The sequence below is a fragment of the Pinus tabuliformis genome, chromosome 8 (genome assembly GCF_031772625.1).
Source record: "Pinus tabuliformis cultivar Carrire ecotype Pingquan chromosome 8, CPIR1, whole genome shotgun sequence".
Taxonomy (NCBI): Eukaryota; Viridiplantae; Streptophyta; class Pinopsida; order Pinales; family Pinaceae; genus Pinus; species Pinus tabuliformis.
Window position 1 is genome coordinate 262,331,100 of NC_142294.1, and position 144,179 is coordinate 262,475,278.

A 144,179-nucleotide genomic window follows, 5' to 3' on the forward strand; every position below is an offset into this window, starting at 1 on the left:
CCCAGATACTTGAAAACCTATAACTTTTGTAAGGTAGGATTAACGCTTACCTTAAATTGTCAGCAACTAGCCTAAGAATTACCCTAACCACCTTCATCCCTCCCCTTGAAGGCTTTGTGAAGATCAAATTTGATGGTTCTTCAAAAGACTACCTGTGCCCAATAAGGTTTGGAGGCATTCTTAGATATTTGAATGAGGACCTAGTCAAATGCTATTAAGGCTATTGTGGTACCAAATCTAACAATGTGGTAGAATTCACTGCACTAGAAAAAGGGCTCCTATTGAAAACCCAACTTCAAATCCCAAATATTCAAATTAAAATGGACTTGTCTTTAAAAATCTTGGCCACTCATAAAGTGCTCTAGGGGTAACCTCTACATAAAGTTATCAAACGTTGGAAGTTAGAAGTGTACACATATGGGATGCAGTCCACTATGAGGAACTTTTTCCTATGTAATTACTTCTCATATCCATCGCTCGGGTAACAAAGTGGTTGTCTTATTAGAAAATTTAGGATCTATAGACTCCCATAGAGATTTCTCTTCTCATAGGACATAAAATATTGATGAACAAGCTAACACTCAAATCCTTAATCTTCTAGAAAATGATATTTCACCCCTAATGGGGGTGATTGTTACAGATCCATTTGGGCATATCACTCCCAACATTCATATCAATATTATTAGGGCTCATCAAACCCTAATCTAGTTACTACATACCCTACATGAGTCATCACATTGAATGCCTCCTTCCCTAAAGGTTTCTTGGCCTGAAGCCCTCTAGAAATTCCTCCTTGAGGGACCAGCAATAAATGTGATTCAGTGTAGGTAGGCCCATGTAACAGTGCATTTAAGTGCACTTAGGCCCACTTTGACCTATGCTGGGCAAGATTGAGCGAATTCTTCATAGGGTTCTCGGAATATTCTTATCTTTTGGAGCATTCTAGAAGCTTCCTACACTTATCATCTCCTATGAGCTCGAAATTGGATAGGGAATGAGTTAATTAACCTCCTATCTTGTCATCCCTTCCTCCATGGAAACAAACTCTAAGTTTGGAAGGCCATTCAATACCCTCATTTATGACCAAACCACCTCCATTTTCCTATAAATTCAGCACTCATCTAAGTGATTGGAATTTAAGAATTTTTAACGATATACTGTTTGTGTGAGGTTTGACATTGTAAGCAAGTGTTGTTATGATGTCAGATTGTTGTGCTTTTGATGTGATGTTGGATGGAACTCAAGCTGGAGGAGTGAAATTGGATTAGACTTCATGGTTGTAACTCTTCCTTCTACTTAATAAATTTTTTTACACCTTTTCCCATATTCTTGTCTTTATGCATGATGATTATATGTGTAAATTCTTTCGACTCCATTTTCTTATAGTAGATATATCTCTTGCTTTGATTGATTTTTTCCTCTGTTTATGATTGCAGGTACTTGTTGAATGGATTAAGTTTGAGAAGGAGAGATTAGAGCCATACAAAGGAGACAAAGGGAAAGTGAAATATAACAAGTAGGTCCCTTTTATTATTTGTCTTCTATATAAGAAGGATAAACAATTTAAATTTGTTGTTCTAGGTGTAGCTACCCACCTAGGGAAATTGTATTTATCTGTATATGCAAAATTCAACATAAAAAATTGGAGACTCCACTTGGGATTGAACAAGGAATATGAGGATAGTTCCTAGTCTTGTGTCAACCTTGTTTAAAAATGAAACAAGGAATATGAGGATAGTTCTTTTACTGTGTCAACCTCATTAAAAAATGAAATAGGTCAGCAAGCATAGTTCCTTGTCTTGTGTCAAGCTTGTTAAAAAATGAAACAAGGAAGATGAGGATAATTCTTTTACTATGTCAACCTCATTAAAAAATGAAACAGGCTCCATGAGCATAGTTCCTTGTCTTATGTAAATCTTGTTAAAAAATGAAACAAGGAATATGAGGATAGTTCTGTTGCTGTGTCAACCTCATTAAAAAATGAAACAGGTCCATGAGGATAGTTCCTTGTCCGGTGTCAGACTCATTAAAAAATGAAACAAGGAATACGAGCATAGTTCCTTCTCTTGTGTCAAGCTCATTAAGAAATGAAACAAGGAATATGAGCATAGTTCCTGATTTGTGTCAAGCTCGTTAAAAATGAAACAAGGAATATGAGGATAGTTCTTTTACTGTGTCAAGATCATTAAAAAAAGAAACAGGTCCCATGGGCACAGTTCCTTATCCTCTGTCAAGCTCGTTAAAAAATGAAACAAGGAATATTAGGATACTTCTTTTACTATGTCAACGTCATTAAAAAATGAAACAGGTCCCAGAGAAGACTTCCTTGTCTTGTGTCAAGCTCGTTAAAAAATGAAAAAAGGAACCAGAGCAGAGTTCCTTGCCTTGTGTCAGGCTCATTAAAAAATGAAACAAGGAATCTAAGTAGAGTTCCTTGTCTTGTGTCAGGCTCATTAAAAAATGAAACAAGGTCCCCTGGAGCAAAGTTCCAATTCGAGTCTTTGAGTAGATATCGTAAAATCCCAGTCAAGTCTTTCACTTGATCTCGTAAATTAACCTTCATTCCGTCCACATGATAGCCATGAGTAGTCTACTTAGGTTAATGCAATGAATCTTGGGGGGCATGCACCTAGAATCGAGTCATCATGCTGGGGGCATGTAAACCAATCTCAAGAATAGTCTTTTCATGGTTGAAGCTTTTGTAAAAGTGAACCCAGCTTGTGTAAAAATGAAGCTAAATACAAGCATATTTTTTTGTTTCAAGCTTGTCTAAACATGAAACTGAATCCAAGCATAGTTCCCTATGGTTCAAGCTTGTGTAAAAATGAACCCATCTCCGTTTTAACCCTCGTGATTTGCATTCTATCAGCCTCTTCCGTCAGATGAGCCTTGGTTTCTCTCCTTCCATCGTCACTATTTTCTTGGTCAATCATACACTTTCACTTGGTTGTTTTATCCTTTTTGAGGAACAGTTGCAATGGGTGGTCTTATTAGCCAGCCTCTTCACATAAATCAACATGTTTTGAGAAGTTCCAACATCACCGGAACTAGTCACTATCCTAAACAACACTCATTCCTCAAAGTGGAGTCCTCTTTAAGCTCTTTCAGACACTTGAAATATGAAAATATTGTCGAGCGCTAGTATTTTTTAGCTCATTAATGGATTGAAAATGACATCTACTCAATATAAGTTTAAACCTTTTCCAGACTGAGATAGATTATTTATGAAAAAGGAATACATTGATCGAACATGATCAATAGGTTCTCTCTTGTATTATTTTACACTTTTCGGACTTGAGAGACAAAACTACAAAAAGAACTTGTGGAGTTTTCTTTTTGTCCCTTTTCAAACTCTCTAAACATGAAAAGGACCAAGTTATCATTGTCGTTAAACTTGTTAAAACATAAAATAACGACAAACTTGTCCATCATGAAAAGACTGAGTTTCGCCTTCATTAGACTTGTTAAAACATCACATAGTGATGGATTCACCCGAAGGGTGGAATTATATAGCAAGAATATGTTATCCACCTCAAACATGATAAAAAATAAAGAGTTACTAGTTAGGAATGACTGGGGAAAATTAGAAAAAAGGTAAACCACTTTATGGCAGCCGGTCGCTCTTGTACATGACACTTTCACTACATCATTGTGACTATTTAGGTTGGGTTATCTTCTTGATGGTCATCATACCAATGGTCTATCATACCATCCATTACTTTGATTTTGGGTCAATGCTGCGAATTCATTCAGTATTTCCCAATGTTCAAGAGAAGTAACTTAGTCAAAAGTCATCCTTTGCAATACTCATAGACCTTCATTTTCATGACCACCATTCTTGAACATTGTGTCATCAGTCACACTCTGTCTCCAAATATCATTACACTCATTTCATGTTGTTGATGTGGGATACATCAAGACCGTCCTGCGATGAGTTTTTCTTGTTGACATTAGCACATTATCCAAGAAGTTGGCTTAGAAACACCCTTTCAATACCTTGAGGCTTGCATACATCAATGGCAAGGTTCTTGCTTCTGGCGATAGGTTGACATCACTGGCCTTCGACTGAAAGTCTTTGTATGGTGTTAGACATCAAACCATCTATTCACACCATGCAGAATGTACTGCGGTACCTTGAGGATCATTATCATTATTAGTGATTTCTCTCATGTATGTTAATGGCTTACATCATTGGCTGGTAATTGGACAGTGTCTTCCCATGTTCGACTTCAGATCACATATTCACATGGTTAGACTCATACTTGAGCGAACGATTGAATGAGATAAAAGACCTCAGATCTTGTTTCATCCATCCGTGATGCAATTTCAGGATAGTACTAAATCATTTGTACAATGGCTTCACATTGATGGTCATCACATCATGGGTCTATATCTGTAGATGACTATTGTTAACGGGAAAAGTGTCTATTCAGAACGACCCTATCCCACTAAGGTGTGATAGTGACCTCAGAAACAAACAGGGAAATCTACTTTCGTTTTCTTCTTTATGAACTATAAACGAAGAGGAATAGGATGAACCAACCTGTGTCTTGCGCTAGTCCTTTGATCCAATCTCTCTCCTCTTTGACAGCTTCCAGCTACCTGCTCCCTTACTTTCCCACCGTCACCAAGTTCCTGCAAGATCACAGAAGAAGGAAACTACACAAAGACATGGATTTATATTCATAAATAGCTTAGGATCAAATTTAAGCTAAACATACAAATGCAACAAACATCAATGATACACAAGCATGTAGGAGAAAATCAAATAGTTTTATTGATAAAACAAGAAGATCCAGGAGGAGTTACAACTGATGATTCCTGATCCAGCATCAACCTCCCAGCATAGAATCCCCTCTTCACCTCCAAAAAAGCATAAATCACCCAATACTCTGATATCTATCCCAAAACCAACAGCAATTCTCTGCAATGTACAAAATTCCAGCCTCTTGGATCTCTTAGTGAGGGATCCATATATAGATGTATGCAAAGAGGATGAGTCAGCTCATGAATTGATTAGTGGCTTCTCTCTGTCAGTTCTTGCTTCCAGTTGGAGACTGAGAGCCTCTTACTCATCACTGGTCGAATTCAGTGAGGCAAGTGTCATTGGGGAAGATTATGGAAGCTTCCATTGTCTCTCCACCTCGTGGAATGAATCTGCCACTTGTCATTTCCCGCTCAACGCACCTTGGTAGTGCATTTAGGTGCGTTGCAACGCACCTAGCTAGTGTATTTGGGTGCTTTGCAACGCAGCTAGCTAGTGGAGCAACTGAAATGATCCTGAATTGACTAGTTCTGAGCAGTTTCTGGTGGAGAACTTCTGGGAGAAGCTGTAATTTGTTGACCTTGTTTCTTTAGGAGCTGGAACAACACTTTTAGGGACCTAGGATCCCTTGGTTTATGGAAATTTCATGCTTAGAGCTGTAAGGCACAAAAATGTCTATAACAGTTGCCCCCTAAAGTATGAGGCCGTTTATCGGGTGAAATGCTTTATTAGGAGGATCTGAAGTTCTTCCAATGCTAGGAGGAGACCCGTAATAAGATACAATAAAATACATTATCTTCATACTGTTTTCATGATCTAGCTGAGGCGGGCATTCCCATGCTCAGCTTTATAAATCCATTTTCATGTACATAGGACAGACAATCGTCTGATGGTAGACTGATGATTCTGATGGAGTCATCATCCTTTTGGTAGGATGATTATCTGTGCTGCAATGCTATACATTTCAATGTCTTTATTTTTCCTGAATATATATCGCAGCCCGGATGGATGAAACTAGATCCGGGGTCTTCAATCTCATCCAATTTTCACTCGAAGTACAAGTCGATCCATGTGAGAAATGTTTTGAGGTCGAACATGGAAAGCCATCGCTTGATTACCAGTCAATGATGTAAACTATTAACAAGCGCGAGAGGAATCACTGATAATGATAATGACCCTCAAGGTACTGCAGTACAATTCAAAAGGTGTGAATAAAGGACTTGGTGTCGAACACCACGCAAAATATTTCGGTCAAAGGTCATTGATGTATACCTGTCGCCGGAAGTGAGAAACTTGCCATTGAGGCATGCAAGCTTCAAAGTACTGAATGGGGTGTTCCTAGATCAACTTCTTGGATAATGAGCTGATGTCGACAAGAAGCGATCCGTCAAAGGAGGGCCTTAATGAATCCCACATCAATGACATGGAACGGAGCAAATGATTTTGATGGAGGTGAAAACGATCTGATGATATATGGTTCAGGGTGGCAGTCATGAAAGAATGAAGTATAATGTATGGTAGTGGATGGGACATAGGTGACTTCTCTGGATGACTTCTCTTGAACATGTCGGCGACACTTATGTGATGCATTGGTAGCATTTACCCCAAATATGGATGGTGTGGCGTGACCATGGTGATGTGACCGGTGAATGAAACAACCCAACCCGACTCAAGCATGGAGTGGAAGTGTCATGTTCAAGAGCGACTTGCTACCAATAAAGTTTCTTTGAGTTTTCTTCCCAATTTTTCCCCAGTCATTGCTGACCAGTACCTCTTTATTTTTGTCAAGCTTGAGGAGGATAACATGTGCTTGTTCTATAATTTTCCCTTCGGGCAAACCCATCGCTATGTTTTAACGAGCCTAGCGATAGTGAAACTCGTTCTCGCCTAAAGACAAGTTTGTCGCTATTAATCTTTTTAACGAGTCTAACGACAAAGATAACTCGGTCCTTTTCATTTTTAGAGAGTCTGAAAAGGTACGTAAAGGTAACTCCGAAGTTCCTTTTTCGACATCTAATCCCTTAAGTCTGAAAAAGTATAAAACACTACAGAAGGGATGAATTTTCGATAGTTTTAACGAGCCGAACAAAACAAGCGCTCAATCTTTTTGTGCAATAATCCCTCAGGTCCAAAAAGATTAAAATCTAGAGGAGGGATAGCACTTCCTGTCGCTTTAATGAGCTGGAAGGCCAAAACTCGGCAATCTTTTCATATTTTACGAGTCAGTTGAAAAGAGCTTAAAGAAGACTTATCTTTTGAGGAACGAGTGATAAAACGGGTAGCAGCTGATTCCAGGTAAGGTTTGGAATTTTCCAGTCACGGCAGTGTCACAAGGATGGCTAGTGAAATCACTCTTCGCAACTGTTCCTCAAAATGGGTAAACAATCAAATGGAGGTGAATGATCGGCCAATGGAAAAGTGGAGGTGACGGTGCAAACACGACCAAGGCTTTAATGGCTGAAAATGCTTCATTCAAGGTGGTTATTTACTGGGAGATAGTTCATTTTTTAACGAGCTTAAACGTGGGTGGAGACATTTGCTCGGTCTTATGTTTATTTTTTAACGAGCTTGAACTATGCGCTAAAACGGCTCGATTAATCCAGTCATATGATAAGAATGTCTCATATAAAACAACAAATTTTAGATTTTTGCCCCACATCCTTTCTTTATGTAAGTTAGGAAACGACTAATCCAAAAAACAGATAAATAATCGCTCTTTGCTTGCACTCCAAAAGGTTTGCATGCCCCCAGGTATAAAATATGGTTTCAAGGTTATCCCTCAATTTGCAGACAAAACATTTGTTCTATCAGGAGAGGCCTACCTCTTACAGGTTACCAAAGATTGTCTTATTCGCGCAGCAAGCAAAACACTTCTTCGGCGATGTCTACCGAGATAAACAAAGGTGAGCGACAGTGCACGCCAACTCACATAACTTTGACAAGAGAATATTATTCTAGAATAACCCCTTTTCCAATCACGGACGGGGTACAGACTAGTCATATTCTCCCGCGGAAACCCACTCTATACCCGAAGTTCTCCTACCGAAGCAGACCAGGATGCATGCCCCCTGGGTTTCAGTCATATCCCTTCGAATTACTCACGCTCATCGGTAGGAAGGACTGGGGATTGAGACATTTCTTGTGTGAAAAGACCATTTAGGGACGGTATATGACCATTTGCTATGCGTGATCCGGGAAATGAAAGCTGGTCCACGAGCTTGACCACTCTTCCTTCGTGCGGAAAACACATTACTCTAAAGAGTGAGGAGATGATGGCTCCCATGCAATAAATATAGTCTCGTCCAAGGAGCAGGTTATAATCCAAGGGTCCTTGAATGACCATGACGTTCATGCGAACTGTCTTCCCTCTCAATGTTATGGGCACATCGGGAAGTATCCCTAAAGGTCGACTGGTTCCTTTATCAAAGCCTGTCAGATTTCTCATTTCAGGCAACAGCGATGGCGAACCAAGTGCTTTCCAAGCAATAGAGGAAAGGATACTCACAGAATCCCCCTCATCTATGATGGTACCAACCATGACCATTCTATATATTTGAACAATAATTCAGAATGGTATGCTTGCTGGCAAACGGGGTCTGCCTAGTTGATTCTAGTCGAAGGATACAACTAGGTTGCCTGGAGGTGGGACCGAGTAGACGGCTGGGTATGGCTCTGACGAACTTCCTTCCTACGGTGAAGGAATGGGTGGACTGCCCCCATGTTTGTCGGAGTCTATGTTGATGAAGAGAATTTGGACGGTGTCATCCTTGTTCTCTTTAGTGACTGTATCATCCGAAGATAAAACCTCTGAAGGAAAGACCGGGTCAACTGCCACCTCGACCTTTTGACTTTCGTCTGGTATGGATTCAGTTGGTTTATCCTCAATGATAGATGCTTCAGCCGACCACTTGAGCGGGCTAGCTGGATTCTCAACTAGTGATGGACTCGGCAAGAGTTTTTTATATCCAGGAGGAAGTCGTAACGGTGAAACCGGACGATCATCCAAAACTCTTTTAGCTTCATCTCAGAAGGGACAATGGTGGAGGGCATGGTCGCCTTCGCACAGTTTACAAGGAAATCTAGCTTTCCCTTTTCGTCCTGGGGCTTCACTTTCACTAGTTGACGGTGTGCTTTCAACATGATCTCCAGAGGTTGATGACACCGGATTGTGAAAACGAGGAGACCAATCCCTTAGTATCCAGGGGATGCAAGGACAATCTCTGTGAAAGTGGTCTCCTCTGCAAATGACACATGGCGATTTAGGCCTGGTCGGTGCTGTGTGTGGATTTTCGTTAGACGACACTCATTTTCCCCCATTCGCCTTTGGCTCCTTCTTCTTTTTCTCTTTCTTCTTCTTTTCCTTCTTCTCCTTAGGAACTTGGTTTTTAGCTTTACCAGTCCCGTCAAGCGAAGAAGAAGGAGGAGAGGAAGAATTAGAGGAAGTAGAAGGCTGGTGGGTAACTCTGGACTCGTCTAATTGCTGATTCGATTGTTCAGGAATAGTGGTGTTCTGAACGACATTGGTTGAGAAGAGCCATACTGGCAAGCCAATTGTCAGTCCTGGAAGTGACAATGTGGCCATATGGGGCGCACCAACATCTCCCCAAGAGGAGAAGGGACTAGGATTTCCACCAAGGGGAATTCCTTGGTTGGTAGGCTCCATTTTCTCAACCCAAATATCAATGTAGGAAAAGGGGATGAATATTCTGTTTAAAATAAATTTTAACATGCTTTGACACAACTTGTTTTTTCAGTTTTAAAGAGTCGAGAAAAAACAAAAGATGACTCTAGTCTCCTTCGATTTTTAATGAGCCTGAAGTGACAAGTGCTCAGATGGACCTTTTCCGTTAAGGAGTCTGAAAAGGAACGAAAGGGACTGCTCTGGAGGTCTAGGTAGAGGGAGTACCAAACCAATCGCAAAACTGCAAAATACTTTTTACGGTATGGCAGTCAATCTTCCAGAATGTTGTGTTCGGTGCATTGCGATCAATAGGGCGGCTGACACGGCCTCCTATGGATAAAGGTTTTAAGCCTATAGGGGTCTCCCAATATATACTCGACGGTACGTGGGAGCACAAGTCTCTACTGGTACTTATCGTCTCAAAGTGGAGGAATCACCCAACCATCAGTGAGGACAACAGTTACCAGGCTTTACGACGCCGGAGTATGTCTCTAGCCTAGACCTCTAAATGTTGTGCGTTAAGTTCCAAAGCGTTGTTAGATTCATTCAATTTATTTTAAGTTGATCTTTCTTAGAAGTTTGCCTTTTGGGATCACCACGAGATGTAGATGTAATTCCTAAAATGCAATCTAAAGATGATAAGCAAGCTTTTATCTCTTTTCAACAATGAAAATCCTAGCTACAAGGGGAAAAGAAAGACACAATCTTTTCTCAAAGAGCAAAGAGCACACTGTAAATGCACTTTTCCTAAATCAAGGCAGACAGACTGTCAATATGCAAATGCACATGTGCATGTATTTGTTTTTCACTTTCTTAATATTGATGCCTAAAAAGAAAGTTGTTGTACAAATTTGAATTTGTTTTCAAGTGAAAAACACAAACAAGCTTCTTTTCGAAATCAAAAGGTAGAGACGATTACGACACTTTATGATTTTGAAATAAACACTTGTTTCGACACTAGAAATTTACAAATTCAAGCCAAAGGCAAAAGTAAAAGCATAATCAACTGTCAACAGCAAATAAACTTTCTCCTAAGATCAAAATCGACACTTACGACAGATCTAAATCAAAGGACGACAGTATGGCTATTCTACTTTTGCAATGGGAAACTGTAAATGACGCAACAAACACACAAAAACACATACAGTTTCTTTTAGGCTGATCAACGCACCTGCTACACAGAGAAACTGGATTGCAACACAGGTTTCCCTCTCGGGAACTGCGCTGAAATGCAGGATCTCTTCATAGAGCCTGCGCTGGGGCAGAAATGAGAATTCTACCCGGGTTCTGGGTCACGATTTGCAGTTTAATCTATGGTTTTTGGCCGAGTAAAAGCAATCAGTAATGCACAATCAGAGAGTTGATTTAAAAGAGGTTTAAGAGCTATCACAAAGGGTAATCAGATCATTTGTGAATCAGCTGTTCAAATCATAAACAGATCCAGTGAATGGATTGAAGCAGCAGATGTCTACTTTGCATTTGTAGTTCGATTCACTACTTCTAAGTTTATGAAACAAACAACAAGAGAAACACAAACAAACTAACTAGACACGATCCCCAGCGGAGTCACCATTTTGTTAACGGGAAAAGTGTCTATTCAGAACGACCCTATCCCACTAAGGTGTGATAGTGACCTCAGAAACAAATAGGGAAAACTACTTTCGTTTTCTTCTTTATGAACTATAAACGAAGAGGAATAGGATGAACCAACCTGTGTCTTGCGCTAGTCTTTTGATCCAATCTCTCTCCTCTTTGACAGCTTCCAGCTACCTGCTCCCTTACTTGCCCAGCGTCACCAAGTTCCTGCAAGATCACAGAAGAAGGAAACTACACAAAGACATGGATTTATATTCATAAATAGCTTAGGATCAGATTTAAGCTAAACATACAAATGTAACAAACATCAATGATACACAAGCATGTAGGAGAAACTCAAATAGTTTTATTGATAAAACAAGAAGATCCAGGAGGAGTTACAACCGATGATTCCTGATCTAGCATCAACCTCCCAGCATAGAATCCCCTCTTCACCTCCATCAAAGCATAAATCACCCAATACTCTGATATCTATCCCAAAACCAACAGCAATTCTCTGCAATGTACAAAATTCCAGCCTCTTGGATCTCTTGGTGAGGGATCCATATATAGATGTATGCAAAGAGGATGAGTCAGCTCATGAATTGATTAGTGGCTTCTCTCTGTCAGTTCTTGCTTCCAGTTGGAGACTGAGAGCCTCTTACTCATCACTGGTCGAATTCAGTGAGGCAAGTGTCACTGGGGAAGATTCTGGAAGCTTCCATTGTCTCTCCACCTCGTGGAATGACTTTGCCACTTGTCATTTCCCGCTCAACGCACCTTGGTAGTGCATTTAGGTGCGTTGCAACGCACCTAGCTAGTGTATTTGGGTGCTTTGCAACGCAGCTAGCTAGTGGAGCAACTGAAATGATCCTGATTTGACTAGTTCTGAGCAGTTTCTAGTGGAGAACTTCTGGGAGAAGCTGTAATTTGTTGACCTTGTTTCTTTAGGAGCTGGAACAACACTTTTAGGGACATAGGATCCCTTGGTTTATGGACATTTCATGCTTAGAGCTGTAAGGCACAAGAATGTCTATAACAACTATCTATGTACTTGTAATGAAAGTTTATATGCTGAGCATGGGTATGCCTTCCCTTAACAATTCATGAAAAATCCAAAATATCATGATATTATGTATTGTAATTGATCTAGGTGAGCATTTGCTTTAGAACCTCCACATCACATCGTAAAGCATATCACTCGACATTATCATTTTTGACTTCATGCTTTAGGAGGCAGCTGTTATAGATCCATTGGGGCACATCATTCCCAACATTTAGATGAGTACTATTAGAGCTCATCAAACCCTAATCCAATTGCTACATGCCCTAGACAGGTCATCACTTTGAATGCCTCCTTCCCTCAAATTTTCCTGACCTGAAACCCTCCATAAATGCCTCCTTCCCTGAAATTATCCTGACATAAAGCCCTCTAGAAATGCCTCCTTGGGGGACTAACATAGCCTTGGTTAGGGGTAAATGCACTTCAGTGTAGGTAGGCCCATGCAAGGGTGCATTTAAGTGCACTTAGGCCCACTTTGACCTGCACTGGGTGAGATTGAGCAAATTCTTCATAGGGTTCTCGAAATATTCTTATGTTTTGGAGAATTCTAGAAGATTCCCAAACTTATCATCTCCTATGAGCTCGAAATTGGATAGGAAACGAGTGAAGTAACCTCCTATCCTCTCATCTCTTCCTCCATCAAAACTTAATCTATGTTTGGAAGGCCATTCAATACCCTCATTTATGACCAAACCACCTCCATTTTCCTATAAATTAAGCACTTATCTAAGTGATCAAGGGATGGAATTTGAGAATTTGTAAGGAGATACTATTGGTGTGAGGTTTGAGATTGTAAGAAAGTATTGTTATGTTTCTGGAGTGTTGTTATTTTGACGTGATGTTGGATGGAACTAAAGCTGGAGGAGTTACATTGGATCAGACTGCATGGTTGTAACTCTTCCTTCTACTTAATAAAGTCATTTACACCTTTTCCCATATTCTCTTCTTTATATATGATTATTATATGTGTAAATTCTTTCGATTCCATTTTCTTATAATAGATAATTCTCTTGCTTTTATTGGCTTTTGTCCTTTGTTTATGATTGCAGGTACTTGTTGTTGGGCAACAAATCTCCCCATAGCAAGTTTTTGGGCCTTAAAGCTGAGTTTTGGTAAATGTAATGTAAATACCCTGCAAAATGCAGGTGCGGAGTGTGAGAGTCTAGGGTTGTTCGCCCTAAAATATTGTTATTTAATATAGAATGCGTCAACCAACCCAGAGTCCGCAGACCATGAGAATGTATAAATAGAAAGAGTCTCTAAGTGTAGAAGTAAGTTTTTTCTAGTCTTGATCTTAAGTGCTATGGGTTTCTGAATAAGGAATTCGCTTTGAGTCTGTAAGTCCAAGTCTTGGGTTGTAGGAATAGGAAGAGGCTCTGTAGCTGTGTGCGTGGACCCCTATAGCTGAGTGCGCAGGGTGGAGTTGGGATTGTACTGAAACAGAGGACTAATAAAAGATAAGTTGATTCTAAAATATTGTGCATCTACTCATAGAGTTGTATGTTTATGCTTCTATTATATCTTTGCATTTCTTTATAGTTTATTATTGCACACACTTGTTATGAATGGTGAATGGTTAATAAGAATATTGGGCCCACATGATTAAGTTAAGATCTATAATAATAACACAGTAAGGATCAAGGATTTAGAGAGTGTCTCTTCACGCTCTTTACAGAGCTATGTGAGGGACAATCGGCTGTGTGGAGCAGCGAAAGCGAGTGGCATTAGTTCACAAACTTCCAAGAACTCATCAAGACATCCCTAGGGTGCGGAAGCCTAGTTCCAACACCCTCCCATACTACATCGGGTGAGACCTCAGTCTGCGTCCCACAGACTGTTGTCGAAAGGGCCGTAGTACTAGGATTTGCTTGGCTAAGCTCACTGTTGAACCTGGATTAGGCCCTAAGTAGCCAACAAATGGTTCCATTTCCAGGATCGGGATCTGCCTAAGGGATGTCTGATGTCAGAAAACTGGAATCCTATGAAGAAGGAAATTGAAGATTGGTTCGATCAGAAGCTTCACGAGTTCATGAAATAGGAAAACAGAACTCTGCAGATATCTAAGCATGGCGAGTGTGATCAAGCTACCCATATTTAGAGGAGTAGGGAATGAGGATCAAGACCAGTTTTGGTTCATGGTAAGAGCAGTATGGGAAGCACAAGGAGTCACAGATGATAACATCAAGAAGGGCACGTTGTTTAGAGCATTGCAAGATCACGCATTTACATGGTATATCAAGCACTCGAATGATCACCCAAATGCAGGAATAATAGAGATCCAGAATGCGCTAAACAGATAATTTAGCCGACTGAAATCAAACACATAGAAAATCATTGAATTTAAAGATATCATGATAATTCCAGGCGAGACCCTCTACGATCTGGTTCAGAGGCTAAAGAGTATGATCTGCAAGGCTAATATGATGCTAACAGATGTGCAGCACCGTGCACAGTTTGTTGTCATATTTAACACCACACCTGAGGACAACGTTGTCATAGTAGAAGATTTCAACCTAGGACGAGGCGTTGGAAATGGAAATGAGGTTGCATGAAACATTGATACAGGATCTGGGATTGGGAATCCAATAGATCCATGTGCAACTACAGAATATTTGCTTAGAGATGTAGAGTTTGAAGCAGGATAGGGTGCCATGGCTGGAGGCACACAAAGAGGTGTGGTGCATAAAATGCAAAGGCTAGGGCCATGACAAAGACCACTATCTAGTATTCATGAACTACTTGGTAGGAGGTGGGCCATTGCTGTTGAGACTAGAGGCACAGACAGGGCCAAGTGCAGCACCTGTGGTATGGTGCATAATCTGTTAGATAGGAGGAAAGCACACGACAGTAAATTGTCACCTGCTGCAGAAGTATACATAGACTGCACAGCCACTGTTTTATAATTTCTATAGGTCAGTGGGCCACGACGAGCATACTTATCATAGCTACGAGTTGATGATGTAGTGGACCCTAGCATATAGAATGAAAATGGAAACCCGATGTCTCGACCCAGCCACAGGGATAGCGCGCACTGGATTTCAGGGCCAACTGGGAATGGGACCAGGAAGGGGCTACGGAAACCTAATTTGTGACAATTGCGGAGGACCAGGGCACTACGCCTGTGATTGTACCAACCTGACGAGACTATCTTGTTCATACTATGCTCAATTCGATCATGAAGAAATAGATTGTCCTACGTTGATCGTGCAAATGCATGAAAAAGGAGCACTTCAGCTCACTCCGATGCAGAATATTCAAATGATGAGTTTTGAACCACAAAAAGAGGACCCAAATGTGAATATGGTGCTCCGAAGTGGTGCGACTACAAGGGAAGATAAGGGGAAGTAGCCCAAGGAAGATACATGGGTTCACAAGGCTCCTACAAAGGAACCTGAGTTTGACTTGGAACTCGCATTGGAGATGTTTATGGAAGCTAAGAAGAGCTTTGTGGAGGCCTGTACTTTAGGTAGTAAGGATCAACCAAAGCCTAGAATGGAACCTTCTATGCTTACTACCTTTTTAGAGACATGCATGAAGCTACTACATGATAACAAGGAAGTTAAAGGACTACAAGAACTGATCACTAGGTGCCCAGACATGGGAACGCATAGGTAGGCCCACATTACAGTGGTCCCCTATTCAATTACGGATGGTGAACCAATAAAAAATCTTTCCCATGGGGAGGTTACAAGGGGTAATAGTGGATATTGAAGGCACAAGCACGCAGACGGACTTTGAAGTGATAGAGATTGTTGATGACAGCAATCCTTATCCCGCGTTGCTAGGAATAGATTGGGCCACTGATATGAATGGAGTCATCAAACTGAAGAAGGGAAAGACGATATTCGATAAAAATTCCCTACAATTAGTAGTCCCGCTAGATCCAGCCAAAGGAGTGCGCTACACTAAACCTGTCCGCGATGATGACAACGACAATGAGCTAGATTGCATTTACCAGATAACGACACAACACTAGGATTAGGTGAACCTGATTGCAAATGGAAGAATCTCATGGGAGCACGACAGTTCCTATACTTTAGATTTAGATGAAGAAATAGAATGCTAGCAGAATCGGTTGCACGATGTGACAACGCTGAATTATAACATGATGATTATATCACTACGATGCGTGATGAGTGAAGCAAGGGAACTGCCAACATATGATGGGGTAACAAGAGTGGATGAATTATTAGATGAATTTGAAAGTGAAATACCATAACATCAATGATACGATGTGCTGGGATGGGCATTGCATGTGACACCTGCACGATGGTGGAGTACACATCAAAAGACTATTGGAAACTGGCGCGAATGTGCCGGTGGTTTGGAAGTCTTGAGCATTGAACAAGAGCTAGGAAACCATGACAAAGCAGTTTGTGTGCCCACCTATGTCGATGGGTGCAGACGTGTGCAGTGCGAACATATCCCAGACTAAGGATCAAACATCAAAACCAGACGTGCGATGCACACCACAAATATTCCATGACAGAGCATTCAAAAAGCTATGCAGAATCATGAACAAAGTTCACCAGGTGAGACGAACTGACTAGGACTTGTGTGTACCAGAGGTTCAATGGGCCTATAGGGTAATAAGAAAAAACCGGAGCACGAAAATGACCCCAACACTGATGGGAAAAGATGAAAATGGTAGAGCAGAGAAGAATCCACAGACCACAGCTCCCACAGTTAGGCTAGGAAGTGAGGACCTGGGTAAAGGAATTAGGCAGATATAGGAAGCAATTCGGAGGGGAAGATTGAAACTTCATGAACTTAACGAAGATTGGGCATGACTGAGGAAGAAAAGCATGACATCGGATGAAGAATTTAGTAAAGTCATGCAAGCAGGTTATGCTGAGAAACTAAGCACGATGGGACAAAGTCTGGACGACCCTACTACTGCATTAGAAGAAGTTGCGACCCTTCTACCATGGCTGCGACTACACCTTACTAAACAAGGGAGCGTACCATACAAAGAAGAACACGATGCACTAATGAATGCAAGGATAATTGAAGGGTGCCCATGGTGTTGTTGGGAAAAGTATCCAATACGGAATGACCCTATCCCACTCTAAGGGTGATAGTTCCTTAGCAACAATCAAAGCAAAGCTATTCGAGATTACTTCTTTATGAGATGTAAAAGAGGGGAGAAAGAGGTCCACTAACCGATGTCTTCCGCTAATGATTGATCCAATCTTCTCTCTTTGCTGCTTGCTCCCAGCTCCTTGCTCTTTCACTGGCCCAGCTACACCAAGATCCTGCAAAATGGAAAGAGAGGGAAACTACAAGAAGCATACATTCATAATTGATTCAAGGATTAGAATAAATCAAATACACAAGTATAACAACACACCATTGAAACACATGTATATAGAAGAACCTCAAATGCTTTATTAATGGAAGAAGTAAAGTTCAGGAAGTGATACAACCATAAAAGGCCCAATCCAGCCTTACCTCCCAGCAGAAAGAAATCTCCTCTTCGCCTCCTTCAAAGCAAATCACCCAATAGTTCTAAACTCAAACCAACAACAATTCTTTACATTCACAAAATTCCAGCCTCCCTAGACCTCATGAGAGAGATCTATATATAGGATTTTTGGAGAAAGGATGAGTCAGCTTGAGAGCTGACTAGTGTCCTCTCTCACTTCAGTTATTCTTAAGTTCTTGAGTCCACTTGGAGGTTCTTGCTTCCACTTGGAGATCTAGACCCTCTTACTCATCACCAGTCGAATTCCTTGATCGAAGTGTCATTTTGGGGCATTGACACCTTGAGGAATGACTGTGCCACATGTCCAAACTCGCCCAGCGCAGGTAGCCTTCTTTGCAGTTGACATTCAACGTAGGTAGGCAGTGGAGCACTTGACATTCAGCGCAGATTCTCAGTGGAGCAGTTGACATGATCCAGAATTGCCTTGTTTTTGAGTGTTTTCAGGTGGAGAACTTTTATTCAGTGCTGTGGTTTGCTGACCTTGTTCCTCTAGGGGTAGGAACAACATGTTTAGGGACTTTAGATCCCTTAGATTATGGACATTTCATGCTTCATGCTGTAAGGCACAAAAATGTCTATAACAGTTGCCCCTTAAAGTATGAGGTCGTTTTATCGGGTGAAATGCTTTATCCGGAGGATCCGAAGTTCATTCAATCGCTGAGAGGTGACCTGTAATAAAATACAATACAATACATTATTTTTCATTCTGCTTTCATGATCTAGCTGAGGCGGGCATTCCCATGCTCAGCTTTATAAATTCATTTTTCTGTACATAGAACAGACAATCGTCTGATGGTAGACTGATAACTCTCTGCTGAAATTATCATCCTTTGAGTAGGATGATCATCTGCTGCAATGATGTACATGTCAAATGTCTTTATATTTCCTGAATATATATCGCAACCCGGATGGATGAAACTAGATCCGGGGTCTTCAAACTCGTTCGATCTTCACTCTAAGTACAATTCGATCCATGTGAGAATTGCGCTGAAGTCGAACATGGAAAGACATCGCTTGATTACCGGTCAATGATGTAAACCGTTAACAAGCGCGAGAGGAATCACCGATAATGATAATGACCCTCAAGGTACGACAGTACAATTCACGTGGTGTGAATAAAGGACTCGGTGTCGAACACCACGCAAAATCTTTCGGTCGAAGGTCATTGATGTATACCTGTTGCCGGAAGTGAGAAACTTGCCATTGAGGCATGCAAGCTTCAAAGTACTGAGGGGGGTGTTCCTAGATCAACTTCTTGGATAATGAGCTGAAGTCGACAAGAAGCGATCCATCAAAGGAGGGCCTTAATGAATCCCACATCAGTGACACGAAACGGAGCTAACGATTTTAATGGAGGTGAAAACAATCTGTGACATATGATTCAGGGTGGCGGTCATGGATGGATGAAGGATAATGTATGGCAGTGGATGGGACACGGTTGACTCTTTCTGAACAACATCTCTTGAACATATAATGACACTGATGTGATGGATCGGTAGCATTACCCCAAAACTGGATGATTTGGCGAGACCATGGTGACGAGACCGGTGAATGAAACAACCCAACCCGATATGGTACGGAGGAAAAGTGTCATGTTCAAGAGCGACTTGCTACCATTAAAGCTTTGAGGTTCTCCCAAATTTTCCCCAGTCATTTCTGACCAGTACCTCTTTATTTTTGTCAAGCTTGAGGATGATAACATATGCTTGTTCTATAACCTGCCCTTCGGGCAAGCCCATCGCTATGTTTTAACGAGCCTAGCGATAGGGAAACTCGTTCTCGTCTAAAGACAAGTTTGTCGCTATTTAATCATTTTAACGAGTCTAACGACAAGGAAAACTCGATCCTTTTCATTTTTAGAGAGTCTGAAAAGGTACAAAAAGTTAACTCCAAAATTACTTTTTTGTCATCTAATCCCTTGAGTCCGAAAAAGTATAAAACAATACAAAAGGGATGAGTTTTCGATAATTTTAACGAGCCGAATAAAACAAGCGCTCGACCTTTTTGTGCAATAATCCCTCAGGTCCAAAAAGATTAAAATCTAGAGGAGGGATAGCTCTTCCGGTCCCTTTAACGAGCTGGAAGGCCAAAACTCGGCAATCTTTTCATATTTTACGAGTCAGTTGAAAAGAGCTCAAAGAAGACTCGTCTTTTGAGGAACGAGTGATAAACAGGGATAGCAGCAGATTCCAGGTATAGGTTGGAATTTTTCCAATCACGACAGTGTCACAAGGATGGCTAGGTGAAATCACTCTTCGCAGCTGTTCCTCAAAATGGGTAAACAATCATATGGAGGTGAACGATCGGCCAAATGAAAGTGGAGGCGGCAGGTGCAAACACGACCAAGGCTTTTTATGGCTGATAAATTTACGATCACAGAGGTTATTTACCGGAATAGGTTCATTTTTTATTTAAAAATGAGCTTAAACTCTGGGGGAAACATTGCTCACTGCTTTTATTTATTTTTTAACGAGCATGAAGATCGCGTTAAAACTGCTCGGATCTTGCGTTTATTTTTTAACGAGCATGAACTTTATGCTAAAACTGCTCGATATACCAGTCATAAGATAAGAAATGTCCCCTGTGAGATCTCTATTTTTTAAGGAGTTTCATCTTCACTAAGCTTTACTCCATATCCTTTCTTTATGCAAGTTCGGAAATGACTAATCCAAAAAACAGATAAATAACCGCTCTTTGCTTGCACTCCAAAAGGGTTGCATGCCCCCAGGTATAAAATACAATTTCAAGGCTGCCCCTCCTCCTTCCCACCTCTGCTTTTCTTTGGGTGTTCACAGCTACTTGTCGTCTTGCCAGTCTAATGTTAACGATACTTGTCTTCTCGTTATTTTTAACGGGTCTTATGCGATACTTGTCTTCTCGTCAGCCCAACTTTTAACAGATCTTTCGCAAGATCGCAAGAGAACAGCTACTTGCGACAAGAGAGCGGCTACTTGCGACAAGAGAAGAACACTACTCAAAGACAAAACATTTGTGTTATTGAGGGAGGCTTGCCTCTTTCTGGTTACCCAAAGATTGTTTCGTTAATCTTTCAAACAAAGCATTTCCTCGGCACTGTCTACCGAAATAGACAAGGGTGAATGACTCTTGTCAAACACGTAACCTTGACAAAAGAATCCTATTCTAGAACAACCCCTCTTCCATCCACAGACGGGGTACGGACTAGTCATATTCTCTCGCGGAAATTCTATCTTATACCCAAAGTTTTCTCTGCCCTAGGCAGACCAGGATGCATGCCCCCTGGGTTCCAGTCCCATCTTTCCGAATCACTCGCACTCATCGGGAAGAAGGACTGGGGGTGGAGACATTTCTTGATTGAATAGACCATTCAGGGTTGGTATGTGACTATTTGCGATGCGTGATCCCGGAAATGAAAGTTGGTCTACGAGCTTGACCATTCTTCCTTCGTGTGGAAAACACATTACTCTAAAGAGTGAGGAGACTATTGCTCCCATGCAATATATATAGTCTCTTCCAAGGAGTAGGTTATAATCCAAGGGTCCTTGAACGACCATCACATTCATTTGAACAGTCTTCCCTTTCAATGTTATAGGCACATTGGGGAGGATCCCTAATGGTCGACTGGTTCCTTTATCGAAACCCGAGAGATTTCTTATCTTAGGCAAAAGCGCCGGGGAACCCAGTGCTTTCCAAGCAACAGAGGAAAGGATACTCACAGATGCCCCTTCATCAATGATAGTGACAGCCATCACCATCCTGTATATTTGGACTATGATTCTGAATGGTACACTGGCTGGCAACCGGGGTCTGCCTAGTTGGTTCCAATCAAAGGACACAACCAGGTTGCTTGGTGGTGGGACCGAATACACGACTGGATATGACCCTGACGATGTTCCTTCCTGCGATAACGGAATGGGCGGATTGCCCTGATGCTCGTCAGAGTCTGTGTTGATGAAAAGAATCTGGATGGTGTCATCCTTATTCTCTTCAGTGAGGGTGTCATTTGAAGATGAATCTTCAATGACGATGTCATTTGAAGATGAAATTTCTGAAGGAAGAACCGGGTCAACTGCCGTTTCGACCTTTGGACTTTCGTCCGGTCTGGATTCAGTAGGTTCATTTTCAATGACTGACGCTTCAACTGACCACTTGAGCGGGCCAGCTGTATTCTCAACCAACGAAGGACTTGGCACGAGTTTTTTGTATCCAGGAGGAAGTCTCAATGGTGAAATTGGGTGATCTTCCAAAACTCTCTTCGCTTCATCTAAGAAGGGACAACGGTGGATGGCGTGATCGCCTTCACACAGTCTGTAGGGGGATCTTGCTCCCCCTCTTTGTCTTGAACCTTCACTTTCGCTGGTTGACGGTAAGCATTCAACATGGCTATCAGAGGTTGATGCTCCCGAACTGTGCAAACGAGGGGACCAGTCCCTTAGTATCCGGGGAATACAGGGACAATCTCTATGGAAGTGGTCTCCTCTACATATGACACATGGCGATTTAGGCCCGGTCTGTGCTGTGTGTGGATTTTCGTCAGATGTCTTTTGCTTGCCCCCAGTCGCCTTAGGCTCCTTCTTCTTCTTCTCTCTCTTCTTCTTCTCCTTCTTCTCCATGGGAGCTTGGCTTTTGCCAGATCTACCTTGCGAAGATGAAGGATTGGAGGAAGAGTTATAAGAAGTAGAAGGCTGGTGGGCAGCTCTAGACTGATCTAACTGTTGACTCGACTATTAAGGAACCATGGTGTTCTGAACTACATTGGTTGAGAATAGCCATATTGGCAGGCCAATTGTCAGTCCTGGAAGCGACAATGTGGCCATGTGGGGTGCACCAACTTCTCCCCAAGAGGAGAAAGGACTAGGATTTCCATCACAGGGAATTCCTTGGTTAGTGCGTTCCATGTTCTCAACCTACAGATCAACGCAGGAATAGGAGGTGATTATGTTCCGTTTAAAATAAATTTTATAATGACGCTTTAGACACAACTTGCTTTTTCACTTTTTAAGAGTCGAGAAAAAGCTAAAGATGACTCTAGTCGCCTTCGATGTTTTAACGAGCCCGAAGTGACAAATGCTCGAATGGACTTTTTCAGTTATAGAGTTTGAAAAAGGCCAAAAGAAACTACTCTGGAGTTCTAGGCAGAGGGTGTGCCAAACTTTTTGCAAAACCACAGAATACGTTTTACGGTACGAGTGGTCGATCTTCGTGAATGCTGTGTTCACTGCATTGCGATCAGTAGGGCGGCTGATACGGCTTCCTATGGATAAAGGCTTTGTTCCTATAAGGGTCTCCCAATATATACGCGACGGTACGTGGGAGCACAAGTCCGTATTAGTGCCACCGACTCTCAGGAGGAATCACCCACCTTCTTCGAGATCGACAGTCACTATGTTTAACGACGCCGGAACACGTCTCTACCTAGACCTCTATGTGTTTGCGTTATGTTTCAAAGCGTTGTTATGTAAATTCAATTTATTTTAGGTTGATCTTGTTTAGCAGTTTGCCTTTATGGATCACCACGAGATGTATGGTACAACTCCTAAATGCAGTCTAAGATGATAAGCAAGCTTTTCAATCTTTCAACTTTGAAAATCTTAACTACTGAGGGAAAAGAAAGACATCATCTTTTCACACAGATCATAGAGCACACACTAATGCACTTTTTCCTAAATCAACATGCAAACTGTCAAAATGCACATGCACAATGCAGGTATTTCTTTTCTCTTTCTTAATGTTGGTGTGCTACAAAAAGAAAGCTGTTGTATAACTTTGAATTCAATTTCAAGTGAAAGCAAACAAGCTTTTGTCCAAAATCAAAAGACACCTTAAGATTTACTTGTTTCAACACTAGAAATACATAAATTCAAACCATATGACGAAAGCAAAAGCTCAATAAGCTATGAACAACAAACAAACTAACTCTTAAGATCAGAACGACACTTATCACAGGTCTAGATCTAAGAGGCCACAGCAAGACTAGTTCACTTTCATTATGGGAAACTGCAAATGATGTAAGAAATACAAAAAGAACAAATACAGTTTCTTTATACAACCGAGGTGGAATAGTGGCAAAGAAAGGTGGTTTCAGATAGGTACATTGACTGATAACAGGCTGCAAAAACAAGGATGAAAACAGGGCAATAGGAAGCCGAGAACCCCAGTTGCACAAGGCAAAACTGGTTTAGCGCAGGTAGTACACTGTCAGTTTGACATTCAGTGCAGGTAGCCCCTTCGAGACCTGCGATGAAATGCAGACTGCCTTCACAGTGCCTGCAATGAAGAGAGAAACTCTCGTTTCTCTTGGTTTCCGGGTTACAGATTGCTAAAAAATCCACAGTTTTTGGCCAAATCAAAGCTATCAATCAAGTACACACTAAAGGATGAAAAGGAGGATGAAAAGCTATCACTAAGAGCTGTTCAGAGTCCTTGTGGATCAGCTCTTCAAATCATAAACATGCCCAGAAACTGAGCTAGAGTAGCTGCCCTCTACTTTGCATTTGAAAAGATCCAAATGCAGTTCGATTCGGTACTCCCTGTGTTTAGGAAATGAATAGCAAAAACACAAACAGCCAACAAGATACGATCCCCAGTGGAGTCGCCAATTTGTTGTTGGGAAAAGTATCCAATACGGAATGACCCTATCCCACTCTAAGGGTGATAGTTCCTTAGCAACAATCAAAGCAATGCTATCCGAGATTACTTCTTTATGAGATGTAAAAGAGGGGAGAAAGAGGTCCACTAACCGATGTCTTCCGCTAATGATTGATCCAATCTTCTCTCTTTGCTGCTTGCTCCCAGCTCCTGGCTCTTTCACTGGCCCAGCTACACCAAGATCCTGCAAAATGGCAAGAGAGGGAAACTACAAGAAGCATACATTCATAATTGATTCAAGGATTAGAATAAATCAAATACACAAGTATAACAACACACCATTGAAACACATGTATATAGAAGAACCTCAAATGCTTTATTAATGGAAGAAGTAAAGTTCAGGAAGTGATACAACCATAAAAGGCCCAATCCAGCATCACCTCCCAGCAGAAAGAAATCTCCTCTTTGCCTCCTTCAAAGCAGATCACCCAATAGTTCTAAACTCAAACCAATAACAATTCTTTACATTCACAAAATTCCAGCCTCCCTAGACCTCATGAGAGAGATCTATATATAGGATTTTTGGAGAAAGGATGAGTCAGCTTGAGAGCTGACTAGTGTCCTCTCTCACTTCAGTTATTCTTCAGTTCTTGAGTCCACTTGGAGGTTCTTGCTTCCACTTGGAGATCTAGACCCTCTTACTCATCACCAGTCGAATTCCTTGATCCAAGTGTCATTTTGGAAGCTTCCGGGGCATTGACACCTTAAGGAATGACTGTGCCACATGTCCAAACTCGCCTAGCGCAGGTAGCCTTCTTTGTAGTTGACATTCAACACAGGTAGGCAGTGGAGCACTTGACATTCAGCGCAGATGCTCAGTGGAGCAGTTGACATGATCCAGAATTGCCTTGTTTTTGAGTGTTTTCAGGTGGAGAACTTTTATTCAGTGCTGTGGTTTGCTGACCTTGTTCCTCTAGGGGTAGGAACAACATGTTTAGGGACTTTGGATCCCTTAGATTATGGACATTTCATGCTTCATGCTGTAAGGCACAAAAATGTCTATAACACATGGCCCGGGCTAACAAGAAAATTGAAGCTTCACACCAGCGGTGCGACCACATGAATATCTGTAGGAAGCACAGTCTCAATGCTCCAAGCAGTTGAAAGAGGGTACAAGATTATAAATGAGTAGACTATAGGAGAGCTGCGTGGGAAGGAGGTTACGCATAGGGCCACTATGTCACAGGGGTCGCGGTCATGCGTAAGGGGTTGCACTGCTACGTGGGTAGGCTGGGAGGTGACCGATGATGTCACTATTCATGACAAGAGGTCCAATTTAAGGTAGAAAGGAGTGGATGACGGGCCATTAAGAGAGGAATTAAGAGCTAGATTCGGGATGATCTGCCACCAAGAAGGTATTAATGACTCAGAAGTGCAGGGAAGGGTCGAATTCAAATTCAAATGATACTATAAAATCCCTTGGGGTAGCCTCGAGGCAACACTTGGTTGTTTAAGATTTGAGCTAGTACAGAGCATTGAGCACCAAGCTACCTTTCCACCCATAAGTACATGACCAAATGTTTTTGGTGTCAAAACGATGATGACTGCGAGAACTAGAGTGCAATTCACGGAAGTTAACCTAAAGCCCCGTGTGACCCAGGAGGAACCTGGAGAGGAGACAGCTGCACTAGAGGTTCCAAAGTCCCCACGCATGTCGTGACCACAAAAATACAAGCAGCTAATGGGGCCAGTCCGAGTATCACTATGGAACCTGCGGTTTAGTACATTGTCCATGGTAGAGAAGGGCAATGCTATCACCTTCGAAACAGAGGAGGAGGAGGAAGATTTGAAAGCCCTGATCGCCCAAATTGAAGCTCAGGATGATAAGGCAGAGAATGTTTCCCAAGTTCCTTCGGTGATAAAGTTACCCCCCTACATCCCTCCGTGGAAGGGGACAACCAAGATACCAAAGGACCTAGAGGCCATAAAGAGTGTGCTCGAGACCCCACTTCTTCTGGGTGAAATAAGGTTTGAGGGTCCACTGCTGGGATAGGTACCTAATATAAAATTCAAAGACTAAGACCTCGTGGACAATGAGAAGTTCCCAGATTTGGCTGTGGAGAAATCACTGCAGTAGAAATGGTTACCCGGTGTGGAGAAGGTTGGGTTACTCCATCTGTGGTGGATACCCCACTACCACCGTGCACCCATCACAACTTTTTTCATCCGGCAGCTACTGTGCCTAGTACATGATGGGTATATCTGGTTGGAGGAGCCGATTCCCATAGTGGACAATTTAATTCACCTGATTTCTCGGCTGGCCATCAAAGGAGACAACCCCACAGCCATCGCAGGAAAGAGTAGTGACTTGGAGCTCGCAGAAGTTATGAAGGCCAAATATAAGTTGGAGAAGAGGAAGCAAGAGTATGTAATAATGAGCATTAAGGACCAAGGGGTGCGTGTAGCCACCTAGATGCTGGCTGAAAAGCTAATGAGGAAATGTTTCACAAACGAGGTACCAGCCTTTGTAATTGCATTGGCAGAGAAGTGCGCAGAGGGGGTCCGTCTCAACTCAGCACAATTTCTCTACATTGAGTTTTTGAAAAATTGTAGGGAGGCCGACGAGTAGGGTAAGACCTTCCACTATGCATGGTTTCTCTTATCCATCCCATTGGTTGCAAGGGAGCTGCTGGAGGACAGCTAGTTTCCCACCATTGAGAGGAATGGACCCGAGGCTATGAGGTACACCTCGCTCTGGGCAACGAAATACGCGACGAGGATTTGTGAGATAAAAGTGTTTTGGGCATTTGTAGAGGCGAGCTTACAAACATGAATCAATCATAGGCCGTGCTTGTCCCTACCATATATAACATCTTGCAATGTGTAGCAGAATTTATGGGGGATATGCATAACCTGTATATCTGGGCACACAAGGATCCAGCCTGAACGTGGGTGAAGCTTCCATTCATTGCAATGGATGATGCAATATTCGATGTGATGGCAGCATGGTCTCTAGAGTCGCATGCCCCGAACTTGCCAAAACTGGAAAATATCGTAGTAGAATAGCAAAATAAGGAAACGAAGTTGCGCATCAATAAGCTGGCAGAGAGGAAGCACCAGGAACATGAAGCAGCTAGCAGAAGGCGGCTGAGGTAGCAGCGACAGCGCAAATGATAGAAAGCACAACCGTGGCCACCGAAGAGACCGAGGGAGGCAGGGAAATTTCCATGGAGTTGGACATACAGGGGGAGGCTGAGATAGAGGAATGCACGGACCCTACACCAAAATCAACCTAACTTAAGAGGCCACGCGTTTAGGAGAATCCAACCACATGGAAAAAGATAAAGGCAACGAAGACCTTTGAGGGAGAACTTCTTGACAGTAGCGAACGAGTTCACAATGTCACTAAGGATGCTATTGAAGAATTAATGATGGAGCAGACAATTGTTGGGGGTGCTCAGAGAGTAATTTTAGGCATTACAGGTACAACCTTGAGGAATGATGACACCGCATCTTGTGGAAGGGGCATCCGAAGTTGAGTAGATGTTGCGCGCCCAGACAACGAACACTTTGGTGTTACTAAAAGGCGCAGCCTTAGCAGAAGCCAACGGTGACCTGAGAGGTTGGGGGTTGAATTTGGCCACCCTTCCCAGAGAAACCTTATACTGGCTGTAGGATGGGGTAACTACTGAGCTTCGTGCCAGGGAGGGCCACGCCCTCCAAGTCTTGAGCGAGTAGAAGTTAAACTTAGAATAGCTCAACCTGCACCATGGAAACTTGGTTGCACAAAACCAGGGATTAGAACAAGATGTGGAGGAGGCCTGTAGCAGCATACTAGAGTTAGCCATGCTCATGGCACTCCCCACTGTGGAAAAGGTTCACGAACTAGCAGCTGGAGTCTGAAAGACCTAGGAGGAAGCTTTGAAGATTTAGTTGGAGCTAAATTTGAAAATCGCAGAGCTGTGACTGAAGGTGTAGCCCTCTACACCCTTGAAAGTCAGATGGCAGTGCCACTGCACCATTCAATCGGGGTTAGAAGTAATAGAGCACGCTATATAGGCCTACATGGGATTGTTGGATCAGTCCCTCTTCATGCTCACTTCACTGCAAGAAGACCCAACACTAGAGCAGTTAGAGACAGAAGCGCGAGAGTTGCCGTAGGCCGATGACAATGTCTGGGATACTGTGTAGACGGTCGCCATAACTTAGTGATTGGCCAAGATGAGGGAGGCCTAGGCTCTGAAGGAATAGGTGGATGCTACACGCTAGAAAGAAGTAGGGCTTAAATCACACATCCAACCTTGGCTCGAGGAAGCATTCACGATCACCACCATGATGGAGGCAAAGTTGGCCCTGATGTAGGATACATATGTGTGAAAGCAAGAAGGGGCCTCCGACAATGATGCATTGGAGAGTCGTGCACAACTAATACAGTGGACAGTGGAGGAATGTGTGGTAGACATTAGCGAAGCGTAGAGGTTGCTAGATGGACTCCACGTGAAGATCATGGCACCAACCGAGTGACTCGAGACAAGTCACCATGATTGTGTTGGGGGCCTGTTGGGTAGCGGATCCCCCCATAGCAAGTTTTTGGGGCTTAAAGGCAAGTTTTGGTCAATGTAATGTAAAGACCCCGCAAAATGCGGGCTCAAAGTGCGAGAGTCTAGGGTTGTCCACCCTAAAATATTGTAATTTAATCTAGAATTTGTTGGCCTACCCAAGGTCCGCGAACCATGAGAATGTATAAATAGAGCAAGGCTCTAAGTGTAGAAGTAAGTTTTTGCTAGTCTTGATCTTAAGTGCTATGGGTTTTTGAATAAGCAATTCACTCTAAGTCTATAAGGTCGAGTCTTAGGTCGTAGGAATAGGAATAGGCTCTCCATTTGTGTGTGCAGAGACCTAGAAGAGTCTCGAGTTGTGTGCGCAAACCCCTGCAGCTAAGTGCATAGAGTGAAGTTGGGATTGTACTGAAACAGAGGACTAATAAAAGACAAGTTGATTATGAAATATTGTGCATCTACTCATAGAGTTTTATGTTTATGCTTCTGTTATATCTTTGCATTTCTTTATAGTTTATGATTACGCGCACTTGTTATGAGTGGTGAATGGTTAATAAGAATATTGGACCCACATAATTAAGTTAATATCTATAATAATAACACAGAAAAGATCAAGTATCTATACAGTGTCTCTTCGCGCTCTTTATAGAGCTAGTGAGTGTGAATTGGCTACGCGGAGCAGCGCAAGCATGCGATATTGGTTTGCGAACATCCCAGACCTCATCAAGACATCCCTAGGGTGCAAAAACCTAGTTCTAGAACCCTACCATACTACCTCGGGTGAGACCTCAGTCCACGCCCCATGGACCGTTGCCGAAAGGGCCGGTAGTATCGGTATTTGCTTGGCTAAACTCACTGCTGAACCTAGGTCAGGCCCCAAGTAGCCAACACTTGTCGAGGGGATTAAGTTCGCGAAGGAGAGACATGAGCCATATAAAGGAGACAACGGGAAAGCAAAAGATAAAAAGTAGGTCCCTTGTCTTATTTATCTTCTGTAGAAAAAGGATAAATGCTTTGAATATGTTGTTCTAGGTGTAGCTACCCACATGGGAAAACTGTATTTATCCATAGATGCAAAATTCTACATAACAGTGATGGATAGTGACAATATCCATTCAATGAGCATTAAGGCTCACCCCATGAAACATTAGGTGGATGTGACATGGTAATTTTTGGAGTAATTGGGATCAATACCCAATCATTCTGAAGGTAGGGTGGTGCATTTGGCTCCGGGTTGAAATAATGATGGGAGTATTTTGCACCGAGAAATGTGAGGAAGGTTGGGTGAAGGATTTTTTAGTTAGAATGTTGCAAGGTGCTTCTTCAAAGTGCCCTGCAGACCTTTGATTGCTTGCTAAAATAATTGCATAGGATTGGTAGAGGGTTCCATGGATGGCTGGATTGGTGGTGTAAGCGAATCTGTCACCTAGGATATAGGAACTTGTACTCTCCACGCAAGCTTCTGCAACATAATATATTGGCAGGTATATTTTTTCAATTGGTTATTTATTTCGATAGGAACTCGGTTCGAATGAACCTTGTTGGGGGAGTGGAGTTTACAATGGTCCTTTCTTTTATTCCCACACCTAGAAGTGTTAATTGGGATCCTCATGTTTTAGATGTCGAGTTTGGAGTTGGGGTGGATTCTCCTCTAGCACTTTCACTTTCTCCTAGGTGATGTATGATCTTATGTCTTAGTTTGGTTCCTTATCTAGGTTGTTTGGAATCTAGTGTTGTGGTCCAAGTGGTATTATTTCTATGATAAACTACATTTCTCTCTGGTAAGGCTCTGTGGAAACAATTTTGTATTTCCTTATAATCCCCGAACAATGATTGGTTGGGTGGTTGAGGTTTATGAGGCCAAAAATTGGCACCTCTCGTAATGGATCTCTGTCTCCTCTTGGGACTCCTTTTGTGTAGTGTGGGATTTTAGTGTGGTCAATGTAGACCCTAAGAGACACAGGTGTCTCGGCTCAGGTCTTGGCTTACATTTTGTGCTTCGTTTGTTTATTATTTAGGTGCTTGTTGGGCTAGGAGGTGGCTACGATTGTATTCTATGGTCCAACCTAGCTAGCGGTGGAATGGGTGGTTTTGAGTCTAAGGAGAGTGTGGTCTCGATGACCATAGTCAAAGGTCATCAGCAGGTAGGGTCTAGATAAAAGGGCATGAAACAAGGAGGACACTAGATTCGAGTAGCCACAATGATCCGTCAAGCTGGGAGTCCTCGCTAAGGAGGCTGACATCGTGGGAAATCAGCTACATGGGCCAACAGGGGGAAAGACATCAACGAGAATGAGGCTAAAGGTTTATTTGGGGAAGGAAAGGTTACCCACACTGTAGCTCCTTCACTTGGTCATTTGGAACAACCACCTTCTCTTGATATTGTTGGAGAACAACTTTGATATATCCAAGCCAATCTAGAAATTTTGTGGATCCATACGTATGAGGACTGAAATAAGATAATGGAACACATAAATGATGTGAATTTTAGTCAGAATGAGATCCTATAACAACTGGTTTCCATTAGATGCAATCAATGTCAATGAAATAGATGAATGGATGAAATTAAAGCATCCCTAGCCCATATTGACTATCGTATACATGAACATCATGGCAAGCCAACTAATATATGTTATTAAGCTCGAAACCCCCCTCAACATGAAATTTGTAGGTTGTGTTCTAGTTTTTTGTTTTTGTTTTTTGCTACATATGGCCAATTTGTCCATGTGACACAAGCAATGATTGGGCTTACCTCTAATATTTATTTCTAGATCTTCTTGCTAACAAATCTAATCTGAGTGAAGTAGGGAGAGATGAAGGCCACCAAAATGTAATCAACTCTCTTCAGATAACATAAGGAATTTTTTTTACTAACAAATGAAATATAAATAACATTAAATAATCTATTTATACATTATGAAAAATTATGAAAATAATGACAGGAGAAGGCATTTTCCCTCCATCTTTCCTTTTTCCTATTTTAATAATATTATTACACTTAAATTTATAATAAATATCTATTTACAAATCTAGAAAACATTAAATATTATATTTATACATTATGACTTTTTTCTTATACATAATTATCTCCAAAAATATATATAAACTAATTATGATTAAATTAAATTAAATTTCCAGATGGGGTGACTACATTACAAAAGCATGGGAGGAGGGTTGTCAGGATGCCACTACCGCACTAGGCCAAGTGGCTAGGGCACATGGAATCATACCCTCATAACCAAGTTTTATTAACTCCACACTCAAGGCTACCTAATGTGAGCCAACCACTCGCCACCTAAACCCATTATTAATTACACAACTAACATTGAATTATAGCCATGCCACTAGGTATGGAAAGGCTTGACTCATGTTATATCCACTTTCTTCCTCATGTCATTCACTCCTATCCTACCAACATTATTACTTCCATTAGAATTGTTTTGTTTTTGCCTCTCATTTTTTGTAGCCTTCTCCAAACACTTTAGAAACCCACTTCTATGAGCCTTGGCTAGGCCTGTTTCATTCACTCTCAAATATTAGTGGTAGTGTCACAATTGAAAGACCCACTACCCCATCTAGATACTTGGGGGAACCTTGCATTTGGCTTCCTAGCATGCTAACCGAACATTATTGTTTCCTTCTCCAAATCCAGTTTTCACACATACAATTACTTTTGAAGTTGGTTTCAAGGCAAGGTTGTGGTTAATTATTTTGGTTATTCGACTTCCCTACTAGAAATTTTTGTCGTCTCTGGTTTTGATTTCTTTTATGGTCTGGTTCTCATTTATGTGCATGTCTATTTTAATGACTTTCATCTAGCCATCCTTTTTGCTAGGTACTCTTCTTACAACTCTTGTATAGCTCTTATGGAATTGAGTTTATTGTTTGGCTTATCTTCTATAAACATGTGCATCATTTGGTTCATCCCTTGGGATAGCCTCATACTTTCCGTTATTTTCTTACTCTCCGTCTTTGTGGTCTATCATATGCTTCTTCCTTCTTGTATCCTCATCTTTATCTAAATTCTTACCAGCTAATTCCGTTTCCTCCTCATGTGGCTTCTCCCACTTGGACACTTGCTCGTTCCCCTTTCCCCATGACAGCTTGGTCCTATCTCCTTGCCACAACCTTCCCTATTCCCTACAAGTGTGAACATGTACACCAAGGGGATGTGTATTATCAAGAGTGGGCTTCTCGGGCTCACTCTAGTACCCATCATTGTCTGGAAGAAGTAGATGCCAAGTATTGGTACCTTACTGTAGGCCCCATTTAGAAAGAGAGAGGTTACATGGAATGTGAGGGAGCCTCTATGCAATAAAAACTTTATGATACTCATGTGCTTTCTAGGCGTATGACAGACATGAGGTTGCTTCAACGAGTATATTTACAATATAAACTTATAGTCACATATGAAGTTTATCATCGGTCATATCCTGAGCAACCAACTAAAACATACATCTAACATCCTTCACCTATTGGAGAATCTTCACTATCATCTAAGGGACCTAGACCAATGTTTGGATCACATTGAGTAGCACTTGAGCATCCATGCTTTGACTGGTAGCAATCCTGGTAAGAATGATGACCCAAGTTAGGTTGTTGTCGCTGACACTTATCCATTTGCATAGCTTATGCCATGCCATAGTCTATTTCAATTTTTAATCTTATAATTTTCTCTGATAGCCTATCTGGCCTATTTTTTAGTTCTTATCTTATCATATTAGTCGTTTTGCGCATTTTGGTATCCCATACCTCTTTGTGAATAACACACTTTTGGTTATGGTCTAGTTTTTCTAGTAAAAAAAAAAAAAATAAGATGTTCAGCTCTTCTAAATACATTCTAGTTTAAAAGGAAATAATATTTACCTCTCAAAAAGATTAAATCAATTTATTTTAAGATTATTAATTCATATAAAATATTTATAGATAAACTAATAATTAACTTTAATGAAATTATTTTAAAAATATTAACTCATCAGAAAAGTGAAGAGAAAAAGGATTTATTTAAAAAAAAATCTCAATCAAAAACCATATTTATTTCATTTTCAAAGTATCCCATATGAAATATTTGATCTTACAACATAAAATCAAAATTAAAATTTACCCAAGTGCGAATATTTAATTCAAAAATGATTATTAAATTCCTAGCATATCAACAACGATTTTACAAAATTTCAAAAATGGGTTTCCAAAATGAGACTTCATTTAGACGGCCATTGCCAATTGATCTATCCCAAGAGAAAATACATTATTATAATATTATGATTAAATAAAATACAAATATACTAGGTGTAATCATAGATATTGTTTTGTAATTTTTTTATTTTTATTTTTTAACTTTCACATTTTATGAAAGTGAAGTGGAGTGAGATATTATTGAGGTTGGTGTAGGTTAAAATATTATTTAAAACATCTCCATCTTCGTAACAATATGAGGGTAAGGGTCGATATTAGAAGGGATATAATATAAAATATATAAAAAATGATATAATATCTCATCTCACTTTTATGTTTTTCATAATATCTTTCTATTCTCATTTTTTAAAATCTTCATAAATGTATTTATAATACTAAAAAACTGATAATACATTGATCACTTCTATCTCTCGAAAACTCTCTGGGATCCCATGTTCTAGTAATAGGAACAAAGTTCATCATTCTATTAGTAACAACCTTAGGTCCTATCATTAACAAGATCAAATTCTAGGATTAACTTCCCAAATTGTTCAAAAAACTTGGAAAATTTATACAATATCAAGCTAGGTAGACAAGGCATTGCCCATAAATAGTTACATGCATAAGTCATTCAGATGAAAATCAACAAAAACCAATGTTTTTCATATGGCTTACCAAAGCAACATTTAAGTGATATGAGCATATAAAAGCTAGGTGTAGTCTGTTTGCAAAAAAAGATTCCAAGAACCATGAGAAATTGTTAATTTAGTATGACAACTAGAGAGGGAGTTGGAATTTCCTTGGGGCATAATATCTAATATATAATTGATGATTGTTGGTGCTTTAGGTAATGTATTTGATCCAAATTTTGAGTGAGACACCACAAAACACACTACTCGTGTTAATATGGTTAGTATGTCATCTATATTATATCTAATATCCCATATAATTCACTTAATCTCCTCTTATCCTTCAAATAACTAATAATCATCAACTCTCTTATCATAGATGACCATGTGAAGCAAGATTTCTAGATGACGGTGCACAACCACTAAGTGAAGGAAATGGAGCCTGCTTTTTCAATTTTTTCCTGCGTTAGGAGTACACCTGAAGGTGCTACCATTGATTTTATAGTTAGAAAAGTATAACCTACAACCAAAATTCATTTCTTCTGAGTGAATAATCACATTTCTGACTTCAAGGGGGTCACAGTAGAAGTGATAAGCCATGTAGTTCTAGCCAAAGACACATCGATAACGAGAGGAATATGCACATGAGGCACCACCTTGACGACAAGGAAGACATTGCTTGAGTGCCATGTAGTGGCTGGGAGCATGTCTATATATGGGTGAAGGAGGGATGAACAATATTCTACGACGATTGACAAGAAGAGTTACAAAAGTGTGGATACTGAGATGAGGGAGGGCATTAGAAACCATAGAAATGGAGAGAGACGTAAAATGAATTACGTATTCAGGTTTGGAGAGGAGCTAAATTTGGAGAGGAGAAACAATGATTGAATGTAGGAGACTCAAATTAGCCAAAATCCAACCTGTAGGACTATTAAAAGCAAATCCAAAATGTACCAGGATACTAAACACCACATACTAGTATAGTGTAACTAAATGAAATTCTCGCAAATTCAATAATTTGGGGAGTCATAGTAGGTAACACAACAACCATCACAAAGGGGGACTCATTACTGTGTTGTAAATAAATAAGAAAAACACATGGGCACTTGCAAGAACAAAATAGATTAGCAAAGGGAAATGACGCACAATAACCAAAAAATGGGCACCAAGAAAATTGACACCAAGAGAGGAGTCATGAAGGGTAATACATATATAGACATTCGTTGAAAGCATTAACCTCCCATCTTAGTAACAAGGATCTGAATTATAGTTGAAACTCTTCCACTCTATTTCGAACAAAGACAAAATCCTCCACCCTAAGACAAGGCCCATATGTTTATAAAGGGGAAACAACATGATAAGGTCGAATGAGCAGGAGAAAATACCTGGGTGAGTGAAAACTAGAGAAGAACAAGTGTGCATCATGGCATGCATGTCAACAACAACATTTAAAAACCAAACCATGTGTTCTTAAGCATGGTATGCTTTTCTTATTCCATTGTCTCGTCACTCTGTAAACAATCTTCCCTAGGATTAAGCCATAACAAATCGTGACAACCAGAAACAACAAATAAGGGAAATTTCATACTAAGGCCTCCCCTCCCACAAAACTCCCACAGTTAAAGTGATTTGAAGATGGTAGGTTCATTTGAGACTGAGGGTAGTCTCTACGCCACGTCGGGATGTAATTGGGATAGGTGGAGAGCTTAACTCTCATACCCATGCCCACCGTACATTCCACCATTGTTATTTCATTCATTCAAATGATGTTAACTATTGTGCCTTTGAGAATTAATGCCACGCTCATCATGGCCTTCCATCCATTCTCATTATCACTATCATATTCATATTATGGAAATCAGGTTATGATGAGACATTAAATAAAATATCTGAACCCTCATAATATAGTGGTTCCAAATGCAAAACATGGATATAATGCAAAACATATATTTTTCATTGAATCTCTACCATCCCCACCCTTACATTCATATTATGAATATGAGGTGTTTTTCATTATATCTCTCCAACCCCTACCCTCATATAACATGTTTAATACCTTTATAGCCCCAAAACGTTCAATGGGGTCATCAAGAACGTGCAATTATAGGAATGTGTGCACATTCCAAGGAATTTGGGCATGTTCTTAGGAATCTAGGCTCGATAAATCCCTAGTTACCAACTAAGTTGTCAACTCAACCCAACTCATGAAGGTGCACACAATCATAGAAAGTGTACACATTCTTAAGAACACACGCATGTCCTTGAATGTTCATGTGTTCCTAAAAACGTGCACATATTATTGGTGCTATCACTATTTTATTCATCCTTGGCCCAATTTTTAACTATTTTGGCACTGTGCAATGAACTTTTTTGTATGATTGGGAATATTTTTTTATTCTTGTTCTACATCTAGTGCCAAGTGACAACCATATATTTTTGGACTCTAGGTTACCATTTTAATATATATATATATATATGTTTGAAATTGATAAAAAAGGGTAAATAATATCCTAAAAAAATTACCATATTCAATTGTATAGAAATTAGTTGTCATGGAACTTAGTCAAAATCCAAATCCAAAATAAAAATTTTAATAAAAACATACCCTATAAAACTAATATTTAAATTTTAAAAAATAAAATCAGAAATAAAAATTTAATTTAAATTTAAAAATACTATAAAATAAATAATATAATTTTTTTAAATTTTAAATAAATTTAAAAAAGAAAAGAAAAAGGGTTGTGTGGGGGAGGGCAATGCCAATCATCGCCCCAATTGTCCCCTTACCTCACATTTAAGTAACATTCACCAAACATTATGAGAATTTGTTGTGTGCCAACTACTAGGCTGGCAACTGGGAGTACGAGTGATGTTAGGCATTTCCCTCTCGAAGATAGCATGTCTTTGTCTTTTTCCCCTTTTTCTTATTTTATAACTTTTTTTTAAATGCATTTGTTTTATTTTTTGTTATATAATTGTATATATCTTTTTTTTTAATAGGGATTTTTTAATTTTATATATATATATATATATATATATATATATATATAATTTGTTTATTATGATTATATACATTTTTTAATTTATTTTTCTTTTTTAAATTGTATCTTCTTCTTTTTTAAGTTTGTTTTTAAAATTGATTTAAACTTTTACTTTTTAGTAATATTTTGTAGAGTTATCTATAAAGTGTTCTTTTAAGATTATTTTTAATGATTTAATCTATTTTTTTTAGTTTATCAACTAATTGAATTGGTGGAATTTCCACTCACTTAGCATAGTTGGTAGAACTATCCTGAAATTTTGTTTTGCATGCCGTACCCATGTATATTCTCTCTGCCTATTTGACAACCAAAAACATTCTTTATTAAATGAATGTGCCTCAATGAATTTTCTTATAGGGAAGAAAAAAAAAAAAAGCGAAAAAAAAGGGCACTAGTTTCTTGGGAAAAATTTTGTGTCCAAAAAACATAAAGAGCACTACACCTCCCAAACATAAAGAGCACTACACCTCCCAAATCTAGAAACTCTAAATAGTATCCTAGGATCCAAACTTTGGCGTTGTTGGTTGCAAGAAGGTAGGACTTATGGAAGAAAATATGGTCCAGTAAATACAACAACCAAATTCCTAATAACAACATATTTAAATAGCTATCATTCCAATCCGCTCATCTATGCAACAGAAAACATTTAGTAAAAGAAAACTACTTTTGGGAAGCCAAGAATGGAAAAAATACTCGCTTTTGGGATCATTCTTGGCATCGATTTCCATTTTTTTTTCCGAGAACATATTTAAGATATACATTATACTATGCACTCTCAAGGAAAATTCTCGTGTTTTATTACTGAAAAAACATCTCCCGCAAAGATTAATTACCATTGATTTTAATCTCTCTCCTCTTGGTACATCCCATTATTATGCCAAGCTCTTAAATAGTTCAAAGAAACTTTTCTTCAACAACAAATACACTTTTTAAAATATCCGGAAAAACTTCATTGGGGACATCAACCATATGGTTTTTTCACCATCAAAGAGGGTTACCTTCTTCTCGCCAATCACACTCACACTCTGAATCATCATGTATGGTCTATAATTTGGCATCATAATCTTTTGGCCCATGATAATTTAATTTCTCCCCCATATAAAAGAATTAACCTTGGAAAAGATTCTCTACAGGGGTTAAGTTGGTCCCTCACTCTATATCTTATTCTAAGCTACGAAATAAAGTTGTGAACATATTTTCCACTCTTTCCTCTAGCCTAAGATCTTTGGAACTAGTTTTTTAATCTCTTCAGACAACCTTTCTTATAAGAAGCTTGCCCCTTGGACTTGATCATTAATTGGAATATTTTTCCATGTTTCAATCCCATTCTCAATAGACCTTTGATTCTCACACCTAGATTTTTCCTCTAAATTCTTTGGAAAGAACAAAAACAATGTATATTGTTCAACTCTTAGGACTCTAACCTCTCTCTTTGGAAGAAATTTCTTTATAATATCAAAGCAACTATCCTTATCTTGAATTTCTTGACCTGGGACTCTAAGGTGCTTATTTCTGCTACTCTCAATCTACCCTCTTCACTTCCCAACTCTCATCTCCCCCTCCCTCATCAAGTCCCTCCTTCCCCTCGTACACATCTTCCACTACTCTTAATTTTATCAAACTAAGATTTGATTGCTCCTCCAAGGAATCGTTGGTCTTGCATGGTACAAGGGAGTCTTAGAAACATGAGACATCATGGATTTTGTATTTTGTTTATATTGGCCACAATATTAATAATTTAGTTGAAATCAAAGCTCTTGAAATGGGGTATTGAATTACCTCCACGCTCAATTTCTCTCACCTAATCCCTCGATGTGACACTCATGTTTTGATTTCTCTTATTACTAAGATCCTCTATGGATATTTCTCTCACAAAATTTCCAAAATATAGAGACTCAAAAGCTCTCTAACCACATCAAACAACTTTTTCCACAAATCTTTGTTTTAATTTCCTCACTTATCCACATATATAATTGATTTGTAGATTGATTAGGAAATGAAAGTTTTTCTTCAATCTCTATGTTTAGGCATTAATATTGGTATTATTTCCCCCATTCTTCATAAAACAAGAATTCCAAGAGATAACATCTCAAGATATCAATACCCTAATATGGGTCTCAGGAAATGAAATAAAAGGAGCTAGGCTATACTTTCATTTTCATTTACTTCCATGCTCAGTTTATTTTTCTTATTAGCATAGAATCTGTGTTGGTTGCTACTTTTCTCTCTTGTTGCTAGTCTCCGCTTAATTAATGAAACAAATGCTTTTGGTCTCTGTTCTTCATGGACTCCTTTAATTTTGTAATTTCATGACTCTCTACTTTACTGCATCTATTCTAGTTTCAAGGTGGCAGGCCAGAGGATAATTTTTCTAAACTAACGTAAATAGTTTCTATTGGAATACAAAGAGAGCTTAAAAAAATATATCTTTAGGTTTTTAATTAAAAATTTCAAAAAAAATTGTGTACATTTTTAAGGGTTTTATTCATTAGTTTTTATACACTAACGTTGATTTTATAATCCGTAGTTAAAAGAAATAAGAATATTTTAATTTTAGTGCCCCATTTAAAATGGTTCATGTTGTCTTAGACTAATATCTCAAAACAACAACACCTTTAGCCTTTTTACAAAATTCTCTTGGTACAGTGTCTGTTTAATTTAGGTGATGATTTTAAGGTGTCTTTAATTGATGATATTTGGTTTATAATGACATGTTTAAAAAATGTAGAAATTTTAAGGTTTTTTCTACTCGTGATATTTGGTTTATAATGCCATGGTTGAGAAATGTTGAAATTTTAAGGTTTTTTGTACTCATGATATTTGGTTTTAATTCCATGGTTGACAAATGTGTGAATTTTGAGGTTGTTTTGAGTCATGTTATTATATATTTAATGCCATGGTTAAAAATTGTTGGAATTTTAAGTTTTTCCACGATCATGATTTCAGTTTTTAATGTCATCGCTAAAAAATGTTGAAATTTTAACCCTAAAAAAAGGTGATAAAACATCACCACTTTCTAATTTGATGTTTTGTTTTCATGTCTTTTTCATAAAAATGTGGATTTTAGGGGCTAAATTTCTCATTTTGAGGTTATAGTTCTTCTCAAGTCGGTAACATTAATCATTTTGTATATAAGTCACCATATTTCATACTTCCATGGTTAGGCAAGAGGTATCATTTTGTAAATTGGGCAAGATGCACAATTTTGTTAAAAATGTATATTTGAGACAATCATGGAACATGTTCTATGAATTGAAATGTTATTTCATTTGATGGCGAAGTTTTATATTTGTAGGTTGAATTTGAATGTATGAGATGATGCAATATCACCTATGGTGAAGTGAGAACTCTATAATGTTGTCTTTTTTAAGGTGTTTGGCTTATGTTTTAAAGAAATGCCAATTAGGCATATTCCTAGTGATACATGTAGTTGTGGTCATGAAAAAATAACAAGGTCATAGCAATAAATGTGCAATAGAAATATGTCTTTTATCTTCAAGTTTTGTATTAAATCACTTAATAATTGCAACCCTATGTTATATAAAATCAATATAAATAATAAATCTTAAAAATTAATTAATCGTGAAGACAATGCATGATGAAAAATGAAATTTGCAATGGCACAATTTTGGATAGAAAGTTCTTTTTTACATTTAAAAGAAATGGAATACATGTGAAAGAAATTATGAAAAAAAATGGTACATGCTCTATCTCTCCAAACTCTGTCAAGGTAAAATTATGAAAACCCTAGTCTCCATCAAATATCCAAAACAAGATAGCATCAACACCCACAAGTATTCCCATTTGCTTGGAGAAGCTTATATCACATATGTTGTTCACATTAGAACTTTTTTATTAGTGCTTACAAACCATAGCCATGTTGTGCATGGTAAGACAACTCTATTTCCATTTTCCATATATACTTTTCCATCCTTCGGTTTGCATTGTCAAGTCCTTGTTGTTCAACTCTTACATCAACATAAATGAAAGCACCTCTATGGAATATCATGAAAGATATAATAACCAACTTTTCTTCCATTAAAGGCATCACACCATGCTCAAGACTAATCAATTTCATCTGACCATGATCTTTCCTAGCCTTCACATCCCATAAGAACAAGGTTATATAATCATGCAAGGTGTTAGCTCCATTGTCCATGTCTTCTACAAGGTTAGAAAATCTAGTAGTACAACAAGATACACCATAATCATCGTCATGAATCTCACCAACTCCTTGTTCTTCTTTAGTGTATATATGCATTGGATAAACCTTAGCATCACATGAGAAGACAAAAAATTCAGACAAAGGAAATCTCTCCATGAAACATAAAGACATATATCTCTCTAATTTTCTTATTCTAAGATTTCCTCATGAAAATGTCACGCTACTAGGGTTTCCTCATGAACATAATGTGATTTTCCCTACAAGGCTTCTCTAAGACAATACAATGAATAGATTACAATGATGAAAAAAGTTAAAACAAATATATCCTCCTTTATGTATATAATAGGTGAGGGAGAATAAAAAAATAAGGACACAATCCCATACAATTGAATTTCTCCAAGAATGATCCTTTACGAAATCAACATCCCTCCTCTACAATGGTGCACTCTCTAATAATGTTTGTCCAATGATTCCTCTTCCATGGTTTACTTTCTATGTTTCCTATTGTAAGATGATTCTCCGATAACAATGTGCCACACATCCCCAATGGTTTTTTCATGTGATTAGTAGATTTAGAACCATATTTGTGCACATTAAGCACCACACTGTATTGGGAAGCTAAATTGTTTTCCTGAATTCTTCTCTTTTCACATTGCATTGGAATTACACCATTTTATGGCTTTGAAAGGAGGATCCCATTGTTATTATCTTATGTGTGTAAGAAATTTCCCACATTTTGTTAGCGGTATTATACGATATAAGATTTTTATATAGGTATTCACATATGCCTACCCATGCAAGGTGTATTACACAATCCATCCCTATGTCATATTCATTCATGGCCCATCTAATGATGATATCGTATCACTGAAATATAATTGTAATGTCATAAAACATATTCCTTGATCCACATTCAACTTAACCTAGATGTGGGGCCACACTAGGATCTCTAGTATGTAGGTAGGTTCATTAGGCACACTGTCATGTTGGTCTCTAGTCCTTGGTGACTTTTATCTATGGGTATAATAAAAAAAATAACAAGCAAAAATGAGTTTCATAAGTAATATTACAAGTATTAGCAAATACAATTTAAACAAATACAAAATCATTATATCTCGAAAGATGAGATAACACATAGATCCAAGTGTCGAAATAATTACCTTTAATTTTATTTACAAAAATTATTTCCATAATGAAATGATTTTAATTAGCATCATGAAAACATCAGGGAAGTATATGAAAGCTTGATGGAGGATGAATAATTTTTTGGAAACATCAAAGACTAAGTTCCTTTAAAAATTAGTTGATGGCACTATTCATTTGTAAATTTTTGAGATCATTGTGATTTTATTATGGATTCAACTATAATTTCTAGAAGAGCCATACTTTTGTCTTTGTTTTCCATATTAATGTTTTTATTTTCATCCCTATTCTTTTTATTATTAATGTCATTAATGGAAAATTTATGCCAGGCTCCTTATATATTCAATGATTTGCATGGATAATTTGTATTTCGTTACTCTTTTTCATTTCTATATTGTGTAAAGTATTTATGCATATGTATAGTAAAGTTAAATAACTATGCATTTTTCTCATCATTTCTTGTACCCTTTGAGTATATATCATTAAAAGCTAATATTTTAAGTCATAATCTAAATATTATTTTTCAATTCAATTTTTTGTGCTTAGCTTTGGTTTTTGATTTGTTCCATTCATTGTTTTAATGCCTTGTAATTAACTTTTAATCATCTTCGCCTTATATACGACATCCTCCCTCTCTAAAAAATCCAACACTTATTTCTTTCCTCACTTTCTTCATCCTTCCATAATCATATTCTTTCCTATAAAATTCAAGATTCCATGCCTAATAGAAACACCCCTACTCTAAGTGTTGGACACAATGTTGCATATTGTTGGACACAATGTTATCATTGATTGGCACCTGAGATTGATATTGGAGATTGGTGTCAAGAGAAACATTGGGTTGGTTGTTCAGGTCATTGGTAGAGAACCATCATAGTAGCAGAATAATTGAAGAATCATTAACATCATTATAATTTTGGATGGTGGATGAATCGTTAAATGCGCTGTAGGTTGAATGAACTTTGCATAGATAATATCAAGTGAAAATCCCTCGTGAACTACATCATTGGATGTTCCTCAAAAAGGCCTTTCCAATGATATGTACTAGTCTGAAAATATTATATGTGTTGAGAAAGTTCCTAGGTTTAGGCTTCATGAAAGGAAAACAAGAAGCTAGTAGAAAAAGGGTCGAAGACCACATATGTTTAGGGCACTGCAACTATTCAGAAAAGTTCTATTTTTTGAGCAAGTTCATTCATTTGGTATCTTAGGTATTTGGGCTCATAATTAGTCAGGGACATTTCATCTATTCAGGCTAGAAAATATTTTTGGGTCAGTTGGTTGTTCAGGGAATCAGGTGCTCAAGATGTTTTACATGAATGTGATGATGAGGAAAGGCTTGAACAAAACATTTTCCTATCCACACAGAGTGATGACCTAGAGGAATGGCATGCCATAATGTGGAAGGGACACGTGGAAATAAGATTTAGAGTTTTTGGATGGCCAGGTGAGCCAAATCCATGTGACATGTGGCATATCTCATAGACTTCCAAGTGGTCGGATGACGTCACCATGACAGTGGTAGTGTCATTATTTGAGGGTATGGAATTTCATTGGGAGTTGTACCAACAGACAATGGTTGTAGATAATTTCCTTTGATATTGATTTCTTATAACTCTATTGAAGCTCGATAATAAGCACAGACACATGGGTTGTTCAACTATTTTATACTGAGGGATAGAGTGCTTGGGTGTAACACTTAGTAAGGCTTGAACCTAAACTATGTTTGAATGCATTTATTTCTAAGTCCTTGGTGATGACTATAGTCACATGAAAATGTGGGTCAAGTTCTAAAGAAGTATAGATAGTTCAGAAGTTGGTTCCAAAACTGGACATAGATTAAAGGATTTCCTTACACATTTGGATATAGAAGGATGGTCCAAACTGTGAGATCTGATTATCTAACGAAATGATGGATAACTTCTAATAGAAATAACAACCCAAGAATAAGTGTGCTAGCTCACAAAATCATGACTAAATATTGAGAACCTTTAATTGAAAAGTGTCGTTAGAGGAACTAAATACTAAGCTTCTTAATATTCCGAAGTAGAGGAACCAAGTGTTATAAAGAGAGATATATAGGGAATTATGACTAGATAGAATAGTTGTGCGTCGTCTAGCCAAAGTAGAATTTAATGAAACACCTATTATTGAAAGGTGAACAATCGGAATAAAAACAAACATAAGTAGAATACTAAGAATGGTGAGAGGTGTATAGTATGTGAGTGCTAGAATAAGAGTATAGAGTCGAGTGGATGCAAATTGGAAGTAGAAGAACTTTATAATGAGTGATTTGTAGAGAAACAAAATTGTAGATTGCATCTATATGTGTACATGCAAAAGAGAAAATATCCTATTAAGGCATATGTGATATGCAAAATTTGAAGCAACTATTTGTGAGTCGTAAAAAAAAGAAAAGTAGATCTTAGTTTGAAAATTCCATGAATGTTAAAATATAGCTTGTAGTATTAGGTTGGTGCTTGAATAGATATGAGGTTGGTGCCTCTAAGCAAGGTGTTTCTTGTTGATATGAGAGGGTTGGAGCCTCTTGTGAGTTGGTGTTTACAAAATATTTGATGTAAATAGAGTGGGTGTCTTGAATTTATATCATATAAAAATAATTTGGTAATGCTTCTCCTGGACGGGTTCGCACATTAAAAATAACTATGTACAATCATGAACATATTTTATTATGTGATTGTGTGATTCTTGTTTTAAAAAGGAAAATTTGGAATTATTGATTCACCCCCCACCCCCATCAGTAAATATTGATTCCCAACTATTGGTATTGGAGGCAAGTTCCTTCAGAAGCAGTTTAATCATTGGAATGTAGATCTACAAGGAATCATGGAAAATCAAGCAAGCCAAAATGTATACTCAAGCACAATACTAGTATTTGATGGAGTTACTTATGTATTATAGAGAGTTAGAATGCAACCATACATCATGTCACTTGGAGTGGATGTATGTGTTGTAGTAGAATATAGATACAACATTCCAACAACTCCACCCACATATCATGATGAAAGGAGAGAATACAACAATAATGCAAATTCCAAGAATGAAATCATAGTTTCTCTTAACCAATTAGATTTAGTAAAGGTGATGCACTCCAAATTAGCTAAGAAATTCCGTGACAAGCTCAAGAATAACTATGAATGAGATGAAAAGGTAAAGCAATCTAAACTCCAAACCTATAAAATGAAATTTAAAAGTCTTAGGATGAATGAAAAAGAAAGAATTGCTGAATAATTCTTACATTTGATGAAGTATCCAATATGATGAAAGGAATTTGTGAAGACACTGAAGAAGAGGTAGTTGTCCAAAAGGTTTTAAGATCACTTCAAATGAAATTAAATGTTGATATCTCAGCCATAGAGGAGATGACAAAATTAAAAGAACACCTACATGGAACTGTCACTACTTATGAGATGATAATTTGAGAAGAGAATTCAGAGCCAAAAGAAGTATCATTTAAAGCTATAAACAAATACAAATAGCAAAAAATACATCAAAGCTGCTCTAGTGATAATTCAGATGAGGCGATGGCTTAGTTTGTAAGAAAAATCAAAAGGGGATAGGGAAAATCCAAAGGTAAGCTACCATTAAATTTTTTTGAATGTGGTAGAGTAGGAAAATTTGGTTCTAAATTCACATATAAATTTGAGAAGAGAGATAAGGAAAAATAAAAAAACGATCCATGATAATGCTCAAAAAAATCATAGGAAGAAGACTCAGAAGAAAATGAGTTTCTACTTTAAGGAAGATAATGAGTAATCAGAGGCAAGAAGTGAAGAATCTTCTGAAGGAGAATAAGAGGAAACCACACTCATGGAATTTGAATTTGAGACTAAGTTTTAAGAAAAATAAGAATCAGAAGAAGGATTGGTGAATCTTGAAGTCGATATAGTCATTGCACTAGAGGAGCTGAAGAAGACTAGGAAGGAGAACAAGTTGTTGAAAGAGAATAATTTGATAGCTTGAAAAGGTATGTATAATTCTGATAATGAATATTATAACCTTCAAAAGGTAAAACTAGGACAAACTTTCAAGTTTAAAAACATTCTATTTTAACAATTAAAGGACAACTGTAAAGGTCATGATAGACTAGAGGATAAAAATGAAGTCCTAAAGCTAGAAATCTCAAGAAGTCAACGAAAGAATATTTTGAATGCATATTATGGAGATATAATTTCTCTAAAAAATCATGTTGAAGAATTCAAGATAAAAGAGGAGCTTCTTCTAAATTAGGTAGCTGAGTGGGAAGAGAATTTCCAAGAGTTGGAAAACGAAGTTGTATCTCTGAGATCATATATCATTAAGATTAAGTCCAATATGGAGTTATACCTCAGATTTACTAAGTGTTTAGAAGCATTGCATGATATCCTCAACTCGTAGATACCATTAAGAAATAAATTTGGTCTAGGATATAGAGAATCTCCATAGATTGGAGAAGGAGAATCAACTTCCTCGTCGACAGGGAACAAGGAATCTTAGAGCTATGTGAATGTAGATAAAGGAAGAATTAGCAAGGATAAAAGGGTGAAAAATCCTAAAGATAATCTGGGAGGTAAAAGTTATATTAATACCAATTCACCTTAGGATGTATTAGTTCACCAACAAGTCAGGAGACTAATCTGAAGAGATCTACTCGAATGCAACAAATGTACTACCTCAAGTACCCAAAGTTATTTTATGTTAACTTCTATATGTGTCATAACTTTGGTCATAAATTTGTTTGTAAAGTGATTATTGCTAAAAATTATGATAATTATAATTCTATTCACTTTTAGCTTCGTAGATCTAGAATTTTTCGTACTACATATAGAAATTTTTTCTTCTCACTGATGAAAGGAATCGAATGTTTCATATGTCATAAATATGGTCACAAGGCTAATGAGTGTAGAAGAAAATTGTTTAAGCCTACTAAAGAACAAAAGTCAAAGCAATCAAGTTCTCAAAAGAATTAGAGGAGATTGAGACAAAAGAAAAAAGAAATACAGGAATATGATATTGTGTTCTATACTGATGACCAAGAAGATAATTTGTATGTCAACAACGGTTTCTCAAAGCACATGATTGGACGCAAGTGTAAGTTCTTATTTTTTGAAGAAATTGGAAAGGGAAGTCTTACATTTGGAAACAATAAATATTAAAGGAAAGGAAACCATTAGTCTAAATCAGAAGAATAAGGCTTAGAACGTTCTTTATGTGGATGATCTCAAGCACAATATTCTCAGCATCGGTGAAATGTGTGATAATCACTACGATGTACTTTTTCAATCAAAATATTGTGACGTCAAAATGGCATGGAATGGAAAACTAGTTGAAAAGAAACCAAAACTACCAGTAATGCTTATGTATTCAATGATTCTAGGGAAAATCATTATCTGAGTAAAAATAATGAGACATGGATTTGGCATAGAAGTATGGGTCATATTAAATTCAATGTTATCCATAAATGAAATCTTATCTCCAAGGAAATATTTTCTATGAAGATGTCCCTTGTTCTGACACTCAACCCTCCTAATAAGTTATTTATGGGTTTGTAAAATTATTATTGGATTTTACTTAATTTTTTTTTAATATTTCCACCATTATTTAAAAAAATTGTTGTCTTAAACCGAAGAGACATACCTTTACATGGTAGTTAACTTAATAAGTTCATGTGTCTTTGGGATAGCAATATTGACAAGTAAAGATTAGTCACTGAAAAATTTTCACATCATCCCTTACTCTTAAGGAGAAGATTTGCTTCCCGATCTATTAAGTAACAGATTAAAGGTTAATTATAATGATAGTTTATTTTAACATAAAATGATTAACTAAGGGATAAGATATATCATTACGAAACTACCTACCTTGATCATGGGTCCTAAAAAGGTCACATTATTGCTACTAGTCTCCAAGATAGGATAATAGATTTTGGTCGCAATACTGAAAGAGAAGAGGTCTCATCATGAGCTTACTTGTTCATTTTTGTTGGTTATTGTGAGTGGCATTATGATCAACTAGTTACCAAGCCAATATAATGACCTTTAGTTGATTTCTAAGAAAATTCACAAGTAAAGTATGCAATCTAAAAAAATAAGAATCTATATCTAATAGATTGGATAAAGGCATTACATTAGGTTAAAATGCACCCTTGTCGAGGCTATAGACATCTGCTAATAGAAGTGACCATGCCTATGGTATTAATGTTCATCTAGTAGCTATGATTTACTTCATTGTGGTATCCTTTCGTAAACTCATTATTAATAAAGTTCAATGATGGCATTTATGGGTTTATGTTTTATCTTGTATTTGAATTGTGATAAAAATTATTTGTGCATGTTTCAAATTTCCAATTGTTGTTCATAAAAACTAGCGATGAAACTTTTCAAATTACTTGAGTACCAGCATCTCACGATGTTTAATCTATTTTCCTGAATTTTTATAAGTTTTGAATCACTTAATCATAGATAAATGGTTCACCCATTAAGTCACCATGTTTTCACCCACCAATAGCTCCCCTTCATTTTAGCCCAAATGAAGGGGCTCCAAAATAAAATTTTGGTATATTCCTCTTTTTTTGCACTTGGTTTGTGGATGGTTTCTTCTATCTACATGTCTGGATTTTACACTTTTTATCCTCCAACATTTGGCATGGTGTTTTAGTCACATGAATCATAGAAGTTTCTTTCATTACTTGTCAACCATGGAATAATGAAAGGGATGTTTTGTATTATGAGAGTCCTTCTTTTAATTATTCAATGTTCATTGGTTTTACTTTAAGCTATTGCATACATTTTTTTCATTATTACCTAATGCTTGCATGAAAATTTCATAAGATTTCAATAATATTTAAGCCATGCAAATATCACAACCATTGACATATCCTATAGGAGGGGTCTCATACACCTTACAATGTCATTACTTGGTACATTATACAATGAACTTTGAAAATTGTCACCCTGATTGAGTATCTAACACATCTACTTTTGATTTCCCTATTTTCCCTACTTTTCCAACAAGTTTTCCAATTAATGAGATTTCCACACATTTCGTTCATTATTTGAAATGCTTATTCCTTGTACCCTTTTCACACCTTACCTCAATTTTTTTTTTCTTTAAGTTATTTTGGTTTTTGTTTAACCGTGACCTTACATACCTCTAAACATTTGAAATAATCTATAAATATTCTATTAATAAAAATTATATATATATATATATATATATATATATAGATATATATATATATATATATATAATATATATATATATATATATAATATATATATATATATATATATAGATATATATATATATATATATATATATATATATATATATATATATATATATATATATATATATCTATATATATATATATATATATATATATATATATATCTATATATATATATATATATATCTATATATATATATATATATATATATATATATATATATATATATATATATATATATATATATATATATATACACACATACATATATATATATATATATAGATATTTGTCTAACTCTATCCGTGTAACAGTCTGGAGGCCATCCCTTGGGTCTTTTCTTGAGCAGGAATTCTCATCAAAATGTAGGGTAGGTCATCCAACCACTTAAAATAAAATATGTCATCATCAGAGGAAGGTTTGTCATTTCGATGCATCCTCTCCTCTTCATTATTAAGCAGGGTATATATATATATAGCGAGAGAGAGAGAGAGAGAGAGAGAGAGAGAGAGAGAGAGAGAGAGAGAGAGAGAGAGAGAGAAATAAAAATAAAAGAATGAAGGGACAAGCTTAAGAATGCATCCAATGATTATCAAAGTAAATAAGGAAAGCTTGGATCAAACTTGAGGAAGGAACAAGGAATGAATTACTTTTTTGAAGGATTTTATACCAGATTCAATGTTGAAATGAGACATGGACTTGTGGAATTAAAGCATTGAGAAATGAAGAATTATCATTCATGATGTAGACATTCAAAGTATATAATGGAAATGTACACAATGGAGTGAAAGAGACATGTTATTTAAACTTTTAACTTATTTCTCAGCTTTGTTTCACTCCTTATAAATACTACCACAAGCTTTGTGGATCATGAACTTAGGCTCACATTATTCATAAGCCAAGGTGGCAAGTGTCTTTTAGTATCTTTTGACCTGACACATTTTTATGATCACCTTGCATGATTTGTAAATAACCATGTATGTGCTTTATTTTACCAATAACTTGTGGAGGTTTATATTTACCAAGTCACAAGGGATTGATGAAAATAAAGCTGGTATAAGTTGTGAATGAAGTTATGTTACAGACATTCAATATTATAACGAGGCCAAATCTATGAATTTTACAACATATAATGGTTTTAATAAAATACCTATGTGTATTACATCATTGAATCACGTTAATAATCAATGTGATACTTATGACTTGGCATTTGACCAATATGTTTTTTATATAATGTTTGGTGTATTTTTATGCATGCATGGCACCCTCTTTAGACAGTGAAACCATCCAATCCATAAACTCTACCTCTTACATGGATTATATACAAAGTTTGTGTTTGTAATTAATGTTTTTCATAACATTGTAATTAATGTTTTTCACATTGAAATCATTGAGATCTTGGTCTCAACGACTGTCCTAATCACTTAAATGTAATATTTTTTCCATTAATCTCACCAAGGAAGCTTTCACGCTAAATCCGCAATAATAATTCTGGTGGACATAATGATTCCTAAGAATCTCCATGACCAAACCATCATTCACTTCAAGGTGCCCACAGAGAATTTAATCATCAATTTTCCTTTTTGATTTTATGAATCGATGTCCATCTGGCCTATAGAAAAAGTAAAAGGAAAGGGAAATCCATTATTTTTCAATTCAATTTACTTTCAGAGTAACTATAGAAACTAGAATTATGTAGTCACCTTGTTATTTTAATATAATTTGTTTTACATATTTTTTGTTTCAATTTGAATGACAATTCTGGATCATCCTCTTGACGAGGGTCATTGCAGAATATTGGGAGCTTGTTGGATGTGATCGATCTAGAGATTTGAACCATTATTTTGACCTCCAACAATTGGAAGAGGACCAAGAATATTTATGAATATGATCAAATTCTCATTTTGAAGATAAATTGTGGGATTGAGATCTGGTTGTACAAATCATGATGTAGATATTGAGGAAACTTCTTTCGAATTTAGAAACTGTATGTTATATAATGAGAACCCCTTATGATTATTAAAGGTACAAATCACAAATGAAAATATAGGGCCGATCTATAATATAGGAGAAGTGTGCACCCATATGAAGGAGACTAATAGAAGTCATGTTGCACATGTAGTGAGTATGTAGACTTTAATTTGTTATGTAACTAGCTCACAAAACAGAAGAAAAAATAAATCAACGACTTAAAAATTATCCACTTCAAGGGGGGAACCTCATTTACATTACATAAATGAAAAATTATTTAATGATACAAATGATAAGACCTCCTTGGTATATATATTAGTGTAAGGGGTCATAATATAATTGGAGAGAACAAAACCATAATAATGTAAGGGAACAACAAAATAACAATAGTGGGCTTCTATGGGGCATAACAATAACAACATGGGGGATACATTGGCATAATAATAATAATATGGGGCTACACTAACAATAATAATAAAGGGGATACACTATTATTATAAGGACCTAACATGCCCCTCTCCTTCAAAAAGTGTTTTCCTCAACTCCTGAGTACTTCCGGATGCTTTTGTATAAAATTCTCATCCTCCCATGTGGAATCTTCAACAGGTAAGTTATTCCATTTAGTGAGATACTCTAAACTTAATCGATTTTGTAGCTATCAGGTTCTTATTTATGTGACTAATTCAGGCTCAAATATGGTTTTTGCTTCTTTTTCAAGTTCTGACAACAATGTTTGAACTGGGAGCTTGTCAATGATAACATTCTTTAAGCATGAAACATGGAAAAATAGGTGTACTTGGGAAGATGTGGCAAGTCCAATTTGTATGTCATAGTACTAGTCTTTTGCAAGAACTTGTAAGTACCACAGTACTTGGGTGATAATGTTTTAACCTTCCTAGCTTGCTTAAGGGACATATATTTGTATGGTTGTAGCCATAAAAATATCCAGTCACCTACATCAAAACTTCTTTCACTGCAATGCTAATCTACCCGTTCTTTCATTTGATTCTGCACCAAAGTGAGGTTATCCTTTAAGAGTTGGAGAACTTGTTGTTGATTCTCAATGTGATCTTCCACTTCTTAAACATTGGAATTTTCTCTTCAAGATGATGTGATGGATGTTGGATGATATCCATAAAGTTCCATAAATGGGGTCATTTTTACTACACTATGGAAGGAGATATTATACCACCATTTAGCTAGAGGTAACCATTTCACCCACCTTTTTTTTTTATAAGACACAAAGAAACAAACGTATCCTTCCCAAGATGTGTTCATAATCTTAGTTTTCCCATCATATTGAGGAACACAAGATGAGCTATGAGGTAATTGAGTACCAAGACAGGAAAATAATTCCATTGAAAAATTTCCAATGGAAATGGAATCTCTGTCACTTACAATAATCCTTGGGTTTCCATGCATCCTTTGAATTGTTTCTATAAATGCAGTAACAATTGTATTGACTTTAAAAGGATGAGATACTACATAAAAGTGTGCATACTTGATAAGCCTATCAACTACGACGATGATGACACTTTTTCCTTCATACTTTCGTAAAGATGTGATAAACTCCATTGAGACCTCCTCCAAATTCTCACTTGGAATGGCTGAAGGTTGTAATAGACATGGGGCCATAATTCTATCAACTTTATTTTGTTGGAAAACCAAACATTCTATCACAAACTTGTAAATATCAGATTTAAGGCCATCCCAAAAAAAATCCTTCTTGTCCCTGTGGTAATTTTTGAAAATCCACAGTGCCCTCCTAAGGGGGAGGTGTGAAATTCCAAATAATATTTTTCTTGAGTTGAGAATTCTTACAAATATATCATTAGAAAATACTAACACAAATTTTCTAAGGAAGGGTTTGAAAATGGAATTCATAAAACCTTGAAATGTAGAAGGTGCATTAATAAGGCCAAAAGACATGAATAAAAATTCATAATGACCCTCATGGGTTCTGAATGTTGTTTTGAAGTGTCTTTAGTCTTGATTCTAATTTGATAATATCCTGAAACAATATCCAGCATGGTGGACTAAATTGCTCCATGTAATTCATCGAACAATTCAACCACAACAAGAATGTGAAATTTATCTTTAACAGTGAACTTGTTGAGTTCCCTACAATCCACACCGTACCCCATGATCCATCCTTCTTTTCCACCAATACTATTGGAGTCGAGAAAGAACTTTGACTAGCATGAATTATACCAATCTCTAGAATTTTTGCAACCATATATTCAATTTCACTCTTTTAGGCATAGGGATATGTGTAAGGTCTAATGTTTGGAAGAATACTTCCTGAAATCAAATGAATAGCATGATCATGATCACGAATAGGTGGGAGGCCTTTGGGAGTCTCAAATAGCCTAGAATGATTGTCCCAAACATTTTGGAGATCTAGATAAATAGATGTCTTTTATTATTGAACATCTAGTGAACATAATTGTGCAATCATTCCCCATTGTTCTTTATTTATAATTCTTTTCATCCCATTATAGTTGATTATCTTTCTTGGTTTGTTAGGTCCCTATAATAATAGTGTATTCCATTATTATTATTTTCATTGTTCCCCTTATTGTTATTGTTGTTCCCTTACATTATTATTGTTATGTCGACTTTGATTATATTGTGACCCCTTAGACTCCTATTTATAGAAGAGAGGCATTATAAATTATATAATCCAATAATTGTTCATTTATGTAATGTAAAGGAGGTTCCCCCCTTCAAAGAGACTACTTTTGAAGTTGTTGATCTATCTCATTCTTCTATTTTGTGAGATGGTTGCATAATAATTGGTATCAGAGCTTTGGATTCTATGATTTTGCTACTTCAAATAGGTCATCATGTAATTTTCGCTATAACATTTTTCTATGAAGCTTCAGAAGTTGAAATTAAAATTCATTCGAGCTAAAATCATGGTGAACCTTGGGACCAAATTTTAGATCTTGTCTTTCTATATGCTCAGAGATATGAACTAAGGAAGTTATGGTTTTTTCAGGCTCCCATTCCTGTCATTGATGAATTATTGGATGAATTTCATGGAGAAATTTACTTCATCAAGTTGGACCTTCATTTAGGATATCATCAAATTAGAATGAACACTGACGACATTCCAAAAACAACTTTTAGAACTCTCTGAGGGTCATTATGAATTTTTGGTCACGCCTTTTCGCCTCACCAATGCATCTTCTGCATTTCAAGGTTTGATTAATTCTAGTTTCAAACCCTTAGAAAAATTCTGTTAGTATTTTTTGATGATATACTAATCTACAACAAGTTTTGGAAGGACCATGTTCAACATCTTGATAGAGTTCTCAAACTATTGGAGGAGAAACAATTATATGTAAAAACCTCCAAATGTTTCTTTGGAGTAAAAGAGGTGGAATATTATGTCATATTGTATCTCATGAAGGTGTTAAGGTAGACCCTAGAAAAATTAGATCCATTAATGAATGGAAACAGCCCACATCCATAAATCATCTGCGAGGATTTCTCTGGTTGATACGGTATTATCACAAATTTGTTAATATTTATGGCAGAATAACAACACCTCTAACAACTTTACTGAAGAAAGATGTATTTTCTTGGACTCCAGAAGAAACAAAAACCTTTGAACATCTTAAAGAGGCAATGTGCCAAGCACTGGTCTTAGCTATGCCAAGCTTCACAAAAACATTTATTGTGGAATGTGATGCCTCAGGAAATGAAATTGGTGTTGTTTTAATGCAAGAAGAAAGACCCATTGCTTTTGAAACTTGTCTAATCAAAGGAAAGTATTTACATAAACCTATTTATGAGAAGGAAATGTTGGCAATACTACATGCACTTAAGAAATGGTGACCTTACCTAATGGGAAGACACTCAAAGATAAAAATCGATCATGATAGTCTTCAATACTTTTTAGAACAAAGATTATCTTCAAAAGAGTAGAAAAAATGGGTCACAAAGATGTTGGGTTATGAATTTGAAATCATCTATAAAAAAGGGAAGCAAAATGTTGTTGCAGATGCACTCTCAAGAAAGGATGAGGATGTGGAAGCATTTCTTTGAGCCATTTCTATTATCCAACCAGATTGGATAAATGAAGCAAGGGATGAATGGGAGAGTGATGAAGGAGTGTGGGAAATCATTCAAAAGATGCAGCAAGATCCCAATAAATCTGATACATTTAGTTGGAAAAATCATTCGTTATGGTACAAAGATCGCTTATGCCTCCATAAGAATTCCCAACTCAAACAAAATATTCTTCTGGAATTGCACACCTATCCATTAGGAGGGCATTCAGGGTTTTTAAAAACTTACCACAATGTTAAGAAGCAATTTTTTTGGGATGGACTTAAATATGATATTCAAAAGTTTGTGGCAGAATTTTTTGTTTTCCAACAAACTAAAGTTGAGACAATTAAGACCACAGGTCTATTAAATCCTTTATCCATTCCTGTTCAACATTGGGATGAGGTTTTAATGGGTTTTATCAAAGTTTTACCAAAGTCCGAAGGACAAAGTGTCATCATGGTGGTAGTTGATAGACTTACCGACTGTGTACACTTTTGTGAATTATCCCATCCATTTAAATCCAGTACAGTTTCTACTGCATTTATGGAAACAATTCAAAAGCTACATGGAAACATAAATTATTGTAAGCGATAGACATCTTATTTTCACTAGAAATTTTTGGACAAAATTATTTTCCTGTCTCAGTACTCAATTAGCTCATAGTTGACCTTATCATCCTCAATATGATTGGCAAACTAGGATATTAAAAAAAGTTTGGAAGGATATGTTCCTTGCTTTGTATTTGATAAACAGACACAATGAGTCAAATGGTTTCCTCTTGCTGAATGGTGGTATAACACTTGCTTCCATACTGCAGCAAAAATGACCCCATTTATGGCACTTTATGGATATCATCCACCATCCATCACATCATATTTAAGAGTAAATTCTAAGTTTGAAGTAGTGGAATATCACATTGATCATCAACAAAAATTTCTCCAACTCTTAAAGGATAACCTGACTTTGGCACGAAATAGAATGAAACAACAGGAAGATTAACATCACAACAAAAGAAGTTTGGATGTAGGTGACTCAGTATTTCTAAGACTACAACCATGGAAATAAATTTCCCTCAAGAAAGCTAAGAAGGATAATAAATTATCACCAAAGTATTATGGTCCATACAATGTGTTGAAAATATTGGTACTATGGCATACAAATTGGAATGTCCCGCATCTTCTCGAGTACACCCAATTTTCCATGTTTCATGCTTAAATAAGGTTATAGATGACAAGCTCCCAGTTCAAACAATATTTCCAAAACTTGATGAGGAATGAAAATTCATATCGGAACCTAAAGCAGTCACTGAAACAAGAACTCAATAGCTACGAAATCAATCAATTTTAGAGTATCTCATAAAGTGGAAGAACTTACCCACTAAATATTTGACATGGGAGGATGAGAATTTTATACAGAAACATCCAAAACTACTCAAGCATTGAGGACAACACTTTTTTGAAGGAGAGGGACATGCTTGATCCATATAATACTAGTGTATTGCCTAATTATTATTGTCATTGTAGCCCCTTATTGTTCTTATTGTGCCCATGTTGTCCCCATATTGTTATTATTGTGCCCCATACAAGCCCACTGTTGTTATTGTTGTTACCTTACATTATTATTGTTATGTCAACTCTGATTATATTCTGACCCCTTAGACTCCTATATATAGAAGGGAGGCATTTTCATTTGTATCATCCAAGAATTGTTCATTTGTGTAATGTAAAGGAGGTTTCCCCCTCGAAGAGGCTAGTTTTGAAGTTGTTGATCTATCTCATTCTTGTATTTTGTGGGTTGACTGCATAACATGGCTTCCCTAAGAAAACCCTCAATTCAACTTCCTTTCCTTCCCAAAAATAAATTCAAGAAAAGTCGTTGAAAATTAGAAGCTATCATCCCCAAAGATTGTAACCAATGGACTCATAGTACAACATCAACAACACCCATTGGAATGGAAAGCATTGGACTATTCAATACATATTTCCCCATGGCTAGCTTAATATTATGGCACTTTCCTAAAAAATTTATAGTTTCTCCAATTGAAATAGGAAGCAATTCAATTCCTTCGCTATCTTACAATGAATAAAATCATGGGTACTATTAGAATCAATCAATCTTTTTTCTTCTTGATATATCCTTCTATATTGAGATTTGGAGGAGTGGTAATTCTTCCAATGCATTACAAGGTATGGTCGGATTAATTTCTTCTTTCTTTGGCATTGGTTCCTAATGTATATCCTCCTCTTTTGATGTTTCTTGTTCATTTTCTTCCTCCTCTTCACAATCCATGTAGAAAACTTTCTTCTTAACACACTGATGACCTTTACTATATTTTCTATCACAACTATAACAAAGTATTTTTTCTCTTTCTTCCTCCAATTATTGTGGTGTCAACCTTGTAAATTTTGGACGGCTATGACTAGTAACACTTCCATCTTTATAGTTGTGAGTGTTAGGCTTCCTTGTTGCCATAACTTTGCCTTCAACTTTTCTTTCTACCATGAATTCCTTCTCCAATAAATCAGGTTCCAAGAGTCGAACCTCATGTTGAATGTTATCATTTAATGTCCCTATGAATACAATAATGTTATGATCTTATGGAATTTTAGTTACCTTGATATTCAATTTTTGGAAGTCCTCAATGTGCTCCACCATTTAACCTTTTTGTTTGGGATTTATCAATTGGCTAAAGAAGGTGTTTTTCTTTTTATCTTCATAATGCGCTATAATTTCCTTTGTAAAAATTAACCAAGTGACAATTTGTTTATGAGAACAAATCCATCAATAGCATACAAACTAATTGGGTTATAATATAAATAGGAAATGTGTACCTTTTGTGTGTGTTGCACATCATGGAGATCAGAATATTGCTCCATCTATAGTATCCATGTTACTGGATCCTTTCCATTAAACTTACACATATTAACCTTTGCAATTTGGTGGTTCTTAAACTTATCATTGGTATCTCTAAAATCATAATTCATATTCATTTTTTCCTCATCATGGTTTTCATGGGTTACCTTGTCACCACCACGAATCCTTTCTTCTCATAATTTTGCCAAACCTTTCTTAACCCCTTCTATATTGAAATTTATCATTGCTTCCATTCCTACTTTTAAACCATCATTAAAAACTCACATGTGCCTTTTTATACCATCTATCTTAAAATTCATCATGTCTTCCTATTTATTTTTTGTTACTTTTTGTGACTAAAAAATTTGTTGCAATTGGTCTCGTAATTTTGATATTTCATGTTGCATTTCTTCCTCTTATTCATGTGTCATAGAAGAGCTCTGTGGTTTCTTACTAGGTGTGTACATTTTTTTGTTTCGAGACATTTTGGAATAAAATAATGACATCTATGCTTCATTATGCCCTTTGAATCACTTCAAACTGATTTTTCAAACAAAAGTTATGCAAAATCTAAAAACAATACACACCTTTTTCTTACTTTCTAGGAGCTTGATATTGAAACTATTTTACCTCTGTAATTACAGATATCCAATTTCTAAACTTCCATCCTATTGTAACCATTTTATTCTTCTTTCTAACACTACAAGTAAGTTAAAAATTAGATCCTTCAAGGTAAGGTTATGGCCAATCTCCCACAATAACTTGATTATGCACTAGTTCAGTAGAGAATATTTGTAAGGAATGCCATATGCTACCTTTTCAACATTCTGCCCTAAAAATGATACGTGGAAAACTAAAGTCTGTGTAATTTTAGTCACTTTTTACTAAATTCAAATCTAATGCTAGTAGAGGGTGTTACGACAATTCCCCCAAGGTCACCTATTGGAGACTGAATTTTCGAGCATGTCAAAACCCTAAATTCATCAGACCATATCTCAGAAAATATAGAGAACAAAGATATGATTTTTTATAGGAACTTCATCTAGATTTCAGCTCCATGTTTTTGGAATTTCAGCGTCTAAACATTTGTAAAAAAAAAAAAAAATATAGCGAAAATTCCAAGATGACCTGTTTGCAGTAGAAAAAACGCTAAACTCCAAAGATTTGATACCAAATGTTATGCAACCAGCTCACAAAGAAGACTAAAAGATTGATTAAAAAATTAAAAGCTATCCACTTTGAGGTCCAAAACCTCCCTTACACTACATAAATGAACAATTCTTGGATGATACAAATGACAAGACCTCCTTGGTATATATAGTAGTGTAAGGGGTCATTATAGAATCAGAGCCTATATAACAATAATAATGTAAGGGAACAAAAATAGAAATATTGGGCTTCTATGGGACACAACAATAACAACATGGGGGATACATGGGAACAACAATAACAATATGGGGCTACACTAACAATAACAATAATGGGGATAAACTAGTATTATAGGGACGTAATATTATTTTTCCAAACTTTTTATATTCTCAATTGATTCAATTAATATAGGATTATGCCTTTTTCTTCCATGGTTGCTTCAATATTGTCTTCTTTAAGATTTTTCTAATTTTATTTCTAAAAGTTTTTTAAAGGCAACATATTGTTGTTCTATGATTTAATTATGTGGATGAGCAAGTATTTTCACATTCTCTTTCGATATTGTTAGTTTAATTTTAATGGTTTATATTTGATCATATCACCCTTCTCTAATTTGTCTCCATAGCCTCATATAGTTTTGACTAATACTTCAACTTAGGTTCTAGTGAATTATGTTTGGGAGTTTAGTTTGTAATCGTTTTCTTTGAATTGAATTCACATTTATACTATAATTGTCTCTGATGTGTTTTATTGCTTCATTGTTTGTTTAATGATTTTCATAAACAAATAATTGATATATATTTTAAACATCAGAAATAATTACAGTTCTCCTTATTTTTGGGTCAAAATCACACAATATTTACTGTTGGTTTATTTATTTTTTTAATTATTGAATTTGATGATAATTCTTGATGTATTAATATTTAAGCCAGTCCGGTTTGATCTGATCTCATTTATAGAAGTTGAAGACTTATATTTATGTGGTTTTCATCTTTATTATCAAGAACTGACATCATTATAGACTTGTAGTTGCATGGTTAGTTAGAATTGCCATTCATTCACCATGTAAAATACATAACATATTATGCATTCATATCTCATTTTAGTTATGACATTTTCTAACAATTATTTTATTTATATCATATCTTCGATATTATGTATCATATTTTTAGATATCTAGAATTTCTTTGTAATATAGCTTCCTAATCATATTAACTAATAGAGTAGCTTTATTAACTTAAAAAATAGATGATAAAATGAATTGGATTATTTTTTTTATTTTTTATTTTTTTTTTCTGGGCTGGAGGAGGCACTGAAATGGCACACTAAGGAAGTAGGGTTCCTATCATGAGCACTGATGGCACACAGCTTGAACCTGTAGTCTTCCAAACTCAGAAAAAACATTGTTAGGACTGGCGCTGTAGTTATGAGTGCAAGGCATAATGAACAGTCCGATGGGGGAGGCGTCAGCGCCTGCCCCCAAAAATAATACTACTAAAAACCCACCAGAGGGTAGAACAGATAATCCAGAGAAGTCTGGCGCACGACCTGCACAACAGACACAGAAGAATGAACAAGAAAATCTGGTGTAAGAGACAGAGGACAAACAAGCAACATTAGGTCAAACGAAGAAAGCCTCATCGCCAACATGCAAATCCATTGCTACAGAAAGACCCAAGATTGAGCTGCCTAGCCATAGAATCAATCCGGAAATACAATATATGAAAGATCATGCACTGATCGGAAAATTTATAGGTTTCTAGCTGACTAAAAAAGCCCTGCAAGGCTGGATAATTTCGAAGTGAAAGCCCAAAGGTCATGTAACTCTACAGCTGGGCCCTAAAGGCTTCTTCATAGCCACTTTCAACTTCCTTGAAGATAGAAACAGGGTACTGGACGGAGGACCCTACTTCTTCAATGCAACAGGCTTTTATCTACGAGAATGGGTAGAAAGATTTAACCCTGACAAAGAAGACTTCAGTTGGGCGCTAGTCTGGATCGGCATGTACTCACTTCCACTAGAATATTGGGAAGAGGATTCTCTAAAAGCCATCCGCAATGGCTTAGGTGAGTTCATTAAGGCTGTGGAGGAAACTAAGCTTCGAAGATACATTTCATATGCACGGATCTGCGTCTACATGAAGTTGGGTCATGCGCTACCAGACACGGTAAGTCTACTGCATGATGAATTTGGATCGATTCAGTGCCTTGATTATGAAAATGTACCCTTTCGTTGTAGGAGATTCCATGCTCACGGTCACCTCTTTCTTGACTGTCCCTTAAACATGTCGCCTAGAAACATAGAAACTGGAAACAAATCTAATTCCGATGGATTCACCAAGGTAGCTGGTCGGAAAAGGCATACTAAAAAACCCCCCCTCAGTACCCAAAACTGTTGTGCCAACCCCTGATTTTTCGTCCTAAAGCAACAGCTTAAATATCTTGACAAACCTGGAACAACCTGATTCAGATATGCCCAAGCCAGCAAAGACAAGCACAGATCCACACAATCATATATCCACCATTCTTACCCACTCCAAAACCAGTCATCCTTCGAATATCATCTCCTTTGAAAATCTTGCTTCAGATCTACAAAACAACACCAACCCTGTTCAACACAAAGTACTATGGTCTGAAAAGATAATGGAAATTGATGATACTTAGGCAGAACCTACTCAGTCTCCCACTCAATAGGAATAAGGCAAACAGAAAAGCTCAACAGAAGAAGAACCAGAAAGCTTTGATCTCCGGGAAATAGACATTTTCAGTCTTGAGCAAGATTACAAAAGGAAGGAGTTTGACACAATACCGGAAAGACAATTGGAGAATCTGGAAGTAGTGATCACACGAATGCATCATCATAACACTCTGGGCATACAACAAGGAGGCCAATGGGATGGAAAACATATCATCAAAGAGGGGAAGAAAAGAGGTAGGAAGACAGACTTACAGTGCACCATTTTAATTGGGGAAATGCTCGTGGAATCGGGTAGATGCTCTCAATTGACCAAATATTCACAAGGAAGGTGCCCCCTTGAGGCCCATCATCAACACCATTGGGGGTCCCACCTACCTTCTTGCGAAGTTCCTTGCGGTTAAGCTTAAGTCCTTAGTTGGTCATACAGAGTCCTTCGTAAAAGACTCTGCTTCCTTTATTGAGGAACTAAAGGGCATTAAGCTTGATCCCGGGGACATTCTTGTTAGTTTTGATGTTGTCTCCCTATTCACTTGCATCCCTATTAATGAGGCCATGGATGTGATCAACCGCCTAACTGATCCTGACACGGCCAGGTTGGTTGAGATCTGTCTCACTTCCACCTTCTTCAGTTTTGAGGGAGAGTTCTTCGAGCAAACCTGTGGGGTTGTGATGGGCTCCCCCCTTTCCCCTGTTGTTGCTAATCATTTTATGGAGGATTTTGAGTCCAAGGCTCTTAACTCTTCACGGCTCTTGCCCAAGCTGTGGAGAAGGTATGTGGATGACACCAATGTCATCTGGTCCCATGGCTAGGATGAGCTTGATCTCTTCTTTGATCATCTCAACAAGCAATCCTCATCCATTAAGTTCACTAAGGAGCAGGAAGTTGATGGATGCCTTCCATTCCTTGATATTCCTTTTTCTAAGAATAGTGATGGCTCTCTTGCCCATCGATTTTTTTGAAAGAAAACTCATACAGAATAGTATCTTCATGCTAGTTCCCACCATTTCCCAGCTCAAAAGATGGGTGTTCTCAATACCCTTGCTACTCGGGCCCTAAGGATCTCGGATGAGAAGAGCTTTGAGAAAGAAAAATCCCATTTGCTTGATGTCTTTGTTGAGAATGGTTACAGTAGGTACTTAGGTCAGAGGGCTTTCCTTAAAGCTTCCAAGAATTCTCTGACTAAAAGAGAGCCGAGAGAGAGAATTCAGGGTGTCCATCTTCCATATGTTCAGGGGACCACTGATAGAATTGGTAGGATTCTCAGGAAGCATAGTATCCCTGTAACCTTTAGACCCCTCAACACCATTCGCATGTCCCTCATATCTGTGAAGGATCCTATCGACCCTAAAGATATGAAGGGCGTTTATATGATCCCTTGTTCCTGTGGGACCCCCTATATTGGGGAGACTGGCCGCTCCGTTAATCAAAGGATTAGCGAGCATGTAGCGGATATTAAGCATAGGAGAGCTAAGTCTTCCACTTTAGCTGAACATGCTGAGAAAACCAATCATCATGTTTGTATTGAGGAGGCTAGTGTTATTGCTAAGGTTTCACATTTCCATCATCGTAAATTTAGGGAAGCGCTTGAGATTGAAAAGAGACCAAGCAATCTCAATAGAGAGGATGGCTGGAAAGTCAGTAGGTGTTGGGTACCTACACTCTCGTCCTAGTCATTTTTTCCTCCCTCCTCTTTAGTTTTTCTTTTATCTTTTTATTTATTTATTTATTGTTATTTTTATTTTCACTGATTTATTTATTTACTTATTTATTTATATTTATTTATTATTTATTACTATTATTTATTTATTTATTTATTTTTACCTGATATTATTATTTTTAGCTAATTTATATTTATTTAATGTTATTTATTTTATTTTATTTTATTTATTTATTTATTATTATTTTTTTTTCACTTTTTTATTTTTATTTTGATTTATTTTTAAATTTTGAAGGTCCTTTGTGACCTTTTCCTTTTTATCTATTACCTTATAATTCTTAGAAATTAACTCCCATTTTATATATATTATATTACTATAAGGTAATTTATATAACTATTTCTCCTTTTAACGAATATTTATTGGTATTATTAGCATGTTATTTTCTTATTTTTATTGTTTCTTTCACAACTAACTCTTATATGTTGTTTTTATTTTTATTTTATATAGATCTTTATCTAACGAGAGTATATATTATTATTATTCACTTATTTGTATTATGTAGTAGATTTACCTTATTTAGAAATAAGTTTTAACTAATTCCTTTCTAATAATAATTTTATTTATTAAATTATACATTTTAACTATTTATTAACGTAAACCCCTTCTTAAATTATTTCATTTAATATATTTATTTATTTATATACAGGTATGGTCATTTAAATAATTAATTTGACTTTTGACTGTCCCTAAGTCAAAGCTAGTCGTTAATCTAGATCACTGTTGGAGGCCCTACTCAGTCTATTTAACACGCAAAGCTGGATTTGTTTCTTCAACTTGTCCTGACGATGAGCCACACTTGCTGGTTCGAAATGCGTCGACAAATGGTATTCCATGTGATTTTCACCGAAAAATCTCTCACAAACTTGACATGGATCACAGAAGCCTGAACTCTATAATTGACTAAATATTATCGATCCCTACCTACCAGTCAACCATGAAGCTAATCTCATGGAATGTAAGAGGACTTAACAGTCTCAGGAAGTACAGAATGACGAAGAACATGATTCAGAAAGAAAAACCATACATTATATTTATGCAAGAAACAAAATGTAGCTCCAGTACTTTAGAATCCATACTATCCAAAGCCTGGGCAGGATGTCAAACAGTTACAATTGATGCAATAGGTGCCTTGGGAGGTTAGCCATAGCTTGGAACACTCAGCAGGTCTCCTTAACAAACTTCTATGCCTCGCATCACTTCATACATGCAATGTTCCACCTGATTGGCACCAACATACATGGGCATTTAACCAATGTTTACTTTCCATAGGAAATTACACAAAAACTTAAGCTATTAGAAACATTGGAAATTCTCAATGCTACAAGAACTCATCCACTCTAGTTAACAGGTGGTGACTTCAATATGATCACATGATTGGAGGAAAAATTGGGGAGTAGAAGAAAACTGGAAAAAGGAAGAAATGACTTCAAAGTCTATATTCAACAAAATAGACTAACAGATTTACCTTTTGACAATGACATCTTTACCTAGAACAACAAGAGATTTGGTACTCAGCAAATCGCATTTAGGTTGGACATATTTCTAATCTCAGACAACTTTTTCCATCTTGGTGGTGACATATGTGCTTCAATCCTACCCCTAGCTAGATCAGATCATTGGCCCATCTCTCTGCAATGGAAAAATCTAGGAAACTCAAACAGAAAACCCTTCAAGTTTGAAGCTTTTTGGCTCACCCACCCTGAGTTTAATATAGTAGTCAAAATAGCATGGGAAATTTTCATACCCAATGGAGGCTCTCTCATGTACCAATTCCAACAAAGGTTGAAGCATATTAAAAAACAAATCAAAATCTAGAACTATACAATCGTTGGCAACATTTTTCATGAGAAGAAAGCGCTTGAGCAGAGCACAGCAGAGCTACAACAAAAGATCATCCTAGAGGGCAGAATAGTGGAGTATGCCAGACAAGAAAAAATACTAATAACACAACTAGATGAAAGAGGTAGACAAGAGGAAATGGTATGGAGACGGAAGTCTAGAATCAGATGGTTGAAAGAAGGGGAACGAAATACCATGTTTTTTCACCGTACAACCATACAAAGAAGAATGAATAACACAATCTCTCACATTCAAAATTCACAGGGCAACAAAATGGAGAAACAAGAAGATATAGAGGAAGAGCTCACAAATCACTTCAAAACTGTTCATCAAGAGCAACACACAGATAGAAAGCAAGAAATCAATGAAATACTCAAGCATATGCCTAAACTCATCACGGAGGAGTAATCAGCTTCTGTTAAGACTAGTCACCATCTTGGAGGTCGAAGAAGCTTCAAAACAACTGAAGGCTGGTAAAGCCGGGTCCTGACGGCTTCACGTCCAACTTTTACCACCACTTTTGGGATTTAATCAAAGTAGATGTCTGCAATGTCGTAGAAGAATCTAGAATCATGCATTGGTTACTCCCTTCGCTCAATGCAACCTTCATCGCCCTTATTCCTAAAGTTTCTCAACCAAGCACTCCAGAGAAGTTAAGGCCTATTTACCTTTGCAATGTTATCTATAAGATTATCTTGAAAGTCATAGAAAATCGCCTCAAATCGCTCCTCCCTCTTCTCATCTCCCTAGAGCAATCTGGGTGTTTTAAAGGTCGCCAAATTCTGAATGGCATTATTCTCACTCATGAAACCATCCACTCTCTCAAAAAAAGGAAACAGGCTAGAATGCCGCTGAAAATAGACCTTTCCAAAGCCTTTGATAAGCTCAGCTGGACTTACATAAAGAGCGTGCTAACAACCTTCAAATTCAGAATGAGCTAGGTAAGGTGGATAATGACCCTTGTCTTCTCTCCACTATGCTCTATCCTTGTTAATGGTATCCCCTCTAAACCGTATCACCCCTTAAGGGGAATTTGTCAAGGGAACCCTCTATCCCCATTTCTTTTCATCATGATGGCTGAGGGTCTTGGCCATATCATAAAGCACTCTACTCATTCTCATGATCTTAGAGGTCTCTCTGTCCATGGCTCCACTGCTATTACACATCAAGAATTCGTTGATGACAATATGATTTTTGGTCACCCCTCTGTTAATGAAGCCAAAACCTTCAAAGTATTTCTAGACACATTCTCAACTGCTTCCAGCACAATCATCAATACCACCAAATCTCAAATTTTTTTCTTCAACACCCCTATTACCACCCAAAGAATCATTGCTCGAATCATAAGCTTCCCTCAAGCAAAGCTTCCTTCTCAGTATTTAGGAGCACCACTCATAGATTCCGCCTTAAATCATGTTTCCTAGCATCAACTCCAGTCTTGGACTCATAGGACTCTCAACATGGCAAGCAGATTAGTCTTGATTAAAGCAGTCCTACAATCCATGTCCCTCTATTTGTTCTCTGTACTTGCTGCTCTGAAATGGGTACTAAAGATAATTAGGAATCTGCAACGCAACTTCTTATGGGGTTCTACAGGACAAAACAGAAAATGGACCTTGGTCAAATGGGAAATGGTTTGCAAGCCTAAAAATCAGGGGGGTCTCGGCTTGCGCTATCCACAACACAACAACATCTTGATGGGAGACAGAATATGGTGGCAATGGGTCTTTGGTCCACAGAAGCCATGGGCACAATTATGGATAGAAAAGTATGCCAACAACCAACCGCAAGAAGAAAAAATAAGGATAACCACCATGCCCAAAGTATCTTTAATTTGGAAAGTGGCCAAGCAACACAAAGACATCATCCATCAGCATAGCTTCTGGGAGATAAGGGATGGGAGAACAACATGTTTTTGGATGGATTCCTGGCAACAACGACCCAAAATTGCAGTACTCATACCAGGCACAAATCATAATAGAAATGACACTAATCAAGAGAACACTGTAGCACATTACTGGAATCCTAGCAATACACAGGGATTCAGGCAATGGAAATCAGTGGAGCAAATAGTACAGCAAGAAGCAGAAGCTTACAGCATGGAGATACACAAAGAGCTTACCAACAGGAAAATTAAAGTTAATACAGGTAGCGATGTTCTAAGATGGGGTTACACACCGAGAGGAACATACACCACCAAAGAAGCTTATCAGATAATGTCTCACTCTTAGGATCCAATTGATCCTACCTAGAATCGTATATGGACAACTGGGATCTAGCCCAAGGTCTCCGCCTTCATCTAGTTGTTGTATCATGGGAGAATTCTCACATGGGACAACTTAGTCAAACGAGGATTTCATGGTCCTTCTTACTGCCCCAATTGTCAGAACAATGAAGAAACCATTCAACACCTCATGGATTCCTGCCACATGGCCAACCATCTCTGGGAAATGCTCACTTTCAGATGCCAGAGACCCTGCAGACTTCTTAGGGATATCAGAAGGACCATTAGCAATTGGACTCCAGAGCCATACAATAGCAAAATTCTCAACACGTTGTGGACCATATTGCTAGGTCTCCTACTTTGGACAATATGGAAGGAAAGAAATAAATGATTTTTCAAAAATAAAAAAACCTCCATAGAAATCATATGGAATAACCTATGTCAGAATATCAAAGAAACTCTTGCTTTACATCAATGGATGACTGAGGACTTTCCGACATAGCCACAAGAACTAAGCATATGGGATACTTGGAATATACAACTCCCACAAGCTCAATTGAACTCCAATAGACCTCTTATAGAACCAGGCTGCCCTCACATTGGATTCACTCCTAAAGAAAGTGATCAAGCTTAATTTTGATGGTGCTTCCAAGGGCAACCCAGGTAAAGCAGGATTCAGAGGCATATTCAAGAATCATGAGGGCCAACCCCTACTACTGTACTTTGGATCCATAGGATGGGAAATGAACAACTCGGCAGAACTGGAAGGACTATGGCCAGGTATGCAGCTAGCTGAACAACACAATTTTTATCCCATAATTATAGAAGGAGACACTCAAATCCTTTTCAACATGGCCACACTAATTCAACAAGGAAATGCAGCTTCGCCAGTTGCCCACAGCTGGAGATTATTGGAAAGGCTTGAAACTTTAGAGACATGGATAAGAAATAGGAGAGCAATAGCTTTTATGCATGTTAAGAGGGACAATAACAAAATTGCTAATCTCCTAGCAAACATTTGAGTTGATCAGGACCAAATCCTACATTACGGCCCTCTCAACATCATTGATAATCACAATCAACTACAAATTTTCACTGACCTGGTGCACGAGGAAGCTCAACCCTTGGATGTGGGTGGTAATTAATGCAATTAAGACTATGATATGGGGTGACGGTGTAGGTTATGATGGCAATGGTGATTGGCGATTAAACGAGGATCGACAGATCGCAGAATGGGGAGACCAAGGGCAAGTCATTTACATATAGCGATATGCGATTGCAATCAGATCGCATCGCATTATCACATCGGTGGAAACCAAGGGGCAGAGCCTTTACACCTACATATGTGCGATGCGATGATGCATAACCGACGACGGATCGCAGAATGGGGAGACAAAAGGGCAAGGCCTTTACATATAGTGATATGTGATTGCGATCAGATCGCCTCGCAATATCGCATCAGTGGAAACCAAGGGGCAGAGCCTTTACACCTTCATGTGTGATGCGATGTTGCAGACCCGACGACGGATCGCAGAATGGGGAGACCAAAGGGCAAGGCCTTTACATATAGCGATATGCGATTGCGATCAGATTGCATCAGTAGAAACCAAAGGGAAGAAACCAAGGGACGGAGAATAGGCAGGGGCTACCTTATGATAGTTCAAGGCTGGCTATGGCTGCCCAGGTGTTCACTATCTGGTCCTTTTGTTATTTGCTAGTGTTGCTTGGATTCTGGTTTCCTATCTAGACTAATCGTCAAGGAACCATCTTACTGTTTCGGGGTCTGGACTTGAGAAGTGATACCATTTTTGAGGTTTATCCTCTCACTGGATTGGTTTCCCTGACGTTGGGGCAGTCCAAATTTTGTTGATACTCTACGATACCTTCGTTAAGGCCTTGTCCTATTTGTATCTTTCTGTACATATTAATAGATTACCTTCGCTTAAAAAAAAAAAAAAAAAAAAAAACTTAAAAAATAGTATATATTAACCATATGATAATAATATAATAGGAACACCCTTGTATTTTCCTTCAAAAGAGTTAGAGGTGAAAGCCTAATGGAGCCTTCAAAACTCATCGAGAGTGACCACACCAAACACTTGGGGTTATTTGAAGAGCTTCAGTCTAAGTCACTTCTCCCTTGTAGACAAAGGTCATAAACTCACATCAATATAATTTTGTGAACATCACAACATCATAAGACAATATTTGGTTGTGAGAGATCCTCAAAAAATAGAGTGGTACATGAAAAGATGAGAATTGTTCAAGACATGGCTAGAACCATGATAGATGAAGGAAATGTGGCACACACCTTCTAGGGAGGAGCAATGGAGGTCATTATCTATTTCATTAATATTACTCAACTTAGACCAAATATCTATAGTACTCCCTATGAATTGTCAAAAGGTAGATGACCCTCAGTGAAGTATATCAATGTGTTAGGGGGGAAATGTTATATCAAGAGGCATGACAAAAATATTTACAAGTTTGATTCTTGTGAAGATGAAGGCATTTCTATTGGGTATGAAAACATAAGCAAATGTTACAAGTGTTATAACAAAAGGAAAAAGAGTATTGAAGAATGCATATATGTTAGATTAGATGAAATTTACATCATGCAACAACAACTCACAAGAATTCAAATATTAATGGGTGTTCTATGTACAAGAATGAACGGTTTAAGGAGATACAAGAAGAAGAAGTTGACTATTTACAGGAGAAGGAGGCTGAGGATTTACAAAAAACATCTCTTAAATACAAATATCCATCAAAATATGTTCATAAGCAATATCCAAAGAGCAAGATAAATGGAAGTAAATATCTCCTTGTGTAGACTAGAATCATGTTCATACGAAATCCCAGACAAGAAAAATGTGCTATACTTTATTAGATAGAACCGAAGAATCTCATGGAAGCAAGCAAGGATTAGTTTTGGATCAAATCCATCAATGAAGAACTAGATCAGGCAGAGAAAAATATCACCTAGGAATTGGTTTTTATACTAAATAAGAAGAAGTTCTTTTGCACAAAGTGGAATTAAAAAAAAAAAAGCAAAATGAAGGTTGTCAAGTTGTGAGAAACAAGGCTAGACTAGTTTGTATAGGTCATGGTCAAGTCAAAGGTATAGATTTCAAGGAAAATTTTGCTCTTGTAGTCATATTAGAAGAAATAAATGTGTTTTTTTCATTTGCATCTTATAAAAACTTTAAAGTGTAGAAGATGTATGTGAAGTTAGAATTTCTTAATGGACAATTGGAAGAGGAGATTTAAATTGAGCAACTAGAAGGATTTTTGCTTTCAGAAGAAGAAGAAAATGTGTGCACACTAAGAAAATATTTGTAGGGCTTGAAGAAATCCCAAGGGTATGGTATGCTAGACTAGAAAAGTACCTGCAACAACATGGATTTAGAAGAGGAATAACAAAAAATACTTTATACATTAAATGTGAAAATGACAATATGTTGATCAATGTTTTGTATGTAGACGATATTATTTTTGTAAGCGATATAGAGCATATGGGAATACGTTTGGTGAGGAAATGAAAAGTGTGTTTGAGATTTCCAGGCTAGGATGATCTTCCTTCTTCCTTGGGTTGCATACTTCTCAGTGAGAAAAAGGTATTTTGAACTTCCAATCTATGTAGTTAAAAGAAACTCTGAAAATGTTTAGGATGGATGATTGTAAACATGTTTCTACACCCATGGTGATTGTTTTAAACTAACGAAAGAAGATTATTTTCCCATAACAAATAAAATGACTTACAGATCCATGATTGAAAGCATGTTATACCTTTCTACTTCTAGACTAGATATTGTCCAACCAGTAGGGATAGTTTCAAGATTTGAAGAAAATCTAAAGGAAAGGCATGTCAATGCAGTGAATAGGATATTCAAATATCTTCAAGGCCTAATGGATTATGGCCTATGGTATGAATTAGGTAACAATATCCCCTTAAAACATTATATTGATATCGATTAAGCTCGTAGTGTTTTTCTTGGGAAGTTTTATTATTTTTTGGGTAACCAAGAAACATAACTCAATATCTTTATCTACAACAAAAGCGTAGTACATTGTTGCAGCTACTTGTTGTACTAAAATTATGTGGATGAAATAGACATTGAATGGTATCAAAATTGAGCTTGATATTCCCATTCCCATTGTATGTGAGAGCACAAGTGCTATTAGCATTTCCAATAACCCTATTATCCACTCTAAGACCAAGTATATTCCAATTAAATAACATTTCTTGTGAGAACAAGTCTCTCACAATGTTGTGATATTGGAATATGGGGCTAATAATGAGCACATTGCAAAAATCTTTACGAAGCCTCTTTCTAGAGAGCATTTTGAATACCTCAGACACAAACTAGGAGTGGTCTCACTCTCATCAAAATGAGTTAGGGTGTTTAAAATTTGTCATCTACTCTATTTTCAACACATCTAATGAGTATGTTGCAAAAGAATAACGATGAAATATTTGTTATTGTGTGTTGTGTCTATGTCCATGATGAGTGTTGTTATTCAACAGGCCTTGATGTTATGTGGCATGATCTTAGGGGGAGATATGTCAAGTCTATATATATTTTTCCATTAAGGTCAAAGGGGGAGAAGATAGAGTGCTCAAACATTACTCAACATAGTGGACCTTAGGGGGATAAGTATCATATGGAAAATGGAGCGAATGTATGGCTCTATCATATAGAGAGGATAGTTGGGGATAAACTAGAAACAATTCATAATCATCCATGGAAAGTATCAAGTCCAAGGCAATTGTTGAATGTGGAAAATAAGAGATTTATTTGTTTGAGGGGAAGTGTTGTTGCACGAAGTATGATTTATCTTGTTGATGCGTTCTATTATCATCAATGCATTAAATATGTTCGAGATGATTGGCATCAATGCCAGAGGGGGATATTTTTGGAAACAATGTTGCAGATTCTTGGACATAATGTTGTCATTGATTGCCCCATGTTATTAATCTTGGAGATTGAAGTACATCCATTGTTGTTAAGAGAAACATTGAGTGTGTTTTCTGCATAATTGGTATAGAACCATCATTATAATAGAATAATTGATGGATCCTTAATAATATTATAACTTTGTCTGTAGAAGATAAATTCAAAACCCCATGTGGAAGGCATGGTCAGATGGTCCTCCAAAATTCCTTCCAAATGGTATGTGATAGTCCAAAAATATTTAAAATATTGAAATTTTTTTGAGGTTCACAATTCTTGAAAGGAATATAGGAAGAAAGCACCAAAAGGTCCAAACCCCACATTTGTTTGGGGCACTTCGAATATCTGGACAAGTTGGGTTGTTTGATAAAGTTCGGTTATTTGATAGTTCATGTATCAGGTGTTGTCATTAGCTCATCACAATTCATCATTTCAGGCTAGGAAATATATTTGAGTCAATCATTTTTTCAATAGCTTCAACACTTGGGACATTCTATTCATATGTGATCATGAGGAAAGGTCTAAAATTGACCTTTTCATATCCATACAAGAATGATAACTTGAAGGAATGACTTGGCATCATGTGGAAGGGACATGTGGCGGGAAAATTTTGATTTTTTGGAAGGCTTAGTGGGCCAAATTATTTGATGATATGGAATTGAATTGGGAGTTGTGCCAGTAGGTGATGGTTGCAAATAATCTTCTTTGTTATATAATTCTTACAACTTTATTGAAGCTATATAGCGGGCCTAAACACATGCATTGTTATGTTGTTCATTTTTTTGGTATTTAGGGTTGGGGAAATTGGTTGTAGCATCAAGTAGGGACCAAACGCAAACTATGTTTTGAGAACCCTTGTGACTAAAGCCTTAGTTAGGACTATGGTTATGTGGAAAAGAAGCTCAAGTTATAAAGAAATATAGACATTTGATAAATTGGCATTGAAATCTGTAATGAATTAAAGGATTTCATTGGAAAGTTAGAGAGAGAAGGATGCCACAAACTGTGAGATACGAATTTCTAATGAAATGATGGATAACCACTAGAAAAAATCACAACACAAGATTGAATGTGCTAGATATAGAAATCATAACTAAAGATCTAGAAGTGTTAATGGAAAATAGTTTTTGGTGGAATTAAATATTGAGTTGTTTAGCATTCCAGTGTAGAGGAACATAGTGTCAGAGAGAGAGAGAGATCTATACAAAATTTCAGAAAGATCTAACTTTGGTGCATCCTCTAGTCAAATTAAAATTTAATGAAACACCTATTCTTAACCAATGCACAATTGGAATAAAAACTAAATGAAGCATAACAATAACTATTGTATCTATTTCTCAAACACAGTTTGTGGCTATAAAACTATGTCTAGAAACTAACTCGACCAAAATTTAGGTTCAAGCTAACCCTCGATGTAGGGGGGATCCCTCAAGTGTTACGAGACCTTTTAATTTTGTTCACTATCACTCGAAAACAACCTACGAAGAAAAATGGATGGATCTAGGATTTGTATAGGTGGTTGCTAATTAGTATCCAATATCTTCTCAAAAATAAAGCCTTTCCTTGCTGAGACTTCATCAAAGTTCCAACATCAATCTACAATAGAATAACATAGCTTTAAAGAGTTTGGTAGAGGCGTAGAGGAGAAGTTAGATAACCAACTATCCTCCATGAATACTTAATCATCTAACAATAGCATATGCGTATAAATTAATCTCTATAACCCACATAAATATGTTTAAGATATGAGAGAAGGAAATAATTTAATGATGCAAAGGTTCTAATTTAAACAACCTATCCAATTAGCTAGTCTCAATGTAGATGATAACTTTGTAATGGGTTGTTAAGGAGGTTGATACTCAACCTAGCCTTACCCTAACTTATATATCACCTCAAACATATGAAGAAACATATTATGAAATCAGTGGAAAAAACATATAGAGGAAACAAATTACATGATGAACTCGAGCAAGAAAACTTTAATTAAAATTCTGCAATAGAAGTCTTTAAAAAAATGTTAGGGTTTTGGCATCAAAATCCAACCTCTTCTTATTACAAATCAAAGAATATATAGAGAGAAATATAATCCTAAAGTTGTTACAAGATTTCAGGGATAAAATCCAAAAAATAAGACAATCACTAATTTATTTGGATGAAATTTGAAACTTATAGAAATTCTTATGCTACCAAATATGGGAATACTCTTTTAAATGTTGAAAATTTGCCTTTTAATTTGAATCTGTTTCTTTGACTGTTGATATCCTTCCTAGAAAGTTGGGTTTGTTCGCAGTTGTCTCACAAAAGCTACCAACTGACATTTGGAATATGCAAACTTTGCCACCTTCACTAGCTAGTTGTCACATAGTCATTTTTTCTTTGACTTTGATTTCCTGCTAATATTTCTAATGAGCACATAATTTCCTTCCTCCAATTTTATCATAGGAAAGGTTTCAAATATATTGAAGAACTCCCTATAACTATTTCAATAGTTAAGAATTTGATTTTTCTTCCTTTTCGTAATTCTATAAGCGGCCATAGCTCTCTTCATTTATCATACTCTCTCCTCAAACTTCGAAGAAAATCTGGCCTATTTTGAATAACAACCAAAGTAGCCTTCTTACACAAATATCTTAACAATTGTTGACATTTGACAAATGAGTTCACTAAGAAATTGAAACTTTAAAATTAACTTCATGAAACTATTTCTGAAAATGTTTGAGAGGCCTCAAAACCTACATATTTTTTGGATTGTGTTGCAAGAAAAGTCTTAAAAATTCATATGAAAGAGAGTCAGGAATAGAGATATGCTCCTTATTATTCCAAATTTTAAAAATTGCAGCAATCCCCAAATACTCACTCTAAGGTGGCTTTGGTGTAGCTATCTCTAAAACTATACAACCAAGACTCCAAATGTCCACAACCATATTATATCCATTTGAACTCTTGATGACCTCAAGAGCCATCCAATATGGATTTCATTTGAATGACAAGGGGTAGGACTATGTAGAGATATTTTATCCACACTGAAGTCTGCCAGCTTTTCTTGACCATTAGGATCCACCAACATGTTGGCTTCTTATAAATTTGATTTAAATGTTGAAATAGTTTCACTACACCATCTCCACCACATGTAAGGAAGCCCTATGGAAAGACTTAGATGTCTATCACTATGATAACTCCACCAAATCCTCTTGATTTGAGTTGAAGGTAAGTGTTTTTATCATGCACTTTTGGTCAATGATGAATGAGTTCAAACTTTTGACATCTTAGAGCTTGACATCTCCATCTTTACTTTTTGTTAAAAACAAGCTTGTCGCAAGAATAATTGGTGTCCTTGTAATATTTCCTTGGTGTGCCTTTGATAAGTACTAAAGCATTCCATTGGTACTCTATTTGCAAAGTTTTTTGGATGAGCCATATGAATCTTTCCTACATGTGTCTTTTAGAGGTGAAGGCAAAACCTTATTTTCTTCCTTCAATTTCCTTTGATGCTTACTTTTAGTAGTAGCAATGAAGTGAAAGTCATGCACTCCAATATCACCCTCCTTTCTCCCTATGACAATTAAAGGGGATATAGATCCACTTCCTATGTCATTATCAAGCACAAAAAGAGAATGAGCACCACCTTCATGACATACAATTGAAGCACGAGAAGTGATTGAGGGAGTGAGAGTGTCCTACACAACCATATTGACACCATTTGAACTGAAACCTATTGCAGCGAGTATAGATCCACTCTCAACAACAAAGGTAACATCTGTTTCATGTTGATGAAAAGAAAGATGATATTATGTGGTTTCAACATTACTTGTTCCTCCTAATTCAAGTTTCGATGCACAATCTATGCCATCCAATGCAACTGTAGAAAATTTATGTCCAAAGCGTTCAAATTGCATTGTCAATATCGATGCAATTGCATAAGGAGGAGGAATATTTGCAGCGTGTAGAACACCATAAGTTGTAGCTGTTGTGACTTTTCCTCCACATTATCTCTTTGTTTTTCTTCTATCCCATTCTTCAATTGAATGAATTTTTTTCCTTGGAATAACATGCTTGCAAATAAATAAGAACCAAAATGCTTCCATCTTGTATGTTCTACTCTGGTTGTTGTTTCTTTTCTTGACTTCTTCAGTGGCTATGTTAATGGCTTGGTAACCATGATAATATGTGAACACAACTCCTCAAGAAATTTTCTGCATGGATGGTTCCCATTTCCACTTGCTTTCACCATGCCTAGACCTTGAAGGAGCTTGATCTTCATTTTCACTATCCTCATCATTAGTGATATTATAATTATTATTTCCAAATCCATATTGATGTTATGTCTTGATGTCTCAACTTCCAATGCTTGCTCAACGATGTGAATTTGTTGGGCCTTTGAACTTATCCTTTGATCTATACCCAATGGTCTTTTAGTACTATGCTCATTTTTGTGCCTTTTTTTATCTTTTCATTCCCTACCATCATTCCTAGCTTGTGGGGGGAGAAGGGGAATACCTGATGATCTATTTGTACATTCACGAGATCCTAACCCACCCATATAGCGCATTCTTCCAGCTATCATCATTGAATTTGGACCTTTACCCCCAAACTTCCACCTTTAACTATCATTCTCAGCTCACCATGTGGGTATAATCCATTATATGGAGGAGGTTGGCCATGGAAAACCATTCCAGGATTTCAACCATGCCCATATATTTGTAGACAAATCATTCTTGAAGACAAAACAATATTTGAGAACTCATGACCACTAAATCTTGTGTCTAGAAGACCATAAGAGGGAAACCCTTGACTTGGACTAGCTAGTGTATTGAACATATCTCAGACAACAAATCCTTCTCCATTTCCCATGTTTGTATTTAAAGTATGTCTATGAATTAGATGATTAACATCAATATACACTCTAATTCCTTGTCTCCATATCGCCTACATTGACTAGAATCTGGGTGTTTGGAATATTGTAGTATTGTATGGATGTATTGTGACTAACGCTCCTCTACATGAGAAATAGGGAATCAAATCTGGCAATATTAGAGTCACTCTATTTTCATAGATAATATTTCTACCATTATGGTATAATGTTTTGATTGTAGACTTGAAATATTCTAATTTGTAGTATCTATTTATTTCTCTATTAACTCCAAAACAGAGTAAAATAATCCTTTAGCTAAAAGTACATATTCATTCTGTTGATCATGTTATGATTTATGGTAACTTTCCCCTAATCCAACACATATTTTCCATCTTCCTTCAATTGTACTTCAGATGGCAAACGCTTTTGGACTTCGACTTTTTCATTGCACATATTTGGAGATATCGATCTCATTATTGTAAAACACTAGTTTTAATCGATATTTCAATGTCAACATCATTGAGAATTAGCTGAAAATAAAATAATATATGTGTAAATTGTTATAATATGATGGATTCTTAGCTAACTTTCTTCCACCTTAAACCCTACATTGTCACAAAAACTCGAAATGGATTGTGAGAGCGGTCCCAGGTGGTAACTGGTTTTTGATGAGGGGGTGTCGCAATTGTCCATATCTTGCCACATTACAAAAATAGTTTTGGGAAACAAATATTATGAGACTCCCCCTATCTCATCGAGCAATTTTTCAACAAGGGGGTCCACAATTTTGCCAAACCGTTGATATTTTCTAAAATTATTACCATCATTAAAACCTACCTGCTTGTTTCATCGGCTTAATGCTTTTTACGTTGGCCTTTGACTTGATTGACCACTTAAACATGATTGGTGAATGACCTAGAGACTGGTCTCTAAACTATAGTATTTTATTTTTCTTTGGTGGGAATTATCCCACATTGGTCGAGTGACAAGCTTAGTTTGAGTTTATATTTTCCAATGGTCCCATTCTTCTTCGATGCATAGAGCAGAAGATTATACTCCTTGCCTAGTTTTCTCATTGTATGTTGGTTTTGATATGGTTTATGAATTTGGTTACTTGGTAGATGGTGTGTTTCAATTACATAAAATTTGATGACTTGTGAGATTCGGATAGAGAGCCCAATATTTTTTAATAGTTTCCTCAGATTCATCATAAGATGCCGAGACATGTTCTGAGGTCAAAAGCCCAAAAATCATGCTTTGAATTTTTGCGAGTAAGATATTGAGGTTTATAAAAACATTTTTTTTATTTTTTAAAACAAATCTTATGAAACTTTTCATATGCCCAAGAATCCATCAAATAGAAAAATTTGAAAATTTTGAAGATCTTTGTAACATTTTCCTTGCCGACGAAAAATTTACAACAGTAACAAGGGTGAGAGATGTAGAGTGTGAGACTGTTGAAGTGAGAGCATAAGGTACGGTCGTATAATATTGGGAGCAACATAACATCATAGTAAGTGTGTCATAGAAAGAAAAGGCTTTAGATTTCATCTGTGTATGTACCTGTGAAAAAGAGAAGAGCTGGTTAAGGCATATGTGAGTTCGAGAAGCTAAACAAGTTACATGTGAGCAGTATAAAAAAATTAATTAAAATGACATTGTAGGAGGTCTTAGAAAGAGTATCCCTAACCTTCATTTATCAAAGTAGTTCGTTGTTATGTGGAAACATATCATTTTATGGATAGATCATATCTCCCTCGGCTTGGAAACCAAGCCTAGTAACAATCAACTAAATAAATGAAAACATTCCCTAATTTATAACTGAATCATAGATGCACAAAGGATGAAAAGCTCATATCTTTTCATGAAATTCTCATTGATGATCCTCATTGTCATCCTTTCTCCCTCGATTCTCCAAGAGGAAACCTGCAAAGATAGAATGAAACAAGAGATCAAATCATAAAACATATTAAATATTTAATCATAAATAGTATAAGAGATCAAGGATCCTTACAATAAGCATTAAAAAATATGCATATGTGAAGAAAAATGTATTTTTATTAATGATAAAGAGAAGGAACATTACAGCCAAGTATCTTGATATCATAACTCTCCACTCCAAAGATCCGCGATCCTCCTTTGCACAAAAATCTTTCACTCTCAACTGGATAGGATGAGGGTACTTCAAAAGCCAACCCTTTCACCTTTGATCTGTATTGTATATATAGGAGAGGAGAAGAGGTTAGAGGTCCATTTTTGATGGGATGAGATCCAAAAAAAGGGGAACAGTTTCCACAATTAGTGGGATTGAATCCATTAATCTTGGAATGAGGCCCATATAGGTAGGATCTCAAGTCCATGTTGCTAAGATGAGATTCCTGAACAATGCTTCTGGAATTCGCTTTTTTATTTTCACCCATGTAGAAATATTGTTGCAGTTTTTAGTGGAGAACAATGTGACACACTATGGACATGATAATGATTGAACCTATGACGTCATAGTTTATTGATAACGAAAGTGTGAAACTGATTGAAATTATATTTTTTATGTAATTTAATCCAAGATTCTTGTTATTCTCAAAATTGTTTTTCCTCTATCTTTGTATGGAATTATCAAAATGGATCATTGGATAGCGAGAGATCAGGACTTGTGGTCATTTTCCTAATTACAAGAAAATGACGTGTAACAAATTTACCCCTAAACTGCAAAGTTAGAAATTGTGAATGATGACTGAAGTGCCTTATCATGCAAAATTTTGGATCATAGATCAATGGGTTTGAGACATGAAAATAAAAAATCAAGGGTTATAGTACAATGTAATAACAAAATCATCTCACAGGTAGGAATCCTATACTCAGTATAACATATCAACTCTAAACCTATGTATCATGGAAATGTACAAAGATCCATATGAAAATATCAAAGTTATGGTCGTCATACAAAAATCATGCATCCATGCACTCGAATACACTCAATATAAACATAGCCATGATCATACAGTGTGAATATGTAGATTAGTGATGAAAACTCCACACAGCCTGAATGGATGCAACTAGATCTAGGGTTTTTGTCACTACCATTCGATAGTATAAGTATAAGCATGTGAATGAACGTGTCAAAGCTGGACATGGTAGAAACCATCTAATTATAGGTCAATTATGATAACCATTAAAAAATGTGAGAGTAAACACTATTAATGTTAATGGCTCTCAAGGTTCACTAGTACAATCTATGAAGTGTGATTGAATGATCTATAGACAAATGCTCATAGAATCTTCCAATCAAAGGCCAATTATGTGAACCTTTCATCATAATCAAGGGAGTTTCTAAGTCAACTTCCTAGATAATGTGTTGAAGTCAATAGGAAATGACCCATCATAGGAAGGCCTTAATGTATCCCCAACCAATGACATGAAACATGTATCAATATTTTGAGTACGATGAACTAATAAATTCAGGACTGACTTAGATATTGTCGATGCAAAACATGTATATAAGTACTTTAAAATGTTTTCACTGAGGTTTAACTTACCTTGAATATATTGGCAACACTATACGAACTTGGAAACACGTAACTCAATGTGGGATCAAACAATATTATGAATACTTTCAAGGACATTTGATCAATATATAGGTAAGTGTATTTCCCAAACCAATTAGAAACGAATGTGAAGGAGTGTCATGTTCAACAACGACTCACTGCCAAATAAAAACTTTATACGTTTCTTTTCCTAATTTTCTGCTCCATTTCTACTAAGTACCTCTTTATTTTCAAGGAATATTAAGGAGGATAACATATGCTTGTAGTGTAATCTTATCCTTCAGAAGAACTTTGAATTATTTTCAACAAACCCTAGGAAGGAGTGCCTTAGTCCATCATGATTGACGAGTCCTACACTTACAAATCCATTGAAGGGGTAACTCGACTTATTTTTCACATTTAGAGAGTTCGAAAAAGAGATTAAAAGAAAACTCCATAGTGTTTTTTTTCATAAGTTTAGTCCCACGATCCCAAAAAAGTGTAAAATAATACAAGGGATAACTCTTTGGTATTTTAGTCTGCATAGTCCATAAAAGGGGTAAACTTATACTAGGTCGATTTTTCTTCATATACTTTTATGAGCATGAAATAAACAAGTTTACTCCACAACATTTTCATATTTCAAGAGTCTAAAACGAGCTTAAAGAGGACTCTAAGGGGTTCCTTCTTGATCAAATTTTAATGAGCCCAAAGGGGTGATAAAAGCATACACAGTTAGTTATTCTCATTTATTTATGAGCATGAGAAGGAACAAATACTATGCTCGAGAGAGGTTCCATTTTTACACAAGCTTGAAATAGACAAAAAAAAATGTTCTTGAGATAGGTTTCATTTTTACAAAAGCCTTAAATAGAGAAAAAATTGTGCTTATGTTAGGTTCCATGCCGCCAGCATAATGACAAAGGCTAGTGTCTTAATTCTAGCATGATGACCAAAGGCACATGCCCCATAGATTCATTGCATCCACCCAATTAGAGTATTGGTTACTAATAGGCAGATGAAATGAAGGTTGATTTATGAGATTAGGTGAAAGACTCAACTCAACATTTACAAGATATATTCAAAGACTTGAATAAATTATAGGGGGATATATTTAATTTTTTAATGAGCTTGACACAAGAAAGGAACTATGCTCATAACACCTTGTTTTGTTTTCTAATGATATTGACACAAGAAAAGGAACTATGCTCATGGCACCTTGTTTGAATTTTTAATGAGTTTGACACAATAAAAAGAACTATGCACTTGACACCGTGTTTCATTTTTTAGTGAGCTTGACACAAGAAAAGGAACTATTCTCATGGCACCTTCTTTCATTTTTCAATGAGATTTACACAAGAAAAGGAACTATGCTCATAGACATTTGTCAAAGATTCCAAGAGTATAATCCTTTGGAAGGAATACATTCCAAGGGACACAACGTGATCATGGCTTCCAAGAGGTCTACATCATATGCAAAAAAAAATCTTCAGAAAGAATACGTGTCAAGGAATTCAATAGGCATAATAATATAGGCTTCAATGTTCCCATTGAAAGGTTCATCATTTCACTTACCATATCTATTTCAAAATAAGTCTAACATATAATGAGAGGCTCTATTTCATTGGTAAGTGAAGGCATAGGACAAGTCTCCACATAATTAACCTGTGGTGGGGTGGATACCACTTGCATATAAAAAAATTTCAAGGAGTTTGTATCATTTGCAGTCATATGAAGGGCACCAAATGAAAGCTTTTCAATAGCCACAATATTTCCATTATCAGGGAATGACATCATGTGAAAGAGTGTGGAGATGAAAACTTTAATGGAATAGACATAGTTTCACGCAAGGAGCAAATTTAAATCCAAGGGGACTTGGACTACGATGAGGTTAATACAAAGAAAAAAAATCCAAAGTAATGGGAAACTAAGGAAGGTCCCCTAAAGGTTCACTGGCTCTTCTATTAAAATCTAATAGATTCCCAGTAAAAGAAAAAAGTTGAGGGGAACCCAAAGCTTGGAAAGCGGTTGAGGATAAAATACTAACAAAATCACCTTCATCAACAATAGTGTGACACATATTATTATCACAAGCCTTCACAATGATTTGGTAAAGGATGTGAGAAGGGAGATGAGGTTTTGTCAGTCTATTCCAATCAAATGAAATGACCTTAGTAGTTTGAGGAGGTTCCCTAGAAATAGGTGGAATGCCTCCTTGTGTGATGGAATATTATCTAACAAGAAGAACACGAGAGATGTTAACTTCACTCTCTAAGGGGAGAGCTATATCAACCAAATATTGAATCAATTCGAACGCTTCATCAACTAATGGTTCATCAACTTGAGTGGTATGGGTTTCACTCTCCAAGCGAATGGTGGGATTGACCCAACTATGAATGGGATAAACCACTTCTTCAATTAACGATAGGTTGGGAGAAATATTACGATAATGTTGTCGTTTTTATAAAAACCCTCCAAAATTTTGCATATGCTCGAATTTTGGAGCCTAATCTAGCTCTTTCGATCAGTCATTCTATAGTCGCTTCTTGGTCAAGTGATTCCTTTTGAGCTCCCTTCTTGGATTAGAGGTATCAAAGTCACTTGCTCACACATGATCACTCCACAACAAGTTCATGAGTGCATTATTTTACAGAAGCTTGAACAAGAATAGCATGGTCCATAAAGACAGTCCCTGTGTAATTTTTAACACATTTTAGCCATCAGTGTGCACTAACATTGACAGTACTTCACTTTTTTTGTGACCGTACCTCTATTTTGGTGAGTTTCTCCAACTATCGCTTTTGCGCACGTTTACAGTCGCAAGTGTTAATTTTAAGTTTTTGAATGTATATTTCAATTTATTTCCCTTTAATTAGTGTGCCTTTCGTGTTATCTTCACCTTGACATATGTGGTTTAACCATCATTCACATATCACAAGTGTCATTCGAACTTTTGTTTTCATGTAGAAAGTGTCATTTTTCGGCATGGGAATTATCGCTAATCATGTAAAGTAGATTTTTGGGTTGTTTTAAGGGGAAATATTTGTGATAATGAGTTTTCTTACCATGTAGGCATGTTTCACACACATTCCCAAAGTTACACGCATTGTCGCACAAGTGTTCTCATTATCATCGCAAATTGTATCTTTAGTGTTGGACTTGCTATAAGTTGTCGCAAAGGTTGTCACATTAATGTAAGTATGTGCTCATGCATTCCATATGATATTTTTTTGTGTCATCAAGTTTCTATGTTTGTGATCAAATTCAAGTCCTATAACTATCCACATAAGTTTTACTTATGCCACCCTTAGCCAAATTTCGGGAAATTCCTAGAAACTTGGCCTCATATAGCCTTCCTAAACTTCACATTGTGCAGTCCCTACCTTCAAGATACAAACTTGCATGATTGCATTTACCAATATGTAGTCCTTACCTTCCAGGAACATGCACTATGTAGTTCCAGTGCTCAAGCATGAGCCTTGGGCTCTAAAATTATGCAATTCGTCCCTCTATCCTGACACCAACTATGCACCGTGCAGTCTCTGAGATCAATCCCACACCCTAAGCTCTTGATTTTCACAGTTGTGCAATCACCAAGCTTACTCTTCCTCCCAGAACTATACAATTGAAAGAAACAATGGACAACCATGTAGTGGGACTCACTAAACCTCAAAAATATGCAATCTGCCTGCATAGTCCAGCGTGAACTTCCCATTGTGTAGTCTCAAGGATCAAGACTCATACTTGAGATCTTAAACTGCAAAATTTTTCAATCACCTCGATGTCTCTTTATTCCACCACTGCATAATGGGAAAAATCAGTGTTCAAGCACTCAGACTGGCTCCCTAAGCTTCCCAACTACAGAGCCATTTTCTTGTTCCAAGCTTGAACTATGTATTGCATAGTCTTAAGGATCAAGTCTAACCATTCACTGCTTGAGCTGCACAATTGTGTAGTCATTATGCCTCTCCCTTACCCTATCACCTGGTTTTGGGTTAGTGATGGATCATCATGTGCATCTTTGACTAGGGATTTACCAAAATGATGTCATATTGTCATAGTAGATTGTAGATGCATGAAATCTATCATGCTATGGAAAGATGTTGAAGAAGGGTATGGAGAATGAGGACATGCTAGAAGACACATATCGAGCTAAGGAGATAGGATGATCATCTAGCAAGAATAGAAAGGAATAATAGATTACAATAGAAGATCAAAGATCAAGGCCACATGAAAACTCCATTTGATTCACAACCCTTTGGAGGGTGGATATGAAGAACAAATCATATCTCTCATGAAGATGAGGAATTACACATCTCTTGTTGAAGAGAAAGGAGTAGAAAGAATGGCTCGACATTTCCATCTCATGAAGAATCCCTTGTCAGCAATGTCATGCCATGTCATTTCATAAGTAATCATATGCCACATCATTCTTGTGGGTTATGAAGTTTATTATTTGGAAACGTATTGTAAAGTGGAAATCCAAAGGACATGTACAAAAGATGAAGAGTCATTTAAAGTTGAAAAGTCATAGGAAGTCAAATGGTCATGAGGGTAGTCAAAGACTCATAAGGGAGGTGAAGCATCACCACATTGGTCATATATACACCCTCATTGTATGAGCAGAGGAAATTTTTCACCTTGGCTCCTCCTGCAAGACTCTAGAGAGACAAACTATCTCTTTTGGGGAGAAAGGAGTGGCTCCAATGCTCCACTATTGGAGCTACCAGATTTCATTGTATACATGTTTTCAATAAATTTTAATTAATATATGAAGCCTAATGGTGAGAGCATTCATCATGCATGGATTATGAATATTTGTAAGATTGTTATATGAATGTTTGTATTTTATATTTGTTTTCACCTGTGCTAAAGTGGTTGAACTACTTTGATTATTTTAGTGCTTATCATATTGAGAATGTGTTGTAATGGTTCTTATGACTACCACATCTTTATGGAATAATCCACTAGATGTTAGATAGATCGTTCTTGATAAATTTGGCTACATCACCATCTCATATTTGTGGATTATTCCAATGGGTATTAGATGGATTATCCCTATTTGTGTATGTTTCTATTAGAGTAGTACTATTAACACTCTCTCAGAATCTGACCTTTCTTCTCCTCTGTAGTAGAAGAACCTTGACGCACCTACGATCGCACAATCACTAGGCACACTCACTTTCCTTTAAAAATTACATGTGTATCTCTCTCTATTACTGACAGTTAGATACACGAAAAATCTATAAGAATATATGGAAATTGGGTCAATACTCTGGATCGGGCTCCTATTCCAAACTTTGTGAGGTCTAAGTTGTACTTCACATCGGGGAGACCCCCTTGGTTAACAAATTTCCAGCACCATCAACAAAATGGCCCTAGGAGGGCCAAAAGATAGGTTGTGCCCATTGAGTCTGCTTTGAATCTTTTGTCCAAAATGGCTCTTCCCCAAATCATAATCCATAGATGTTTTTCTAAAGATATTAAGCTTACCATTACTGTGGAATTTTTCCATAACCTATCCCAATTTCAGTTTGATGGCGAGGGTGAATTGACTCTTCGTAAACATTTGTTTCAAGTTGTCTATTTTCCTTTATAATGGAATAAATTGTAAGGATGTTATGGCTAGATTTCTCACCCACAAATTTGAAGGCCATGTTAAGAGATGGTATCATACATTATCTGCTGCCCCGATCCATTCATTCGAACACCTTGTGAAGGAGATTCATAAATAATTTGATAGGTATGATTATTAGGATGTTCTTAAGGGAATTAATCAACTAATAATGAAGCCTCATGAATCAATTGAGAATTTCTCTGATCCTTTGCTTCACCTTTTCTATAAATTTCCTAAAGAAAATATGGATTGGGACTTACTTAAAAAAGAGTTCAAGTGTTTGATTCATATATCTTTAAATGTTGAATCTAAAACACCTTATGTTTCTTCTTCCCAAACTCTTGTAAACCATTAGACACCCATAATTTCAGAGGAGGAACCTATTATTACTTTTTTTCCTTTTCCTAATAATTTTTTAGTTCTGATGAGGGTGCCTCCTTGTGATGGCAATAAGTTTTGGAGCTGTGCTAATCATATTCCTAATCCATCTCCTCATTCTTCTCACACTTATTGTAACTCAGATTCAATGGAGGAAATTCCAAAATGGCTCATGAAGCCCATTGTCAATGCTACCTCCTCCATTTCAAAAGATGATGTTAATAATCATAACTCTAGTCTTGAATCTAATCTTTATTTTTGTTATCCTCTATCATCTACATGTCATGAATATTTTTACCGTGATCTGCTCGAGCAATCTGCTCCACTAGCTAGCTTTTTACACTCTCTTGATTTTCAAGTTGCTAGTTCAAATTGTCATCATATACAATGCAGTCACATTACACAAGTAGAGGAGCAGGAAGGAAAGTATTCTTTTAATATTTCTTCTCTTTTTCAAAATCCTCCATGTCAAAACAATGTGCTTCCATTCATGGATGATTCTCAATCTTCTAATCTCGGTAGTGAATCAAATGCAATCAATTCTTCCAATAAATCTATAGCCTTCGACAACAATCATTCTAATGGTGATAATTATGTTAATATAAATAATAACTAATTGCCAAGTGCACTAGTTGATCTTTTAGTTTCTCATGAAGATTTTAATTTAGATCTAGAATCTTATTCGTTCAAAGAATATGCTTCTATCAAAACTTCCACTTCATCTCACTATCCCTTGTGCTTTATCATTTATGATGCATACTCTTATGACAGAGATACTCCATGCTTATAAAGTTCTTCATCCGATGAGTTAACTTTTCAATCATAATAAGGTGGTGATATTTTTCATTATGAAAATTAAAACAATCAAATCATTGAGCACTCTTTACATCCCTCATCTCTTCAAATCATCCTACTCATGAAATTTATCCAATTCATATATCTTCATATTTGTGATCAAAATCATCTTTCAAATTGAGTAATGTGGTTGTTGAACGGGAGAAATATGGTCAAATTAGTGACAGAGATGGTTTCCATCCAGTGAGAAGTGGTATTATTGAAATGAGTAATAGAAAATATCCTCATACGATGCACGATCTGTTTCAATATTCAAAATGCGATTTTACATTCTTTAAAATTTCTATGACTTGCTAGGAAGTTAAGGAACTTCAACTTCCATCAACGGTTATGTTAGGATCTTGCAACTCTGATGATCACCACGAACTAAGCCAGATCTAGTTTCTCTCACAAAATCCTTTTGTTCGCATATTTTCACTTGATGCAATTTTTTTTGGAAATATGTTTGGTATTCCAGATGTAATATTTAAAATTTTCAATATTTTACCTCTGATCAGATTCAAGAATATTCTTCAATGGATTCATGTTCATGCAAATATCTTGCATCAAACTTGAGTTTTGAATATGTTTCTATCATAAATTCATGGAATTACGAAGTTGATCATTTCAAATATTATATTTGGTCACAGAAATCATTCCTATCAGTTTCATCTCTTAATAGTCAGCTTTTGATTTTTATTGCAAATTCTATATTACAAATCCTTCCCTTCATCACACCTTAAATATTCTTGAGTGATAATGAATGCATTAGTTATTTCACAAATCAAGTTCTTCTTTGTTCACTATGTCCTAATTGGTCTCATGTGTTTATTATGCTAGCATTGTTTTTAAATTGTTTCGATGATTATGATGCTTGTACCATTTTTCGCTAGTTACATGAAAATGGTTTGTCACAATCGGCCTATGAGGAAGTTTGTTCAATTGTTCGGAGCATTCACAGAGTTGTTCAAATTAATTTATCTTTGTTAAATACAAACTAGGAATCTGATGCTTTAATCAACCCATCTGATCATTATTCTATCTCTGATGATTATTATTTAGCTTATCACTTTCCCAACACCACATCCAATGACATTTGTTTTACATCCTTTTATCTTTATGTTTCAACATTTTACTATTCAGATATATTTTAAGAAAATGAGGCCCTTCAACCTTCGCTAATGGTTATGTTAGGTCCTCATTATCTTGGAATGCTTGCTAAATATGATCAAACCTATATTCCCTCACAAGATTCTCATCGTAATTCCGTGACTCTAACTAAAAATTCATCTCTTAAAATATTTCAGGGTTTTCAAGTGGATTATCATGAATTTTATGATCTAATCACCAAATGGTTGAAATAATCTTACCTAGAAAGATTTGTCGCAACTAACAAGTTTTTATCTTTCCTCACACTAAGGAGCCTAGTGTAGATGGAGAAACGTCTGCGAGAAGCTTTTGAGGCTTGTTGAATGATCGTTCTCATCAAAAGGTTAAAAATTTGAATTGGTTAAAATTAGTAAATACGACATATATTTTTGCTGACACGAAAGGCCTTCAATTTTTTATGTAATTTATAGAAGGTTTTATCTTTTCTGTTACACATTGTTTTATATTTGTTTTAATAGATCACATATTTATGATTGGAGGTCGGAAACATTATGGTGGAAATTCCATTATATATGACCTTGATATTCTAGTTGGTTAGGTTAGGAGTATGTCTAGTTTCATTCTAGTTTACCTTCACATTCATCCTGCATTCATTTCCTATAGTTTGTCTTGTGTTTTCTGGTTTTAGTTTCACATCATGCTTTTCTTTGGCCACTTTCTGCCTTGTGTTATGGTTTTGTTTCCTTGTTTTATGTTTTCTTTCCTTTTGTTTTCTGAGACCTTGCATGAAGATGCCCTATTGGCTAAAAAGGGAATGTTGAAAAATATAAATGACTTTCTGACACTGTAGTGACTCTGTCAGGGTACTGTTGAGGCCTACTGGTAGTGGAGCAGCACCAAAGATAAAAAAATATACTCTGAAAATATAAAGTTGGTGAACTTCATTACCCCATCCTAATTTGAAATATTGTGTGATAACTGATATTTCGTTTTTGTTTAACTGAGTAAAGTAATGAAGGGGACTATGTTTATGCATAGGGTGGGTGGGAATCTATGGTAATCTGAAAGTTGAATAAATACTTCTTGAAGAACTAGACCCTAAACAAAATAATTGACTAAGGTAATGAAGCTGGAGTTCTACCAGTGTGTTGCCAAGTGTTGTTGCTATGATAAAAACCCTCCAAAATTTTTCATACACTCAAATTTTGGAGCCTAATGTGTATCTTGGGATTGGTCGTTCCATAGTCACTTCTTGGTCATTTGATTTATTTTTAGCTCCCTTCTTGGATAAAATGTGTCGAAGTCACTTGCTCACACATGCTCAGTCCACAACAAGTTCATGAGTGCATTCCCTTACAAAAGCTTAAACAAGCATAGCATGGTCCATAAAGAATGCTCCTATGAAATGTTCAAGCCATTTCGATAGTAAATGCACACTGACATCAATAATCCTTCACTTTGTTTGTGATCGTACCTCTATTTTTGTGAGTTTCTCCAACTATCCCTTTTTCATAATTTTAATGTCATAAGTGTTGTTTTTATGGTTATGATTGTCTCTTTCACTTTATTTCCCTTTAATTAGTGTCATTTTCATGTTATCTTCACCCTGACATGTGTGGTTTTCACCTTTGTTCACATATCGCAAGTGTCGTTGGCACTTTTTTTTTCATATAGAAAAGTGTCATCTTTTGGCATGGGAATCATCATTCATCATGTAAAGGTTAGTTTTGGGTTGTTTCAAGGGGAAATATTTATGATAATGAGTTGTTCATATCATGTAGGCATCTTTCACACACATCCCAAATTTTTAAGCACTATCACACAAGTGTCGTCATTGTCATCGTAAAGTGTATCTTTAGTGTCGCACATGTCCTATGTTGTCACACTAAGGGATTTATGCATTCATGTGTTCTAGATTATTTGTGTTGTTTTGTCAAGTGTCTAAGTGTACGATAATAGTCACGTCCTATCACTCTCCACATCAGTTTAACTGATCCCACACAGCCAAATTTTGGAGAATTTCTAGCAACTTAGCATCATCTAGCCTTCCGAAAATGTCCATTACATAGTCCGATCCCTCAAGCTACAACATTTCCTCTTGAAATTATATAATGTGTAGTCATTGATTTCCAAGACTCTACATTGTGCAGTTTCAATGCTCAAGCACGAGCCTTTGCCTCTAAAATTACACAATGGAACCCTCTAGCCTGGAAACTGCAAACTTCGTAGTTTATGAGCTCAAGCTGAAACCTTGAGCTCCTGAACTATGTAATCATCAAGTCTAATATACCTCCCAAAACTATGAAGTTGATAAAAACAATGCAAAACCTTGTAGCCTAACTCCTTGAGCCTCAAAACTGTGCAATCTACCTGCATAGTCCATCCTGAGATGTGCATTGCGCAATCTTAAGGCTCTTGAACTAAGTAATTGCAAAATCAACTTGTCTCCTCTATCTTCTAGAACTATGCAATGGAAAAAGGAATAGGAGCCCCATTAAAAGGGTTTCCATGATTGCTAAATTTCAAAACTATTGTCATAGTGAATTTTGATAGAATTTTTTTAACAATGTATTATAGTTAAATTGATAATTCTAATCAATCAAATAAATAATAGTAGTCAACATAACATTTCTACTAGGTATTAAAGATTTACCAAACTGATGTGAACTATTATATACCATTATGGACATGATGAAAATCTCCCCCAATGTTGTGTTAGTGTATCACATAAAACATGGAGGTTGATTCAATTACTTATGGTTGATTTGTAACCTAGAAGAGGGTTTCCTATATACCCAATGGTACGTCGAAGTACAATTCATGTTATTCTTATATAATGTGTGGCTTTATGATTGGAATCATTCCTATATACTCATCATACGTGGAGATCCTTCCATTATACCTGAAGGTACATGGAAGAATGACCTTATATACTTTGATGTGCGTGGAATACCAACCACTCTTAGAATTTAACACTCACAATAAATGGTAGCTCCTATGTTTATATACATCAGAACACATCTTCTAACCTACACCCACATTAAATGTGGTTGTTTTTGATCAATTTTTTATTTTAAATATTTTGATTGATTTTATTGTTTCACTTTTCATTAAAAATAGTCAAATATATATGATAACAAAATGTTATAATAACTTAACTCTAACTAGTGCAACAAATATGGAATTATAACCTTTTTTATTCATTGAAATCCTATTTGTGGGAAGGAAGAAATGATTCCAGAAAAACCTATTGTAAACAAATTTAAAAAGACAAATCAAGTAAAAATTCCAAGAAAAGTCTCTTTCAAACAAGCCCTAATAAAAGAAAATGTATTTTTATTTTTTGGTGTTTTATAGACAAAATCATCACAATTTAATTCAATCTAATAAAACAAACAAAATAGAATTAAAGCTATCTTTAATGAGAATTAGAAACGTGTAAATCAATGAAATAATTCTTTACAATATGCATAAAACAATATTTCATCAGATTTAAAGGAATAAAAGAGAATGATACAACCAATTCCAGAAGAAAAAGATCATTTTTTGATAGATCAATTATAAACCAATTATACCCAAAAGACTAAAAAGTAAATATAAATAATTTCTCAAAAGAGACAATTAAATACAACAATTCAAAATTAGGGTTGACTTTTCCTTAATGAAAATGTATTTAAAAAACCACAACAAGCAAAGAATTTTAGTCCGAAAAGACAAAAGTCGTAAAATGTTTCAATTTTCTAAGGTTGTTGTAGGAAGACTGATCACACCAGTGTGGTGTTGTAGCTATAAAATGAGAAAAATGTGACAATTTATCAATTGTTGCAATGTTATCAAAGTAAAACTAATACAATTCCTAAATGTCACACTTTCATCATAGGATAGGTTTGACATGACACACTTCATCACAACAATGGTGCTAAATGTCACACTTCCATCACAACAAAGGTGAGATATATTGCACCTTACACAAAAGAAAAGTGCAAGACCCATGAAACATAAAGAGAAAATAAAAAATGCTCAGAAGGTCCAAAAGGAACCAGGTTCTAGATGTACTAGAAGGGGAAGAAGGCCACAAAAGGCAAATAAATCCACTGAAGAACAAAATGTTCCATAGTGGAGTTTCCAAATTGTTATTTGGAAAAATCTCTTTCTATTGGCATAACATATTTCCCTAGGCTTGGAAACCAAGACTAGTAACAATCAAACAAATAAATAAATGCATTTCCTAATTTATAACTAAATCATAGAGAGGAAAAAGATACAAAGCTCATGCCTTTTCACGAAATTCTTGTCGATGATCCTTGTTGTTGTCCTTTCTCCCTTGATGCTCCAAGAGGAAACTTGTACAGACAAAACCAAAAAACAGATCAAATCCTAAAATATATCAAAGATCTAATGATAAGCCATATAAAAGATCAAGGAGCCTTACAACAAGAATTCAAACATATGCATATGGGAAGAGATAAGCCTTCAATCTCAATTGGATAGCATAAGGGTACTTCAAAAACCAACACTTTCTCCTTTGACTTTTAATGTATTTATAGGAGAGGAGAATAGGTTGAAGATACATTTTCCATAGGACGAGATCCACAAAAGTGGGGAATAGGTTCCATAAAGAGTGGGATTGAATCCATTATGCTTGGGATGCTACCCAAATAGGTAGGGGCTAAAGTCCATGTTGTTGAGATGAGATTTTTCCACAATGCTTCTAGAATTCACTTTTTTTTTTTACCAGTATAGAAATATTATCACACTTTTTAGTGAATAACAATGCACTATACTGTGTAGATGACGATGATTGAACCTTCGATGTTGCAATTTATTCATAGGGAAAATGCCACACTATTTGAAATTAGGGTTTTTAAGAAATGTAATGTAATATTCTAGTTATTCTCAGATTTATTTTTCCTCCACCTTTGTAGGGGATTATAAAAATGGTTCATCAGATAGCGAGAGATCTCAATTTGTAGTAACTTTCCTAACTGTTAAAAAATGATGTGTAACATACATATCTGAGATTGGTTCCTTTAAGAAAGTTGGTTCTCGCAAATATGATAGGTTTGGACCCTATTGATAGTTACTGCTCACAAATGATTTGATGTATACAAAGTTGGTGCTTTGAATTTACATCATAATAAAAATAAGCTTTTGTAGTTTTTCTCTTGGAATGGTTTCGACGTTAAAATCACTATGTATTTTGTTGTGTGATTGTGTGATTTTTTTCTTAGAAAGGAAAAACTAGAATTAATGATTCACCTCCCCCCCCCCCCAATAATTCCTTGTTTGCAACACTAAGAGGTTTGTGGTATTTTATCCTAGTCTACTTCCATTTATCCTCAATCATACTCATTATCCCCGTCCACTTTAAAGTTTTCTTTATGATCTTAATGTTGTATGAAGTTTCTTTGTGATAGAAATTAACGAGTGGTTATTAATATTTTAGATTTGCCCCATATGGTCCAAGAGCTAATTGGAGGTCTAAATCATACCTGAGATGCCTTAGAATAGTTCCTAAGAAGCCAAAAATATATCAGGGAACACCATTAATTGGTGTTGTTTCTAGGGAGTAGAGTTGAAAGGAATAATTTTTTTTTTTTTTTATAGAAATAATATCTAGTTATTCAAGGTGAACAAGGTTTCGAGAAAGGCTAATTGGCTTTTCACATGACAACTCCACATTTCAAGTATCCCACTAACAACTCCACCGTGTCTTCACTATGTTTTCAATGATGATTTTTTTTGCTACACGGATTAGATGCAAGGTATGATTCTCTTAATTTTACAAATGTGCTTGGTTCTCCAAATAGAATGGATAATGGAGTTAAATATCAAGACTTCCTTCTGAAATTCAAATAAAATGGTTATGATGGTCATGCTAATTATTTAATATCTTTTCTTGAATGCATGCATTAGCTAGGCATTTCTCATGAATATGTTCTCATGAAAATGTTTATGATCTATATTCATAGAGATGCTAAACAATGGAACAAATATATATCTCCTATAGTATCTATTCTTTAAAATATTTCCATGCATGCTTTAATTATCATTCTAGGAAACATTTTCTCATTGATCATTGTTGCTGTGAGTAATTTGAATTGTTTTCAGAACATACAAAATATTGTTCATATAGTATTGAGGAGAAAAGGTATTTACCAATGATGGATCTAAATAATATGTGCAAATTTCTATAGTATCATCTAAAAAAAATTCACAACATGTCACCTATTTATGATAATAATGATTAATGTAATTTTAAGTTTCAACAAACAACAATGTTCCCTTTTCGAATAAAATTTAACAGTAGACTTGTCATGAGAATAGGGAGCCTATGTTTCATGAATAATCATCCCCTATTTATGAGAACTATGAAATAAAGTGTGAGGAAGATAGAAAGAAAGATATTTATGAGCATAACACAGTCAAATTTGTTGAAATGACTAATGATAACTTATTTCTTTTTTCTTCTCCTTCATAAAATTCTAATAAGGAGGATACTGGCATCAATGATGGAAAAGATAAATCAGAGACTACATTAAGGTAGTTCAACCATGCAAATTATAAAAAGTTTTTTAATATATCTTATTATTTTCATGATCATGTAGCACCTATTTTGATGTTTTCATCACCTTACATTATGCACCATTTCTTCATTGTAACTATGTGTTCTAGGATCATGTTGAGTTACCATCATTCGTCTTTTTATTGTTGTTGATAGAATTTAATATTGAGGTTAAATGAAGTAAATTTCTTTCATTGTTTCACTCAAAGTTTCATATAACCTAGAAATACTGGCTAAGACAATTAGTATAGCAGTTGACTATATATAAATAAGTTGGTAGTAGATGGCTTCATGAATTGGCTTAGCTTTATCACAATTTCCCTTAACTTTTTGTCTAATTTTTCCTGAATAGTCACATTCATTATACCTAATATACCGTCTTTTGAATCAGGCATCCCAAATATTTATGTCACTCTAAGATACAAATTTTCTCTTGTGTTTGAAAGGAGAGTAGTTGATTTGGGTTCTTCACTGACGACATGTTGAGGAAAATGTCTACAGGATGACCCAGCTAACCTAGGATGTTGTTACTCTAAGACTTATTGGTGTTATTACTCTAGCAATTAGTTATGTTATTACTCCACGATTCCACTTCATTGTTATTCTGACATACCCAAATGTTGTTATTCTAATTTGTCATTACTGCTAAATTCTCAATGCTATTTTTTGGGTTGTTGTTATGTGCATTGTTACTTAACACAATCCACAAGGTTTGGGTGAAACAAAGATTTGACTCTTCCTAAATGGTGTTCTTTATTCATCCTTTGTGGTCTTCATATTTTCATTCATTTTCTAATCGAGGAAAACCACTCTAACAACAACCTTATTTGCATATAATCTATGGTAATCAGTTATTAAGAACCCTTCGTTAACTTTATTTGAACATTTTGAGAATTTAAATATTCTAAAGACTATTTGTGTTTATTTATTATCAATATTATATATAAGGGAAAAAAATATAAAATGGTGTTGTAGTGTTTTATTCTCAAATATGTACGAAAATAACCCACTTAAGATTGTGGATGACAAGCAATCTCAACAATATAAATGGCTGCTAAACATTGTAGTTCTATAGCAACTGATAGAAACAAAACCTGCCAAAATTATGATTTATGCCATAGTCATAGTTAAACAACAAAAAGAAATACTAATAGCTCTAATCATCCAATGGAAACTAGATATACAAAGAATAGTTTTTATTATAACACCTTTGAAGGAAACAAATAAATGTTACCAGTTCCCCTCTACGGGATGGGTTCTTGGCTATCCTCAAACATCTTTAGCTTGTTTAGAGTCTCTCTCCTCTATAATGTGTAAACCCAAGAAAAATATGGTCTGCAAGAATGAAAATAATCAGAGTTACAACAGTGAGTGAAACAATGAAAATAATCAAAAGTGAATAATGAATGGAAAACCCTTCTATTAATAACAAAATATTGAGTTATCCTCAAATAATGAGCAATAACAAAATATTATTAACCCCATTCTTAGAATAACCACTTGGAATATTTTATTATATTCTATTTAGAAATAATAAATAAATAAGTGATTTATTTATCATCTCAAGGAACTGGTTAAGCAATAATAAACAAATAATGATTTATTTAATTATTCTTCCTAGGTTTAATTATAAATTACTTAACAAAGGTGGTCTATTAAGTAATTTCTCATAGTGAAAGCAATTTTACTATGGTAAGATTGGCTTTACATGGTGTACTTCGATCTATCTAGTAAGTTAGGCTACATGATCAGATTTTTGGTGATAATAAATTGCCACCGAGTGTAATATTTTTAGGAGAAAAATGTATGACCGAAGTACGTTGTAAAAACACAATCACTAGACAAAAAGTCGAGTCAGAGAGAGAGATAGAGACCATTAAGGTTGAAGCGAAAGTGGATAGGGACAGAAGGGGCGAGATCAATACAAGTCTCCTTTCATGTTGTGGTATCAGACCTCAATGAGGCGGGGGAGGCATACCCATACCCACTAAGATAACTTAGTACAAAAATAATGGTAAGCCCAGAAACATAAAACCGAGCAATGAAGTACATGTTGAATGGTACATGACATGATGACATAACAGAGCCAGAAAATAATACAGTATATCCCATATAAATAATGCACTTGGAAAAACATGAGCTAGGACTAAATATAATAATATATGTGTACATGAGATATAATGGCCCTTCCCTCAAAAAATGGGTGGGAGGGAGGGTAGAACAACTAGAGAAGCCCTCTTGAATAGGGAAGGGCTCTGCGAAACTGAATGGAACATCTGAAGGAGACATGCATGCTATGAACAATGCGATCAGTAGGAACTGAACCCGTCAACTCTACAGAATTGCATCCGAAGCTGTAGCATCATAGGAATGCATCGAGGCATATTGGGGGCTACTTGAAGGGCCACCCCATCATGAGGTCAGGAACATCTCACACACACCCGGGAATCACTTGTATAATCTGTTGTATCATTGCACCACCAAGTTTATGTATCACAAGCATGAAACAACCAATTAATAGGGCCATAATGAGACTATCCACTCGACTCTAGGAGGCAAACAAGAATGGAAGCTGGAACCAAGATACACCACCCTCTAGTCCATTCCTTTGGAATAAATAAGTTGATGTCAACAGAATAAGGCCCATGATAGGTGAGGCAATGAGGATCCTCAACTAAGGGATGAGGGAAAATAGTAATTTGACTGATGCACTGAAACCAAGGATAACGGAAAATGTGGGACTAAGAGACAAATAGACAACTTCCCTTGTTAGAGAATAAAGTGCATGGTTGACCTGACAAGGAGTAACTCAACTCCAGAGGGGATGGGGATAGTATGACTAGAGTTAAAAATGAGAAACAGAGGATGAATGGTATGACAATATGGATGGAATACTATGACATCATATAATGGGATGTGAAACAGACTCCATGGATGCAAGGGTGACTCATCGTTGATGCTCTGAACAGGGGTCACTCGGTGATGCTGCCACACAGACAATGCCTGTTGGGGACCATGAAAACATGAGTAAATTATGGTCACTCATGATGCAAATAGACACATGGTATAAAAAATATTGAGGGGAGATTGTCCTCAAAGTACAAGTGTCGCTTTATGAAGAAATTCATTTTTGAGAGGAGACGAAGTGGCCCTTCTTGGAAAAATGAATCTGTGGTGAAGTGTAAAATCATAAAAAAATGAGGAAGACCCATTATAGAGCTCCATGAGAGATTCCCAACCATGCTAACAATTCATCAAACTGAGTTGTGGTTTGGTTCCAATGAGTGACAAAAAAAATTGTGGATTTTTATATGAAATGATGTTTTCCCTCCAATTTGAATTCATTTTCTATGTGAGTTGTGGTGAATTAGGAGAGGAGGAAAAGGCCCTAAATATTATGGAGATTGTAGTAGATAAACCCACAGTCAGAATCAGGATCTGTAACCTTCAAGTAGGTTCCCTTACTCATCTCTTCAATTTCAATGGTTTATTTCCCGATTTTTGGCACCTCGTAGCTCCCTGAGAGACCCCTGCTCCTCTTTACGATCAGATCACACTTTTTGGGCCCGTAAGTGAAATCTGGATTGTACGAAATAGGTGGAAACTTGCGAGATTGGTCCTTTTGGGTAGAAAATTGTGATTTGGGGCTAAAAAGACGGTTGCTGTACTGGCTTGGTGTGGGTTGTAGGTTGATCAATGTAGACGAGTATTTTCTTCTCTGAATTGACAAGACATGTGGTCTTTAGCAGGCATGGCAGAGCTAAAAATCAATTGGCATGAATGAGACTTGGATACTCTTCGATCTGAGATCCAAAGGGATCAACGGCTTCAAGGGGCATTGGCTTGTTATGGGTATGTCAAGTTGGTAGAGAACCCACTGGTGAGGGTAGGTAAGACGTTGCTATCGAGAATTGTGAGCTATTGGATTCCAGACCAGGAGGTATTTGTCACGCAAGGGCACAAGATTGAGCTCATATTACTGGATATTTATTTCTTGACTTGAGTTCCTCCCCTCACAGTGGTGGGAGATATTCATCTGTTGATACCCCATGGTAGGAACATTAAGGAGTTTGTGGAGCGCCATTGTCCATGGGATGTCCATGTCAAAGGGAGTGACTATCCCGATTAGTTATCTAGAGTGGCTAGAGACATGGGTTGTTGTTGCAGTTGTGCTACAAGTCTTGGGTAGCTAGACATTCCACCAAATGATTAGTGGGAAGACGATTCTAGTTGAGAGTGTTTTGGCTAGGACCTGCTATTGGTGGGCCAAGATGATGTTGTCGTCAGTGAAATGATAGTTAAGTCTATGTATGAGGCAGGTGAAAGGTGACTGCGCTTTTGGTACAAAACTTTGTGGGTTCTTCTTTGAGAAGATAACCACCATCCATTCTCATGTGAAAATCTGAGATGGGGGCCTAGAGGAGCCCAAGATGCGCCGCTGGGGGAAGCTACTATGGAGAGGAGAAGGAGGGGGAGTCAGATGGGTGTTCCGACCCTATTTTTTAACACATTGGGATTAGATGCCCCTCTACATTGATGATTACCATTATAGCGGGATGAGCTACCAGGGAGATCCTAACCTGCCACTTCCACCTTGGTGTCCATGGGGACCAAATGATAAGTATAAAGTTGCTACTTTTATGTCGCATTTATATTTTTATCACATGTATTGGTACTGAGTGTAAAATATATGGTATGCAAACATAGCACTAGTAAAACCAAGAGGATATGTAGGCCAAGCCCAATGCTCGGGGTTGTAGCTTGAGGGACATCATCGTCACATCAGGGTCCAGAGGATAATAGGTTGCTCGCTGATATACATCGTAGATTTGATGAACTCTTGACTGGAGTTTCAGAGCACAGATGGCATGAGTTAAACAATCGATACACAAATGAGTCTGCTGGCCTACCCTGAGAGTGGTGAGGTATCATGCGGCACATGGTGATGGCTGGTTAGGAAGTACGTGACCTACGCCCAGGTCGAGTAGAACCTTTGGCATGGGATCCGTCAGACAGTGACTAGATGTGGGGAGATGTGGTTCCCTTTGGTTTTGATTTTTGTATAATGCTATTGGATGTCTAATGTTTTTAGAGCTATGGGCTGCAAACACTTATATGATACATAATATGATTATGCATTTGATATGACGATGATGGTTCGCCATGTGTTTTTTTTATGGTTTTCTTTTGTGGTATACATGTGATAAATTCCAATCTAGAATTTTATTTGCAATAGTATCTACATAGTTATTTTAGTCTCTAGGAACATGATTGAAAGTAATGGTTTCAAATTCACATACTAACATCTTAACTCGTAGATATTTTCTAAATAGGACTTGGTTATGCACATCATACACACCATTCAATTTCATGACAAGTAGCAAGGAATCTAAACGAACATGAAGACAGAGGATGCAATGAGCAAGGGAATCAACCAACAAACCTATCACTGGATCATATTTCACCTGGTTATTGGTGGTAGATCCAATGCACAGGTTGTTTGAAAGGACTTACTATGCAATGGGGTAAAAATGGCCCAGGCTATCGAGGCTAGATTCCTTACAGGAGTGACTCGCACCATCGACATGACCAATATACGCTATTGATGATTGATCCATCTGAAAGGTGCAAAAGACAACTAATGAGATGATGCATCCTACCTACCTTCATGGCAAAAATAAAGACATGAAAATCAAAGGGATATGCTATGAGAAAAATTCCTTGAGGTAGATTGGACTAGGACAATTAGGAAGGAAGTTGCCTTCAAAATCCTCCAAAAATATGCCCCCTTTCCTAAGTGTAAGGGTAATCAGGGGTAGACATAACTTCCATGATGTCCTTATCATACTGGAGGATGGGCGGATGAGAGGAAGAAAGACTACATGATGCGGCGGCATTACCTGGTGCATAAACCTGGGAAATAAGGTTCACATACACATCATCTTGGATGGTAGATGATGATATGGTAGATGGAGGATCTATGGATGTTGAGACCTCAGATTCTGTCAAAAGAGGATCGATAGAAGCACGTGTAGGAAAATCAGAAAGGTTTTGCTGTGAGGAACTGAACGATGACGATAGGTAGAGTATATGGCCTGTGGTGACCATCATCTCGACATCGATGGGAGGGATCACGATGGTGGGACTAGAGTTCCCCTTTTCTAGTTGACCAGGAGTACCAGAATCCATGGGTAAAGGAGTAGGGGTTCCACTATGAGTGGCCTTGTATTCACAAGCACTTCAAGAAAATCGAAAAATTCATCGAGAGGAGGGAAACAATTGGAATAGTGACCATAATGATCACACAAAGCACAAGGGTGATTTGTGTGTAATGTTTAGAGTTTCTTGGTTGTACTTGGAAAGTTAACATGGACTTTAGGGATATTTGACTGAGGGAACATTTCATGAAACAAAGGTTTGAGATGAGGAAGCTCGGGACAATTATTGGTGGCGTGCCCAAGAAATTTACACAAAGCACATGGAGGTGATGACTTTGGGGCCATAGGAGATGGAGGAGCTTGGGGAGCCCTGCCCTTCGGTTCTTTCCTCTTAGATTTCCCCCCCTACATAGTTGGTTACGCAACAGGGGTAGGTTCTTGTTGGGTTTGGGATGGGACTAAAGCAGCAGTAGGGGCTATAGGGAATGTTGAACTGGGGTCAAACCATCATAAGGTCATAGCTGACAAGGCAAAATTATTGCAGGGGTGTCGATGTACCATACTAGAATCCCTAGAGTCATGTTAGGAAGGACCAGCGAAGCCATGAGAGACACAAAAAATACTCTTGGAGGGGAAATAGGAAATGTATTTTGTTTGCAGGGTAATGTGCTGGTGGAATAGCTCCTAGATGGTTGAGACTTGGAGGGACAATTCCTGGTGGAAACATAGGAGAAGCTCCCATGAACATAGGAGTAGGGTGCTGAGGAGCTAGTTGTTGATCGAATGTAACATGATACTTGAGAGCAACCTGTGATGCTTGTAACATGCAAACACTCATAGAGTTAGGCTTGGAGATGGGAGGCGGAGGACCAAGGAAAACACTCAACAATGAGGAATATTTATAGACTTCAGGTGAGACACCGGTGAGAGGAGGTGAGGATTTCTTATCTAACATTAATGAGATAATGGACTCAACGGAGGTTACGTATGTCAGGTTGCAGTAAGTCAACTGATCGATTGTGATGATCTTTCCTTCATGGGGGAAGCACATCTTACGGAACACAACAGATGCGACAGATAACATAGAATATGTGTAACTACGACCTAAGATAATGTTGTAATCCAAAGGGGGATCAATGACGTCAATTTCGACATGGACTGTCTTGCCAGCAAGGGTCAGTGGACAGTTGCGGTACATGCCGAGAGGCTGGGAGGAGTGTCTGTCCCAAGCACAGAAAGTGATGGCAGAGGGGGAAAACTCTAGTGACTTAAGCTGTTTCCAAATGGGAGTACACATCACAGAGGTGGACGCACCTTCATCAATAATGCATCAGGAGGTGATGGGATTACAGACTCAAACTACAATATAGAAAGCAACAAAGGAAGGTCGTGGGGGATTTTTTCATGTATCAACAGGGAAGAAAATCAAACAGTTATTAGAAGGATATACGTCTCCAAAGGTAGTTAGTAGATCTTTCTTTTGAGATGAGCATGACTAGGGGACTTCCAACATCAACATGGAAAAAAATGTCGCCTCTATTGCCATTGGTTCCTGTGACCTACGGAAAAGACCAAAAAGCCTGTGGAAGTCATAAATTTAATAGATCTAGGGTTAAAAAGCTAGGAAACATTAAGAGACTAAAAGAAAAAGAAAATGTAAGATGAAAATCGAAGGTCACCCAGGTTTCTGAATCTGAAGTATAAAAGTAGTGGAGTCACCAATGTTGTTGTAGTGTTTTCTTCTCAAATATGTCAGAAAAGAACCCACATAAGATTGTGGATGACAAGCAATCTTAAAAATATAAATGGATGATAAACACTATATATATGCAACAGCTGATAGAAATAAAACCTGCCAAAATCATTATCTATGGCACAATCATAGTTAAACAACAAAAATTAATAGTAATAACTCCAATCATCCAATAGAAACCATATATACAAAGAATAGTTTTTATTATAACACGAGTGAAGGGAACAAAGAAATGTTACCAATCCCCCTCTATGGGATGGGCTCTTGGCTATCCTAAAATGTCTTCAACTTTTCTAGAGTCTCTCTCCTCTATAATGTGTAAACCCAACAAAAATATGGTGTGCGATAATGAAAATAATCAAAGTTACAATAGTGAGTGCAACAATGAAAATAATTAAAACTGAACAATGAATGGAAAACCTTTCTATTTATAACAAAATATTGAGCTATCCTTGAATAATGAAGAATAATAAAATATTATTAACCCCATTCTTGGAATAACCACTTGGAAGATTTTATTATATTTGGTTGGGAGGGAAAAAGTATTTAAATTTTTTATTTAGAAATATTAAATAAATAAATTATTTATTTATCATCTCAAGGAATTAGTTAAGGAATAAAAAAATAATGATTTATTTAATTATTCGCAAGGGATTTAGTCAAATTTGACAAAGAATAATAATTAATTAGTGATTAATTAATTATTCTTAGAGAAAAATAAGATAATTAATGATTTATCGATTTATTTTTCATAATTGGTCCAAATATGACAAGAAATAATATTTGAAAAATGATTTAATTAATTATTCCTAGAAGAAAATCAAATAAATAGTGATTTATTTAATTATTCTTCATGGGTTTAATTATAAATTACTGAACAAGGGTGGTTTATTAAGTAATTTCTCACAGTAAAAGCAATTTTACTATGGTAAAATTGGCTTTACATGGTGTACTTCGATCCATCTAGTAAATTAGGCTAGATGAACAATTTTTTGGTGATAACAAAAGGGATCGCCTTCCTTGAGAAGGGGGTTGAAATTATTTTTCTTGAACTATGAATATATATATATATATATATATATATATATATATATATATATATATATATATATATATATATATATATATATATATATATATCTATATATATATTTCATTTACAATTAATGTATGACCCAACAAGTCTGTGGATCTTTTTATGAATAACTATGTAACATGTATGTTGTTTGATTTTCCCCAACTCCCTTCTAATGAGCAAGGGCCATCCTCTTTAGCAGTGATCATTGTAAATGTAAAGGTATTATAGCCATTTAATGTAGCTAGATTATGTGTTATGTATGTTATATGCACCTATTTTTCCCATTTTGAGTCAATAAGAGATACCATAGTCCATCATCATACTTGTTGATATTGATGCACATTTCATCCTCTTTGATTTCCCATCCGAAGTAGGATGATCGGTCTTACAACAATGGAATGATGTATACAATCGTTACTTGTTTAGAAATCTAGGGCATCTAGGTAGGTGATTTCTCTTACTTTGATAATTGCTTGTGGTATCTTTTTACCTATATTGATTAGCTTCTTCTTCCACTTGATTATTATTATGTTTGTATCATCAAACAACTACCAAACAATAAATAACAATGAGACAATAGGACACAAGATATAGGCTATCAACCAGGGCCAAAACCTATGCACTTGAGAGGAAAAGCCACAAGAATTATTCTCTTCTTATAGAATCCTTAATTGATGAATTCCAAGAACTATACCCTTAAAAAAGACTCCTCCAAGGCAAAGGCATCCTTCCTTCTTGATTTACACAACTTCCTGTAATAAAATTCAACTGTCTAATAACTTCTTCAAAAAAATCGACCTAGTAGATTCACAACTTTGACCTTGATGTAGCTTAACAAATTTGGCCTTGTAGCTTCACATCTTTGACCTAAAAGTAGTTGCACATCTTCAACCTTGCAACTTCATAGTTTTGACCTAGAAGTAGCTTCACAACTTTTACCTTGCAACTTCACAGCTTCGACCTAGAAGTGACTTCACACCTTTGACATAGAAGTAGCTTCAGAGCTTCAATGCATCTTAAGAATTTTGTTTTTCCGAGTAACTGTAGAAACACTAAAACGAGAGAGAGAGAGAGAGAGAGAGAGAGAGAGAGAGAGAGAGAGAGAGAGAGAGAGAGAGAGACTCCAAAACATCAATCTTGTTCTTCTTCTCTTCTTCATCCTTTTCCATCTTCTATATTTGAGGAGATTGAAATTGCTTCAGAGTATGTCCAAATGAAGTCTAGATCCTTCTTATATATAGGCTTTTGAGGGGTACAAATTTCTATTTGTAGGTCAACTTATCCCTTATTGTAGGTTGACTTAATATTTGTTGCATGACGAGGTCTTCGAGGGTATTTTGACTCTATTTGGACTCAAACAAATGTTATTTACTATATGTAAGATTCCCAAATGGGTCTTCAATACATGGCAATGACTCAATTAACTTTAGGATAAACCTAGAAGCATTCAATGGTTGCCTGACCTAAAAATAAATTTCCCTTGAGCATGAAACCCATGGCTCAAGAATAACAACAATAATTTTTTATTTTATTTTTTTTATTAAATAAATAAAATCATGATTAGATAGGTCATTATGAAGACCAAACCTAGTTACATATTTCAACACTACTAAACATCACAAAATAGAGACATGATAGCCTAGTTTCCTTTGTATAAGGAATGCTCATGGTCAAAGATTCTAGAGTTTCATTAGTAAGGAGATCAACTCGACCTACTAGTGTATATGTTCAATAGGGGTCAATTATTGTAGAAGTTTCATAACTTATCAAGCCCCTAGGTGTCTAAATACGTTCTCCCAAAGGATAGGAAAAACCTATATAAATTGGACCTATCAATAGGAGAAGAGAGTTAAATAAAGATAGATAGCTTAGTCACACTGTCAGTTTTCCATTATACTTCCATTTCATGTGAAATCATCCTGATATTGTTTTGTATCTATGAATTTGTAAAGTCAATGATTTAGGAGGATTCACAAAGAAACTGAGATAAAATAAGCATTGTTATTCTGATTTAATAGAAGCATATGTGTTTTTCCTTAACATGTATAACTTTTGGTAATTATGTGCATACAATATTTATTGTGCATGTCAAATTCCCCTCTACATAGGATGAACTATTGTCTTATCTAGTGATGATTCTGTGAAGGGGGTTGGATGTAGGAGTGAGAGGAGCAGGAACTTTGGATAGGGTGGGATTGCCAGAGTTTCTTTCGGATCTATTTGATCAACTTGGAAGGGGTCATATACAAAATTATTTCTCAATGATATAGATTTGGTTTGTATGTGTTTGTATTAAGTCTTATGAATTCACATAAGTTACACCCAATATATACATATCCAAGAGCTAAATATATAGAGAAACAACTCTTTATCTTTGAGACATTTCCTCGAACAACAAAATTGTTGAATGAAATTGTTATGAAACCAGCTCAAGAAAAGATAGAAAAGATAGATCAACACCTTAGAATTCAGCCTCTTCGAGGGGGCAACCTCTTTTACATTACATAAATGAACAATTCTTGGATGATACAAATGAAAAGACCTTTTTTATATATATAGGAGTCTAAGGGGTCATAACATAATCAGAGCTGACATAACAATAATAATGTAAGGGCACAATAATAACAATAGTGGGTTTCTATGTGGCACAATAGTAACAAAATGGGCACTACATGGGTACATCAATATAATAAGTGGGTTGTACTAATAACAATAAGGGGTTACACTAGTAGTATAGGGGCCTAACATGCCCCTCTCCTTCAAAAAGTGTTGTCCTCAATGCTTGAGTAGTTCTTGATGCTTCTGTATAAAATTCTTGTCCTCCCATGTGGAATCTTCAGTGGGTAAGTTCTTCCACTTGATGAGATACTCTGAAATTGATTGATTTCGTAGCTATTAGGTTCTTGTTTCTGTGACTGCTCCAGGTTCCAATAGCTCGGGAAAGAGATATGTCACAAGCCCTACCCTTCCTTCTAAAGCCCTACCCTTCCTTGCCCCCCGGAGGGACAAGCGGCTTTGCACCTTTACTTACCTCAAAAATCGTGGAGTATAAAGAAGTACTTACTTACCGAGATATTATATACGAGTCACCATCAACCTTTTTCTCTAGTGAGTATTGGGATGGTGATTTCCTTCATACAGAAGGTAACGAGTTCAACTACTGGATCTATCAAGTTGGCTAGAACTCCCACCTTCCCTCCCTCGGAATTGGAATTCCCTTCCATAGATAGTAGTTGAATAGAACTATAATCGGAATTGTCCGGTTTATATGGATTGCCTCATCCTTTTCGGGAATCAACAATAGCATCCAGCAGCATACTTGTAGGCCATCTCGCTTGCCTAGCATCTCTTCCATATTTTTCCTTCCTCTTCATTTTTTGGCAATATTGTTTGAATTGGGATCTTTTGCAACTTCTGAATAAGTGGCCATGCTTCTTCATCCTTCTTCCATTCATACCTTGCTTCATTTATCCAATCTGGTTGGATAATAGAAATAGCACAAAACAATGCTTCCACATCCTCATCCTTGAAGAGTCTTCCCATTCGGTAAGGTCGCCATTTTTTAAGTGCATGTAGTATTGCCAACATTTCCCTCCCATACCTAGAATCCAAAGCTCTGATACCAAATGTTATGGAACCAGCTCAAGAAAAGATAAAAAAGATAGACCAATGCCTTAGAATTCAGCCTCTTCGAGGGGGCAGCCTCCTTTACATTACATAAATGAACAATTCTTGGATGATAAAAATGAAAAGACCTCCTTTCTATATATAGGAGTCTAAGGGGTCATAACATAATCAGAGCCGACATAACAATAATAATGTAAGGTCACAATAATAACAATAGTGGGCTTCTATGTGGCACAATAGTAACAAAATGGGCACTACATGGGTACATCAATATAATAAGTGGGTTGTACTATTAACAATAAGGGGTTACACTAGTCGTATAGGGGCCTAACAGAACTAGGGATACATCAAGGCCCTCCTTTAATTTATATTCTCCTATTATATATTTAATGAATTATATAGGAGCCTTATCTATGATCCAGTAGTACCTTAGAGGTTGAAAACCTCATTGGAAGGCTTCCTCATGATCGATAGTGGGTTTACCTAATTGATTTCTTATCAATCAAGTCTGTGGCTATTTGACATTAGCTCATTTATTCACACTTTGTGGACTAGGCGTATAGGTACCTTTTCGTTTTTTCATCATTTGTGGGTCTTCTTATATTTGTTAATAGTATACCTTAATTAGCAACGATTAGATGGTTTATGCAATGCTTGACATCAGTTCCTCTATTCACATGTTCTATGTTCATACCATCAAGGTCGAGTAGTAGAATTTGTGTTAGGGACATCTCACTTTTATATGGAATCCTTCAAAAGCTACGTTGGAGTTATGTATGATTGTCGACTACTCTAGGTCACCTCTATTTTATGTTTCCATTTTCCTAATAATGTCTATGGCTGTGATGTTTGGTTTGTCACATGGATCCATTGAGTATCCATAGTAACCACGTACGAACATTTCATAACATTGGTCCGTAATGTATAGTTGGTGACCATGTTGTGATATCCCCTAAATTGAGGATTTTGTTTAATTAATTATGTATATGTTGTTCCCTTTTTGAATGTTTAAAGTTTTAAAATCACGTTAAAAAATTAATTACGTATATTTTTAGTGATAATGAATGATCTTAAATATGTATATATGATATTTTATTAATATAAATAAAGCATTTTGGAAAATCAATTTTGGAGTACATGTGGTTGAAAGAGATAGAGGTTGCAAAATTATTGGTGAATATTAATTACACATCAATAAGTCGTAGGGATCTAGATCATTATATTTATTGAGAAATTATGGAATTGGCCAATTAATTATTTCCTAAAAGACAGAGTTTTGTCTTTGGAAGTGGGAAACAAAAAATGATAAATTAGCTAGCAACTACTTGCCAGTTTTTGGTGAGGTGGAGAGAGTTACCAACGAGCAAAATGGGTAGCAAAAGGGCAATGGACAGAAAAAGATAATTTATAGACCTAATATGCTCCCGGGTATACCAGTTAAATGAATTCTCATAGTTAGGAGGAGCCAAATATTCAATTACTAATTTTATAGACATATTTTTCAAGTCAATATTATTTCCTTATAAACTATTTGAGGGATAAAAGATTGAACTACATTATGTGTTTTATATTGTAAATATTTTATGTACCGATAGGAAATATTTAAGAAAAAATAAAGAATTAGATTTTTTTTTTCTTTTCCTTCCTACCGTTAGGAAATTTTTAAAAGAAACTCGAGAAAAAAGAAAGCTAAAAATTCAGTTTACTTTTCTAGCATTAATTATTTCTACATTAAGAACATTTATAGCCTTTTGCAGTGGATATACGAGAAAAATAATTATTTTCTGTTTTATTACTAATTATGTTATGTTTTTACAAAGATTAGAACTCAAAGATGAACATAAAATTAAGAATAGAAATGTTATATAAATATATATGAAAGGAAGGACATATAAACATATATATACAAAGGTACATTTAAGATTTTAGTTGTAACTAGTATTTTGTTATTGGTAACCTATATGGAAACACATACATGTTTATTTAATGAGAAGAAGTTATATTAATAATAATCTAATTATAATAAAAAGAAATAGATACAAAGAATTGTATAGGAAAAGACCTAACAAAGAATAATATTGCATCAAGAAAGAAAAGAATTCTACAAACTCTAAATAAAAATTATGTATCCAAAGAAATTATGTATATATATACGCTTATTTTGCAATCGTAGTTGGACCATAATTAAAATAGCTTCATCTAGTGAGGTAGAAAAAACATAAAGGTCGCTAAAAGAACAAATGAAGAATAAAATTAGTATTATATTTATGGAATAATATTTATCAATTTACAATACTCGTGTTTTCACAACACCGTATATTAAGAATAAAAATTTGGTGAGAGGAATATATAGCCTTCAAGAAAATATTATTATAATTAACTGGAAGAAAATATTATTATAATTAACTGGAAGAAAATATAATTCAACCCAAGAACGGTGAACAATATAATTACAAGAATGGCTTATAGCTATGAGAAATGACTTCAATTCAGCAAGAAAATGGTTTAGAACCTCCGACCTAGCAAAGAATGTATCCTATATTTAGTAAACTATAATAGTAACCCAAGTACTTCCGGAAACATCAAAGGAAATGGAGAGTTCTATATTTAGTAAACTATAGTAGTAACCCAAGTACTTCCGGAAACATGAAAGGAAATGGAGAGTTATCTACTTGGAATGTCGGGAATATACCTAGAGGATACAAAAGAATGAAATAAGTATAAAGCGCGTTAAAGCATTTAAAAAGCGAAGGAAAAGGTGAGAGAAAGCTGCTTCATAATTACGTTTGAAGTAACATGCTTGTAAAGATTCCTCTTTTACTAAACAACAAACCAGAAAAACTATTAATATCATAAAGAGAAATAAGAATAATATTTAATAGAAACTTTAAGGTAGTAATTAAATTAACAATTACTCTGTGAGCAGAAGAAACACGAGAATAATTACTTGACAAAGAATTATTACAAGAAATACATCTCGATGGAGTATGAAAATAGTAGGAACGAGAGAGCTAAAAAAAATAGAGTTTAATTCATAAAAAAGTTTTACCATATATACGTTATAAAAGAGAGAAATCAAATCTTGTGAATAGTTACACAAGAAAACCCTAACAACTATTGTAAAGGATTGCATTCAAAACTCGTAAAAAACACTTTCGATACTTTTATTAAAGGGTAAGGTTGTAGTATTAAAAGTAAATAAAATTACAATTATTATACAAATATATGTTAACAGAACCAAAATCTTTTCGGAGAATAAATTTCAGAATTGTAGGAGTCTGAAATTACTCCTAACTTAAGACAAAAACCCATTTTTTTGTTAGAAATTCTCAATATAATAACAAAACTAAGGAAGTTGTGTCAATACCATTAATTTAAACGATAAATTTTCGCTCCAAGGGTTAAGAAGGAAGGAATGAAAGGATAAAATGGATTTAAACACTTAAATAAAAACTATAGAAACTTTAAAATTTACAGAGGAAGTTAGTAATGTGGAATGAGTGAATTTAATATAACTATGTGTGAGCGAATTTATATGAGTAATACCTGGAATTAGAAGAAACCTTTAGAACAAAGTGTATGAACACTAAATTCTAAGACACGACCATGGTTTAAATAATAATTATATTCTCATGGCATAGGGTGCAAATGCTTCCAAGCCATAAATAGTTGGAAAAGAAAATTCTTTATAATAGAAATACTAAAAGAAACTAGAAAAACTTTTAAGTCCTTTTACAAAGAAAACTTTTCCCGTCAACCATACTTATTCGAAGTTGAAATAAAAGGGTTTATTATTTTGGACATAAACCCTGTAAAGATTTCAAGTCTATTGACCAAAGCTCTGCATCAAACCCTTAACAAATATAAATTTTTGTAATGCACCAGAAAAACCTGGAAGATCAACAACAAAAGGAAATAATTACCAGCTCTAATAACTTGAGCCACGAAATAATCTAAGGGTAATGGAAATATATATTACATTGTAAGAGTTTACTTCTGAACTTAAAAACCTAAAGCAAAATTAGCGTTCAAGAGTCGACTATGACTAAAATATTAAAATGGAAAACGGTGGAGAAGGTATACTGAGTATTCCATTATTATTGGTTAAGGAAGTTAACCGCATGAAATTTGGTTGTAGAACATAAGGTTACAATGAGAAAATAAACACATTGATTAGCCTCGAAGGGTAGTCATTATGTCGAAGTAAAACCCTAAATTCCTCATCACTGTTGATCTTACCAGAGATAATCGCCACCACTGGTTTAGTAGGTCAAAAAGGACCATATGTGGAAGCACAGTCGGTTGAGACATTTGGAGTTGAAGGGTCTAGAAAGGTTTTGTGTAAACATTATGAACCATATAAAAATCGTTATATAGACTCAAGTGAAATACAACATTGAAAGAATAGGGGAGGAATGAGAGTATTGTTATTAGTGAAATTCCACATGCTATAAACAAAATCCACGTATATTTGTAAGCATCCATAATGTAATCAATATATGATTTACATTTGTGGGAATTAAGTATGGAAGCTTGACTAAGGATAAAAGGATGTTAGCGATAGTTTTAACTTAAAGAAATAGTTTAAGTTTAGAAATGTGGGGGTATATACAAGTCAAAAGTGTTAAGAGTAAACGAAACCTATTATTCGGGATAAAACCTACGGTTTGTAATAAATCAGTGTTTGGACAAGGAATAAATATGTTTACAATTGATAGACAAAGTTAAATTGATTATTCTAAGTTTAAACCACGAGATATGAATTGGTGGAAATTCATATGAACTTTGTGAAGACGAGATGCTTTGGGATAAATTTCAAATACTCAAACATGAGTATATTATTAAGTAAATAAACCATGAAATTAAATAAGATATTGGTAGAATAGAAGCAAGGTGTAAAAACAAAATAGTCAAAGAAGCGATATTAAATATAGTGAAGAATTCAATGTAAGGGAGATTTTATTGTTTGGTATATGCAAATAAATACAAACATATAAAATACCTATATTTATTTGAAAAGAATATAGTTTACTTGAAAGAAGTAAATATATTCTATACAATACATTGATTTACTATAGTTCTTATCCTTTAAAAAAAATGGTGTTAGAAAGAGGTTCATTGCACATGTTCATTTGTCTTTATGTCGAACATAGGTATGCTCGACTTGGGGTTTATGTTATTATGATTGAGATTCAAGAATAAGTGTTATTTCTATTTAGTCCTTTGATCATGGCTCCTTCCTTGCATTTTGAGCTATATGTTTTGGTAATGCATTTCATCCATGAGTTTCTCTTTCGACCTAATGCATTAGGGGGCATCTTCTATATCGTATTTTTTGACATTTTGAGTCACTAAGAGAGACCATAGTCCATAATTAGATTTGTTGACCTTGATGCAGACTTCATCCTCTTTAGTTATCCATCCTTAGAAAGGTAGTCACTCCCACATCATTGGCATAATGTCTACAATCACTACTTTACATTGCACACCATAAAGATATAGTACCCTAGTTACCTTTTGTAGGGACAAACCATGCTAAAAGCTTCAAGAGTTTGTAATTAATAACAGTATCGTATCGACCTACTTTTGTATGAGTTTGATAGAGGTCGATTATTGTTGAACTTTCCTAACTTCTTGAGCCTATAAAAATTGTCCCCATAAAGAGGTGGAGAGAGATAGAAAAATAGAGATAGCTCAGTCACATTTCTAGCTTTCCATTAGACTTCCATTGTATGTGAGATCAACCCTATCTTGCTATGTATCTAGCAAGTTATGAAACCAAGTATTGGGGAGGACATGAAAAAAAATTAAGGTGAAAGTTGTATTACTATTCCGATTTTAAAAAAGTATATGTGTTTTTCCTTCTTATGTATGTTTTCCGATAATTATATGCATACAATTTTTTATTTTTACTATGCATGTTGACTCCCCTTTTATGGAGGAGGTACTATTGTATTGTCTAGTAGTGACTGTTTGAAAGATCTTGGATTTAAGAGCGAGAGGAGTATAATATTTGTATATGAGTGGGATCTCCAAGGTTTCTTTCAGATCTATTCGATCAAACTATGAGGTATTTGGTGCCTACTTATTACTCTCTGATACAAAGTTAGTTTCCATGTGTTTCTATTAAGTCTTACGAATTCACATAAGTTACAAGCACAATTTGACAAATCAGAGGGCTAGATCTGTAGTGCAACAACTCCTTGTATCTGGTGCATTTTTTAGAACAACATGAATTATATTTATTGAATTTAAGTTCATTATTGTTACTGATATATTGTGTGATAAATGCATTGTTGATGTTATTATCCATGATGGTTTGCAGGAATTATTAAATGAAGGTTAAAGTTACTAATCAACAGATGTATACATCGTTAATTATTCATATTGTATTGTACTTATTTACTACTATTACAAATTGTTGTGATTTGTTGTTGTTGTAATTGGATTATTGTTAAATATTTATGATTATTGATTGTTGTTACTAAGTTCTTGTTATTAATTATTGTTGTAGGTTGTTATTATTCACTGCTATAATAGAAAGATGTTACCGTTTGATAGTACTTTCCTTTATTGTTTCCAACCTAACATTATTAATGCAATCAAAGTAGTGACATGTCCTTTTCTAAGTGTTTATGTTATTTGATATTGGTGATTGATTCCTATTTGGTTATGGCACTGAGTGATTTCATTTATGCAAGTGAGGATATGGTTGTGCCAATTGTTATTTTCTTTTTCAAAGAGTGATTGTGTGTTGTTTCCTTCCTGCAAAGAGTCATTTGCTAGAACTATGTGTAGAGTGATTTTATTTCCCTCCAAATGTGGCTTTTAATAGTGCAGTTTCAATTTTAGAGTTGAGTGAAGTCTAATTTCAATTCATGCTAGTGTGGAATCATTTACAACAAGTATTGGGCTTTGATTGAGGGTTTCATTTTTGTTGAGGAAGCATAATAGAAGGAAGTATATTAGGAAGTAGTCAATGTCAGTTAATGATTGTTGCATTCACATACTATGAATGATATCCTTGAAATAAAAAGACTTGCCCTAGTTGATCATATATATTAGAGTGGATGTATGGTTTTAACAAGATTTTAAAAATCCCAAAAATTTTGGCATCATTTATAGGAAGTCTATTAAAGGTTCAAAAACACAACTAACATTGTTTTTAAAACAAAATTAAGACATGTAGAATGTATGAATAAAGAAGAAGATGAATTTGGTGCCCCCAAAAATACATACTTTAAAGGAAGAAGGGGACGTGGAGGAAGGAGAAGTCAAGACATACGATGGGTGACATTCATCCAAAAACCAATATCTAAAAAGGAAGTATAATAATATACCCGAAGAGTGAAATCTCATAAAACAAGATCGCATAAATTATCCATTTTCAGAACAATTTCTCAAAGAATGGAATCTCAAGGGTCATTTGTCTTGGGTGAAAATGTTTGGTTCACAAAATCCCACAAACCCTCTACCTTAAAGGAAATTTTGTAGATGTCTTAATCTGCTACATGAACAAAAAAAATTAATGCTAGGACTTGTTAGAAGGAAAAGGAGATACATATGGAAAAACACTCGAGTACTAAGACCCAATTCTAAAGTATGAGGAGCCCCTTAATAACTTTATCTATTACCCAGGAAGTGTTATAAGGTAGCCTGAGTAGCTATTAGAGGACCCTTTGTATCTAGGAAAGAATTTTGGTGGATAGTGAATGCTTGAAGTGGTTCTACAGAACCTTCAAATTTTGTAGGAAAACCATATGGAAAATGATACAATCATCACTTTCGATTTCCCTTGGAAAAAGCTCCATTGAAGAACATTCCTATGTCATCCCTTCCAAATTTTCATGGCATGAATTGTGAAGACCTGGATTCGTTTCTCTTTGAATTTGACATTTTTTCGAGAGTTATTCCCACAACTCAGAAGCCCAAAAGATTAATTTGTTTCCTGCAACATTCAAAGGAGCTACATTGAGATGGTTCATGTGAAATGATGTTGATTCTATTTCTTCCTGGTATGGCATGAATAAAATAACTCTATAAAATATATCAATATTACTATAGAATCATAGACTAGAGGAACTTTTCAGAATGTCCAAGAAGGAGGATGAGAGCTTGGAATATTTTATTGAGCACCTCTAATATGAATTACAGAGGTCTAGACATAGCGATTTTCATAAAAACAATTTAAAGATAATTATTATTTGAGGAATGAGTAATGATTGTGTGGATATGATAACGCTTGTGGTAAATGGAGATAATTAGCAGAACCTTACGATGACATAGTCACACTCTACTTGAGGAGCTCAATAAGACCATCAAGGAGAAAGAGTTTGGAATGAGATGTTTCTGCTAGGGTACATAAATTATCCATTCGAAGAGTAATAAAGGAAAGAATAAAATTTTGTTTAAGAATTTGGTAACTTACATTATCAACTCTTTGTCTTCACAAATGGATGTTTTGCAAGCTAAAAAGAAGCAAGTTGAAGCTGAAAAAGCATTGTCAATATTCTACTCCGATAGTAGGAAGAAACATCTTTGTGTCCACTTAAAAATGCGGAAGTTTGTAGTATCTATGACTAGGGCCATTTGACAAAGGATTTGGAGTTGTTTCCATGGTTAAAAGTAGTACTCAAAGAATTAGTTGAGGATACTATCTCAGCCTATTTTATTAGATAGAAAAAACCATGGAATACTCAACCAACATGGATAAATTCAAACCCATCATCATCTTTTATTACTTGGACTAAAATATATAATTCTTAGCATGTTCCACAACAAATATAGTATCCCGCAATTTTCTGGGAGTTTTCATGCCCTCCTCTAATATAATACCCCACACCATGGACACAATGGTCCTCTCCTCGATTCAAATATTCCTATTGCACCTAGGATGATATAGAACCTATTTTTTAAGATAATTCTTTGTTCCAATCTAGCTTCTTGTGTAGTATCAATAGTTGCAACTCCAATAAAATATTTCGCCAAGTAATCCTCCCCTACATCCACTACTACTTGTGCAACCTAGCCCAAATCCAAATAATAAGGGGGTGCAACAAGTTGAATCTCATATCTTCCCCACATACTACATCCCCGCCTTTGAATATAATGATATACACTTGAGATTGGGAAGATTAGTAAATTCAATGAATTCCCCTATCATTCTAGAACATGAAGAAGAAAAATCGGCTTGGGAAGAAGCCACAATTCTAGAGATATTAGGGAAACAACATCCTGAAACTATTGTGACATTCGATGTTGTTGTTACCGATAAAACCTACATTTAAACCTCTATAATAGTTGATGTTGTTTTTACTACTAAAATATGTGATATAATCCCTACAACAATCAATGTTTTATTACTAGAAATGCTTCGAATCCACCTTACCTATTGCAATTGTCCATAGCCAAGATCACTCCACAACTTGAGTTCAATTTCTTGAAAATAATTAAAATTATGTACGTTTGAATCCCCATATTAGGAGCAAGTAGAAACATTTCAATTTATGCAAACATAGTGAGGGAAACTTGTGCTAAAAATACTTACAAGAAACCCCAACACCCTCCCACTATTCATGTGGTAGGAAAACTATTAAAATTAATGTAGCATGAAATCCCTAATACCAAATATGATGCCCTCGGGAATCCAAGAGTGATTGACCCAATTGGAAAAATAACCACCCAAAATAGATTGGTCAATTTGGGTGTTGAAATAGGCATGATAAAAAGAGAAACCCTCGATTTGTTTGGATTCACCAATCTAAGGTGAACCCCCACCATGATTTAACTAGTTGATCAAACCAAAATATAACTAGAAAGAATCCTCATGGATATTTTCATTTCTATATACTCCTAAGAGTATCTCAATAAATTTTTGGTGTTGCAGCCTAAGATTCACTGAGGAGGACACCCCTTAATTTTGGACAGACCATGACTAGGGATTGTTTATTCATGTATTAGTTGAAGTTTAGGTTTTATGAATTTTCTTTATGGAAACCCTACTAAGATCTTTTTCTTCTATCCCCCTACGAAGCCATGTCTAGGCTATGAAAACCCTTTGTCGAGTGAATTTGAATCGAAATAAGATGGTGCACAGCCACTCCTCACCATTAGTAAGGGTCTCTACTTCAAGGGTGAGATAGAGAATAATACTATTATTAATTTTATCATTGCTACGTTAGCTATGACTCAGCCATCATTCCATCTCCTAATATCTATAATGGGTGAACATAATCGAGATAGCCTTGTTGATGAATTGATACCCATTGTCCTAAACCACAAGGGTATCCCAATTGAAATTGATCCTAGAAACACTTTGAATATTAATCCAAATATATCTTCATCATAACAAAAATGACTAATTTATCTTCTATGAGATAAAAAAAGAGGATATTTTGTGGGACTACAATGAGATCAAGGGTATTCCTCCAAATTTGTGCACCCATCACATTTACATAAATGGTGATTGTCTCCATCATTAAAAACATTTTGAGGTAAGAAATGGTCCTCAAAACAAAAATGTACATAAAAAATCAAATTTATAAGAACCAATAGGATTTAATATGATGATGTCAACTATGGTGGAGATTCACCATTTTTGGACTAAAAAATTCAAAAGGTAAAATAATAAATAAAAAAAATCAACTTGTATTTTGAACTTATCTACCTATTTACTCAAATTTTGAGCAGGAGCACTTGATCGATTTATAATTTTCTTTTTCATACAAGGAGTACCCACGTTTCATACTTTCAATGGACCCTATGTTGGGAATGTGTTATATTCTTTCCACGACTACCCCAAGTGCAGGGGGGGTTACAACGGGGCGGTATCCCCCCTTGTATGTAGTGCAGGGCATAGTAGTGGGGTTACATGGGGGGAGGATGCCCCCCATGCCAGTGTAGGTTTTAACCCCATACACAAATTACCTCCATACCAATTCTAAAACAAAGAAAATAAAAAATGTGAGAGCATAACACATAAAACACATATACACAGAGAGTTTCCCCTGGATCCAAAAACAAGGACTACCGGCTTGATTTTTCATTATGTTCCTTTCAATGTTACAAGACATATTTATATATGTCGAAGCATCCAATACCATGGACCGAAAACCATAGGTAGGTACACCCAACCTAATATAGGGTCCAAAAATTATTTTCCCAGGGCATTGTCAGACCCCATAGAGGGGGGCTGCCACCCCCCATGTGACCCTCGCATTGCGCAATCAACGCAACGAAGGGCGAGCTTCGCCCCCCCTCTAACCCCCCAATTCACTAAGTGGGCTAGTTTTGGAAATAATATAACACAACCCAACATTATCCCACATGTTGTTTTCTTTCCATAGGGGGCCACAGGAGAGCTTAGTCATTTTTCCTGTGCTGAAACACCCATTGTTTCTCTACACCAAGAGAACTTCTCAGAGCTCATAGACGTTGTCAATGCATCTGCAATATTATTCAAAGTGTCCACATTTACCAGCAACACCCTTTTTGTCTTCTATCATATCCCTCACAAAGTGATACTGAACATCAATGTGCTTTGTCTTTGAATGATAAGTAGGGTTGTTTGCGAAGAAAATTTCACTTTGGCTATCACAGTCTATCCTTAAAGTTCCCAGTACTAATCCCATAGTTGAGCACAATCTCTCCAACCAAACTGCTTCCTTTCTTGCATGAGTGGCTGCCATGTATTCTGCCTTTGTAGTTGATAGTGCCACTATAGATTGTTTCTTACTCATCCAATTGACTGCACCTCCAAATAGGTTAAAAATATACCCACTTGTAGATATTCTATGAACCAGATCTCCAGCCCAGTCTACATCAAAAAATCCACGAATATCCAACACTCTGTCCAATGCTGGTCTTCCTTGGTAGCACAAACCATAATCACTTGTGCCACGAAAATACCTGAAAAACCACTTCACTGTTGTCTAGTCCTCCTTCCCTGGTTTTGACATAAACCTGCTCAATACTCCCACATCATGTGCAATGTCTGGTCTAGTACATACCATCGCATACATCAGGCTACCGACTGCACTTGCATATGGAACATGGGACATGTGCTCTTCCTCTTCTTGTGTCTTGGGACACTGTTCAACAGATAACTTTACGCCTACTGGAATAGGAACCTTCACTGGTTTACTATCCTACATATTAAACCTCTGCAATATTGTCTCAGCATACTTCCTCTGGTTTAACTATAGCTTCTTCTTTGTTTGATCTCTTTTAATTTCCATGCCCAAAATATAGTTTGCAGCACCAAGATCTTTTATGTCGCATTTCGAGGACAAATGGGTCTTCAAATCCTGGATAATTTCTTTGACATTTCCAGCCAGCAACATATCATCCACATACAAGACTAGATAAATAGCACGGTCACTAATTAATTTAAAATACACATAGTGATTTGCTTTGCTTCTAGTGAAGCCAAGTCCCTGTATAAATGTATCAAATTTCTGATGCCACATCCTTGGTGATTCTTTTAACCCATATAGAGACTTCTTTAACTTGCATACCAGTTCTTTCTTACCCTTCACCGCAAAGCCTTCAGGTTGCTTCATGTATATCTCCTCTTCCAGATCCCCATGAAGAAATGTTGTCTTCACATCCATCTATTCTACCTCGAAATAAAAAACAGCAGCAACAGATAAAAGTAATCTAATAGAAGTTGCCTTGGAAACAGGAGAAAAAATATCACCAAAATCAATTCCTGGCACTTGGGAATAACCTTTTGCTACCAACCAAGATTTGTATTTCTCCACCTTTCCTTCTGCATTTATCTTCTTCTTAAACACCCATTTGCTGCCAATGGGTTTCCTTCTAGCCAGCAACTCCACCAAATCCCAAGCCTCATTTTTATGCAAAGATGCCATTTCATCAACCATGGCCTCTTTCCAAAGTTTTCCATCCTCTGAATATACTACTTCCTTCATAGTTCTGCGATCATCATTAGTAATAGATAAAGCAAAATTTGAACAGAAAGCAGATGGACTATACCTTTCTGGTCGCCTTCTTTCTCGAACTAATCTTCTTACACCTGGAGTTTGTGGCTCTTCATATTCTGATTCATCCTCTGCTGTAGAGTTTGATTCTTCCTCATTTAGCTCAAACTCTATCTTCTTAGGTTCCTTTGGTTAGACTTCATGTTTAATAACATCTTTCACCTCTTTGAACACCACATCTTGGATGTACACAAATTTCCTTGTTGCTGCATTCCAAAGCTTATAACACTTTAAACCATCTTTATACCCAATAAAAATTCACTTTTCAGATTTACTATCCAACTTGGTACGTTTCTCCTTTGGAGCATGTACATATGCATCACATCCAAATACCCTCAGATGTCAAAGAGAGGGTTTCTTACTAGTCCATACCTCTTATGGAGTCTTATCCTCCAACACTGATGAAGGTGATCTGTTGACCAGGTAACATGTTGTCTCCAATGCCTCTGCCCAGATTCCCTATCCTAACCCGACACCATTGAGCATGCTTCTTTCCCTTTCCATCAACATCTTGTTCATTCCTTCTACAACTCCATTTTGCTGAGGTGTATATGGAGAACTCTTCTGCTGTGTTGTACCACACTTCTTACATAATTCTTCAAATTCCTTACTGCAAAACTCTCCACCGTTATCTGTCCTCAACACCTTTATCTTCTTCTCTATCTAGTTTTCCACTGGAGCCTTAAATTCTTTAAACCTGTCAAAGACTTCAGATTTATTCTTAAGGAAATATATCCATGTATTCCTTGAGAATTCGTCTATAGATGATACATAGTACATGGACTTACGTAGTGATGGAACCTTCATAGGTCCAAACACATCATTGTGCACAAGATCCAATATCTATTTCGCCCTCTTACAACCAGAGAGGAAACTCACCCGATTCTGCTTCCCATATACACAACTTTCACAGAAATCAAAATCCAGAGAGCTATTACTCATACCTTCCACCATACCTTTACCATGAAGCATTCGAAGACCCTTCTCTCAAATATGTCCAAGCCTTCGATGCCATAGCATGGTCTTCTCTCCAGAGACAACTAGATTTTCTACTCCACTTTCAGGAACCACAAAACTATTGCACCCATGTTATAGATATATTTGGGCACTGCAACCCCAATCTCATATGTCCATAAACCAAGGGCTTCTAAGCCCCTAAAATTGTTGTTTTATACCCTAAAGGAACAAGGTTAGTTGATTACATCATCTCCCAGAGGTTATCCCTAAAAAACTACTTAGAACTGGTCAAAACTAGACCATACAGACTGCTCAGTGCTAAGGGTGCGATGCATCTCACTTGCTACATGAGAGAAGTGCGATGCATACTGAAAATCCCTTCTGTAGGGTGCGATGAGAGAGAGCAGACAAATGGTAGAGGCAGTTGGCTAGGTAGAAACCTAGAGAATCTTTTGGAAAGTGCCCATTTGACACTTGCCTCTCTAAATTCGCCTAGGGATGAGTAAGAGATCATGAAATCTCCAAGTGGAATCAAGAACTATCAGAGAAATGACACTAATCAAAATCCCAGAAGCTAACTCACCCACCTGCAAATATCTATATATGGATCCCTCATCCTAGAGATCTAAAGGGTGGAATTTTGTATTTTGTAAGGAAGTGCTGTTGGTTTCTCTGTGGAACATTGTATTGTTGGGTGATCTAAGATTTTCATGAGGTGAAGAGGGCTTTCATGCTAGGAGGATGGTGCTGGATCAGACAACCAGATTGTAATCCTCTCTTCTACTACTTCTATCAATAAAGCTATTTGAGTTTTCCTCCATATACTTGTATATTTCTGAATCTTGTATTTGTGTATACGTTTGTATGGTTAATGTACATCTGATTCTACATTGTTTATGGTTATAGATCTTTATGCTTTGATGGCATTTTTCTGCTTTGACTCTATAGGGGTTCTTTAAAGTGGGACAAGTGAGAAAGGAGTGGCGAAATCTCTATCAAGGGAGAGAGGAAACAAGCAAGGAGCCAACCGAAAGACTGAGGTTGGTACTATCTGCTTCTCTCTCATCTATCTCTCATAAAGAAAAAGCACAAGTTACTTTGAATTGTTTGTTTCTAAGATAGCTACCCTTCTTAGTGGGACTAACAGCTCTAAGTGGACACTAGTTTTCCCGATAACAAAATGGTGACTCTGCTAGGGAGAAAATAGTTTGTTTGTTTGTTTCTATTTGTTTTCTTTATAAACTACAGACATAGTATGAAGTTAAGCCAACTAGCCTTCGAACTGCTTTTGCTATGCAACTGCAAAGTAGATCAACACTGCTTCAGTCAATCTCTGGGTTTGTTTATGAACTGAACAACTGACTTGCAAACATCCTAAGTGCCCTGGTGGTAGCTCAAACAACCTCATTAGATCAGCCCCTATACTTTGTGTTTACTGCCTATCATTAGCTCAGCCTAAACCCCTGAACTTAGCTACAAAACGTGAACAAAAACCAAGCTCAGTCTCGTCCCTGGACCATCACACTGTCTCTCATCGGAAACCTGGATGCATCACACCTCCCATGTGTTGCAGGTGAGATGCATCCCTGTTTCCCTGTGTTACAGGTGCAATGATTGAGTGAGACTGTTTTTGCTGCCAGATTTTGGCTTTTTCTTCATCGTCTTCAGCTTTATTCAGTAATTTTGTTGTCTATGATCAATATATCACTATTCAAACTCCCTTCCTTTACATTATTCAACCTCCATTGATAAATAATTGTGAATGTTTTTATGTATTTTTCATCATTTACAGTTCTCCTTTGCAAACAGTAGCTTAATTGAACTGTCGCCTTTTAATTTGAAAGTGTTGCAAGTGTCATTTTCAGTCAAAGTAAAGAGTGTCATAAAGTATTCCTCTTTTAGATAGTTGATTACACTTTTTCCATTGTATTTGATTTGAATAATCAATTCTTTGAAGTGTCGAAAGCAGTTTTCAAGTCGAAATTGAAAGTGTCATCTTAATCTTCCTTTCGTTTTGAAAAGAAATTGTTAAAGTGTCGCTTTGAGGAAAGATAATTCATATATGTACTTAGTTTTCTTTTTGTCATTGACACATTAAGGAAACTAAAAAACAAATACATGCATGTGCATTTGCATTCAGACTACATGCGGAAATTGATTTAGGACAGTGCGTCTTAGTGTGTGCTCTTTGCTCTATGTTGAAAGAATTTTACTTCTCTTCCCTTAGTAGCTAGGATTTTCATTGCAAAAAGAAAGTAAATGACTGTTTATCATCTTAGATTGCATATTTAGGAATTGTATATCTACATCACGTGGCGAACCTTAAAGGAAAACTTCTTAAGAAAGATCAACTATAAAATAAACCTCAATGAACATAAAAACGCTTTGGAACCTAACGCACAACATCTAGAAGTCTAGGCTAGAGACATATTCCGGCATCGTAAAGTCTGGTAGCTATCATTTTCATCGTAGGTTGGGTGATTCCTCCTCTTTGATACGACAAGTTCCAATATGGACTTGTGCTCCTGCGTACCATCGAGTATATATTGGGAGACCACTATAGGCTATATCCTTTATCCTTAGGAAGCTGTGTCTGTCGCCCTATCGATCGTAATGCACTGAACACAACATTCGAGAAGATTGACTGCCGTATCTTAAAAAGTATTATGTATTTTTGTGATTGGTTTGGTAATCCCTCTGTCTAGATTTCCATAGTAGTTACTTTCATTCCCTTTCAGACTCCTTAAAAGAAAAGGTCCATCTGAGCACTTGTCACTTCAGGCTCATTAAAAATCGAAGGCAACTAGAGTCATCTTTAGCTTTTTCTCGACTCTTAAAAATTGAAAAAGCAAGTTGTGTCAAAGCGTCATAAAATTTATTTTAATTGGAATAACATCACTGTTCCCTCGTTGGTCTTAGGTTGAGAAAATGGAGTCCACCAATCAAGGATTTCCCCTTGGGGGGAATCCTAGTCCCTTCTCCTCTTGGGGAGATGTTGGTGCACCTCATATGGCTACATTGTCCCTTCTAGGACTTACAATTGGCCTTGCCAGTATGGCTTTTCTCGACCTCTGTTGTTCAAAACACCGTGATTCCTGAGCAATCAAATCAGCAACCAGATGATACTAGAGTTACCCCCAACCTTCTACTTCGTTTGTTTCTCCCTCTTCTTCTTCCTCTTTGCTTAGTGAAGCTATTAAAACTAAAAACCAAGTAACTAAGAAGAAGAAGAAAGGGAAGGAGAAGAAGAAGAAGAAGCCAATGACAAAAGGGGGCAACCATGCATCGTCTGGCGAAAATCCACACAGTGCACCTTCCAAACCTAAATCTCCATGTGTCATTTGCAAAAGAGACCACTATCATTGAGATCGTCCTTTCATCCCACGGATCTTAAGGGACTGGTCTCCTCGCTTGCACAATCTGGTGTCCTCCACCTCTGACGATCATGTTGAAAGTACATTGTCAACTAGTGAAAACAAAGTCAATGGACAGAAAGGAAGATCTAAATTTCCTTGTAGACTGTGTGAAGGCGATCATGCCCTCCACTGTTGTCCCTTCCTAGACGAAGCTAAAAGAGTCTTGTATAACCATCTTGCTTCACCGCTATGGCTTCCTCCTGGATACAAGAAACTCTTACCGAGTCCATCACTAGTTAAAAATCCGACTGACACACCTTTGTTGTCGCTCGAAGCATCTATCATTGAAGATAAACCCTCTAAGTCCACATAGGACCAAAGTCAACAGGTCGAGACAATACTCGGCCCATTCTTGTCTTCAGAGGGTCTACCTTCAGATGATACAGTCACCAAAGAGAATGAGAACGATACCGTTGAAATTCTTTTTGTTAACAGAGAATCTGATAAACCTGGGGGCAATCTACCCGTTCCTTTACCGCAGGAAGGAAGTTCATCAGAGATTCATCTGACCATCTATTCGGTCCCTCCTCCAAGCAATCTAGTCATTTCCTTTGATTGGAATCTACTAGGGAGACCCTGCCTACCATCTAATGTACCATTTCGAATCATAGTACAAGCTTACAGAATGATGATGGTTGGTACTATCATAGATGAAGGGGCTTCCGTGAGTATCCTTTCCTCCACTGCTTGGAAAGTGCTTGGTTCGCCATTGCTTCTACCTGAGATTTGAAATCTATCAGGCTTCAACAAAGGAACCAGTGGACCATTAGGGATCCTTCCAAGTTTGCCTATAACTTTGAGAAGGAAAACCATTTATTTGAACGTGATGGTAGTTCAAGGGCTATTAGATTACAATCTACTCCTTGGGCATGACTACATTTATAGCATGGGAGCTATTGTTTCCTCACTCTTTCAAGTGATGTGTTTCCCACATGAAGGCAGAGTGGTCCAGCTTATAGACCACCTTACATTCCCCAGTTCAAACACAACTACTAATCAAATGACATCCCTAACTGGTCTTTTTGCAGAAGGAATGTCTCATCAATCTCTAGTCTCTCCACCTAATGAGCGTGAGTGATTCGGTGGATGTGACTTAACCCAGGGGGCATGCACCCTGGTCTGCTTCGGTAGGAAAAACCCCAGATATAGGGTAGGCTTCCGCGTAGGCTATATGACTAGTCTAAGACACCTGTCCATTCAAGAAAATGAGATTAGACTGGAATAAGATTCCCTCGTCAAAGCTTATGTGATTGCAAGTGGTTTCAGCCCTTTCACCTTTGTCTATTTCGATGGACAGAGCCAAGGAAGTGTTTTGTCTGCAAATGCGGATGGAACAACCTTGCTAATGCGAGAAATTTTGTATGGTAACCTTGAAACTTTACTTCTCTTTATACCTGGGGGCATGTAAACCTTTTTCTTGCAAGTGAAAATCAACCTTTTATTTTCTTAGCTTGTAGGCTCTCTACCCTTTAACCTCGTAGGTGGGTCATTCCTAGCTTGCACACAAAAGGATCTGGAGCAAAGTTGCGCATGGGGTATGCTCCCTAAAAAATGAACCTACTAATGAGAGACATTGTTATTATACGACTGGCACGAGTAGGTTTACGCAAAGTTCAAGCTCGTTAAAAAATAAACCTAGCAATGAGCATATGTTCCCCCAAAGTTTAAGCTCATTAAAAAATGAACCCATTCTTTGGTAAATAACCTTTGTGATCGCATTGCTATTAGCTTTTGGAGCCTTGGTCATGTTCTTACCATCGCCTCCACTTTTTAGCCGATCATACGCCTCCACTTAATTGTTTACCCTTTTGAGGAACAGCTGCAACGAGTGATTCTGTTAGCCACTGCCATGATTTAAAAGTTCCAAACCTTACCTGGAACCAGCTACTACCCAAAAATATCACTCGTTCCTCAAAAAACAAGTCTCTTTTAAGCTCTTTTTAGACTCATAAAATATAAAAAGATTGTCGAGAAATTGGCCTCTCCAGCTCGTTAAAGTGATTGGAAGTGCCATCCCTCTTGTATTTTAATCTTTTGGACCTAAGGGATCATTACACAAAAATATCGAGTGCTTGTCTTTTTTGGCTTGCTAAAGTGATCAGAAAAGTCATCCCTTTTGTATTATTTTATACTTTTTCGGACTCAAGGGATTATGCTACGAAAAAGGACTACTGGAGTTTCCTTCCCGTCTCTTTTCAGACTCTCTAAAATTGAAAAGGACTGAGTTATCTTTGTCGTTAAACTTGTTAAAACAATAGCGACAAACTTGTCCATGTAGACAAGAGCGAGTTTCATTATCGCTAAGCTTGCTAAAACATAGCGACAGGTTCACTCGAAGGGAAAATTATAGAACAAGCATATGTTATTCTCCTCAAGCTTGACAAAAATAAAGAGGTACTGGTCAGCAATGGCTAGGGAAAAATTGGGAAGAAAACTTGAAGAACATCATTGGTAGCAGGTGGCTCTTGAACATAACACTTTCACTTTGTCACCATGATTGAGTTGGGTTGGGTTATTCCATTCACCGGTCATATCACCATTGGTCCTCCATACCATCCATTGTTGGGGTTAACGCTACCAATCCATTTCAGTGTCGCTGATATGTTCAAGAGAAGTTGCTCAGAGAATTCACCAACCCAGCTAACATCTCATCCACTGCAATACCTTCACACTTCTTTCTTTCATGACCGCAACCTTGAACCTTGTATCGTCATATCGTTTTCACCTCCACAAAATAATTTTCTCTATTTTGTGTCGTAGATGTGGGATTCATTAAGGCCCTCCTACGACGGGTCACTTCTTGTCAACATTAGCTCATTATCCAAGAACTTGACTTAGGAACAACCCTTTCAGTACTTTGAAGCTTCATGCCTCAATGGCAAGTTTCTCATTTCCGGTGACAGGTTTACATCAATGGCCTTCGACTGAAAGATTTTGCGTGGTGTTCAACATCAACTCATGTATTCATACCACGTGAATTGTACTGCAGTAACTTGAGGGTTATTATCATTATTGGTGATTCCTCTCGCACCTGTTAATAGCTTACCTCATTGGCTGGTAATCACGCGATGTCTTTCCATGTTCGACATCAAAGCATCTTTTCACATGGATCGACTTGTACATTGGGCGAAGATTGAATGAGTTTGAAGACCTCGGATCTAGTTTCATCCATCCGGGCTGCGATATACTCAGGAAAATAAAGACATCAAATGTACATCATCGCTGCATAGATATTCATCCAAGCCAAAGGATGATGGCTCTACCAGAATCATCAGTCTATCACAGAGATGGTTGTCTGTCATATGTACATGAAAATGAATTTATAAAGCTGAGCATGGGAATGCGCGCCTCAGCTAGATCATGAAAATATTATGAAGATAATGTATTTTATTGTATCTTATTACAGGTCACCTTCCAGTTTGAAAAAACTCAGATCCTCATGATAAAGCATTTCACCCAACATTAGAAGATTTACGACCTCATGCTTTAGGGGGAAACTATTGTAGACATATTTGGGCACTGCAACCCCAATCTCATATGTCCATAAACCAAGGGCATCTAAGCCCCTAAAAGTGTTGTTTCATACCCTAAAGGAACAAGGTCAGCTGATTACATCATCTCCTAGAAGTTCTCCCTGAAAAACTACTCAGAACTAGTCAAAAATGGACCCTACAGACTCCTCAGTGCTAAGGGTGCGATGCATCTCACCTGCTACATGCAAAAAGTGTGATGCATACTGAAAAGCCCTTCTGTAGGGTACAATGAGCGAGAGCAGACAAATGGCAGAGGCAGTTGGCTAGGTGGAAACCCGGAGAATCTTCTAGAAACTGCCCATTTTACACTTGCCTCTCTAAATCTGCTTAGGGATGAGTAAGAGATCATGAAATCTCCAAATGGAACCAAGAACTATCAGAGAAATGACACTAATCAAAATCCCAGAAGCTTACTCACCCACTTGCAAATATCTATATATGGATCCCTCATCCTAGAGACCCAAAGGGTGGAATTTCGTATTTTGTAAGGAAGTGTTGTTGGTTTCTCTGTGAAACATTGTATTGTTGGGTGATCTAAGCTTTTCATGAGGTGAAGAGGGCTTTCACACTAGGAGGATGGCGTTGGATCAAACAACTGGGTTGTAATACTCTCTTCTACCACTTCTATCAATAAAGCTATTTGATTTTTACTCCATATACTTGTATATTTCTGATTCTTGTATTTGTGTATACATTTGTATGGTTAATGTACATCTGATTCTACATGTGTTCTTTGAAGCGGGACAAGTGAGAAAGGAGTGGTGAAAGCTCTATCAAGGGAGAGTGGAAACAGGCAAGGAGCCAAGAAAAAGACTAAGGTCGGTACTCTCTGCTTCTCTCTCATCTATCTCTCATAAAGGAAAACACACGTTACTTTGAATTGTTTGTTTCTAAGATAGCTACCTGTCTTAGTGGGACTAGCAGCTCTAAATGGACACTAGTTTTCCTTATAACAACCGATCAACAACAGTGCTACCTTGCAGCTTGTACAGAGTTCCAGTTCAAACTCCCTACATCAATACCAATGCTCCCTGAACCGTCTTGCAGGTATACTTCTCAAACACTGTTTTTAGACCCGCATCATCTAGCTTGCTTATAGAAATCAGATTTCTAGCCAATGCGGGAATATGCAGAACATCCGGAAGTGTTCTAACCCTTCCACCTTACAACTTCAACTTTACTTTTCCACAACCAATGGATCTAGCCTTCCTATCATGCCCCAAGAAGGCATCACCAACATCATATTTCTCATACTCACAGAACCACTCTCTATGGGGAGTGAAGTGAAAGGATGCACATGAGTCAATCAACCATGCCTCATGATCTAGTTGTGTACTTGAAGAAGCCAAGTACACACCCCCACCTTCATCTGAGGTGGTTTTTGCCTCTGCAGAAGGAGCATCATCAGATACCTTTCATTTATCAGGAGCTTTATATTTACAGTCCGTTTTGTAGTGCCCTTCCTTTTCATGTTTCCAGCACACCACCTTTACAGGTTTTTCTAGAGATTTATATCTCCCTCTAGATTTAGATCTCCCACTCGATGACTTATTTTTGTTTCTATTCTGGGACCATCCTCGTACAGACAAGGCATCACCATTCTGGCTCTCCATATTTTTCCATCTCATCTCCTCCGTCAGCAAGGAAGAGACTATTTCATCAAACTACAAGGCAGTTGCATTGCTACTTATTGCAATAACCAGACTATCCCATGAATATGGTAGAGAACACAAAAAACTAATGTACTTATCTTCATCTGAAATTTTGATATCAACAGACGATAACTGACTTACCATGGTATTAAATGCATTTAGATGCTCTGTCACCGAGTCTCCATCTTTCATCCTCAGGTTATATAGATTTTTTTGTAGGAATAGTTTATTCACTAGAGACTTAGATTGGTACAAAGTCCCTAACTTGTCCCACAAAGCCTTTTTTGTAGCTTCCCCTGATACATTCAACAATACTGAATCTGAGACACACAATCATATTGCGCTCTTTTCCTTCCGATCCAACTTCTCCAATTCCTCATCAGACACTCCCATTGGTTTAGTAAACGGATCTACAGTGATCCATTGATATTTATCCACCAACAGATCCTCCATATTGAGTTTCCACAACTCAAAACTCTGACCATTAAAATTCTCGATGTCTATCTTTCCACTGCTCACCATCTTCTTTCACCACCAGAATCGATCCCGTAGATCTCCCACTAAACAGGGTCTACCACAGGACCGAGCGCAACCCCTCAGCAACAAAGGTGTCCCCTTGAAGCCAAAATAACTTTGATACCAAATGTAGGTTTTAACCCCATACCGAAATTACCTACATATGAATTCTAAAACATAGAATATAAACAATGCGAGAGCATAACACATAAAACACATATACATAGAGATTTTCCCTTGGATCCCAGAACTAGGACTACCAGCTTGATTTTTCATTATGTTCCTTTCAATGTTACAATACATATTTATACATGCTAAAGCATCCAATACCATGGACTGAAAACCATCGCGTCCAAAACCATGGACCGAAAAACATAGGTAGGTCTGCCCAACCTAATATAGGGTCAAAAAGAAAATTTCCCAGGGTGCTGCCTCAGACCCTGTACAGGGGGGCTACCCGCCCCCCTCAAACCCCCCTGTGACCCCCCCGTTGTGCAATCGACACAATGAATGGTGGGCTCCGCCCCACCTCTAACCCCCTAGTTCACTACGTGGGCTAGTCTTGGAAAGAATATAATACAACCCAACAGTCAAGGGATATGAAGTGTGGTTGTATCCCCCCTGCATGGGGTGTAGAGTAGTGATGAGCACCAGTATTGCAACAAGAATTCTACAACTCCTGGGGCTACCAAATTTAGTTTATCAACCCGTCATTCATACAAACTTGGAGGTGACAATGTTGTATACACAAGTAAAAGTGATGGTTTTGCCTTTTGCTAGTTTTTAGTTGGGGAGAGACCACTAGGGTTTTCAAGCCAAACTTCTATGAATTCAAAAGAAGCTTTATTACTGATGAAAGAAAGAGAAATCTACTCTAGGAGAAAGTTTGTCTATTGCAATAAGGAAAATGACTAAAATACAATGCTAAAAACACACCATTTCCTAACTAACTGCTGAGAAACTATGCTTTACAAGAATGCCAAGTTAACATGTATGAAATTCTACTATCCTAAGCAGGAAAGTTCAAAAAATAAAACATCACTAATTTGCATGTAAAGGACTGAAATAAATCTATTTTTTTTCTTTTTATGCTTTTTACGGAAAAACAAGTGTGAAAGCTAATGTCTTTTGGTGATGTGGTAGGTGGATTAGGGATGATGGTGGATGGTTGGAAGAGACCCTTAGTGTGGCTTCCTGGAGGTTTTCCCTCATTTCGGCCTCAAAACAGGCCACTACAGGAAAAGCTATAGGATATCCTAAAAGCCTACAGGATTCCTTGTATTTCTATAGGATACAGCTGATAGCAAAACGATGGGTGATGGAGGTTATGGAAGCCTAAGGGAAGGTGTTTATTGGGTGGAATGGAGTGAGAAAATTCCTAGGATCACTTAGAATTCAAAACCAAGGTTGGGAGATGGTTGGATTTGCTCAACATGCTTGGAGAAGTTTCCATGTAAACTGATGAAATTGGTGAAGGTCTTAGAAGGAGGTTGCTTGCTATGAAATTTTTCTCTACTTATGAAACACCTGCACTGCATCAAACAATGATACTTTCCCAAAAACCATGTAAACACGAAGAATTTCAATGAGCTAGAAAAACATAGCTTAATGAGCCAACTGTCTACTTCATGCATGAGGAAAATTTGCAGAATAAGATGAAGTAATTAAAGATATCTATTGTAAGACTAAAAATCGAAGAAATGGTAATTAAATCCTACACTTGAAAACTGATCAAATGCTAGTTCAAGCACAGTAAACTCTAAATTCTATGAGAAGGTGGAAATTTGTCTTTTTAGGGCTGCATAGGGGTCCTTTCCTAAAATCATGATCCCTGAAGGAGGAAGTGAGGCCAAGACACCGATTGGAAACTTTTTGGTGTTCCTTTTATCCCTTCTAAACTATTGTTGAAGTAAAGAACAAATGTAATCAAACTAATAAACAAACTAGTCAAATATACACTACTTGCAATGAAATACTTCTAAGGAAAATTTAACCATGAATCTATGAAATTAATCTAAGCATATAGCTACAAGAACAAGAGCCTTTTTTGCTAGTGTTGGGCCCTAACCCAAGATCTTTAGCCCTCTGAGTTAACTCAGTACTGGATCATGAAAAACTTATTTTCATTATCAAAATAGAAAATTACATAGCAATGTCTTCCACAAGTTTGGAGCTCCAAAATAACTAGCATTTTTACAACAAAAAATTGAATACTAATGAAGCTATAGTACCATTTATTTATACAATTGAATTCTCCAACGTCTTCCTTAAATCTAGGGAGGCTCGACTCCCAAACTCGAGATGAACTAACTCTTTGACTATCACTTTCACGACCGCCTTTTGATCTTCATGACTTGGCTAGTTGTACTCTGAGCTAGTATGATTGATGGAGGAATATTCGAATGAGGGACGAGTAAATGAGGAGTATTTACCTCCTACAATCTCTCTTCCTTGTCCCATTTGAGTCTCAGCCTTTAATCTTTCCAAAATTCCCTAATTTTCTCTGACAAACCTACATTTAATGCAAATTAGTCCATTAGGCATAATATCTCACTTTGACTGATCTCATTGAAAAAAATATAATCAAAACATCTAATTGTTGGCATTATGATTCTGATATGGCTCTATGTTACAGATGTTGTACTTGATGACAACACCCTCAAGTGGCAATGCTCTGATCAGGCTCTCAAAATGTTGAAAATTAAGAAGTACGCAGGAGAACAGTTCAGAAGATGCGTACACGCAGGTACACCGTGAAGGGACCGTGCCCAGATACGCAGGTCACCTGTTTAGAAGGTGCGTACCCGTAGTTTCACTTACTTCAAGCCAGAGAAGCGCATTCACGTGGGGTTTCCTATGTTGGGCCCATGGTATTTAGCCCGCCGCTCTTGATTCTATGGTTTTGGCCCGTGGTATTGTTATTATTATTGAGCCCCATGCTTTTGGGCCCCTTGTATTGGTTATCTATGGTATTGATCCATGATTTTAGGAGGAGCTTGCCTATATAAAGTAAACGAGATCACTTGGCTAAGTATCTTTTGTAATTGAATATCTTAAGATCTGAAATATGGGGTTATTGTCTTAAAAGCTTGATCTATATGTAAGTGAAGTTGAAAGAGAATCTGTGAAGGGTGATCTCTCGAGCACATGATCAGATCTGGGCATCTGACTAACTGTGCCACACTTGTGGACTGCCAATTCGGCCCTAATCAGAAATACGCAGGTGATTAACGGTACAGGTGCGTGGGTACGCAGAGCAGAAACAGGAGAGCTGCGTGGGTACGTAGAGCAGAAGAAGGGGTACTGCGTGGGTACGCAGAGCAGAAGAAGGATAACTACGTGGGTACGCAGCGCGACAAAGGTTCTGGTGCGTACGCACAGCAAAAGTACGCGGCGCGATAGTATCTTTGAGTGCGTGGCTTTGGTAACAGTACGCGGTGCGACAGTGTCTATGGGTGCGTACCTACAGCAATAGTACGCAGCGCGATTGAAGAAGCAGTGTGTGGGAACGCGGTGCAACAGAAGGCTCTCTGCGGGTATACGTAGGGAAGCAGAAGGTGAAGTGCGTAGCGACGTAGGCCACAGAAAGAAAAACTTTGTATTTGTCTTAAGATCTTCTGTTGACTGAATTTTTCTATTGATAAGGTGTTCTGGGTTAGTTCTGTTATTGTTGATCTGGTTACTGCAGTTGACTGTGTAATTTACATGTACTTGATGATCATCTGATGCTTATGGATCCAGTTTGAAAATTTATGAAAAGTGGTCCTTGTAAGAAAAGAAGTAGGGGGTCGTAGCTCCCTTCCAGGAAAGACTGGAAAACGAGAGAGAGTTGTAGCTCTCTGCAGGTTGCAGCCTATATACTGGTAAAGGACTGCACCAGTACAAAATCATTGTAAAAAGAGTTTCTAATTTGAAAGAAGATAGAGACATATTGCAGCAGGTGGTTTTCACCCACATTGGGTTTCCACCTTATATCTGGTGTTCTTTGGTGTGACTATCTATTTTTCTTGTTCATGCTCATTATTTTATGGTACTGATATGCAAAAATAATTCAAAGTATAAATAAGGAAGATTTGTTAAAAGAACTTGATAATACTGATTCACCCCCCTCTCAGTATTATTTCCAACAATTGGTATCAGAGCAGGTCCTTCGGAGAAGCTTGATCGCTTGAAGGAATATCATTCAACATCAGCAACTACGAGAGGGAAGCATCAATCAGGCCACCAATTTTTGATGGGACAAACTTCAATTATTGGAAGGTAAGCGTTACTACCTATCTTCAATCTCTTGGTACAGAAGTTTGGGATATCATAGATACAGGCTACACTTTTCCTTAAGCTACTCCTAAAGATGCAGCCGAAAAGAAGAAATATGAAACAAATGCTAAAGCAGTCAATACTTTGTTGGGATGCTTATCTCAAACGGAATTCGTAAAGGTTATGCAATATAAATCCACAAAAGAAATATGAGACAAGATTGTCTTGAGCTACGAAGGAGATGAACAGGTAAAGCGTGTTAAACTTCAAACTCTCAGGATTCAGTATGAGAATCACAGGATGTATAATGATGAAAGTGTGGCTAACTATTTTCTTCGGGTAGATGAGATTGTTAATTGCATGAAAATTTTGGGTGAAGAAATAAAAGAGGCTATTGTTGTTGAAAAGGTTCTAAGATCATTGTCCCCCAAGTTTGAATCTAAAGTGTCTGCAATAGAAGAAAAGGAAAATCTACGAATTCTTACTATGTCTCAGCTTCACGGAATTCTAACTGCTTATGAAATGAGAAAGGGAGGTCCTTCACACAGAAGAGAAGCTGCTTTCAAGGCTTCAGGCAAAGGAGATTATTATGAAGCAAGTCACGTGCCAGAAGAAGAAGAAGAAGAATCAAATTTTGTCAGAATTATTCAAAGGGGTTCTGGAAGGTTCAGAGGTAAGTTACCTTTTAAATGCTTTGCTTGTGGAAGAGTAGGTCATTATGCTGCAAAATGTGCTTATAAGGATAAAGGAAAGGAACCTGCTAGATGGAACAAGAAACAGAGTGCAAATAAGAAAAGCTACTACACTCATGAAGATAGTGATGGTCTATCAAATAGTGATGAAGATGAACGAGGTAATGACTATAAATTGTTAATGGCATTTGAAGATGATGATTATATGGATGCTATAGATGTGGATAGCCTTTATGAAGAAATTACTAGACTCAAGAGATGTATAGAAGAAAAGAATATGATCATTGATACTCTACAATTTCAAATTGATGAAAAGGAAAAACATCTTGAAAAATTAGAAGGTGAAATTGTTGGTCTTAGAAAAGAGATTGAGAAAACAAAAGCTATTAATCTTAAGTTTGTCAAAGGATCTGAAACTTTGGATGAGATTATCAATGTACAGCGTTCTCCACTAAACAAGACAGGTCTGGGCTATAATGGAGAAACTTCTCAAGCATCCACCTCAAAAAGTTATCTTGATGCAGCAAGAAGAAATGAGCAAAAGCACAATGGAGACCATCAGGTAAAGCAGGGACGAATTGCAAACAGAGACTATCAGGGGCAATCCGTGTTAAGGGTGAACAAAAGCTACAACCAGCCACAGGTAAAATCTTCTCAATTTGGTTCAAGAATGGATGACAATAGAAATTAAAATCATTTGGCCGGTAGATTTTATAACCACAGAAGTTTCTTCAATGGACAATGCTTTTCTTGCCATAACTTTGGTCACAAAGCAGCTCAATGTGTTGCATATAAAACGATCATGACTAGAGAAGCTCAAAAACAAAGAAGTATGACCGGGATTACAAAAAGGACCTATAACAACTTTTCGGTTCTTGAAAATGAAGTTGAATGTTCTATTTGCAATAACTTTGGTCATGAAGATTCTGAATGCAGGAGCAGGTTTCAGCAGACAAAGGAACAAGCCTCAAGCACCAAAACATGGAGAATAAAGGAACCACAACTAGAAAGATATGGGATAGCATTTTATGCAGAGGGACAGGAAAATCTATGGTACATTGACAGTGGATGTTCGAAGCATATGACAGGTGATAAAGAAAAACTTGAATCATATTCTGATCTAGAAAAAGGAAAGAAAGTTTCTTTTGGAAATGATACTCCTGCAACTATAAAAGGAAAAGGCACTGCTCAGTTAAAAGAAAACGTCAAAGCTGGAAATGTTTTGTATGTTGATGGATTGAAACATAATCTTCTAAGTGTCAGCCAGATGTGTGATCAAAGAACCGAGGTGATATTTAGATCAAATGGATGTCTTGTTCGTGATCTTGATACAGGGAAAACAGTTATCAAAGGTAACAGAACTCCAAATAATCTATACATATTTGAAGAAGGATAACAACAATGCTATCTGAGCAAGGATGATGAACACTGGTTATGGCATTGGAGGTTGGGGCATCTAAGCTTTTCACAAATAAGGAAAGCATGCAGATATCAGGCAGTTCGCGATCTTCCAGATATCAAAATTCCAGACAACACCATATGCAAACCATGTCAGTTTGGAAAGCAAACCAGAACTAACTTTCTAGAGAAGGAAGGATCAGCTAGCATGCCTCTTGAGCTAGTTCATACAGATACATGTGGTCCATTCAGGAAAAGGACACCTCGAGGAGAAGAATACTTGATATTATTCATTGACAACTTCTCCAGGTTTGTTTGGTTAGGACTTATGAAGCACAAAGATGAAGCATTCGAAAAATTCAAATCCTTCAAAGCCTTGGTTGAAAATGAATCAGGACACAAAATTAAGTGCCTCAGATCCGACAGATGTGGGGAGTTTAGCTCAAAAGAATTTTACGATTTCTGTGAAAAACATGGGATAAGAAGAGAATTCTCTACAGCTAGAACTCCTCAGCAAAATGGAGTTGTGGAAAGAATGAACAGAACAGTCCAACAAATGGCTCGTGCTATGCTTAATGAATCGGGAACTCCCGCAACTTTTTGGGGTGAAGCTGCACATGCTGCGGTTGTTATTCTCAACAAAACAAATGTCCGGGTGAACATCACTCAAACCCCTCATGAGCTCTGGTGTGGTGAGACTCCTTTGGTAAAGCACTTCAAAATCTTTGGGAGCAAATGTTATATTAAGAATACTGATGAGCAACTTGGAAAACTTGAACCTAGAGCAGATGAAGGCATTCTTCTTGGTTATTCTCCACATAGCAAAGCATACAAATGCTACAATAAAAGACTTGGCAGAATTGTTGACATCATTGATGTAGTGGTTGATGAGAAGGGATACATTCCTAGGCAAGTACATCATGAAGACATCGAAGAAGATGAAGGCTACCCTCAAAGATAGAATGATGAAGAAGAAGAACCTCAAGAAGAACCAGAGGAGCATACAAGAATAGAAGAAAAGACTCCATCTAGATATGTTCAGAAGAATCATCCAGAATCTCAGATTATGGGGCAGAAAGAAGCAGGTGTACAAACAAGAATAACAGTTGCAGAAGCTTCAAGCTATTTGGCATTACTCTCCTCTACTGAACCACAAAATGTGAAAGAGGCATGCAAATATGAATGTTGGGTGAAAGCAATGGATGAAGAACTTGAGCAGATCGAAAAGAACAACACTTGGGAGCTGGTCCCTAGACCAAAGGATAAGAATGTTATTGGAACAAAAAGAGTCTTCAAAAATAAATTGAATGAAAATGGAGAAGTAATTAGAAACAAGGCCAGACTGGTTTGTAAAGGGTATGCGTAGCAAGAAGGAATAGACTTTAAAGAAACCTTTGCTCCTATTGCAAGACTTGAGGCCATCCGAATGTTCCTTGCTCTCTCAAGCTTTCAAAACTTCAAAGTATTTCAAATGGACGTGAAATCAGCCTTTCTGAATGGATACTTGGAAGAAGAAGTATACATTGAGCAGCCAGATGGGTTCATTCTTGGAAATGATCCAAATCTTGTATGCAGATTGAAAAAGGCTCTCTATGGTCTCAAACAAGCTCCAAGCGCTTGGTACTATCGTTTGGACAAATATCTTCATCAACAAGGTTTTTCAAAAGGATCAGCAGATAGCAATCTTTATATAAAAGTTGAAAATGACAAATTGCTAATACTTGTTGTGTATGTAGATGACATTATCTTTGGCAGAAATGAAGAAGCTATGAGTCAAAGCTTTGCCTTGGTGATGCAGAAAGAATTCGAAATGTCCTTGTTGGGAGAACTGACATATTTTCTTGGTTTGCAAATCCAACAAAAAGAAGGAGGGATCCTTTTGTCTCAAACCAAGTATCTCAAACAGATTTTGAAGAAATATGGCATGGAAGATGCAAAACCAGTATGTACACCCATGGTCACAGGATGTAGCCTCAATGCAAATGATGAATCTGCAGCAGTGCATCAACCAACCTACAGATCTATGATTGGAAGTTTACTTTATCTGACAGGTACCCGAGCGGACATCATGCATGCAGTTGGAATAGTTGGAAGATTTCATGCAAATCCGAAGGAGACTCATCTTCAGGCAGTGAAGAGAATTTTCAAATATCTTCAAGGGACTCAAAATTATGGCTTATGGTATCCTAGAGATACAGATCTCACACTTCATGCTTATACAGATGCAGATTGGGCCGGAAGCGTGGATGACAGGAAAAGCACAAGTGGTGGTGCGTTCTTTATGGGTTCCAGACTAGTATCCTGGTTCAGCAAGAAATAGAGTTCGATTGCCTTGTCTACAGCCGAAGCAGAATATGTTGCTGCTGCATCTTGCTGCACTCAACTCCTTTGGATGATGCAGACTTTGCAGGATTTTCAAATCACTTGTACACCACCTATCCCCATCTTATGTGATAACACAAGTGCAATCAGCATCTCAAAGAATCCTGTCATGCATTCAAAAACCAAGCACATACCAATCAAGTATCATTTTCTCTGGGAACAAGTGCTTGAACAGAAGGTCAAGTTGGAGTATGTTCCTTCTAAGGAACATGTTGCTGATATTCTCACCAAACCATTGCCCAGGGAGACTTTTGAATACCTCAGGCAAAAGCTGGGGGTTGTTGATGCATCATCTTATTGTTGAAACTCTTCTGATTGATGGTTGTACGCATGGTTCATCTGGGGTATATGCGTACATGTGCTGGGTTACGGCACAGGTTCAGGGGGAGCATATAATGCATTGTTGGCATTATGGAGGATGTACAGAAGGAGATCATGGAAGCTGGTCTGAATATAGCTGCAATATGTCTCTATCTCTTTCATGGTCATTTATGGTGTCTGGTGGATTATGGTTCTTCTTTGCAGATCTGGTTCATATTCAGGGGGAGCATGTTCTTAGGGGGAGCATAACCCTTTGCCCTTGATGTCAAAAGGGGGAGAATGAAGCTGAAGATTTTTGAGGTTGCCATCAAGTCCAAAGGGGGAGATTGTTGGCATTATGATTCTGATATGGCTCTATGTTACAGATGTTGTACTTGATGGCAACACCCTCAAGTGGCAATGCTCTGATCAAGCTCTCAAAATGTTGAAAATTAAGAAGTACGCAGGAGAACAGTTCAGAAGATGTGTACACGTAGGTACACCGTGAAGGGACCGTGCCCAGACACGCAGGTCACCCGTTTAGAAGGTGCGTACCCCCAGTTTCACTTACTTCAACGCAGAGAAGCGCATTCATGTGGGGTTTCCTATGTTTGGCCCGTGGTATTTAGCTCGCCGCTCTTGATTCTATGGTTTTGGCCCGTTGTATTGTTATTATTATTGAGCCCCATGTTTTTGGGCCCCTTGTATTGGTTATCTATGGTATTGATCCATGATTTTAGGAGGAGCTTGCCTATATAAAGCAAACGAGATCACTTCGCTAAGTATCTTTTGCAATTGAATATCTTAAGATCTGAAATATGGGGTTATTGTCTTAAAAGCTTGATCTATATGTAAGTGAAGTTGAAAGAGAATCTGTGAAGGGTGATCTCTCGAGTGCATGATCAGATCTGGGCATCTGACTAACTGTGCCACACTTGTGGACTGCCAATTCGGCCCTAATCAGAAATACGCAGGTGATTAATGGTACAGGTGCGTGGGTACGCAGAGCAGAAACAAGAGAGCTGCATGGGTATGTAGAGCAGAAGAAGGGGTACTGCGTGGGTACACAGAGCAGAAGAAGCAGAACTGCGTGGGTACGCAGCGCGACAAAGGTTCTGGTGCGTACGCACAGCAAAAGTACGCGGCGCGATAGTATCTTTGAGTGCGTGGCTTTGGTAACAGTACACGGCGCGATAGTGTCTCTGGGTGCGTACCTACAGCAACCTTATGCAGCGCGATTGAAGAAGCAGTGCGTGGGTACGCCGTGCAACAGAAGGCTCTCTGTGGGTATACGCAGGGAAGCAGAAGGTGAAGTGCGTAGCAACGCAGGCCACATAAAGAAAAACTGTGTATCTATCTTAAAATCTTCTGTTGACTGAATTTTTCTGTTGATAAGGTGTTCTGGGTTAGTTCTGTTATTGTTGATCTGGTTACTGTAGTTGACTGCGTAATTTACATGTACTTGATGATCATCTGATGCTTATGGATCCAGTTTGAAAATTTATGAAAAGTGGTCCTTGTAAGAAAAGAAGTAGGGGGTCGTAGCTCCCTTCCAGGAAAGACTGGAAAACAAGAGAGAGTTGTAGCTCTCTGCAGGTTGCAGCCTGTGTACTGGTAAAGGACTGCACCAGTACAAAATCATTGTAAAAAGAGTTTCTAATTTGAAAGAAGATAGAGACATATTGCAGCAGGCGGTTTTCACCCACATTGGGTTTCCAGCTTACATCTGGTGTTCTTTGGTGTGACTATCTGTTTTTCTTGTTCATGCTCATTATTTTATGGTACTGATATGCAAAAATAATTCAAAGTATAAATAAGGAAGATTTGTTAAAAGAACTTGATAATACTGATTCACCCCCCCTCTCAGTATTATTTCCAACAGTAATAAGTTGTGAGAAGAGTTGATTTGACTAATCTAGGAGGTGAATCAAGGTCCATATAGTTACCCAATGATGAGGCTCATCATCACCCCCCTACTGAAATTGTTGCTCATCCTCTGAGCAACTCCATCAATATCCATGTCTTTCATAGCTCTAGTGTCTTGCCTGACATACCATGCTTCTGTTGTGGGTTCTTCTTCTTGTGCATAGAATCCTGCCTTCCTTTCCTTCTCCTCCCACTTCTTTCTTTCTTCCTCTTCCTTCCTTCCTTTTAACATCCTCAAGATCAGTGGCAGACTGAGTCTCAAGCCAATCAAATTGAGTTTGAGCTTTTGTATGGTTTGTTTGTACATGAGTATCTTGTTTAGTGCTTCTCTCATCCTTTGAGGAGAATGGTACTCTCTGATTTTAAAACAGTAAGGAAAAGTATTCCATCTCCTTTGGAAAGCTTGCATGTTGTCATCCCCTAACAGTCTGAACATATCCTCAAAATGTGTAATTGCTTGCTCTTGGGAAGCAAGATACCTGGGTGCAAGTTGAGGATCATTTGCAATTAAATTATGTGTGTTGATGACAGCCATTGGATTGGACTGCTCAACTCTTAGCATGAGAGGCACTATTTGTTCCCTTGCCAATATCCTCTTCATTTCTACAACCCTTAGTTCCTCATGGTTCATCCATGATGCCAAAGCCCTCAACTGTATATACCCTAGCTTTGCATTAGTGTCTCATATATTCATATCTTTCAAGGCCATGTTATGCAAGTAGAACTCAGACATCTTAGCCCTATCTTCCAATATGCTTTGATCACAAATATCAATGAACTGTCCATAATCCTAGAATGGCAGAGTGGCTCTCTGTGCTAGGGTCTTGATTTGGAACTACATCCACTATTCCTTACGATATAATGCATAGGACTTAGCTAGCATCCTACATTGGATTGCTTCCAAAGATAGACTGGCCATGGATGCCAAGTGATTCTCTCTTTCTTGCAGCTATGCTTTCAACCATGCATTTTCCGCCTAGAACTAAGTTTTTATTATGGCCTCTCTCTTACTCGGGCTACTCAGTTCCCTTCCCATTTCTTTGAGCTTCTTCTCCACGTGAAAAATGTCCTCCACTCTCTTGGAATTGGCAATCTGCATCTATTTATGT